Source organism: Chiloscyllium punctatum, chromosome 25 (genome assembly GCF_047496795.1).
Source record: "Chiloscyllium punctatum isolate Juve2018m chromosome 25, sChiPun1.3, whole genome shotgun sequence".
Taxonomy (NCBI): domain Eukaryota; kingdom Metazoa; phylum Chordata; class Chondrichthyes; order Orectolobiformes; family Hemiscylliidae; genus Chiloscyllium; species Chiloscyllium punctatum.
The window spans coordinates 70,650,837-70,793,087 of NC_092763.1; the positions used below are offsets into that span (position 1 = coordinate 70,650,837).

Here is a 142,251-nt window from a genome sequence, read left to right on the forward strand (position 1 = left end):
TTTTTTGGTCTCCACAAAACTATGCTTCTAAGTAAATAATATTAGCAGTGGAGGGGATTTTCATTTCAAACCATGTGGTATTTTGAATCAGTATACTTTGAGACAGCTAAAATTTCATTTTGCAATAGCTTAGTTATTTAATTCAAGTCTATTAAAACATGTATTATAGAAAACCTTACCTTCAAAAATGACACTTTAAAATAATTTCCACAATGATTTGGCTGCACTTTTCTGCTAAAAGAAGAGGATGATCCTTTCTTTAAACCCTCTCCCGATCAGTGAGAGCCATGCAGCTTAGAGAAATCATGGACGGCAAGTACATGGGAACATTGGCATCTATAAGTTCCCTCCAAGCCACTCACCATCCAGACTTGGGAATATATCGCTGTCCCTTCAGTGTCAAAAATCTGGGTCAAGATCTTGAAAGCCATTCCCCAATAACACTGTGGGTGTCCTTAGAGTAAACAAACCTCAGTAGGACAAGGAGCCATTCACTTCTTCAAAGGCAACTAAAGATGGACAATAAATACTGGCCAGCAGCAACATGCACCTTCCTATTCGTGAATAATAAAAGTAAACATTTTAGTGAGAATAACCGATAGGACACAGTGACCACTTATTTGTAAACAAGTGAGTCCTCTTTAATAAATCACAGTTACATATTTTGTTTAAGAGTACGATTTACAACAATGTTTGGTTTGTTTATGTATATATTCAGTAAGTGCAGTAATATAATATCTGAAAGTTGACATCTCTAGTCCCAATGTGTTCAATAAAAATTTAGTCACTCAGCACACTGTTCAATTTAAATAAGTGACTTGTATTTATATAGGACCTTGTGTGTGTTCAGGATATCTCAATGTGAATGACAACCAATTCATTCATTTTGAAATATAATCCCAGCTGAGGGAAATGCAGGAATCAATTTGTGCATAGTAATAAGTTAATGTTCTTGTCAGCTCTTCACTGTATTGCTGGTTGTAGGTCTCAGGCACCTCTCTGCTCTTTTGAAAAAGCGTCAAGAAACCTTTTGTGTCCATTGAAGAGCCAGACAGGATCTCATTCAACATTGCATATATTAGACAGCACCTCTGATACGGCAGCACTCCTTAAGTAACTGCAGTAGCACCAGCCCGGATAATGTGCTCAAATCCAGTGACTGAGGTATAAATCCAGAGGCAAGTGATCTATCATTGAACCAAACTGAAACTTAAAATAGGCTAAGGAATACATTTGAAAAGTACACTTACAAGTTCAAATGTTGAAGTACACCCAAATACCTTTAAAATATTACACATAAAATTGCAGTCAATAAGTTCAAAGTTTCTGAATTAAAGCAAAATATTGTGGATCCTGGAAATCTGAAACAAACATAGAATGCTGCAGAAACTCTGCAGAACTGACAGGTTTCTCCAGATGTTGAGTTTCTTCAGCATTCTCGGTATTTGGTTCTGACCAGCAGACAATATTCAATTTCCAGGACTGACAATACATAACAGATAAGCACATCTATCCTAAAATGTTAATCCACTTGAAATATTCTATTTATACCATAAGACATAGAAGCTGAGGTAGGCCATTCAGCCCATTGAGTCTGCTCTGTTGTTCAATGAAATCACCGCTAACCTAATAATCCTCAAAAAAAAAACCGTTCTGAGGAAGGGTCACCATACCTGAAACATTAACTCTGATCTCTATTCACAGATGCTGCCAGACCTGTTGAGCTTTTCCAGCCACTTCTGCTTTTGTTTCTAATAATTCTCAACTCCACTTCCCTGCACTTTCCCTTTGATTCCCTTATTTATTAAAAAAATCTCTCTATCTCAGTCTTGAATATAATTAATGATCCAGCCTCAATAGCCGTCTGCAGTAAAGAATCCCACAGATTCACCACCCTCAAAGAAATACCTCCTCAGCTATGTCTTAAACAGGCAATCTCTTACTTTGAGAATGGCCTCTCATTCTACACTCTTATACTGAGGGAACCAACCTTCCCTCAGCCCCCTAAGAAGTGGTTTGTTTCAATAAGGTTACTTCTCTCTCTTCTAAATTCCAATGGGTACAAGCCTAACTTACTCAACCTCTCTAGAAAAGCTCTGCATACCCGATATTGACCAAGTGAACCCGCTCTGCATTGCCTTCAATGCCAATATATCTTTCCTTAGATCTGGAGACCAAACTATTCACAATATTCTAGGCGTAGTCAATTTAGTACCTTTTAGTGACCTCCCTATTTTTGTATTCCATTCCCTTTGAATTAAAGGCTAACATTCCATTTACCTTCCTAATTACCTACTGAACTTAAATGCTAGCTTTTTGTGATTGATGCACAATGACCCCCTTCTGACATGCCCTCATTATCTCCACATTTATTCAGTGTTGCAGTGCAGCTACTGCTCAGAGGCCTATAGATTACTCCCACCAACGTCTTCTTCCTCTTATTTATTACCTCCATGCATTCTGCATCTTTCAATGCAAGATCATCTCTTGCTATCATATTTATTCCATCCCATGCTTACAAAGCTATCCCATCATCTATACCTTCCTGTCTTTCCTTTCGAACAGTCACATGCCCCTGTATATTTAGTTCCTGGTTGACCTTCTAGCATAATCATATCTCCATTGTGGCTATAAGAACATACCCATGCTGCTGGTTCATTTATTTTGTTCTAAATTTTGTCTTTTTACCATTCTGTCCCCCTTTAACTCTAGTAGCTGCTGATTTTCTATTTTTGTATACGCTATCCCTTCCTGTCCCAGTCTAGTGATCTACTAACTCCAACGATTCTAAACATGGAGCTCCTCATACATCATCTATAGGAATCAAATTCTATAAAATTTTGTTGACTCTTAAAAATAAACTAAGGATTATGAATCTGTTCACAAAACATATACTTCAATACAGTGCTTGTAAAGGAGTAAAATGTCTCAGAAAAACATTAAGTGCAGGAAACAAATAAATGAAATTACATTCTGATTTACAACTTTGGCCAAAGACATAGTGACATTGGATCAGACACAGGTCTCCAAGAAGAGACATTTTCAGTGCATCAAAAGAAATTTCCACAGAGTAAAAATCAGAGGCAGATGGTATTCTTTGCACACATGGTGGAAAGGAGTGGTTCAGAATGTTCTTAGATTAGATTACCTACAGTGTGGAAACAGGCCCTTCAGCCCAAAATGTCCACACCAACCCTCCGAAGAGCAATTCACCCCTTCTGATTAATGCACCTAACACTACGGTAATTTAACATGGCCAATTCACCTGACCTGCACATCTTTGGACTGCGGGAGGAAAACGGAGCACCCAGAGGAAACTCATACAGACACGGGGAGAATGTGCAAACTCCACACAGACAGTCGCCCAAGGCTAGAATTGAACCTGGGACCCTGGTGCTGTGAGGCAGCAGTGCTAACTGCTGAGCCACCATGCTGCTTAACTGACTTGAAAACATGCCTTAGAAAGAACTCAATTCTTTGTGTAAACACTATGCTTAAAGTGTTTGTGGATTGTCTGCCAATGTAGAGCAAACAGTATGGAGTCACAAGTGGTCATTAATCCTGAAGTATTAAAAGAAACCTGGAAGATACATGTTTCAATATCTGGCACAGAAGTGGATTCATTGATGAATAAGCATTGCCAATCCTACAAGCTTGGAAAGCATCTCATGGACTTGTGTAGTATCCCTATCTCTGGCTCAAGTAGCACCTGCTCCAGAGCTGTGTTCTAATATCCGGAAACAGATTGATTAGAAAATGTCTATAAAACATTTCATCGTCATTTCATTGTCAAGCAGTCAAATGAGTTGGGGGAACCTCTGTAGTCTGCAGAAGAACAGCATCCCCCTCACATTTTCAATTGTTTATGAATATCATCATTTATTTCAAGGCAATTTTTTTTCCAATTTGGTTGCTCTCACAGTGGTTTATCATTTAGCTCATTGTCATTTAATCTTCTCGAACAAGGTATCACATCAGGTTTCCAAGACTCCTTTACCCCAGTTGTGATTTCAGACAACAAAAACTTCAGCATGTTCTGTGTAAAAACAAGTGAGGAAAACTATCTGATTAACTAACATCCTTACGGCAGAATGAATGAATGTCCCTTTACTTAACTGAAGCATTCTAATTAAAAGTATCTTAACAAAGAGTGTTCCCCAAGACTGATAAACATTTGTAAACAAGACCCAGTATTCAAAGCAACTTCATAAGACTTTTCTAGAAATAAGAGTGGAAGAAATGTTAAGGCAGTGCAATTAATAAATGCATCTCCGGGTTAACCTATAGCACCCAGGCCAAGATAAAACTAAAACCAATGTGCAGGGTTATGGGAGAAAAAAACAAGAGTTTGACACAAAGTCAAAATGCTCAGAAAACCACTGCAGACATGATGGGCCATAATAATTCTGTGATTTTACATTTTCCAGCCTAAATGTAGGGTGGCGAGATCAATGGTGACTGACTCATCATCCCCATTTGCCAACGCAATCAGCTTGTTTACAGCCAGCCAGTGAGGAACTCAGCAAATTCAATTCCTTTGCCTGTCACCAACCCACACAGCCTCAGACATACTGCATGACATGCGCTTTTCCTGTTACATGGGTAAAATGCTACCGGCAGGATAAGGCTCAGTGACCGTTAATAACAGGGAGAGCTGGGAGCATAGTGATAATGTCACTGGACTGTTAATCCATAAATCCTGGCTAATGCTCTAGGAAAATAGGTACAAATGCCACCATGGCAGATTGTGAAACTTGAATTCAATAAAAAAACAAGTCTGGTGACCGGGAACAACCCACCTAGTTCACTAATGTGCTTTAGGAAAGGAAACTGCCTTGTATCCTAGTCTGGCCTACGTGCAACTCCAGACCCATAGCAATGTAGTTGACTCTTAACTGTCCCCTGGGCCATTAGAGATGGGCAATAAATGCTACATCACATGTACGAATAAATAAAATAACAAATTGGCTATTGGCTATTTAAGAGCCTCAATATTTGCAAGGGCTTGGAGATGGGCAGGGTGACAGCTCTAGTGGTAGCACCAACACCCTCACTGAAAGTTTCAGACAAATCAGGACAAGCAGATAGGCCGCCCACTGGATTTTATGCATTCCTTTTCCCAACCTTCAAATCCTCTGGAAGGGGAGTGTATATTCCAGCCCTCTGTGTTGTAAAAGATTTTATAAACCATTTTGTGGTACTTACATATACAAGTCTCTTATTAGTTTCCACATCTTGAAATATGGGTAATAAACGTTGCACAATTTCTTTAAAAGGAAAAAAAGCTGAAGGTATTTTTAAAGCTGAAATTAAACAAAAAAAGGTCAGTTTTTACTTGCTATCCTAAAGTTTATAAGAACAAAAGGTCACAGACATCAAATCTTCTTCTTTGATTAAGATAATATGAAAATCACTTTCTCCGTGTATTATAACCCTTGAAAACACTTTAGCAACTGAATGGACCAGCCTCGGAACACTTCAACCCCAGGGCATCAATGTGGACTTCAACGGTTTCCTCATTTCCTCTTCCCCCACCTCACCCTAGTTCTAAACTTCCAGCTCAGTAACTGTCCCCATGACTTGTCCAGACTTGTCCTACCTGCCTATCTCCTTTTCCATCTATCCACTCTACTCTCTCCTCCTTGACCTATCACCTTCATCCCCTCCCCCACTCACCCATTGTACCGTATGCTACTTTCTCCCCACCCCCACCCTCCTCTAGCTTATCTCTCCACGCTTCAGGCTCACTGCCTTTATTCCTGATGAAGGGCTTTTGCCCGAAACGTCGATTTTGAAGCTACTTGGATGCTGCCTGAACTGCTGTGCTCTTCCAGCACCACTAATCCAGAACAAGGCCACACAATAAGTCTATTGCTGAAAGGGAGCCGTGTAAATAAATAGTAAACGGTACTTTAAATTGACAGTGTGGGCTGAATCTTATTCCCCAATAAATGCTAGACTTTAAAAATCATTCACCTGGATGGCAGAACCTGAATATGGCTGAAAGTGAGGTGTGTGTGTGGAAGCTTCTTATTTTGTACTCATCAGCAATACTGATAACTCCAATGGCAACACCTCAGCCAGATATAACTTGCTAACCAATCAGCAACCTTTTCTCCTGTAGTATAAATTACTGCGATTGTTTGAGATTGGGCATTCTTGCTAGACCTTCAAATTCCCAAAATTTACTCCAATCCACGACCAATTGACCCATTTTCATGTTTAACAATGATGGGACAACAAGTGGGGAGCCAACTCATTTCTAAGAGATGGTTTTGTCAATTAATTGTTTTAATGAGACAGGCAACCTCTGATTTAAGACTTTCTGGCAGACTAGTTAGTCATTCCTCAGGGAATGACAGGGTGGCACGGTAGCTCAGTGGGGCCTCACAGCAGCAGGGCCCCAGGTTTGATTCAGCCATGGGTGACTATCTGTGTGGAGTTTGTACACTCTTCCTATGTCTGCCTGGGTTTCCTCCGGGTGCTCCAGTTTCCTCCCACAGTCCAAAGATGTGCAGATTAGGTGAATTGGCCATGCTAAATTTCCCATAGTGTTCAGGGATGTATAGGTTTGGTGTATTAGTCAGGGTAAATGTAAAGTAATAGGGTAGGGGAATGTGTCTTGATGGGATACTCTTCGGAGGGTCGGTGTGGACTTGTTGGGTCAAATGGCTTGTTTCCATACTGTAAGGATTCTATAATTCTATGAAATGAGACAGTTGAAGGGAGGCAGCGACAACTTTAAGGCGTAGGCAAATGCTTTCCCACAGTCCCTCGAGGTCCCACCGTAAATGTCCTTATACCCACAACCACCTAAAATTAGGAACTGAACTACTGAACCTGCAGGGGGAAATGGACTAAACTCTACCCCTTAGCCCATTCCTCTCACCAACACCACCCTCCTGTCCTGTCAGGACTTGGCCCGGTGTATCTGGAAACAATGCTGCAGTTAGAATCTTCAGAAACTCTCCATTAAGCAAATATTTGCCTTTGCAGTGGTCAAAATGCAAATTTATGTCATGTAAAAGGTGAACACCATAGTCCCAGAGGACCATAGGGCTGCTCTCTCAGTAGAGACAGTGAGATGACTGGTGGAGAGATTAACCTGGGGGGAGGGGGGTCACTGCGCCTCAGGTGAGGAGAGAGGTTGAGAAGGTGGGATCTTCATGGTGACCTCAGCTGACTTGGGAATTGATCCCACGCATTTGGCATTATTTTGCAGTTGCAAACCATCCAGCCAGCCAACTGAGCTAACCCTATTCAATCTCCTGGTACTGTTTTAAAGTTATTTTCTGTACAGTCTTGCTATCACAGGTATTTTACCAGTAGGTGGTATTTTTGGCAAGAGGGTGGTTGCAAAAACGGTTCTGATGAATGGGGGCACTGCAAGGTTGGGAATTTTGCCTGACTTCAGAGAATTGTTCTTTCCCACTAATAAGACTTGTTCATTGGCAACATCCAACACTCTGGGCAGCAGCCAGCAAGTTCTCTCCAAGCTCCCCTAACTAATGGATCTCAGCACTAAACCTTCAGGAGAATGGATCTTGATCATGCTGAGTGAGATTGCAATTCTTGCACCCATTTGTGGCTAGTTAGACCAAATGGGCTGTTTGCAAATGTTATGTAATGATAGCATGCTCACAGCACGGTGGCACAGTGGTTAGCACTGCTGCCTCACAGCGCCAGAGACCCGGGTTCAATTCCCGCCTCAGGCGACTGACTGTGTGGAGTTTGCACGTTCTCCCCGTGTCTGCGTGGGTTTCCTCCGGGTGCTCCGGTTTCCTCCCACAGTCACAAAGATGTGCAGGTCAGGTGAATTGGCCATGCTAAATTGCCCGTAGTGTTAGGTAAGGGGTAGATATAGATGTAGGGGTGGGGGTGTGGGTGGGTTACGCTTCGGCGGGGCGGTGTGGACTTGTTGGGCCGAAGGGCCTGTTTCCACACTGTAAGTAATCTAATCTAATCTAAATAGGAATTCAAAATGCCCACATTCCCCTTATGGTTGGGAGACTTCTGTCCCACCTGTTTGGGCTACATTTATACTTGGGCTGCAGAAATAAAAATCCAATGTTTTTTGCTACTTAGTTCCCAGGTTAGTAGAATAAAAATGCAGTATCATTGAGACTTTTAATTATAGCCCATCAGAATAGCCAGGCAGCTCATTTATTCACTGCCTGAAAGGACTAGATGGTGATAAATTGATCAGCTTTATAATAACACACTGGAGAGCACAAGTTTTGCTTTCTCTCAATGTTCAGCTCTCTGTGTACTTTCAATCCTTCCTATTATTTGTCACCTGATGAATAAGCAGCGCTCTGAAAGCTTATTCCTCCAAATAAACCTGTTGCACAACAAACCAGTGTTGTGTGAATTTTAACTTAAAAATATTCAACAGCTCCACCTCACCACTTTCTGGGGCAGAGAATTCCAAAGGCGCACAGCTCTTAGAGAAATAAAGAAATAAAGATTATCATCTCTGTCCTAAAATGATGACCCCTAATTTTAAAAACAGTGCTCCCTAGTTCTGGGTTGACCAACAAGAGGAAATTCTCTTCTCACATCCACCAAGTAATAATCAGTGCAGGAAACAACCAAATAAGAGGAGAATCTGATGCCATGATTTGATTTAATAGCAAGATCTGTCTAATCTTTGTATAATATTCAAGAATCACCTCTCCTGGTCAAGATTAGATTGTGTATAGGAATATTTAAGTAAAGTTTACAGGGAATAAAAGGCATGAAAATATAATTCAGAATTACTAAAATTTACCTGAAACTTTCTCCTGTAGTAGTTCCTCAGCTCTTTCTTTAGCAGAGGCTTTCTCTTCAAGGGATCTTTCTGGAGGTGGCCCCGCAGGTTTTCCATTGGGCCACAATGTCTCTCTGAGACAGTCCACATACAGAACCATCTGTTCTTTACTGAAGAACTGGTCCAGCCTTTTCTGAATATATCTACAAAGGAAACATAAATCGATGCATCCAAAAGTGAGTAAGAGGCCAGAGCTAAAACTATATCATCAGTATAGTTTAATCAACATAAGAACAGACACATTGGATGACTATATAGAGGACATTTTTCCAGTTTTCATATATGTGCAGGGGTTTACATATTTTGAAACTTTTAATTAGCTTTTGTCCTTACATTAAATTGTATTTAGGATTCAGAGATTAAATCTGCTCTATTTTAGAGCTTCCACACATTGGGAAACAGATAATTTTGCATAACCAGGGTACTGAAGTGCAACAACTTAACATAAACCTTGTATTTACATTTAAACTACACTACTCAAATTCCCAATGTATCTTTCTTAAAAAGTCAAAATATTGATTTTATTTTAAAACCAAACACACTGGTTTTTTTTAATAGGTTGAACCAATTAAAAACATTTAAGTTCAATTATTTCAATTATTGAAGGAATTTCTATGAACATTGATGTTACGTTAAAATAGATTCAAGAACAGCTTCCTCTCTGTCGTTCTGAATGGACCTCTCAAATTTTAAATTTAATGTTGATCTCACTCTTTGTGCACCTTCTCTACAGCTGTAACATTATATTTCTTGTTCTTGCACTTTGTATGGTATGATCTGCCTGTATGGTACGCAAAACAAAACTTTTCACTGTACCTTGGTACATGACAATAATAAATCAAATCAAAAAATCTAAGTTAGTCAAATACAAACCATCAATATTAGAATAGGTCTTCATTTTCAATACTTCAACCTCTTTTGGTATGGAATTCAAATTGTCAATTCACTTTTATAGGACAATCTACTTCTATTTGAAGACAGAATTAGTTAGATAAATTTCAAAGTCAAAAGCAATTTTGCATTTTCCAAAGCCATAGCTTGAACTTATTCTTCTGCAATTTGATGTAAAAAAAAAGTAGGTCTTTGATTTCCCTTTCTGCTTGTTCAGAAGTTGTGGTTACCCATGACTCGCATTCATTCAAAGATTTACAAACACAAATATCATGGGCCATAAGCTGCTGTCAAAATAGCCACAAAGTTAATAACGTTTGCTGATATTTATAGGGCGTGTGCTACACACTATGGACAGATATACGACGAAACATAGAAATCCAGAATTAATGTCAAAGATGCTTTCTGCCATCATTAGTTTTTCAAAAATGGCATCTTGCGCTATGCCACACCAAATGATATAATCTCGCACTTTTATACAAAGTAACATCATAGAAGGCTTTAGCTGGTCTGAAGTGATGATAAGAGCCTCTTTTGGAGTCAACTAAGATTCATGCATATTTAATCATGTCAGGAATGGCTGTCAGAAATCCTAAAACAGAGGTCTGAATTTTGGTTTCTGCAAATGAAGACCTCACATTGAAATTAACAATTGTTTCTCAGTCTTCTGATTTTGATTGTTAGGAATTGGAAAAGTATGAAATTCTGACATATTTAAAAACATTTTTCTTTCTGTGCTTATTTTCAGGCTTAATCAAACGTCCTTTTCCTCTCTATTTTCCCTTTGTTCCTGACAATATTGAATTCACGCTTTTTCATGTACCCTTCCTTCTCAGCGCCCAGGTTGTTAATTTCATATTCCGACAATCTGATTGTGGCACAGTGGTAGTGTCCCTATCTCCAGGCCCTGAAGGTCTGGATTCAAGCTGCGCTAGCTCAAGAGATGTGTCGTAACATTCCTGAATAGGCTGATTAAAAATATCTATAACCTGATTGCTTAAGAGGATACAATTACATCTAGCTCACTCAGGTCCCAGATGTCTAGTTTCCAAGATTGCCACATCATCAACTTGTACCTTCAGCTATTGTGAGAAAATATCACTGTAATGAACAGGTAAGGGAATGTGGAATTAATATTGGATGCCCTCCTAGCAAATCGGGCACTACCCATTGTAACTCTGGTACACACAACATACAGGTCCAGTCAGACGCTAGATTTTACATAGAAACAGGCCATGTTCATGCTTTTGTTTCTGTTCCATGTCAATCTCTTGTATCCTTCATCTACCCCAATCAATCACACTGGGACTTAACCTTCTGACCAGTCATAGCGTGGTTCACGATGGGTACCAGCTATAATGTGGCTTCCTCTTAATACCACTCAATAAGCAACCATCCTAGCCTTAACTTCTCTGCCTTCAGCTAAAAGGGTCATGATTTGGAGATGCCGGTGTTGAACTGGGTTGGACAAGGTCAAAAATCACATGCCAACTTCAAGCAACTGAAGGAGCAGCGCTCTGAAAGCTAGTGTTTTCAAATAAACCTGTTGGACAAAACCTGATATAATGTGACTTTTTGACCTTCAGTTAAAATGGAACCTGGAGTAATGACACTGATGAGAGATGGTAAACAATGGTAAGTAAATTAAGTAAACTACTTGCTAATTAATAAAAAGCAGGGATGAGCTGTTTGTAGGTTAGGATTGTCCTGCTCTCCAGAATGCAGTCAAATTTACATTTATGATGTCAGTGCTGACAGAACCTACCATTGGCCAATGTTTTAAATTGTTAATTGTAAGCCACTTACTTCCTCTTGCACGTTCGGAGAAAATTTAATGCAGCTCTCAGAAATAATTTGTTGATAAAATAATCATCTGTAACAAAAAGATATATATACCACTAAAATGACAGTTGTACATTATAGACAGGATGATAACATGAAGCGTACTTAATTATAAAATTGTGCAAAACCAATAGAGATGTTTTGGTCCATTGTGTAGGACCAACACTTTGAAACAGCTAAGAATGTAGTCTTAATCCCAGTTATTCTACAAAAGTCTTTCAAGCTTTTCTTTTTCAAGTAAATATCCATTTCTCATCTGTAGTTACTGATGTATCTACTGCCACCACCCCTTAAGGCGGTGCATTCCACATCAAATATTGCCGGAAACTTTTTTTCCTGTCTTAAACAAATATACAAGGTTCATGTGTCATATATTTTATATATTACTAAAACAAATGCAGGAGTAATGGAGGTTCACAGATTCATGATCCTTTCAATGAAGTAATTTCATTTGTTTTAAATCTGCCATCCCTTATCCTAAAACTATGACCTCTCATTCTAGATTGTCTATAAGAGGAAACATCCTTTCCATGTCTACATTGTAAATCCCCTTTAGCATCTTACACACCCCAATTAGATCTCCTTTCAGTTTGCTAAACTCCAGAGAGTATAGGCCCAAACTGCTCAATCTCTTTTCATAAGGCAAACTCTGCAATCAATCTAGTGAACCTCCTCGGAACTGCCTCCAACGTAACTACATCCCTCTGCAAATAAGGGGACCACAATTGTCTGCAATACTCCAGGTGTGGTCTCACTAATCACATTTCCCTACATTTAAACTCTATTCCTTTCGCAAAAAATACTGAAATTCTATTTGCTTTCCAATTACCTGTTCTACCTAAACACTAGTTTTCTATGATTCATGCTCAAAGACACCCAGATCCCTCTGCATTGAAGAACTCTGAACTTTCTCTCCATTTAGATGGGAAGTTGCCTTTCTAATCCTAGGACCAAAATGGATAACCTTACACTTAATCATCTAACCAATCCATATTCATTTATAAAATTCTTACTTCTTCATTGCAACTTACTTCCTCACATATTTTAGTGTCATCTCTGAATTCAGCCATAGTACTTTCCATTCCCACATCCAAGTTTTGAGTATAGATTATAAATAGTTGGGGCAAAAGGACTGACTCCTGTGGCATCCTGCTAATTACATCCTGCCGACCAGAAAAAGACACATTTATTTCCACTCTCTGCTTCCTGTTGGTTAGCCAATCCTCTATCCAAGTTAATAACTATCCCTAAGCCTATGTGACATCACCTTTTGTGTGGTGCCTTATCAAATGCCTTCTGGAAGTCCAGATGTACTACATCTATTAGAATCCTCAATTCCTATATTGCTTGTTCCATCTTCAAAGAACACTAGCAAATTAGTCAAATACGATGTATTCTTTATAAATCCACTGACTCTGATGAATTGCATTCTGACTTTTAAAACATCTTGTCATTACTTCCTTTACAACATACAGTTCTGGTCACCGCATTATAGGGAGGATGTGGAAGCTTTGGAAAGGGTTCAGAGGTGATTTACTTGGATATTGCCTGGTGTGGAGGGAAGGTCTTCCAAGGAAAGGCTGAGGGACTTGAGGCTGTTTTTGTTAGAGAGAAGAAGGTTGAGAGGTGACTTAATTGATATAATAAGATAATCAGAGAGTTAGATAGGTTGGACAGTTAGGTTTTTCCTCTGATGGCAATGGCTAGCTTTAAATTGAGGGGTGATAGATATAGGACAGAGTAGTAGGGGCATGGAATGCACTGCCTGCAATAGTAGTAGACTTGCCAGCTTTAAGAGCATTTAAATGGTCTTTGGATAGGCATATGACGAGAATGGAATAGTGTAGGTTAGACGGGCTTCAGATTGGTTCCACGGGTCAGTGCAACAGAGGGTCAAAGGGCCTATACTGCACTGTAATGTTCTATGTTCTAACAGATCCCAACAAATTCCTAATGATGCATTTTAAGCTAACTGGTCTGTAATTTCCTACTTTCTGCCTCCCTCCCATCTTGAATAAGTGTGTTTTAGTAGCATTTTTCCAATCCACTGTAACCTTGCCTGCGTCCAGGGAATTTTGGAATATCATAACCAATGCAATCATCTTCACAGCTGCCAGTTCCTTTACGACCATGGGATTTGGGCCATCAGATTTATCTGCTTTTAGTCCCAATAGTTTGCTTAATACTTTTTCTCAAGCGATGACAATTGTTCTAAGTTTCTCCTGTTTTATAACCTTACATTACATTGTAAAATTAGGATAGTCTTAGTGTCCTCCACTACAAAAGTTGAAGCAAAATATTCATTTAGTGACCCTGTCATTTCTGTGTTCTCCATTATTAGCTCTCCAACTCAGTTCTAGGGACCAACATTTACTTTTGCTACTCTCTTCCATTTTATATATTTACAGAAACTTTTGTCATCTGTTTCCATATTTTGTGCTGAGTTCTTTTTAACATTATCCCCTTTCTCTATGAACATTTTTGGTGACCCCTTGTTGATCTTTAAACTTTTCCAATATTGCACGCCATAGTTTTTGACTTTACATCATCTTTAACTTCCTTGCTTAGCCATGGATGCTTTCTCTCCCTCTTACAATATTTCTTCCTTTCTGGGAAATATTTTATAGTTGGGAGCAATTGAATATCTCTTTAAATACCTGCCACTGCTCATGAACTGTCCTATCTTCCCTTCCAGTCCACTATGACCAGATCTGTCCTCATGCCTAGGTAATTACCTTGTTTAACTCCAGAACGCTAGTTTGGGATTCCAGTTTCTCACCCTCCAACTGAATTTGAATGATCACTCTTTCCTAAGGCTCTTTTACTATGAGATTATTAATTTATCTGCACCTCATTACACAACATCATATCCAGAATAGCTTGCTCCCTGATTCTTTCTTGGAGCAATATGTTCTGGAAACAATCTCTAATACATTCAAGAACTCTCCCTCGAGTCTACCCTGCCAAATTGATTAATCCGGTCTATATGCATGTTAAAAATCACTAATGATTTTTGCTGTACCTTTCTGGCAGTATTTCCTAGTTTATACTGTGCCCCACTGTGGAACTACTGTTTGGCTACCTATAGATTACTCCCACTGGGGACTTCTTTCCCTTGCTATTTCTTATTTCGACTCAGACTGATTCTATGTCTTGATCTTCAGTGCTGACATCATTTCTCACGACAGCACCGACATCATCCTTTACCAGCAAAGCTACACCGCCTCCTTTTCCGTCCTGCCTATCCTTCTGAAACACTGAGAATCCTTAGACATTCAATTCCCAAACCTGGTCTCCCTGCAATCATGTCTTTATAACCATACCAAATCACATCCATTTGTCTTATAGGTTGGAGAAGTTTGAACTATCAGGACAGACTACATAGGCTCAAACTAAGTTCTCTGGAAGAGGACAGAGAAGTGAAAGCAAATTATGAAAAACAATGGCAGACAGAGGGTGATTCAGGTCTCAAATGGTCTGCCTGGAAGTATTGCAAAAGTAGAATCAGCTGAGGCAGTCAAGATGGTATTAGATTTTTATTTAAATAGGGTTCGGGCAGGAGACTGGCACCAAGTCACAATGTTCATTGGAGAGCTGGTGCAGACACAGTGAACCATAATAATTCTGTCATTCGGTAATGTTTTCACTGCATGGCAATCCACAAGAAGAACAAGGTAAATAATTAACTAATAAACATTCATGAGAACCTCTTTATCAAGAGAATGGTTATAAGATGGAACTTGTTACTAAAAGGAGCAGTTAAGCTAAATAGTATAGATGTATTTAAGGGGAAGTTCGATAAGTACATGAGGGAGAAGGGATTAGCAGGATATCTTGATAGGATTAGATAAATAGAATAGGTGGATGATGATGTGAATCTGTAATGTGAAACGTGAAACGTGAAACTTATCACAGCAGAGCCACAAACATTTCATTTGGCAATCTTAATTAATATACAATGTTGATTGTATATTAATTATGTATGTAATCATATTCAAGCAGAGGGAATTAACTGGGATTCAGTTGTACATTTATAAGTAGGAGCAGGAGAGCTCTGTGGTGCAAATGTAGTGTTCCTACCTCTGGGCCAGAAGGTCCAGAAGGTCCAGGTTGAAGTGCCATCTGCCCCAGAGGTGTGTCATAACATTTCTGGAAACATTGACTTGAAAGAGGAGCAGACTGAAACTGTGTTAAGTATGTAAAGCCTAAGCTCCAGTTCCACCTGGTTACCTAAAATATAACAGTCGACTAAAATGCAGGCTCAGTTTAACTGCAATAAGTTCCTAATTTGCTCCTGTTGGAGTGAAAGGACAGGGAGAAAGAGTAGCTTTGATTCAATGTCAACCAGAATCATCAAAGACCCAGAAATGCTCTATTCCATCAGTCAGAAGATATAAAAATTTGTATACAGATTCAAGAACAGCTTCTTCGCTCCTGTTATTAGACTTCTGAATGGACCTCTCAAATTTTAAATTTAATGTTGATCTCGCTCTCTGTGTATACTCTCTGCTGCTGTAACATTGTATTCCTTGCTGTGTTCTATCATCCTAATGCAATTTGTATGGCATGATCGGCCTGTAGTGCAGGCAAAATAGAACTTTTCACTGTACCTAGGTATGTCTGACAATAATAATTCAAATCAAATGCCTCATCTGGAAGATATATTTTAGTCGTATCTGATGTAAACCAATAACACAAAAAGTACCAAGTGGCCAATCTGCATCAGTGTCTGAGGAGTCAATGATGAGAAATGCAATAATAACAACTTTGTCTTTATATGAATTCACTTGAGCAGGAGCATCCAAACCTTGGCAAAAGCATGCTCAACCACATCAACCTATTAACTTTTAATTAAATGTAGGCATGTAGAACCTACAAGATAAAATTACCACAGATAAATATGCCCACAGAAGACAGTGTTACTGAAAAAGTCAGTTCTCAAGAGTGAAACCTAACTTAATAGATTGTAAGTTTTATTCTTGCAGTCTGCTCACTGTGGTTGTCAGACAGTGAACGTATTCAACTGAGGCTGGCAATGTTCTTTAAACAAAAGAACATAACTTTATTAAACCAAACATAAATCATCTGTACAAACCATTTAGAAAGACCTTAATGGAAATATTAAAAATAATCAGAAAGGAAAAACAGAAGTTGCTGGAAAAGCTCAGTAGGTCTGGCAGCAGCTGTGAAGAGAAATCAGAGTTAACGTTTTGGATTTAGTGACCCAGAACCTTAGTTCTGAGAAAGGATCACTGGACCTGAAACGTTAGCTCGGATTTCTCTTCAAGGCTGCTGCCAGACCTGCTGAGCTTTTCCAGCAACAACTTCATTTGTTTCTGATTTACAGCATCCACAGTTCTTTTGGATTAGGAATAATGATTCAAACCCTTTTCCTAGCAATATCCTTTATCGTCACGCAATCCCAGTGAAATATCACTCCTATCTTTAATTTTGTACTCAAATAATTCCCTTCTATTCTTCTCCTGGGACTGCTTAAGAATTGTTTTCAGCTCTGATGGTTTGGACATGTCCTTCGAATTCTGACAGTTTTGGGATTTATACCACCTAAACTTCAGCTGATATAACTCATCTTAACTCAACTTACTATTGGTCCCGGAATTCCTTCTATATCATAAAGCTCAATTTAGTGAACTTTCAGTAATCAACTCCACAGAAACTGACTGAATATTTAACTTTGGTCACATATGTTCTTAAAATCATTACTTCACTGCTTAAAATGGCTTTCTGAACTTTTCTTTTAAAAAAAAAGACCAATCACCTTCAGATCTAAATTCACATTTCCTTCACTTTCAAACTGAGTTCCCAAATAAAAACAATATACTGCAATTCTTCACAAATAAAACTGACAGATGTTCGTAGAGTTTTAAATGTACTTCTAAGCCTTAATTAATTAATTTGATTGGTTAGATTCCATAAAGTCAGGTCATCAAATGACAAATTTAAATGGGAGGTTGTCTTTTTCCAATTTATAACAAATACAGTGTGCCACGATCTACTCTTACAAATAAGATTTTCAGTATATTCAAATGCAAAAGCAAATTGTGAAAGAGAGCATGTTTTTATTTATACGAGACACTGTATTTGAAACATCATAATTTTTATACTTATATAGTCAGGAGGAATCAAATGAATGCATATCCTAAATCAGTTTAGGTGGAACAATAGAAGGGGTGTTGGTCAGATCTTGGAAAACAATAAAGGCTAGGTGACTCTCTGTAAATGCATCCCAGAGCACCAGATGGAAATGGATTAACTTCAATACTGCAGCCGACAGCCCAAGAGGTTTAAATGTCATCAGATTATGATCAAGAGTTAATATTGAAAGCACATATATACGATCCTTTAACAAACTTAGAATTTACTGCCAAATATCCAAGCAGCAAACAATAACAAGATCATTCCTTTAATATTTCCAGCCAATCTGTGCACAGAATAGCTCTTCTGAAAAGCACAGCTCTCCTACTTAATAACTAGTTAACAATTGTTACAAAAGGTGTTACAATTCTTCCACTTGAATTTGATGACTCAAGAGTTGCTGAAAGTGCTGCCTTTATCTTAACATCTACCATCAAATTATCTGCAGTTATTTCATTGACCAGCTATGGCTGGAACTGAAATAAACTCAGATTACATTAAAAATTAACTAATTATCTACAGCGGCTACATCTGTTAAAGGAAGATGCAAGCCAGACAAATTTCTAATTGTATTTATCTTTAACCTGCTGTTTATATAAAATTTATATCATGCCTCTAAGTACTTAATGATCTATCACTTTACAACCAATTTGAATTTTGAAGTGTAGTCATTGTTTTAATGTAGGAAGATACAACAATCATTTTGTGCAGTTAAGTTCAACAAACAGAAATGTGAAAATACCATAGTAACGCTGAGTTAAATATTGGGATAAATATTGGCCTTGGCCCTTATGTTTCTTTGAAATATTGCCATGTATCTCTTCCCTGAGAACCTAGGGGAAAGGTCCCATAGCAAAGAGCTTTTGTTTCAACAATTCTACCAGAAGGGTCACACCTCTGATAGTGCAACACCACCTCCATGCTGTTCTGCATTGGAGTGTCAGCCTGGGTTTTGTGTTCCAGTCTCTAGCACCTGAAGACAGACCTACTAACTCAAAGCTTAGACGACTGCTATCCTGAGTCATGACTGAATCATAGAATCCCTACAGTGCGGAAGCAGAACATTCGGTCCATCAAGTCCACACTGACCCTCCAAAGAACATCCCACCCAAACTCAACCTCCTGCTCTATCCCTGTAACCCTGTATTTCCAATGGCTAACCCACCTATCCTACACATTGCTGGACATGCTGGGCAATTTAGGTAAAAACAAGAGCTGCAGATGCTGGAAACCAGAGTCTAGATTAGAGTGGTGCTGAAAAAGCACAGCAGGTCAGGCAGCATCAGAGGAGCAGGAAAATCGACGTTTCGGGCAAAAGCCCATCATCAGGAGTAGAGGCAGGGTGCCTGCAGAGTAGAGAGATAAATGAGAGGGGGGTGGGGGTGGGGAGAAATTAGCATAGAGTACAATAGGTGAATGGGGGTGGGGATGAAGGTGATAGGTCAGAGTGGAGGGTGGAGTCGATAGGTGGAAAGGAAGATAGGCAGGTAGGACAGGTCATGAGGGCGGTGCTGAGCTGGAAGGTTGGAGCTGGGGTAAGGCGGGGGAAGGGGAAATGAGGAAACTGATGAAATCCACATTGATGCCATGGGGTTGAAGTGTTCTGAGGCAGAAGATGAGGCGTTCTTCCTCCAGGCATCGGGTGGTGAGGGAGAAGCGGTGGAGGAGGCCCAGGACCTCCATGTCCTCGGCAGAGCGAGAGGGGGAGTTGAAATATGGGGCCACAGGGCGGTGGGGTTGATTGGTGCGGCTGTCCCAGAGATGGCCCCTAAAGCGCTCTGCTAGGAGGCGTCCAGTCTCCCCAATGTAGAGGAGACCGCATTTGGAGCGACGGATACAATAAATGATATTGGTGGATGCGCAGGTAAAACTTTGATAGATGTGGAAGTTTCCTTTGGGGCCTTGGATGGAGGTGAGGGAGGTGGTGTAGGCACAGGTTTTGCAATTCCTGTGGTGTCAGGGGAGGGTGCCAGGAAGGGAGGGTGGGTTGTAGGGGGGCGTGGACCTGACCAGGTAGTCACGGAGAGAACAGTCTTTGCGGAAAGCGGAAATGGGTGGGAAGGGAAATATATCCCTGGTGGAGGGGTCTGTTTGGAGGTGGTAGAAAGGTCGGCGGATGATTTGGTTTATGCAAAGGTTGGTAGGGTGGAAGGTGGGCACAAGGGGCGTTCTGTCCTTGTTTTGGTTGGAGGGGTGGGGTCTGAGGGCGGAGGGGTGGGATGTAGACGAGATGCATTGGAGGGCATCTTTAACCATGTGGGAAGGGAAATTGCGGTCTCTAAAGAAGGAGGCCATCTGGTGTGTTCTGTGGTGGAAATGGTCCTCCTGGGAGTAGATACGGCAGAGATGGAGGAATTGGGAATATGGGATGGCATTTTTGTAGGAGGTAGGGTGGGAAGAGGTGTAATCCAGTAGCTGTGGGAGTCGGTGGGTTTGTAAAAAATGTCAGTGTCAAGTCAGTCGTCATTAATGGAAATTGAGAGGTCCAGGAAGGGGAAGGAGATGTCAGAGATGGTCCAGGTGAATTTAAGGTTGGGGGGAATGTGTTGGTGATGAATTGCTCAACCTCTTCGCGGGAGCACAAGGTGGCGCCAATGCAGTCATCAATGTAGTGGAGGCAGAGGTGGGGAGTAGTGCCGGTGTAACTACGGAAGATGGACTGTTCTACATAGCCAACAAAGAGACAGGCATAGCTGAGGCCTATATGGGTGCCCATGGCTACCCCTTTGGTCTGGAGGAAGTGGGAGGATTCAAAAGGAGAAATTGTTAAGGGTGAGGACCAGTTCAGCCAAACGAATGAGAGTGTCGGTGAAAGGGTACTGTTAAGGAGGTCGGGAGAGGAAGAAACGGAGGGCTTGGAGGTCCTGGTCATGATGGATGGAGTTGTAGAGAGATTGGATGTCCATGGTGAAGATGAGGCGTTGGGACCTGGGGAAATGGAAGTCTTGGAGGAGGTGAAGGGCATGGGTGATGTCTCGAATGTATGTGGGGAGTTACGGGACCGGGGGGGATAGGACAGTGTCAAAGTAAATGGAGAGGAGTTTGGAGGGGCAGGAGCAGGCTGAGACAATGGGTTGGCCAGGGTGGTCAGGCTTGTGGATCTTGGAGGTAGAATTGGACGGTGCGGGGTTCCCGGACTATGAGGTTGGAAGCTGTGGGTGGGAGATGTCCTGAGGTGATGAGGTTCTGTATGGTTTGGGAGATGATAGTTTGGTGATGGGGGGTGTGGGGTCATGGTTGAGGGGGTGGTAGGAGGTGTCTTCGAGTTGGCGTCTGGCTTCAGCGGTGTAGAGGTCAGTGCGCCAAACTACCACTGCACCCCCTTTATCTGCTGGTTTGATGTTGAGGTTGGGATTGGAGCAGTGGGAGTGGAGGGCTATGCGTTGGGAGGGTGAGAGGTTGGAGTGGGGGAGGGGGGTAGACAGGTTGAGGCAGTTAATGTCTTGGCGGCAGTTGGAAATGAAGAGATCGAGGGTGAGTAATAGAACAGTGCGGGGTGTCCAGGTGGATGGAGTGTGCTGGAGGTGGGCGAAGGGGTCCTCGGAAGGTGGGCGGGAGTCCTGATTGTGAAAGTAAGTTCGGAGGCGGAGGCGGCAGAAGTGTTTGATGTCACGGCGTGTGTTAAATTCATTAATGCATGGATGGAGGGGGACAAAGGTGAGGCCTTTGCTGAGGACTGATCGTTCGTCCTCAGTGAGGGGGGAAGGTCAGGGGGACTGGTGAAAACTTGGCAGGGAGCTAGGACCTGGTGTAGGTGTAGAGCTGGGAGTGGGGGTGGAGCCTGTAACTGGAGTGGGCGTGGTGTTAGGAGAAAATGGGGTGGAGTCATGAGCAGGAGTGGTGTTCCCCTCAGGGAGGGAAACCGGAGCATATGGGGAAATCCACACAGGCACAGGGAGAATGTGCAAACTCCACATAGACAGTTGCCTGAGGGTAAAATTGAACCTGGGTCCCTGGTGCTGTGAGGTTGCAGTGTTAACCACTAAAATACCCACTTTATTAAAAAAAATTAAAGTTTGCTAGTTGGTGCGATAAGTTTGTACATAAAAAGATGATTCCAAATATAGCATATGAAAAAATAAGTTTAAAGCTCATATACTATTTCATTCATAAAATTAGAAATTGATCATACAATAATTCTAATCCAAAAAAAAAAGAGTTGAAGTTTGCCAAGGACACTTCCAAATAAAATTAATTCTGCTTCAGTAAATTCACATTGCTGATGAAATAAAAAGGCTGCAGTACCTTGAATTGGAGGGAGCTGGTAGTTTACAGCCATTTCACTTATCAAATACTGAGAGCAAAAACAAAATTCCTGAAAATAAAGATCAAGTTGTAATTTTGGAGGATGAACCCAATATTTGGAAGTATTCAATACATGGTTGTTCATCTAGATTTTCTCTTTTGTGAAACTGAACTGAAAAGCTTTCTACTTCCAGCATTTTCTGTTTTTGTTTCCAATTTTACCAGCATGCTCAAAACCCCATCACCTCCTCAGGGTCACCATGAAGACTCATTTATCTACAGTTCGACTGGTTTGGACTGGCCAGTCAATACAGACTAACCAATGGATCTTGAAAGACAGGATGCTGTCTCCCACTTCCTAACCATTCTGAGTGCTAATAATGCTGATCAAAAATATAATATTGGAGCTTCTTCAATAAAACTGAGCCGAAATGTGATTCCCTGAAATGGAAATAGTGATTTTTTTTCTCTGAATGACATAGTTCAGGGTGAGGTATCCATTGAGTACATTATCAACGTCAAAAACAAGATGCCAAGAAGTGATTCTCAATATTGAGTGACAAGAGGCCTATTAGCATAGATTGTCATTCATGAACAGCCTCATTATTACCTAATCTTGCACTTGCCAGACAGAAACTGGAGGCTGAGAAGTCCCTATATGGAAGTCAGACCAGTTATTTGGTGACTCCAGTTCATCAACTGTGGACCTCAATCTTGGACATCCAACATCAACATCCCTGGGTACATTCCATGGGCAGTGACCACATGCACATCACTTCCATAGATGTTGGCATCTAACATGTGCCAGACTCACTGCATTATGGCACATTTCTGAACCATTCATCCAGCTGCTCAACTGACTCCACATGAAGAAGTCGCAGTTGAAGTCTCTTAGAATGGAGAGGAGTTACAGGAGGCTGAAAATATATTGTCCTCAATATTGTTTCTTTCAGATGAATGAGATGCTGTGTTGCTGCAGATTGACCAAAAACTGAACTGAAGGAGACATATAATTGCTGTGGCTACAAGAGCAGGTCAGAAGCAAAGAATTTTACAGCGAGCATCTCCCTTCCTAATTCCCCAAAGCTTGTCCACCATCTACAAGGCACAAGTCAGGAGTGCAATGGAATAGTGCAATGTGCTCCAACAGCACTCAAGAACCTTCCGGAACAAAGCAGCCTGCTTGGGTGCCACCACTTGCAAGATCAGCTTGAATCAACACGCCATCCTGACTTGAAAATACACCACTGTTCCTTCAGTGCCACTGGTTGAAGAAGACAATCTACCACCATCTTCTCAAGGGCAACTCGGGATGGGTAATAAATGCTGGCCCAACCAGCGATGCCATCATTCCATAAATGAGTAAAAACAAGGTGTAGGTCAGGTAGCCTGGGAGCTGCAATGATGTCCATATCCTTGAGAACTCCTGTTCCTGCTCATTTGAGGAGTCTGATAGCCTACTGGGGGGTGTCCTGAGAAATGGTTACCGAGAGAGACCATAGCTGATGACTCTATTGTACAAACCCTGACTACAGTGCAGGGTGGGTACAGTTACAGCCCATTCTTCAACAAAGGCCCACTGTGGAGCAGACAACAGACCTCCTTAAGTTGAGGTTCTGCTGCTTGGATTGATTGGAAGTGGAAGGGTGAGATTACAGAATCTACTATATAATCCTCTTCACAACAAAAGCAGCCGAAGTGGCGATATGACGGCTGCTGGTGAGTTGAGAGGGCTGGAGCAATTTTCCAAATAGGAAGATGAGGTTACGAAGCAGGAAGAACTTAGCTTTCTGCATATTATAGAGAGCAATGTCAGATGCTGCAAGCTGGACAGGACTAATCAGTACCCGGTTTTGGTAGATGTGGGCCAAGTGTGGTGACCACTCATTGATTGTGTCACTGGGCCAGAATTGTGTAACTCCCTTCCAAAGGATTTATCTACAGCACAGGGACTGCAGCAGTTCAAAGCAGCAATCCACCACCACTTTCTCAAGGGCAACTAGGCTCAGGCAATAAACACTGGCACAACCAGTGATGCCCCCATTATCCAAAGAACGTTTTTTTTTGATAAAATTCTGGGCAAGAGTGACCATTGGGAAAACAGAAGCAGTGACTGAGAGAGGGTTTTAAGATGGAATGGTTCTAAGGACAGGTTACCTGTGTAGCTTGGTGCTTAAAAGTTGATTTATAGAAGAATGTGCAGTTGTATGTACAGACAAATGTTAGCCACGCCACCTAGGTGCCCTGATAAGTATTGGCTTGTGGCTGCTATCCCACTAAATGAATGGAAACTCTGGAGTGTCAGTGCCTAAACTGGGGGTCAAAGATGGTTCCTGCGCTAGGCATCCTGGGATATTTTAGCAGTGTCCGCCGATAGAGGTTGGGGGAATCGGGCTAGCATTTCTCATGTTGCCAGGGTTGGAGGATCTGTGTGATAGGCAGTGGCTGAATAGGCTGGGGCTATTTTACCTGGAATGTCGGAGGCTGAGGAGTGACATTATAGAGGTTTATTAAATCACAAGGGGCATGGATTGGGTAAATAGACAGGACCTTTTCCCTGGGGTGGGCGAGTCCAGAACTAAACCGCATAGATTTAGGATGAGAGGGAAAATATTTAAAAGGGACCCAAGGGGCAACTTTTTCATGCAGAGGGTGGTGCGTGAATGGAATGAGCTGCCAGAGGACGTGCTGGAGGCTGGTACAATTACAACATTTACAAGGCATCTGGATGGATTTATGTATAGGAAGGGTTTAGAGGGATGTGAGGTAAAAACAATGACTGCAGATGCTGGAAACCAGATTCTGGATTAGTGGTGCTGGAAGAGCACAGCAGTTCAGGCAGCATCCAAGGAGCTTCAAAATCGCCGTTTCGGGCAAGAGCCCTTCATCAAGATCCTTTAGAGGGATATGAGCCAAGTGCTGGCAAATGGGACTAGATTGGGTTGGGATATCCGGTCGGCATGGATGAGTTGGACCAAAGGGTCTGTTTCCATGCTATACATCTCTATGACTTTATGACTCTATAAGGAGTACCAATACGTAGATAATGAAGTGAATGTGGAATGATAAACTCAAGAAATCTCAGTAGACCTTGCAGAAAGGTCAAAATGACAAAAATGCCACTGAGCCAGTTTCTGGTAAGGCTGAGCCCGTAATTACCACACTGCCTTCAGTCAATTCTGTTCTATTGCAGAAAGATATGAAACAGAACCTCAGAGCTCTATTCTTATTTATGAACCTCATCAAAACAGTCAGGTTAAATGGAGTCTAACCAAAAGATGCACTCAGTATAAAGAGTGTGTGGGGGAAAATCCATTGCCTCATGTCAAAATATTAACATAAAGCTGCTTCAAAAAGGAAAATAAAAGTTCACCTGTACAAAACAATTCTTCCAAGAGCTTCTGAACCTCATTCGTGAGGCATTCTGTCCGCTCTGAAGTTTGTGGAATCTTTCCCCAAGATAGTCCATTTATCCTCTTCCTGCAGGAAATGCTGACTCCACCTGCAACTTTCTTTTTAGAAGTACCTGACAGCAATCTGAAGCCACAATCTGATTCGGAGTCTTCACTAAGTATTTTGGAAGGTAGGGATTCTACGGACTTATGGTTTGGAATCTCTGTGTTTTCTGGTTCTGTTTCCAAAGGCTCATCTTCACCCACATCAGTGTTACATGGGTCTTCTGAGGTATCACTTGCTGTACAAATCACCTATGGTATATGACAGTGAAAAAAAATCAGGAATTATCACACACAAGCTTACAAAACTACATTTCCTTTTACAGACACACTGAATAGTAAATTACACAAATGTACCATTCCTGATGAAGGGCTTTTGCCCGAAACGTCGATTTTACTGCTCCTCGGATTCTGCCTGAACTGCTGTGCTCTTCCAGCACCACTAATCCAAATCTGGTTTCCAGTATCTGCAGTCATTGTTTTTACCTACATAGTTACTGTGTCAACTGCCTTTCTTCATTTCCCAGCACAGTTTGAGCACCACAGTGACTCAGTGCTGCCTCACAGTGCCAGGTTCGATTCCAGCCTTGGGTGACTGTCTATGTGGAGTTTGTGCATTCTCCCAGTGTCTGCGTGGGTTTCCTCCTACATTCCAAAGATGTGCAGGTCAGGTGAATTGGCCATGTTAAATTGTCCATAATGTTAGGTGCATTTGTCAGAGGAGGGTGGGTTACTCTTTGGAGGGTCGATGTGGACTTGTTGGGCAGAAGGGCCTGTCTCCACACTGTAGGGAATCTAATCTATCTCCCCACCCTCACCTGCAGCTTTCTGAAATCATTGCATTCCTACCATTCTGTCCTCCTGTCCATCCCACTGCTAGGGCAGTGATGACAGTACCTTCTTCTATTTGTCTAATCTCTAATACTCTGGAATAAGTTCCTTAAACCGGTTGAGAGACAGCCTTAAAGAAGTTTATAAGATAATGAGAGGTATAGATGGTTTAATGGTAGTTGTCATTTCCCCAGGATGAGGGATTTCTAGACTAGGGGATACAATTTTAAGGTGAGAGGAGAAAGAATTTAAAAAGGCATGAGGAGCAAAGTTAAAAATTTTTTTTACACAAAGGGTGGTTTGTGTATGGAATGAACTTCCTGAGGAAGTACTGGATGGTGGTATAATTACAATATTTAAAAGACATTTGGAGAAGTACATGAATAAGAAAGGATTGGAGGGATATGGGCAGGTGGGACTAGTTTAGTTTGTGATTATGTTTGGCATGGACTAGTTGGACCAAAGGGTCTGCTTCCATGATGTATGACTGACTCTCACAGCACCAGGTTATAGTCCAACAGGTTAATTTGGAAGCACTAGCTTTCAGAGCACTGCTCCTACATCAGGTAATTGATGAAGGAGCAGCGCTCTGAAAGCTTGTGCTTCCAAATAAACCTGTTGGACTATAACCTGGTGATGTGAGATTCTTAACTTTGTCCACTCCAGTCCAACACTGGCTCCTCCACTTCATGTCTATGACTCTCCACATTCCGAATTCTCTCCTCCTCTAAATCACACAAAATCTACTTCTTTGATCAAACGTTTTGTCATGTACCCCAAAGTCACCGTGTGTCTTTTGCTGTCAAATTTTCTTTGGTGACAGTGAGAGAAACACCTTGAACTACTTTATTTTCTTAAAATTAGCTTCAACGCACACCCACAAAACTCTGATTCTTCATTTCAAATCTTATATGTACTGCGACCTGCTGGCAATGATTCCTTCTATCATCTGGGCCAATGTTTTGTTTTAATTCACTCATGAGTTGTGGGTGTTGCTAGCTAGGCCAGCGCTTTTTGCCTGTTCCTACTTGCCCTTGAGAAGCTGGTGGTGAGTCACCTTCTTGCACTGCTGCAGTCTGCCTGCTGTCAGTTGACCCACAATGCCCTGAGGGAGGGGGATTCCAGGATCGTGATACAGTGACAGTGAAGGCAAGCGACTCAACATTGTGAATGGCTTTGTGGAGTGGTGGAGCGGGGGCAGATTTGCAACTGGTGACATTTGCATGTATCTCCTGCTGCCCTTGTCCTTCCAGGTGAAAATGGTTGGGGGTTCAGAAGGAGCTGTTTAAGGATCTTCAGCAAATTTCTGCAGCACACCTTGTAGACAGTACAGACTGCTGCTACTGAGCACCGGCTGTGAGTGACTGAATGTTGTGAAGGTCATGAAAATGTGTTGCTGGAAAAGCGCAGCAGGTCAGGCAGCATCCAAGGAGCAGGAGAATCGACGTTTCGGGCATAAGCCCTTCTTCAGGAATCTGATTCCTGAAAAGGGCTCATGCCCGAAACGTCAATTCTCCTGCTCCTTGGATGCTGCCTGACCTGCTGCGCTTTTCCAGCAACGCATTTTCAGCTCTGATCTCCAGCATCTGCAGTCCTCACTTTCTCCTGTTGTGAAGGTCATGCCAATCAAGCGGCAACTTTGACCACGCTCACCTCCTCCCCATGTATTTGGAGTGAGATTCTGTAATGAAATCAGAAGCCAATTCAAAGGATCATTAATCCCTGACTCTGTATTTAAGTGACATAACATGACATAACAGCTGTGCTAGTGCAACCCCAATTGGGGCATTATGGTATGGTGAAGGTGCCGCAGATACATAAATTGGTGCTGTTGCTTTGCATTTGGGTCAATGGAGTCAGTCCTAGTCACCAAGTCACAGAGCTTGTCTAGTGGTGCCGGAGGCAGTGTCTCTATTATGAGGAATGACTGGTAAACAAGCTTTGCACTCTTACAACGGGGAAGGTAAACCAGAAACATTGCACAATCATGGGAGTAGGATAGTTAAAACTAGTGTAAAGGTAACTTTACTTCAACTTGCACTTATTTAGTCATTTCAACGTCATAAACCATCTCAAAATACTTCACAAAAGAAATGGTACAAAGCAAAAGGTTGCCTCTGAGGCACAAAGTGAAATGTTTGGATAGGGAACTAGTAACATAATCTCAGAGACAAAGTCTAAGGAGTGTCTTAAAGGGGGTAATGAGGTTTGGGGAAGAGAGTAAATCCTTGGCAGCTGAAACCATGGCCACCAACAATGTTAAGCAAGTGTGTCAGGCTTGGTACTTGCTTTAAACTGAGCTCAACATTATCTCTGGCATTGGCAGGAAAGACATTCATTCTCTACGCTGCCCGACACAAAGGAGTTGAGACTTAACACAGAGAAGTATAAAGACATTCATTTTAGGAGGAACAATGACGAGCGGTAAAATAAAATAAATGATATAAATGTTAACATACAGTATGGAGTCAAAGACACATTTGTGGCACACATACATGAAATTGTTAAGGTAGCAGAACAAGTTGAGAAGTCTATTGAAAAAAATGATTTGGAGACGCCGGTATTGGACTGGGGTGTACAAAGTTAAAAATCACACAACACCAGGTTATAGTCCAACAGGTTTAATTGGAAGCACACTAGCTTTCGGAGCGACGCTCCTTCAATCACCTGATGACAATCACCTGATGAAGGAGTGTCGCTCCGAAAGCTAGTGCTTCCAATTAAACCTGTTGGACTATAACCTGGTGTTGTGTGATTTTTAACTATTGAAAAAAAAAGTTTGTTCTTTTGCTGTTTAAGTTCAAAAGACTGAGGCCAATGCACTGGCCATAATCTAAAGAAAACTATTTGTAACTTTGGCCATGGAAGTGGAAAAGGCTAATTCCACCAACATTCTCAGAATAGCTTGAGTGTACGCAGCTAAGTTATAGTTCTTTTTATTCAAGGCATGTGGGTGTCACCACTTATAGAGTCCACATTAGAATTAGAGTTAAATGTGAACTAAGTTAAAGTGAAATGAAACAAAGTGAGTTAATGTTGAAGTTAGATGAAGTGAAAATTAAATGTTGCAATGAATATATGTTTTATGCTGACACCTGAAGAGTTAAATAAAGAAGGGGCTGTTTCATTAAATTCCAAGTCAACCCCCTGACTTTTATCTAACACACAAGGGAAGAACACCTAGGAGGATGTTAAAGTATTCATTTTGGGTCTAACCTTTCAGGCTATCATTTATCGAAAAGCTCTAATTCAGAAAGTGGTGGTGAGCGTCTTGAACTGCAGCAGTCATTAGCATTTAGGAATCCCGCAATGCCGCTGGGAAGGGTATTCTTGGATTTTGACCCAGCACCACTGAAGGAGCAGCAAATTGTTCCAAGTAAGGATGGCATGTGGAGAATTTCCAAGTGGTAGTACTCCCATGAATCTGTTATCCTTGTACTTCTAGGTGGTAGAGGTCTCCGGTTTAGAAGGTGCTATCAAAGAGGCCCTGGTAATTTATTGTAGTGCACCTTGTAGCTGGTGCACTCTGCTACCACAATGCATTGGAGATGAAGAGTGTGAATGTTGAAAAGTGGATGGGATGCCAAGCAAGCCAGTTGCTTTGTCCTGGAAGGAGTTGAGCTACTTGACTCTTGTTGGAGCTGCTGACAGTCATAAAGTCATAGAGATGTACAGCATGGAAGCAGGCCCTTCGGTCCAACTTGACCATGCTGAATAGATATCTTAAATTAATCTAGTCCCATTTGCCAGCATTTGGCCCATATCCCTCTACAGCCTTCCTGTTCATATACCCATCCAGATGCCTTTTAAATATTGTAATTGTACTAGCCTCCACCACTTCCTCTGGCAGTTCATTCCATACACGCACCAGCCCCTGTGTGAAAAAGTTGCCCCTTAGGTCACTTTTACATTTTTTCCCTCTCACCCTAAATCTATGCAGTCTAATTCTGGACTCGCTCACTCCAGGGAAAAGAACTTGTCTATTTACTCTATCCATGCCCCTTTCTCTATAGCTCAAATCTCCAACCCTGGTAACATCCATGTAAACCTTTCAAGTTTCAAAACATGCTTCCTATAGGAGGGAGACCAGAATTGCACGCAACATTCCAACAGTGGCCTAACCAATGTCCTGTACAGCTGCAACATGACCTCACAACTCCTATAGTCAATGCTATGACCAATAAAGGAAAGCATACCAAATGCCTTCTTTACTACCCTATCTACCTGTGACTCCACTTTTCAAGGAACTGTGAACTTGCACTCCAAAGGTCTCATTGTTCAGCAACACTCTCCAGGACCTTACCATTAAGGTGTATAAGTCTTGCCCTGATTTGCCTTTCCAAAATGCAGCACCTCACATTTACCTAAATTAAACTTCACCAGTCATTCCTCGGCCCATTGGCCCATCTGATCCCATGTACTCTGAGGTAACCTTCTTTGCTATCCACTACAAGTCCAATTTTGGTGTGATCTGCAAGGTACAGAGTATTCTACCACACTCTTGGCTTGTGCCTTGTAGATAGTGGACAGACAATACAAGGGAGGAGGGAAGTTATTTGTCACTCTGACCTACTTTTATAGGCATAGCATGTAAAGTGGTTTGTCCTATTTAGCTTCTGGTTTACAGTTAATACCCATCTACTACCCCCTGAGAAAAGGAACAGGAAGTGACCTCACGACAGGAAATAACATCACCAACCAAAGAAACCCAAACATATAAATAGAAAGCAAAAATTTTCAGCATTTCTTCGCCTGAGGCCCACTGAAGATGTTATCTAGTAGGGTAACAAAACATCTGGAAATGCTCAGCGAGCAAACCTACATCCAAAACCTCAACCTGAGCTACAAATCTTCTTAAAACTAGCTAACAGTTACTACCAGGATGTTGATAGTGGCGGATTCAGCAATGGTAATCCAATTGAACATCAAGGGACAATGGTTGTTTTCCCTTTTGCTGGAGAAGCTAATTGCCTGGCACTTGTCACACTTATCACATCACCCCAGTCTGGACGTTGTCCAGGTCCTACTGCATTATGGACATAGATTCCATCAGTATCTTGAGGAGTCACAAATGATGCTCAACATTATGCAATCATTAACAAACATCAGCACTTCAGACCTTTTGATGAAGCAGCTGAAGAGTGAGTCATAGTGTCATTAGATCACATGGAGGTTGGGTCTGCAGAATTAGAACATAGAACATAGAACATAGAACAATACAGCACAGAACAGGCCCTTCGGCCCACGATGTTGTGCCGAACTTCTATCCTAGATTAAGCACCCATCCATGTACCTATCCAAATGCCGCTTAAAGGTCGCCAATGAATCTGACTCTACCACTCCCTCGGGCAGCGCATTCCATGCCCCCACCACTCTCTGGGTAAAGAACCCACCCCTGACATCTCCCCTATACCTTCCACCCTTCACCTTAAATTTATGTCCCCTTGTAACACTCTGTTGTACCCGGGGAAAAAGTTTCTGACTGTCTACTCTATCTATTCCTCTGATCATCTTATAAACCTCGATCAAGTCACCCCTCATCCTTCGCCGTTCCAACGAGAAAAGGCCGAGAACTCTCAACCTATCCTCGTACGACCTACTCCCCATTCCAGGCAACATCCTGGTAAATCTTCTCTGCACCCTCTCCAAAGCTTCCACATCTTTCCTAAAGTGAGGCGACCAGAACTGCACACAGTACTCCAAATGTGGCCTAACCAAAGTCCTGTACAGCTGCAACATCACCTCACGACTCTTGAATTCAATCCCTCTGCTAATGAACGATAATACACCATAGGCCTTCTTACAAACTCTATCCACCTGAGTGGCAACCTTCAAAGATCTATGTACATAGACCCCAAGATCCCTCTGTTCCTCCACCTGACCAAGAACCCTACCATTAACCCTGTATTCCGCATTCTTATTTGTTCTTCCAAAATGGACAACCTCACACTTGGCAGGGTTGAACTCCATCTGCCACTCCTCAGCCCAGCTCTGCATCATATCTAAGTCCCTCTGCAGCCGACAACAGCCCTCCTCACTGTCCACAACTCCACCTATCTTTGTATCATCTGCAAATTTACTGACCCATTCTTGATGATGCCCTCATCAGCTATATATAATTGTATTTAATAATGGTTCCTCATGTCCACACAAATGAGTGTGGACCTTCCTAATCTTATCAAAGCTGGAATGAGCACAGAAGCTACCACAAGTTATCTTGATACCCTTAATTCCCTGTTTTGTTTCAATGTGTGAAAAAAAATTGATCACACAGTGACAATGATAAACGCAAAGTCAGGACTTTTGATTTACATCTCAAGGAAATGAAAACCGTAGTTGTTGTTCACTTTTTTAAGAAGAGTTTTCATGTGTTTTCACGATTATACCTGGTTGAGACCATAAGCTGAAACAAATACCCACATCATATGCATTTACCTCATCATCCTCGTTGAACAGAGATTTTAATAGTCCCCAGTATTCTCGAAGCTCATCATTGGCCGAGAAGAATTTGCGGGTACTCTCGTTATGCAAAATGGACTCTTCAGTCACCAGCTTCTGCAAGAGAGAAAACAGCAGGTTTTGGTCATATAGTTAAAGAAAGCTTTCATTACAGGGTGCCTTTCATTCCTGGATTGCCTTTCATATTTTCTCATTAATCTGTTCAGGTATGTTACTACACACCTCTGGAGCAGGTGGGACATAAGCCCAGGCTGAAATTGACATTACCACAAGAGCCTTTGTCTACTTTTGAATGTAAAAGGAGTATATGCAAGCAGATCACAACATAGTGATGGACTTGGTCCAGCAGGGAAATGTACATGTGAAAAGAGAAGCTCTGTTATATTTTTTAATGCAGTCACTAGCTGGGCCAGCATTTATAGCCCATCCCCTATTTGTCCTGTGGAAGTTGGTGCTGAGTCACCTTCTCGAACCATAGCTGTCCTTGCAGTGTCATATTACCACAACAAATTATCATCATCCCAAACTACTTACAGATTTATCACAGGAAGATGGCTTGACTGGTTTTTAGAAAAGGTCGTACAAGCCAGAGATTTTGGAGAATGCAGTCCAGTGATTATCTGGGAAATTCTTGTGTGGTTTACACCCAGTCCCTGGAGAGAATATGGAATGATACACATTGAAGGAATTTCAGAGAAACACTTCAAAAGGAGGAAATACAAGGCAGAAAGCTGAACCATCACTTGAGAGTCACGGTCCCAGACTATGGGCATAATATGGTGAAAGGAAGCAGTACAAGTGAGAAACGTGTCTGCTTCCTGCTGCTAGGAATACACAAGAGAAGTGGTGAAAAACTGAGTGCACATCTGGTGCAAGTGTGCTAGTCTAGTATTCTAATGCTACTGGGGCTATAGATTATTGTGAAGGTTACAACTGAAGGACATTATTACCTTGGAGAATCTACATTTTAATTTAACTATTCAAAACCTTTCAGCAGAACATCCTTTCTAATCCTTTCAAAATCATCTGTATCAATGTGGATGGAGACAATTGGATTCCTCCCCCTCCCTCTCCAAGTTCCTCCGCAGCCCAAGGAGATGTCCTGACACCTGGCAGACAACACAGTCTTAGGAACTCATGCTCAACTGTAGAGAACAGTATCAATCCACCTAATTATACTATCCTCTACCATTTCTATATTCCCATCTTCCTCCTACTTGAATGTCTCCTTGCACCAAAGTGTCCTAGCCAGTTTGCTCATGCTCCCTGCAGTTCCTTTTCTCATCCACAAAGCTTGCAAGAACCTTGTAACTGCTGGACAATTTTAGGGACTGGGAACTCCTCAAGAGTTGTACCTCAGGTCCCTTAGACAGCTGATACCTGTCTCATGTGCAATCACACCCTCATCTCTTTGATCATTATCTAAGATTGAATCAACTAATTAAGGGGTGCTCCTGCCTCCTGGAGCCAAGTGTCCAGTTAACTTTCCCTTTCCTGAGGTGGCACAGTCTGTAACTCAGCCTGGGTCTCCCCAACTTGCATCTGAAGATCTTTGAGATACAAACACTCGCGGCAGTTGTGTTCACTTTTGATCACCTTTGTATCCAGCACTATCTGATCTGCCATCTCTATCATACTTTATTTAATTTATTAACTAATGACTATAGTATCTCTGCTCTTCACACCTGAATAATCCCCATTCTGCTCTACCAAAAGAAGCTTTAAAAATAAACCTGCTCAAACTTTGCAACTCTTGAATCTAAAATCCAAATTTCATTTTGAAGCCAGCTACAAACTAAATTAGGCTAAATTAGTTTTGAACAAATTAAAGATTTAGACACTTTCTAACCTAACAAATCAAAGTATTTCCGGGTGTTAAAGCCAGGCATCACACCATTAAATGTCATGGTGCAACGATTAGGATTTCAGTCATTGAAGATGGTCATTGCATGGCACCTGTGTGGAGTAACTGTTACTTGCCATGTATCAGCTCAAGCCTTACTGTTGTCCAATACGGACAAGGGCTACTTCAGTAAGTGAGGAGTCATGAATTGTGCTCAACATTTTGCAAATATCAGCAACATTTTCCTCCCCCTAATTACCATCGATTCCAGTTTACTCAAGCTCCCTTAGGGCTCCACACTCTGTCAGATGCAGCCTTGCTGTCAATGTGCAGTCATTCTCACCTTACCCATGGAATTCAGCTCTTTCGTCAATGTTTGGACTAAATCTGTAATGAGATCAGGATCTAAATAGTCTTGGCAGAGCCCAAAGTGAACGTTAGTGAGTAGGATGTTGCTGAGGAGGTACTGTTTGACAGTACCATTGATGACCCCATCCATCACTTTAACTGATGGTCAAGAATAGACTGGTGGAATGGTAATTGGCTAGGTTAGATTGGTTCTGTTTTTTTTTTGTGGCCAGGGCTTACTTGGGTGGTTTTCCTTATTGCTGAACAGATGTCAGTGTTGTAACTATACCGGAACAGCTTGGTTAGGAGAGCAGCACGTGACCATTGGAAGCTCAGTTATTGTGTATATTTAAAGGAGAGACTGTCAGATTTCTAAATACCAGTGAGGTAAAGGAGCATGGAGATAGCATGAGAAAACGTATTGAAGTAGTTGGTCAGCCATGGTCATGCTGAATGGCAGGGCAGGCTCAATGGGCTGAATGGCCTATTCCTGCTCCTTTGTTGCCCCAAAGAAAACATTGGTATAACAAAACTATTCTAATCAAGAAGCTGTTCAGATCGGATCGTCTTCAATTTTCATCAGACCAAATTCAATCATTATTAAATTATTTGGTTCTCTAACCTTTAAAAATCCATTTAGTTGACATTCAATGGCTTCCTTGAATTTATCATCGATGGTGTCAGGTTTCACACAATTGATTGATGGCAGTTTAGTTTCAACCAAAGTGTCAAATGTCTGAAAAAGAAGAACAATGGTATTAGTGAAATAACGGATCAGAAAATCATCTTTCCGTTTCTACAAACTGCACTCAAGTGCAGGACAAACTGAAGAAGTCAGAAGTCAAATCTCTGACAAAAGCAAGAATAGTCAATGACTTCAATTTTGGAATTCCAAATTTGTCAACAATATAAAGGGACCTAAACTCACAATGCCAGAGGAGATGTTAATGTCGCAGTAACATCACTGGACTAGTAATCCAGACACATGGGTTAATGCTCCAGGGACACAGGTTCAATTCCCACCAAAGCAGCTCATGGAATTTAAACTCAAATAATAATTCTGGAGTATAAAGGTAGTCTCAACAATGATGACCATGAAACCATCGTTGGTTAAAAAAAAATCTTGTTTACTAATGTCTCTCAGGGAAGGTCTGCTCTCTGCCAGGCTGGCAAACATTGGACTCCAGACCAATGTGGCTGACACTTCACTGTACTCGAAAAAGGTCTGGCAAGCTGCTCTATTCCAGGGCAATTAAAGATAGGCAACAAATGCCAGCCTTCCTGGCAACACACACATCCCATGAAAGCATCCTTTCTTAAAATTTCCAATTATAACATTTGCCTGAACTTTTGTCTTCACTACATCCTGTAGTAATCTGGTGACAAGGAGTGACATCCATTTGAAAGACCTGTTCATACTTTGTCCTGTATGTATGGGGTATCAGTTCAAATAAATTATTACTATATGCCAAAGAGAAAGACCTATCCTGATTAATTTATTGTCAGGATGTAAGCATGTTACACAGGTACTAACATTTCAGGTTAGTTTGAGCCAAGGTGACCTACAGGACCTGATCCTCCCAGGAACTCTGCTCCACTGTAAGATCACAAACCAGTTCCAGAGTCAGATTATAGTCACATAACAGCTTTACGGGACACTACTGAAGCTACAAGTTGCTCAAGTACCAGAGACTGCCCTCTCAGTTGACAGATGGATGACTGGCATTGAATTTAATTAGAGAGTCACTGTGCTTTAGGAGAAACTGAGATCTTCATAGTGACCTCAGCCAGTATGGGAATTGAACACAAGATGTTGATGTCACTCTGTATATCAAAACAACTGTCCAGCCAACTGAGCTAATCAAGCCTTAGTTAGCAGCCTTTTTGCTAAAGGCCCTTTCATCCAGAGTCTTACCTGGTGTGTGTTAATCATGCCGATACACTACCTCTCCCCGAGCTGCTATCTTGTGCAATATCCTTTTATGTGGCACATTATCAAATGCATTCTGAAAATCCAAATACACGACATGGTCGAGAAGACCACCAGATTACATTGCCTTGGAGCTCTGCAAGAAACCAGTGCCTTCAGGAGGGAGTGGGAGAAAGGGGGAGCCCAGTGTGGAAGGCAAAACAAATCAAACCAGTACTCAGAGGATTAAACAATGAGGCTGAAAGTCACTCTAATATCCAATTCCAAAACAGCAAGTCAAATTTCTCGACTGATCACATGGAGTTGCGAAGATTTATCAATCAATAATCCAACATTAATAGATATTTTCACATGATTGTTATTTACAGAAATTCTTTTAGAAAATTAGATGATCACTTCCGGATTTTTGAAGAAAGAAGTTGATTACCTTACTGAGTTCTTTCTGAAGTTCCTCAAATTCATGGTATTCTCTCTTAATAGACCAGCATTCCTCTGCAACTTCCACGTTTTCTACATCTATTACACAAGTTGGATTCTCTATTTCATCCCAAAGTACCTGCAAAACATGTAACATTAGCATCTCAAGCAGGGACACTGAAGATATGTCTTCCCTCATGGGACAGGATAGACCTTGATCAGATCAGCCATGAATTGAATAATGAGCCAAGTGAAAAGAGCCAAGTGGCCTATTTCTGCTCCTGATTTGTAGGTTCCTATGTCCCTCGCTCCTGCTAAAAAATGAAATCAGCCAGGGCTGTCACTGTTCAACCACAACATTAGTCAAGAGCAGATGTAGCTCAGGTGTGGTATCTCTGCACATCAATTAACCTGAAGATACTCACAGTCTAGGTCCACTGAAGCATAAATCACACGAGCAATGTACAAAGTAGTGTTGAGGGCAGCTAACCTGTTTTCCAGCATGTGTGAGTCAGCACCTCCCAACAAGTCTTGTAATAATATGGAGCCATACAGTCAAATTATACAGTACGAGTTAGGAAGATATCCATTACAAATATTTGCAATCATATAGCATCTTTAAAAGGTAATAAAAATCTCAAAGCGCTTCATTTTAAACTCATCATCCTGGACTCAAAACATTAATTCTGTTTCTCTCTCTCCACTGATACTGCTAGACCTGCTGAGTTTCTCCAGCACTTTCTACATGATTCAGATTTCCAGCATTCCAGTGGGTGGCACAGTGGTTAGCACTGCTGCCTCACAGCGCCAGAGACCTGGGTTCAATTCCCACCTCAGGCAACTGACTGTGTGGCGTTTGCACATTCTCCCCGTGTCTGCGTGGGTTTCCTCCGGGTGCTCTGGTTTCCTCCCACAGTCCAAAATAAAATGTGCAGGTTAGGTGAATTGGCCATGCTAAATTGCCCGTAGTGTTAGGTGTAGGGGAATGGGTCTGGGTGGGTTGCGCTTTGGCAGGTCGGTGTGGGCTTGTTGGGCCGAAGGGCCTGTTTCCACACTTTAAGTAATCTAATCTAATCTGTAGTAGTCTGCTTTTACCTCGGGGCACTTCACAGGGTTGTAATCAAATACAATATAAAAACACAATCTAAACCACTTGAAGACATTTTAGGGCAGATTATCAAACACTTAGTTATAAAGGAATTCCTTAAGACCAGCCTCTAAGAATGAAGAGAATTAGAGAGACACAATTAGAATTAGAGAGAATTAGAGATCTTTAGCGATGGAAATCTAGAACTTAGACCCACAGCAGATGAAGGCACAACCACCAATGGTGAAGTCAGAATGAAAGGGAACTGATATTTCAGAGACTATCAGGCTGGAGGCGATAAACAAAAATGGGGAGGAGCAACATCATGGAGGGATTTGAAAAGATGGATGAAATTTCAGCATTAAGAAATGCTTAACCAGGAGCCAATGTAGGTCAGTAAACATGGCAGTGACAGGACAGTGACTTGGTGCAAATCAGGCACAGAGAGCAGTTTTAAATAACCTCAGATTTTTGGAGGGAAATAGATCGGTGCTCAACTAGACATTGGAATCATCGTATTTGGAGATAGTGAAAGTACAGATGAGGGATTCAGCAGCAGAAAAACCAGGCAGGGCAGAGTCAGGCAATGTTATGCAAGAGGAAATAGGTGGTCATAGCTCTGGTGGAGATTTGTAATCAGAAGTCCATTGCAGAGTCAGATAGGAGTGCAAAGTTGCAACCAGTCTGGTTCAGCCTCAGGGACAGCTGCTAGGAAGAAGGATGAAATAACTCCACAGAGGCAGGTATCCAGTCACCAATTCACCTTTTACACGTTAAGTGCTTGACTCTAATACAACCTTTTTAGAGTCAGCTGTCAGAGTGTCAGTATCTCTGACACTCCTTTTTTTAATCTGTCAACCAGCTCTCGCTGACTGGACCAGATTAACAGTCCCAATCAGGAAACTCGTATTCTATGAGGCCCAACTGGTTACAGTCAATGCCAAGTGAAAGATTAAAATCATGACCGGAATCAAAAACATGGTTCTACAAGGCTTTCATTGAACAGGATATTCTAAAGAAAAGTGAATTCAGATAATCCAGCCACTTCTTAGTCAATTTGTCAAAAGAACACAAGTTCACAATCTCATGGAGAGGAGTCTGAAAGATGTCAAAGGTGAAAAATATTAAAATTTGTACGAATGGAATTGGGGGTGAGTTGTTGCACTGAAGCCTGGATTATCAAGGGCAGAACCTTTCTATCCAACTGCAGGTCATTCTGCTATAATGCATGTTTTGCTAATGCAAACTTGCTTTAGCAGGATTGATGAAATGGGGACACCATTTCGAAGGCACAAAGTTTTAAAGTGTGTATTGGTTATAATGCAATTCCAGCTCCATTAGTTTAAATGGTGCTGGTTTCATGCGACTTTCTTACAGCACAGGATTGCATGAGAACAGAACTATCGTGTTATAGTAGAACATAATATTGTACTGCATACAAAGGACCTAATATGGGTGACTGCTCCATTCCACAGCGCTAAGCCATTTCCTTTGAGGATTGAGGATAGAAAAGTTTAGAAAATGAAAGTGATTGTTCCTGTTTAAATTGTAATATCCAAAAATACATTAAAACAAAACCAAACAACCACAACATATACCTCAAGAATGATGTGTGCTTTAAGAAACTAATTTACAACATACCATTGAAATAGTGATCTTGCAGTTTCTTAGTGATGATTCTTCATTTTCAGTGGTAATAAGAAGGTTTTCTTTCAGCCATTCAAGCATCTAAATTTTAAATATACAGCATCATAAAACATTTATGCAAGATATTGGCAGAAACATAAACCCTTTTGATTTTACTGATGGCAGATCCTTAGATTAGATTAGATTAGATTTGGTTTGGGTAAGATAAATTTTTTAAAAATCACTTACCAATGGCAAGAAAGCCTCATCACATAGTGGCCAAGATGAAATTAGCCAGTGCAATGGGGAGTCTGGATGGCCTCATGAAGAGCCAACAAACTGAGCACATCACCAAAACAGTGAGGGCCTAAGATTCACCATCGTGTATAAATTCATAACCCCCACCACAGGAAGGCAGTAGACTGCAATCAAGATTTTCTGGGATCCTTTCTAAGTCTGTTAGTCATTCTCAACCAGTTGATGCAAGGTTGATAGGGAGACCCCAGAAAAGGTACAGGAATTCACCTTAATTAGGGACTGGCAGCATACTAAAACCGAGAATGCAAATACTTTATTTCCAATGTTCACCATTATGGGATTCCAGTCCCCATTTCTTATTACACATTTCATCTAGCAGTCAAACAGAATTTGGTTCAATGTCAAACAGATGTGGTGGTGTGTTACAGTTCACTCTGGGAGTCTGATTTGCTGTGGCAACATCTACCTTTATATTGTTTTGTGGTTCGGAGCCAGAGTTAGCAATTTAAGAAGCGCTAGCATTCTTTCAATCACATGGCTCACTGGGAATATCTCCCACTCTCAACACTGTCATGTGTTGGAAGGATTTTGGTTTGAAGCTTTGGTTAGGCCACACTGGACTGGAATGGAGTTGGCAGAGGGGGCTCACCAAGATGCTGCCTGGGATGGAGCAGTTTATTTGAGAGTGGTTAGAAACTCTTGAGTTATTTTCTTCAGAGCAGCTTGCGAGGGAACTTCTTTGAGGTGTATAAGATTATGAGGGACATGGAGGGTGGCTAGGATGAAGCTGTTTCCCTTAGTTAAAGGGTTAACGAGGGGGCATATTATTAAGGTGATGTGTATTGTTTTGTATGATTTTAGGATCATAATGAATCCAGTAACAATGGGTGGGTTTTTTGAACCTTAAAAAGTTGAGTAAGATCAAACCAATACCAAGTTTTGTAGAACATCAGAGTGCTGGTGGCATGAAATAATACAAGCCTTCGTGAACAATTCCCAGAACTGATCCAGGAGTGTTCTACAATTTGAAGAACACTTATTCAAAATAAACTATGCTCCTGGCTAAAACAGGTTAAGAAATCTTCCTTTACAAAGTAACACAGGAGACAATTGAGGCCATTCTAATATAGTTGTTCCCCTCTCAGAAAAGTTTTGTAGGAGAGAGAGAAAAAAAAACTTAGAAATACTTTAAAAATCTAAAGGAGAATAAAACATTTTCATTATTTATCACCATTGAAAAGTTAGACATTGACTACGTCGGCTATAGATTACTTCTAAAGGAATTTCCCACAGACCTCATCAGCAAATTTGATGTCTACTTCTGCAGAATCGTCAACACTGTCCTCCGTGATGTCTTCCACATCAGTAGAAAATGATCTAAAATTCTGGTCAACAGCTTCAAGTTCAGAACAAGACTCTCCATCAACTTCATCTGTGTGGCCAAATGATGAACTGGTTTCAGCACCCTTCTTTTTGGATCTCTTAAAGATTTTTGAAAGCTTTGAATTGAATGCTTGAATGGAATAAACATTCGAATCAAAATTAAACAATAAAACCAGTGGACAATTCCAGAATGTGAAAAGAAAAGAGCATCAGAACTTCCATCTTAGGAGCATTGTATGTATACAATGAAGGTAAACTGACCTATGACAGCAAAAAAGAAACAAGATTTCCATTGTCTCGAAGAGCATGGAGAAGATAAAAAATTAAGCGGCTGCAATAAAGATTGAGTGCTTTGAAAAATTAAAATCTATGGGAAGTTGATTAAACATACAGCAGAAGCATCACGAGAGCATGTTTAGAGTGGAAAAGTAACAGAGAAGTTCATTGATGTCGAGAGAACATTGATCATCTGACTTTTCATGAATTCAAGATATTCCAACATTCAAAAGGGCAAGAGAGTGTAAATTAGATAGTCACATAGATTTTGTATAAAATCATCTGATGGTTACTTGCTCATGTTGGATGTCAGTTTGATCAGTTGGCTGGACAGCTGGTTTGTGATTAAGAGTGACAGCAATGATGTGGGTTCTGCTTCCACACGGACTGAGGCTGCCATAGAGTCACAGAGATGTTCAGCATGGTAACAAACCCTTTGGTCCAACTCGTCCATGCTGACCAGATATTCTAAATTAATCTAATTCTGTTTTCCAGCGTATGGCCAATATCCCTCTAAACCCTTCCTATTCATATACTCATTTAGATGCCTTTTAAATGCTGTAATCGAACCAGCCTCCAACACTTCCTCTGGCAGCTCATTCCATACTCGCACCACCGTCTGTGTGAAAACTTTGCTCCTTTAGTCCCTTTAAAATCTTTCCCCTTTCACCTTAAACCAATGCCCTCTGATTTTGGAATTTATTACCCTGGGGAAAAGAGCTTTACTATTTACCCTATCCATGTCACTCATGATCTTACAAACCCCTATAAAGGTCACCGTTTAGTCTCTGAGGCTCCATGGAAAACAGTCCCAGCCTATTCAGCCTCTCCCTATATTGCAAACACTCCAATCCTGATATCATCCTTGTAGATCTTTCCTGAACCCTATTTAATAGATATTTTTATTAAAAGAAAATTTTTCTTCCACATAAAAAATTACAAACCAAATACAACACTAACAAACCACCAAGAGAGGAAAACAAATAATAAATAAATAAAACAACTCAGCATAACAAAACATCAGCTCCCAACCTCCAAGAGCACTAAGTATTACACACAAATTTATTTGGAATTCTTCATTCAAGAACTTCAAGTACACTCGATCAGAGCATCATGGCTTGATCACAACAAAAGCCTTAGTTAAAATGGTTCTGAACCCTTTCAAGTTTAACAACATTCTTCCTATAGTAGGGAGAGCAGAATTGAACCACAAAACTCCCATCCTCTCAACCTCACTCCTTGGCTGAGGTATGATGAAGCTCAGATTAAACTCATCACCAGTCACCTATCTCTATTGAGAGAGCAACCAAGTCCTGCAGCACCAATGGAAACGTTTACATGAATGTGTGTTCATGAAGCCACAACTTGTCAAAGATTTGGAGATACCTAAAGTGATGACAACATCACACAAGATGCACAACCGGACAAAGATTTTTTAAAAAATTACAAAGGACTGTTAGGAAAATTACTCACCCCTTTTGTATGATTTCTTTTTCTTGTTTTCCTTAGGAATATTACAATTTCTGCAGGAATGGAACAATAATATTTCAGCTTCACACATAAGAGATACACAGGCACAATAATAATTTAATGTATCTTAAGTCTGATACATAAAATTCTGCAGCATAATTCTGAAGAAGAGCAATTGAGTTATCTTTGGACCCTTGCCCAATATTCAATGATCATGACTAAAAACAAACTGTTGAACTTTCTACATTACAACTGTGACTACACTTCAAAATTACTTAATTTGTTTTGTGGTAGCTTGTAATTTCCTGATGTTTTGAGATGCTATATCAATGCAAGTGCTTTCTTTTAGTCATCTCTCTCCACCATTGGATAGATGAGTTTATTTAATGAGTGTGAGGGTTGAGCCCATAAAAGCTCAATCTCCAGTCTGCATGGATTGTCTAATCCTGTTAACTATAACTGGCCTTGGTGGTTCTGAATTAAGGAAGAAACACTAGCTGCCATGAATACCCCCTCCTGATTTTTATCCAGAAACTCTGCCGGGTACATATGTGTGAATATCAGGTAAGGACTGGTTTGGACCCAGCTACAAAGCCTTCCTCAGTCCTAGACTCTGAATAGTAAGGTACTGGTGAGTGTTGTTGAACAAAGAGACTTGGAGTGCAAGTTCATAGTTGCTTGAAAGTGGAGTCACAGGTAGATAGGATAGTGAAGGCGGTGTTTGGTATGCTTTCCTTTATTGGTCAGAGCGTTGAGTACAGGAGTTAGGAGGTCATGTTGCGGCTGTACAGAACACTGGTTGGGCCACTTCTGGAATATTTTGTGCAATTCTGGTGTGCCTCATATCAGAAGGATGTTGTGAAACTTGAAAGGGTTCAGAAAAGATTTACAAGGATGTTGCCAGACTTGGAGGATTCTACCTATTGGGAGAAGCTGAATTCCCTGGAGGTTGGAGGCTGAGGGGTGACCTTATAGAGGTTTATAAAATCATGTATAGGATAAATAGACAAGGTCTTTTCCCTGGGGTGAGGGAGTCCAGAACTAGAAGGCATTGGTTTAGGGTAAGAGGGGAAAGATATAAAAGGGTCCTAAGGGGCAACTTTTCATGCAGAGGGTGGTGTGTGTATGGAATGAGCTGCCAGAGGAAGTGGTGGAGGCTGGTACAATTTACAACATTTAAAAGGCATCTGGATGGGTATATAAATGGGAAGGGTTTAGAGGAACATGGGCTAAATGCTGGCAAATGGGACTAAATTAGGTTAGGATATCTGGTCAGCATGGATGAGTTGGACCGAAGGGTCTGTCTCCGTGCTGTACATCTCTTTGATTTCCATGGAGTCCAATTTTAAGCCCCAGGCAGGAATATGACCTCGCAAGTGGGATCAGAGTTCAATGAGGAATGGGATCAAAGTGAAATGAGGTCTCACTCAAAGAAATTATTTTTTATTCTAGCAGGAGGAAGATAGAAAGTACATTGTGCATTATAAAAACTCTACTCACTTGATTTCATTACTTGCTCCCATTGTCTGGGGAGGGTTTTCAATGTCTTTAACTTCGTTAGTTTCAGCTGAATCTTTATCCAGAAATTTGATCAATGTCTGATTGATAAAATCTGGATCACAGACCATGTTTATCACTTCCTCCAAAACTGCGCAGTTGGGGAATATGTTGGAGTAAAAAAAAATCAATTTGACAATGAATGTTTATTCTCTCATGGCTTAGATTGTATCAAAGCAATATTCATATATTTTACATATAATAATGCCTTATATACTGTGATTCACTGTAGTTATCATGCCCAGCAGTCCCGTCTAGGCTGAGTCATGCTGTTGTGCAGTTCTGTTGGCACTGCCCACCTTCTCATCTTGACGGTTGCCTTGTATGTGGGAGGCTAAGCAATTTAGCACGCTCTCAGCATGTTACAGCTGCAAAGCTGTCTTTCTCAGCATGAGTCACCTTCCAGTTGACTTCAGCTTATCCAACCACACATTTCTCAATATCTAAGCTCAGCACTAGTTAGGGAGATTGGGTGTTGAAATCAGCAAAAATCACATATATTCCGTTCTAAGAAAATTTCCATGAAAATTCCAACTTGCACCTTCCTCCAACACCTTAAACCATTATATTAAAAAAATTCTGGCAAAATCAGAGTTAAAAGATGCACAACAATTTCAATTATCAACCAATGCAGTTACTAGTATTTAGCTTGTCCCATCCTACAGAATATTGGGTGAATGACCTGTGTGCAATAGCTTCAAGTGGATCGGAAAGCAAGGCTCAATGTGTTGGGATGGAGGGGGATTGCGGGTGGTATAAATTGGCCAGTGACACACAAACCAGTCCCTTGCACCAACGATATCAGGAAGGAATGGTTGCATGTTTGTCACAGATACAAGCCTCTTGCTGCCAGAAGTCTCTCAGTGCCATGACTAGGATGAGGTGAATTATTTCCTCTTGGAGCATTGTTAGCCTGTGGAATTGTCTTCCGAAGAGAATAGTGTGAGGGTAGGTCATTGAATTTATTCAAGGCTGAGTTATAGTTTTACTCAGTTAGGGAATCAGGGGATACGGAGGTCAGGCAAGTGAGACTATCATGAGATCTGACCTGACCTTACTAAATAGAGGAGCAAGTTCAAGGGTCTGAGTGGCCAACTCCTGCTTCAACTTCCTGTGGTCTACTAACAGATTGCAGGGAATTGCATTGGACTGAATAAGTGCTAGCATTTCCACCTTTTGATAAATGAAAGCCAACACCAAACTTACAGTACACCTACTAGATTCATGAAGGCCGATTCCAGACAAGTTCTAGCCTGGAATCTTCAAGCAGCCAATCTAGTTGGTTTGTGTTTACGTTGGGCAAGAGATGCTTGTCAAGACTTAACTAAGCATAATAAAAAGCTCATTGAAAAGAAACACAGCACAGTTTATTGCATTAAAATAAAAGAACTGCAGATGCTGGAAATCTGAAACAAAAATTGCTGGTCTGGCAACATCTGTGAAGAGAAAGCAAAAGTTAACATTTTGAGTCCAGTGACCTTTCCTGAGAACTGTAAGTAGAGGCATAGAGTCATATAACACGGAAACAGACCCTTCAGCTCAACCAGTCCATGTCAACTATAATACCAAACTAAACTAATCCCACCTGCCTGTTCCTAGCCCATACCCCTCCAAACATTTCTTAATTGATATACTTATCGATTGTATTTTAAACATTGTAATTGTACCTGTATTCACCACTTCCTCTGGGAGGGCATCCCACACACGAACTGCTCTGTGTGTAAAATGTTGCCCCAACTCTTTTTTAAATCTTTCTCCTCTCATCTTAAAAATATGCTCCCTAATCTTGAAATCCCTAACCCTAAGGAAAAGACACCCGCCACTCACCTTCTCTATATTCCTTATAATTTTATAAACCTCTGTAAAGGTCACCCCTCAACCTCCTATGCTTCAGTGAAAAAAGTCCCAGCCTATTGAGCCTCTCCTTATAGCTCAAACCCTCCATTCCTGGCAAAATCCTGGTAAAGCTTTTCTGAAGCCTCTCTAGCTATACTTTGTGTAACAGGACAAGCAGAACTTGACACAGAAGGAGCCTCACCAATGTCCTCTACAACCTCAACATGGCGACTCAACGGCTACACTCAAAGGCCTAAGCAATGAAGGCAAGTGTGTTAAATGCCTTTTTAACCACCCTGTCTACATTGACTCAAACTCCAAATGTACATGAACCCCTAGGTTTCTCTTGTACAGCACTACCCAAGGCCCTATATTTAATTGTATAAGTCCTACCCTTGTTCGTTTTACCAAACTGCAATACCTTACATTTACTCAAATTAAACTTCATCTGCCACTCTTCAGCCCGTTGACCCAATTGACCAAGCTAGAAAAAGGTGGTATTTATGCTTTATAAAAGTAGGAGAAAATGGGTTGGGTGTGGAAGCCACCCAACCCATTTGGTCCCCTAATCAGCTTTTCTTTCTGCTGAGCAGAATATTATCCATCCCGGAGTTTCCCAAAATGTCATTCACTTTCTCTGGGTTCCATCTTCCCTATCCTCTCACTCCTTTCTCCCAACCCCAATCCCCTGTCTTCAACAAAAACACTATCTTTCCCTTGCTGCCATCATCTCTGAAGAAAGGTCACTGGACTCAATAGGTTAACTCTGCTTTCTTTCCATAGATGCTGAGTTTCTCCAACAAATTCAGTTTTTGTTAGAGTTTACTGAATTGTGCATAAAGCAAAATAAAAAATAATACTTTAAGAATCCCAAGGGGCAGCGAAAATAAAAAGTGCATAAAATTCTTAGGGTGTCTGCCAACTTTAACCAAAATCTCCAGCTAGGTCAAAGGACAATCATAAAATGCATTTGTTTAATACCTTCAACATAGATCCAAGGGACCAATGTCAGTCATCAACACAGGGATGATGGGTAAAGAGGAGTTAGGATATGCGAAACAAATCTTTGGTGAGCCAATATTTACAAGGGCAGAAGACAGCACAGTAATGTACATTTAACACAGCCAGTGCTGGTACCTGCCTTTCAGTGCAATAACTTCCTTCAGTAGTTGTTGATAAGTGTTTAATTTCCACAATGAATCCGGAACTAGATTCCACATCAGGGTTTCTGCAGCCTTCCTCAGGAAAAAGACCTCCTCTTGTCGAGTTTGGAACATCTTCTGCCTATAACCGAACATATCGGTGATTTTTCTTGTAAAGAAGGATGGCTTTACTTTGTAGCATTTCAAAATAGGTCTTGAAGTTCACCGGAAAATGTAACATTGAAAAGTGATTTTATAGAAGTGTATAAAATCATGGAGGGATACAGACAGAGTTAATGGTGGTTGTCTTTTCCCTAGGATGGGGGATTCAAGACTAAGGGGCACAATTTTAATGTGAGAAGAGAGACATTTTAAAAAGACATGAGGGGTGACCTTTTTTTTGCACACAGGGTGGTTCACATGTGGAATGAACTTCCTGGGAAAGCAGTGCATGTGGGTACAATTACAACGTTTAAAAGACACTTGGAAAGGTTCGGAGGGATATGGGCCAGGAGCAGGCAGGTGGCACTAGTTTAGTTTGGGATTATGTTCAGCACGGACTGGTTGGGACTGTGTTGTATGACTCCATGTTATGTTTCAGCATTGAGGTTTCAATGGCTAAATATATTAAAATCCTGTGGCATTCTTTTGATGTGACCCAACAAACTCCCACTTCTGTCTCTGGAAGTGACAATTCAGCTGTTCTCACCCACAGGATTACAGAGACCTGCAACTGTGAGCAGTGTCCCAGGCGTAATTTTAGATACAAAATCAGCCAAGACTTCTGCTCAAGGTTTCTTTCTGGCAAACACTAATTGAAATTAAGGACAGTTGGTGGAGGGTCTTGACCACTGGACAAGCTACCACATTACAATCATCTATGGAGCAGTTCCGTGTTATGAATTGATACTTTCCACCTTATAAGTAGCACTGAAGCATTGAAGGAGAATGATGAACCAAAACCTCACTTGATCCCATGTTCATGGTTAGGGAGAAGATTGTGCTATTATGGTCATTTCACTGGATTATTAATCCAGAGGCCTATAACAATGCTCCAGGGATGTGGGTTCAAATCTCACCCCACATCTGGTGGAATTTAAGATTCAATAATAAAATCTAGAATTAAAACATCAACAAATAAAGGCAGCCATAAAGCTATCCCTGATTATTGTAAAAACTCATCTGGTTCAGTAAGGAAAGAAATCTGTCATCCTAACCTGATGTGTGACTCCAGAACGACACCAACGTTGCTGACTCTTTCCTGCCCTCTGAAATAGCCCATCAGGCAATTAGGAATGAACAACAACATCCAATCCCACAAAAGATTATTTTTAAAAATCCTTAGATGGGATTTCTGATCAGCCTGAATCAATATTTGTTTGCAAATAACAAACATTTCTTATATTCTCATATTTCTAATTTTAACAATACATAAAGTGGGTTCAACACAACCTGTGATGGCAATGGAGCCTGGACACAGATTTGATTTATACCAACAGACACAAATCCAGGAATGAGCAAGAATTAGAATCATAGAATCCCTACAGTACGGAAAGAAGCCATTTGACCCACCAAGTCTGCACCGATCCTCTGAAGAACATCCAACCGTCACCCCACCCTATCCCTGTAACCTGCATTTACCATGGTTAATCCACCTAGTCTGTACATTCCTGGACACTAAGGGGCAATTTAGCATGGCCTAACCTGCACATTTTGGACTGAGTGAGGAAACCAAAGGATACAGCAGAACCCATACAGACACCGGGAGAATGTGCAAACTTCACACAGACAGTTACCTCTCACTCAATTAAAAATCACACAACCCCAGGTTATAGTCCAACAGGTTTAATTGGAAGCACTAACTTTCGGAGAGCTGCTCCTTCATCAGGTGACTTACCACCTGATGAAGGAGCTGCGCTCCGAAAGCTCGTGTGCTTCCAATTAAACCTGTTGGACTATAACCTGGTATTGTGTGATTTTTAACTTTGTACACCCCAGTCCGACATCGGCATCTCCAAATCATGCCTCTCACTTAAACTCTGTTGACACGCATACCTTGATTCCTAAAGGAAAGTGAACTCATTCTATGTTTAAGAGACCACTCCATCCTCCACGTGCTACTGAGGTTGAAAAATCCTGGACAAAAACAAATTGCTGGAGAAACTCAGCAGGTATTGGTAGTACCTGCCAAGGGAGAAACAGAGTTCATGTTTTGGGTCCAGTGACTCTTTTGCAGAAAAATCTTTCTTCTGGATTTCATTTTGTAGTTGGGAACAGAGAATAGTTTTTCTGTTTTGGCAGCGATTTGTTGTGATCCAGAATGCACAACCCGGAAAGGGAGCAGAAGCAGATGTGTAACTGTACTATGGCTTTAAGTGGTGTATTTAATCATTTATTTTCATGTAGAAAGACAGGAGGTATCAAGTGGTCTGCTCAACACCGATAAAATAGACAGCTTGTGAGGCCTTGGGTCTTTTTTGAAAAAGGTGGAACCATACAAGAACCTGAATGGGTAGGGATCAAGCTCCCAGAAAGCCAGAATTTTTAGTTTTAGCTTTCAGCAGTTGCTGGGATCCCTTGAATAATCTTCACTTAATTTCCCTCCACTACCCACTCAGGCAGTGTATCTGAATTTGAAATGAAAAAAGTTGTAAGAGTACAAACAAACAGCATTTGAGTGTGATCTAAATGATCATGCAAAGAGCAGGTACAGGTATGTTATGCCAAATAGCTTTCTCCTGCACAGTGTTAACTGAAGCTGGAAACACGGGGAGAATACATTTTTTCTAACAGTGCCAAAGGATTTACTAACACCCATCGGCACACCTGGATCAGGCAAGCAGAGGTTCCATCTAATATCTCACTCACATACTAGAATCTCAGACAGTCTTTCACTTCTTCAGTGCTGCATTACAGAATCAGTTCTGGAATATGGCTTATATTCATAACCACAGGCAAGTGTCCCACCATATTAGCTAACCAGTTGCATATGGCACAGTGGCTCAGCGGTTAGCACTGCTGCCTCCCAGCGCCAGGGGCACGGGTTCAACTCCACCCTTGAACAACTGTATGGAGTTTGCACATTCCCCGTGTCTGTGTGGGTTTTCATTGGGTGCTCCGGTTCCCTCCTACAGTCAAAGATGTACAAGTTAGATGGAGTGGCCACACTAATTCGTCCTTTGTGTTCAGGGATGTGCAGGCTAGGTGAGTTAGCCGTGGGAAATGTAGGGTGATGGGATGCTTACCGGAAGGCTGGTGTGGACCAGTTGGGCCGAATGGCCTGTTTCCACACTGTTGGGATCATATGATAAGCAGTCAGATGAACACGAGGAACAAGCTACCTGAGTATTGCTACTTTTCCAGACTTACTGGCAAATCTGTGAGAAACTTTAACATCCATGTGACTGGGCTTCAACTCCAATTGAAAGGTTGTTAGCTTCTCTGTTCTCATGTGATTTATTTTTGATACTGCACATGAGCCAGAAAAATTAAAACCAGTTTCTGAATGTACGGAATAGTTGGCGATTGTTGATTCAATCACATGTCAGAACCTGCATCAAATTCTTGTAAGAATGTTAATACTTAGAGTAAAACTGAGTTGGAGACAAAGCAAGGACCTCAGTTCTTGAAATTGTTGGCGATAAGATATAACTTACATTAGTAGTCACAAAGGAGTCACTTTATACAAAGCCAGGATGAACAAACTGGGCAAATTCTTTCCTATTATGGTATTTAAACCTCTTACTTTCAGCAACTTTACTTCTTTGGATTAAAACATATCACCTCAGGTTAGATTTCTCAAACTGAGAGTTGGCAGCATCTCAGGCACACACATAAAACATATGAAAACAATTTCTAAAATCGCACTAGGAGTGGGGGTAAGGGTTCTGATGTTCAGTTAGACACAGGAGGAGCTTGGATGGATAAACAATACAGAAGAAAATGTATCGGTTTCACCAGATTAGCAGAGAATTTTACTAAGCTATAGGTAACATGGTGGGTTTGAACTCACTAATAACAGGGACAGGTCAGTTGTAATGTTATGTGGTGATCTTCATCGCAAAAAGCATTTCACCAGATGTAATAACTTGCTGCGGCTTAGAACATATGGGTAGAAAAGCAGTTATTTTACAGTACTGCAAGAGAATAAAATAAGAGTTTCCCCAGAAGTAGGGAGGGGAAGATCAACTAAAGATCTTGAGTTGAACACAAATTACTCTTGTTTAGTTCTATTGTTTTCTGTGCATAGTTGGCCGGCTGAAGGTCTTTATAGCTATGAATAAAAGTGATCTGGATAACGTACAGAAAGTTACAAGCACTAATGACTCATACCTCAGCAACATTTGAAATTTTTACCAGCATATTCCACAATCAGAGGGAAGGTTTGCAAATAGCAGTGTTGGCCAATACTGACTGAAAGCTCAGTCTATCAACCAGCTATGATCTGTGTGCTGCTTCTGACCCGTGTTTATATTTACTGTCTATAGGATCTGGGAATCAGAATCAAGCACTTTTGAAATGCAATCCTAGTCCATCCACATCAACACTACGCAGTCAAGAAAGCACATCAAAGCCTGTACTTCCTGAGAAGGCCAAGGAAATTTGGAATCTCCACAATAACTCTTACCAATTTCTACAGATATACCATAGAAAGCATCCTATCCAGATGCTTCACAGCACAGCATGGCAACTGCTCTGCACAAGACCACAAGAAATTACAGAGTTGTGAACACAGCGCAGTCCATCACAAAAACCAATCTTCCTTCCATTGACTCCAGCCAAAATACAGGCCAAGATGTGCATAGTTTCCAGGGATACATAGGCTAGATGGATTGGCTAGGCCATGGGAAACACAAAGTTACAGGGATAGGGTCAGTGTGGACTCAATTGGCTGAATGGCCTGCTTCCACACTGTAGGAATTCTGTGATGTAGTTCCTGTTGCCATGGGAAAGCAGCCAACAAAATCAAAGATACTGCCCACCTTGGTAATAACCTCTTCCATTGGGCAGAATAAATAAAGTTTGAAAATATGCACCAACAGAATCAAGAACAGCTTCTTCCTCACTGTTATCAGACTTATGAATGGACCACTCGCATATTAGAGTTGATCTTTCTGTATACCTTCTCCGTAGCTATAACAGTATATTCAGCATTCTGTTCAATTACCCCGATGTACTTCTGTAAGATATGATTCGTCTGTAGCACACAAAAGAAAAAGAAGGAAGCATATGTAAGGTATACACAGGATAGATCGACTGAATCCTTAGAAGAGTATAAAGGAAGTAGAAGTATACTTAAGAGGGAAACCAGGAGGGCAAAAAGGGGACATGAGATAGCTTTGGCAAATAGAATTAAATGGAAATCCAAAGAGTTTTTACAAATACGTTAAGGACAAAAGGGTAACTAGGGAGAGAATAGGGCCCCTCAAAGATCAGAAACGTAGCCTTTGTGTGGACCCACAGAAAATGGAGAGATACTAATGTGTACTTTGCATCAGTATTTACTGTGGAAAAGGATATGGAAGATATAGACTGTAGGGAAATAGATGGTGACACTTTGCAAAATGTCCAAATTACAGAGAAGGAAGTGCTGGATGTCTTGAAACGCATAAAGGTGGATAAGTCCCTAGGACCTGATCAGGTGTACCTGAAAACTCTGTGGGAAGCTAGAGAAGTGATTGCTGGGCCTCTTGCTGAGATATTTGAATCATCGATAGTCACAGATGAGGTGCCAGAAGACTGAAGGTTGGCAAACGTGGTGCCACTGTTTAAGAAGGGCGGTAAAGACAAGCCAGGGAACTATACACCGGTGAGCCTGACCTCGGTGGTGGGCAAGTTGTTGGAGGGAATCCTGAGGGACAGGATGTACATGTATTTGGAAAGGCAAGGACTGATTCAGGATAGTCAACATGGCTTTGTGCGTGGGAAATCGTGTCTCACAAACTTGATTGAGTTTTTTTGAGGAAGTAACAAAGAAGATTGATGAGGGCAGAGCAGTAGATGTGATCTATATTGACCTCAGTAAGGCATTCGACAAGGTTCCCCATGGGAGACTGGTTAGCAAGGTTTGATCTCATGGAATACAGGGAGAACTAGCCATTTGGATACAGAACTAGCTCAAAAGGTAGAAGACAGAGGGTGGTGGTGGAAGGTTGTTTTTCAGACTGGAGGCCTGTGACCAGTGGGGTGTCACAAGGATCGGTGCTGGGTCCTCTACTTTTTGCCATTTACATAAATGATTTGGATGCGAGCATAAGAGGTACAGTTAGTAAGTTTGCAGATGACACCAAAATTGGAGGTGTAGTGGACAGCGAAGAGGGTTACCTCAGATTACAACAGGATCTTGACCAGATAAGCCAATGGCCTGAGAAGTGGCAGATGGAGTTTAATTCAGATAAATGTGAGGTGCTGCATTTTGGGAAAGCAAATCTTAGCAGGACTTATACATTTAATGGTAAGGTCATAGGGAGTGTTGCTGAACAAAGAGACCTTGGAGTGCAGGTTCATAGCTCCTTGAAAGTGGAGTCACAGGTAGATAGGATAGTGAAGGCGGCATTTGGTATGCTTTTCTTTATTGGTCAGAGCATTGAGTACAGGAGTTGGGAGGTCAAGTTGCAGCTGTACAGGACATTGGTCAAGCCACTGTTGGAATATTGCCTGCAATTCTGGCCTCTTTCCTATCGGAAAGATGTTGTGCAACTTGAAAGGGTTCAGAAATAATTTACAAGGATGTTGCCAGGGTTGATGGATTTGAGCTACAGGGAGAGGATGAACGGGCTGGGGCTGTTTTCCCTGAAGCGTCGGAGGCTGAGGGAGGACCTTATAGAGGTTTACAAAATTATGAGGGGTATGGATAGGGTAAATAGGCAAACTCTTATCCCTGGGGTCAGGGAGTCCAGAACTCGAGGGCATAGATTTAGGGTGAGAGGGGAAAGATATAAAAGAGACCTACGGGGCAACTTTTTCACACAGCGGGTGGTACGTGTATAGAATGAGCTGCCAGAGGAAGTGGTGGAGGCTGGTACAATTGCAACATTTAAGAAGAATTTGGATGGGTATATGAATTGGAAGGGTTTGGAAGGATATGGGCCAGGTGCTGGCAGGTGGGACCAGATTGGTTTGGGATATCTGGTCGGTATGGACGGGTTGGACGAAAGGGTCTGTTTCCATGCTGTCCATCTCTATGACTCTATGACTCTAAATAATATTTTTCACTGTATCTCAGTGCATGTGACAATAACAAATCAAATTAAAAATCACTGTTGTGTTTCAGGAAATGCTTTTACATGCAGCTGGCTCCCACAAACAAACAACAACGTGATAATGACCAGGTAACTTGTTCTTGCGATGGTGATTGAGGGATAATTTACAGCCAGACACTGGGAAAACTCTCCTGCTCTTTTTCAATATAGTGCCATGGGATCTCTTTCTCACAACTCAAACGACAGACAGGCCCCTAGTTTCACATCCACCCAAAATTCAGCATCTCTGACAGTACAGCACTCCCTCAGTATTGCAATTGAGTGATGTTTGTGCTCAAGTCCTGGAGTGGAATGCAAACACAGAACATTTTGACTGAGAAACAGAAGGACTACAAATTGAGCCAGGGCTGACACAAGCAATCATTACACATGCTAGCATGGACTGAATGGGACAAATAGCCTGTTTGGGGCTTTATATAGTACAGAAAAAGATTACAAACCTAGAAATGGCTAAGTATCAAGTTTACAATGGCAACTGAGAGCAAACCAATAATAGTAGCATACTTATACTCTTTTTGAACTGAGAGCCTCTCAGTATGTTCCATCTATACAGTGACTCTTCATTGCACAAAGCATCTTGCTGCTTTATGGAAAAGAACATTGGAGAAAACTTATGTTTTGACAGAAGCTTTTGAAGGACTAGAAGTAAAGAGAAGGAAGAGGGTTGGATAGAGTACAGTAGAATGAAGAAGCTCGATACTGGACCAAAGGTGAGTCAAGATTCCCACTAAAGGTAAGAGTTTTGGATCAGTTGGACATGTATATAGGGTGGATCTAGGTAAGGTGGAGACGCCACTGGTGAAAATCAAACTTTGAGCTGGAAGTAGCATAAATAAAGTTTCAATTGCTTCACAATTCTAATGTTGCAATTGCTATGTCCATTGCCTACATGTACATACTCCAACAGAAACTGAAACTAAGTGCCAGCTCCATTTTCTTTGCCAGCTGTACATTTACCAGATTATATGTCTACCTCAATTATATGCTAATCTTACAGACATGCAGGAAAGTCACCTTGGGGATGACCATCATTATTAAAGTTCATTTGCTGTTCGTTTGGAAATTTCTGCACATCAGAGCATGTAGATTTTAAGGTGAGAGGGGAAAGATTTAAAAGGGGTCCAAGGGGCAACTATTTCATGCAAAGGGTGGTACATGTATGGAACGAGCTGCCAGAGGAAATGGTGGCAGCTGGTGCAATTACAATGTTTAAAAGGCATCTGGGTAGATATATGAATAGGAAGGGTTGAAGAGCGATATGGGCCAAGTGCTGGCAAATGGGATCTGATCAGTTTAGGATATCTGGTCGACATGGACGAGTTGGAGCAGAGTTTGTTTCTCTGTTGCATAATTGTATGATCTAGCCCAATATTAAAGGAATTGTAAAACTAGGTCAAGATTGATAATTCATAAAATGCAGGCATAATAATGAAATGCATAAGATTGTGTACAACTTAAGCATGAAAACATTTAGGTAAGGTATTTCAAATCACCATGAGTCAACTCCCACTCACATTGAGTAACTAAGTTCCTCTAGAATCCCCCCTTACCTTATATTTCAGCATCCCTGTTCGGTAGAGATATTTTTTCCATATTTAACATATCAAACATTTTCAGAACCTTAAAGACCATTAACAGCTCACTCCCTCATTTTTCAATTTTCTAGAGGAAATGGTCTCAGAATGTTCAATGTTCAAGGGTGTCTTATTCCTTTTTATAATTGCTTTGACCTTCCAACAGGTCAATCCTAATGATATCAGGAAGGAAGGGGCCCACTGGTCAACATTATTGCCAACAACCCCAACCCCTCCAGTTATCATTCACCTCTGACCTAGGAGCCAGGGATGATCCTTGGCTTTGAGTTGCTGGCATACCAGCAGTAGTTACCTCACTCCCAGTGGCACTGCCATTCAGAGATGCCAGGTGAGCAGCGTTCAGCGGGTAGATGCCTGATCCCATTAGAAGGATCATTGTCAAGTACCTAAGGGGAACAAATGGGGGCAGGTCTTCCTGAAAAGAGGTGGTACAAGGCTCAAATCTCCATTGCCTCCATGATTCCATTCAAAGTTCCTGTTTCTACATCAATCAGGAAAAGTGGCCCATTTTGAGCTATATTTTGTTTTTACAAGTGATGTTGACTTACTTAACTGAAAAACAAGTCAAGTATGCTGTGATGAAAACAGGCCAGATTGACAGATGTGGTAACAGGTAACAAAAAGAGGTTTAAACTTGCATTGGCCAAATAAGGCTTGTTAAGGGGCCATGCCCAAGATGATGGCTGACATGTTGTTTGTGTTATATTGCAGTAAGAGCTCTTGGCCATTGGTCTTGGGTCATGGGACTTTCCTTCAAGGTCTAGAAAATTGCAAAACATTGCACATTTTTCATAGACTTATTAGCTCTGTTAACTTCTGCATTATTGAAGGGTAAACTGCTGAAGATACAGAACAGCGGCATGGTGGCACAGTGGTTAGCACTGCTGCCTCACAGCGCCAGAGACCCGGGTTCAATTCCTGTCTCAGGTGACTCTCTGTGTGGAGTTTGCACATTCTACCCGTGTCTGCGTGGGTTTGCTCCAGTTTCCTCCCATAATCCAAAAATGTGCAGGTTAGGTGAATTGGCCATGCTAAATTGCCCATAGTGTTAGGTGAAGGGGTAAATGTAAGGGAATGGGTCTGGGTGGGTGGCAGGTCGGTGTGTACTTGTTGGGCCGAAGGGCCTGCTTCCACACTAAGTAATCTAATCTATCTAGAATTGCTGCCTCACCCATTTAGAAACATCCCCAAGGGAAGGCTACAGAAGTTCATGTCCTGTAAAACTCTTGTCAATCTCAAAGTAAGGAATTTATTTCTAAAGGTTATACTTTACCATAATGAGGATGAATGACAAACACAAACAGCTAGTAGGGATGAAATTGTAGTGGATTTTGCTGGTATCTTGGTGATATTCCTATTTTAGATGAAGTCCCATTCTTAGCCACTGAAATTTCCCTTTTGAAACTTAAAAAACACACACAATACCTCTCCTTTCCCTTCTTGGCAGATTTCAAATGCTTGGCAAGTGTTTGAATCAATCCGATTTCTATTCTGGTGAGGTCCAGATTCCTGATCTTCAAGACTGCATGATCTACAGCCGAGGTAAACTCATGGAACAGGACTTGATAGAGTGGCTGATCATCTCGGGGTTCGGGTGGATTGTACCATAACAAGATGAACTGTGAGTAACTGCACTCAAACACTATAAGATATGACAATTTCAATGAGAAAAAGATTCAGTAGAAATACTTGTGCAAAGCATTCCTCCTAAACAAAACAATAGTTACGTTTCTGGGTGAAAATTCATGCAAAAGGTTGACTTGGCAGATCCATACCTCAGAAAATTACATATGTGAGAGGTGCCATGGGAGAACCATTAGTGTACACTAGAAGAAAATCAAAGAGGTTTGAACATTGCAAAAAAAAATACATTTGAATGTGTTTAAATGTAGCACGAACAAGCAGGACCATCTTGTAACAGACCTCCTGATTTTGATCGAACAGGTAATTGTGATTTACCCAACTAGCTATAAATAGAGGGATGGATCATGTTTTACAGAATCACAGAAGTGTTGTGGTACAGCAGGGGATTCAGCCTGTTATGTCTACACTAGCTCTCCAAACTATCGTTACCCAGTGTCAACCGGATGAAGTTTTCCAACAATGGATTCCTGGTCATCATTAGACTCTTAATTCCAGATTACTTTAAATTGAATTCAAATTCCCTGTAGCCTTGCACATTATCTTTATCCAAATCATCCATTACACTTTTGAATGCCTCAATTGAACCTGCCCCCACCACATTTCCAGGGAGTGCCTTCCTCACCCTAACTACTTGCTGTATGAAAATGTTTTCTTCTCAGCTTTCCCAAATGAGGTTCTGATTGTGATAAGTATCTGATGCATTCCAGCGTCTCAAAGCCTTGGTCTTGTGTGCTTCTGCATATCTTTCTTTTATTCAGTCATGGGATGAGGGCATCCCCAGCAGGGCCAGCATTTATTGCCCATCCCTGAGAGTGGATAAGAGTTACAACAGTGTTGTGGGCCTGAAGTCACATGTAGGCCAAACCTATGGCAGTTCCCTGCCCTTTAGGACACGATTGGACCTGATGACTTTTTCCAACAATGGATTCATAGTCATCATTAGACTCTTAATTCCAGATTTTTTAAATTGAATTGAAATTCCATGATCTGCCATGGTGGGATCCGAACTTGGGTCCCCTGAATGTTAGTTCTGAGGAAGGGTCACTGGACCTGAAACGTTAACTCGGATTTCTCTTCACAGATGCTGCCAGGCATGCTGAGCTTCTCCTGCAATTTCTGCTTTTTGTTTCAGATTGACAGCATGCGCAATTCTTTCGGTTTCCCCAGAACATTACTTGGATCTCTGGAGTATCAGTCCAGCAATAACGCCATCACCTCCCATATCACCATCATTCACACTAATTAACAGAAAGTCACTGGCTGCTGGCACAGAAATGGAAACTCTCAGCCCATGAGTGGCTTAATCTGAAACCCTTCTCTGCACTCAAATTGACCATTTAAAACAAAACAAAAATGTTAATGTCTGGTGATTCAATAGCAACAAAGAAATGACTACTTGGTCTCAGGTTTACTGTGATCAGCACACACAAAAACAATGGCCTGAATTCAGAAACATGGAATATTTACCTTTCCTGAGGGACTGTTGAAGGCCTGGATCAAGCACAATTGAATTCTGCTCTCTCCCATCAAGTGCATCCACATGATCATGAGGTTGGCCTTCTTCCTATAAAAAATTAGATACAAGGTTATGGTCCAAATATTACAGATTTTGATTAGGAGTGATTACCATGTGCTGGGTCCATCAAAAGGTTATACCTTGCACCACATATGTACTGAGGTATAAAGAATATTCCCTAAAAAACTTCGTAATTTGGGAACAAATAGTAACTTCCACTCAAAAGTATTTCAAGACTTCAATTGCTTATTCTATCCAGCCAGTAACGTTTTGAAAAATTAAGAATGAATGTACTCCACCATTTTGTAGTTAAAAGGCTTTATATTGGACAATCACTTGCAATGTCTTCCCTTCCTTGACATTGGGTGGGGAAGGATTCTTGCAGTATTGCATTACTAACAGTTCAAAAAGAATTACACATCCAGAGTGAGAAAGGTGAAAGATACTAATCAGGTAGGCATAAAAAATGGATTGCATTGGAGAGAAATGGAAGAAAAAAAAGAACCTGCATCTTAACTGAACATCACAGGGAGCAAAGGAAGATGACTGTATATAGAAATGCCAAATAATTTCCAGATTTTGGAAGTTTCTGGATCATAGAATGACTTTAGAATGCCTAACTACAAGTGTGTGAACTGGAAAACAGTGTTACGTAGACATGTAAAAATGAAAGAAATGCCTCCAAACAAATATTGAATAAGTTTCCATTATAAGTAAACTGGGAATGTTGAGGACTCCAAGAATAATTCCCAGAACCCGAGAATCATCTCTGTTTCCTAAATAATTTTGTGTTCTGTTATTATCCTTGAAAGTCTACTGGCTCTTACAGATATAAGAAGTTCCACTCGACCATGTTTTTTTGGGAATAGGCTGACTTTGACCTCTTTGTGGATGCTCCTTACATCTTCAGGTCTGCATTTTTGCCTGGCCATATTGTGATACTGAATCTATTGCTGTTCATGAAAGCACTGGGTTTGCAGTATCATTTGACCAACACCATTGTCATCATACCGAAAAAGTTAAACAGTACAGCAGTGACAAGAACATCAAAATCGGACTTGGAATTAGACTAATGACCTTCAATAAATCCTAGAACTCCCTATTTTATGTACTCCCACACTGCTAATTGTCTACCCTTTCTCATCAAAAGGCAGTGATCATGGGATATGACAATCTCAGCAATAATAATCAATAGTTATTCATCTATAACAGGCAATGAGCTAGACTGTCCAATAACAACACATGGATATGATCCACAGAGTTAAAACTACATTTAAAATACCAATGTGTAGTTTTCTGCAGCTGCCTAAATACCCCACAATATCAATAGTGTGGTTTAAAGTCTGTACAACAGGAAGTGGAACGCAATACTAAACCAATCCAGTGGAAAGAGTTCAGTAGTGGCTCAGTAGAGCTTAAGAATATTCAATTACACTCAAGTTATTTCAACACTGACACATTAACCTCAAAATCACTCCCACTGAAGTGATTGCACAGGAAAGAGATTAAAGCTCTAGTTGATCTTAACTTTCATTTTCACTCAAATAAATTGTGAGACTATTTTCCATTCCTGATGGTAACATAGGAAAGAACGCCAAGAGAACAAAATGCACTCTGTAGCAGCTTTTCACAGACAGCATGGGGCAAAAGTGAAGTCAATATACTGATAATCACCAACATTTTGTAGTAGTTATAACAAAACCATCAGCACTTCTCTGAAATGGACAACAATTAAGTATCTGCATGTGTGCAAAATATCCAAAAGTTGCTGTTACTGATTCTACATTTGTTCATGTAGTGCAGCGTTGAGGACCTCCTTACAAATACTTACTACACTGATGAAAACTAACTTTCTTATATTATTAGTCTTTCTTGAAAATGTTACGTGGGTTCTTAGTGTATGTTAAATTCAAAAATATTAAGGAAAAAATTTCCAACCTCGGAAAATTGATCATTTTTAAATTTCTCTGTTATGATCCAGGAAATTTGATACATTTTTTAAAAGTTGGAATTTTGATCATTTTAAGTTTCTATCACTTACTTATTTCAAAATCTGTAAGATTTGAAGAGCATATAAAGTATAAAGAGTGAAAAATACTCAGTGTATTTTACTTCCCGGTATGTTGTCTGTGACAATACTTCAATGTGTGTATGTCCAGCTTGCTGACATCACTGTATCTACATATCTGGCAGCTCCTGGACTTCAGGCCAAATACAAAGTAATATCAGGAAATTAAAAATCCACACCACAGATTGCTAGATCGCTGTGGATGGATTCCTCAGAGGTCACAGCAATGTCATTTAATTGCAGATTTTAAGATATTGGCCAACATTTCTCAAGATCAAGATCGATGTAAGGTTTCCCCAAGTGTCCTTAATTGATAAAAATGTTACAAAAATAGTATCATAGTACAAACTACATATGAAGATGGCCCTTCTTCCTGCAACCCATCAATGTTGAAATCCATTATCTAAAAAGACTAATGTGTTTAATGCAATATGTCAAGTAAAGTCAAGAAAGCAGATTACAGTACAGCATTATAGAAGCATTTTATCAATCAATTACAACAAGGGTTAAAGGACAGAGATGGGACAAATGGAATTTTTAAAAAAAAGAGTGAGTTTATCCGAAATGTGGATTCATTGTAGTACAACATGTTGCTTTCCCTTTACCCTTGATGCCATTATGCACTTCTATCTGTGCCAGGTTTGGGGTTGGTGAAGGAACATTTAATTTAGCAATTAGAATTACTACATAGAATGCCAATACATGTAACAACAGATGTTAATCACAGCAGGAACTCTATGAAGTGACTGGACTCTGATAATTGTTGCACAGTACCCACTCATTCTGATACTGGAAAGTGGTGATAAAGGCCATCAAAACTGAAAGCTATCATGTAAGAACCATGTAAAGACATTTTGACAACCACAGTCCAAGGAATCAGCAGTTTTTTCTTATGCTTTATAAATTGGTGTCCCTTTTTCAATTTGTTTCTTGCATTTCAATCCTGATTAGTGCAAAGCAAAAATCCTTGACAGCATTTCCTTTTAACAATGAACAAGTTCCATATTACCAAGTAATTACATAGTAAATGAATAACACTACACTAAATCCATTCATGTGCCAGGGTATAGTAGGCTATGGACCAAGTGCAGATAAATAGAATTAAGGTAGTTTGGTGTCTGATAGTCAGCATAGACACAACCAGAAAATCAAATAAGTAAATAGGAGAATGACATACTGGCCACAATTGCTACATTCTCATGAGGTCAGAAGGTTAAGGCATCAAGGTGAATGCCAAGACTGAAGTCCATAATGTCAGTTGAGGAACGATATTATTGCCATTGAGGGAATGGAACACAGGTTCACCAGATTTCTTCTAGCGTTTCTAGCATTTGACGGTGGCACGGTGGCCCAGTGGTTAGCACTGCTGCCTCACAGCGCCAGGGACCCGGGTTCAATTCCCATATTGGGCAACTGTCTGTGTGGAGTTTGCATATTCTCCCCATGTCTGCGTGGGTTTCATCCGGGTGTTCTGGTTTCCTCCCACAGTCCAAAGATGTGCAGGTCAGGTGAATTGGCCACGCTAAATTGCCCATAGTGTTAGGTGAAGGGGTAAATGTAGGGGAATGGGTTTGGGTGGGTTGCTCTTCGGAGGGCCGGTGTGGACTTGTTGGGCTGAAGAGCCTGTTTCCACACTGTAAGTAATTTAATCTAAATATCTATTTCTACACAGTTTCAAAGAAGAAACATTGATCCAACTGAAACTTGCAAAATACTTTAAAGGACAGACAGGGTAGATGTTTCCCTTGGTTGGACAGTCTAGTACCAGGGGCACAATTTAAGAATCAGAGGGAATGACATTTAGGATCATAAGATAATAGGGTCGGTTTCCATTCTCTTCAGTCCAACTAATCCACACCTATCATGTCCCCAAACTAAACTAGCCCCTCTTACCTGTGTTTGGCCCAAATCCCTCCAAATCTTTCCTATTCATGTACTTATCCATATGTACGTGAAATGTTGTAACTGTAGCTCCATCCACCACTACCCCTGGAAGTTCATTCCACATATGAACCACCTTATCTTCCCAATGATCCAAGGATCTGAATCCTTGTAAATTGCACCATTTCATCACCTGTTGACTTTTTTGCCCTATCTTTTTATTCCTATTCTCACCAGAACATGGCACCGGGTGTAAACCAGAGATTACATTTGAGGTTCTGCTTTTAACCTTCAACAAACCTCCTATATTCATTCTACAAAGCCTTAACCTTTTCCCTAACTATCTCATTTTATTTACTTAAGACGGTTGGGAATATTTGGAATTCTCTACTACAGAGGGCTGTGGGAGCTCAGTTGGTAATTATATTTAAAGTGGTTGATAATCTTTTGATTATCAATGGCATTTAAGGTTATGGGGATAATGCTGAAAAAGGTGTTGAATTGCACGATAGTGCTGAAAGGCAGAACTGGTTTAAAGGTTTGAATGTCCTACTCCTATCCCCATGTTTCTATGACACTCCAGTGTTGTGTGTCAGAAACTGCTGCATTGCTGGTAAAAAGCCGTAGGTTTTCATGGAGGAGTATATGAAATGGACCAATGGCCATTCTTTATCCTTACCTTCCTCATTTCAATTTAATTCAGTTTCAGGCAGAAGACTACATTCAGGCTATGTTCGAGAAGTATGTTCAGCTTTCCCTGAACTTTCACACAGAAAGGAAAGACCCAGCCAGAGATGAAACAGAGATAAGTCACAAGATTGAGTTCCTAACAGAGGATTGAGTCATAATCAAAGACTGGAAAACATATGTACTTTCTTTTTAAGACTGGAAGTACCTAACAGGGACATACAAGGGACGTTTTCTGAGGATACAGAGGTTGGGAAATAATGTGGTATGGAAGTGGTGCATTTGGAAGACTTCAAAATGAAATCTTGACAATACAATGATTATCTAATAACTTAAACCCAGTGCCCATGTTATCATGTTGACATTTGAATATTGCGGTGTTTAGATCAGAGTGGTGCTGGAAAAGCACAGCAGGTCAGGCAGCATTCGAGGAGCAGGAAAATTGACGTTTCGGGCAAAAGCCCTTCATCTTGAATATTACATCCAGTGTTGCATTAAGGAATATTGCGCAAAGACACATTCTGCCTAACCCCTTCCTGTATTTCAAACTAGTTGGTTCCCCACTACTTAAAATTACTTTACTTTTGGAAAATTTATATATGCTTGCTAGAATACTGATCAATTCAAACCCCGTCCTTAACATCAAAATAATTAGGCTGATTGGATGACCAGCATCTGGTGACTTTGTCAGCACAGGTGAAATGAAAGATTCATTCAGGATAAATAAACAGAATCAAAGAGAGGATGGGCTTTCTCTTCAGTATATAAAAAACACCAAAAGTTCTGATAAGTGAATGAATAAGTTAAATTGTAGTGTTTACAACAATGCTGTGTTGATCAGATGCTATCTTAAAAGGGAAAGTGAGAATTGCAGATGCTGGAGAGCAGAGTCAAACAGTGTAGTGCTGGAAAAGTATAGCCGGTCAGGAGGCATTGTCCAACTCTTTGAGCTTTTGCTTGAAACGTCGACTCTCCTGCTCCTCGGATGCTGCCTGACCAGTTGTGCTTTTCCAGCTATCTTAACAAACACCAGCATCCATTGTTAAATTTGGTGCAATGTGCATTTTTGTAAAAAGCAGACGTTTCTGGCCATTGAACTCAAAGTCATACAGAATTAATTGCAATACCAAAAGGGAAATTACTTAGACAAAGAAAACAAACTATTTCCGTAAGCACAAGGTAACTGATCAACGTCTGCCAGAAAAACAGCGGAGTTGAGTAAGTGCTGAGTATAACTTCGACATAGGAATTACCAGCCAAAATAGTTTAATAATACTCCAGGAAATAGGAAGTAAAATAAAAGGTCACAAATCAGCAATAAAGTGCTAATGTTATATTTAACTTCTGACTGATATCGGCAAAAGCATTTAAACCAATACAATTTGTATTTATGCAAAGTACTGCATTACTTGGAAATCTGAAACAAAACACATTGTTATATGTAAATAAGGCTGCAAACAAAATACAAATTGTGAGAATGCTAGAGAAACTCAGCAGGTCTGGCAGCATCGGTGAAGAGAAAAACAGAGTCAATAGATTCAGAAGGATGTACAGCACAGAAAGAGACCCTTCAGTCCAACTTGTCCAACTTTATATCTTTCCCCTCTCACCGTAAACCTACACCCTCACAAGGAATTAAGGGCTATGGAGTGGGTAAGTGGGGTTGAAATGCCCATCGGCCATGATTAAATGGCGGAGTGGACTCGATGGGCCGAATGGGCTTACTTCCACTCCTATGTCTTATGGTCTTATGCTCACCAGATATCCTAACCTAACCTAGTCCCATTTGCCAGCACTTGGCCCATATCCCTCTAAACCCTTCCTATTCATATAACCATCCAGATGCCTTTTAAATGCTGTAATTGTACCAGCCTCCACCACTTCCTCTGGCAACTCATTCCATACACGCACCACCCTCTGCTTGAAAACATTGCCCCTTAGGTTCCTTTTAAATCTTTCCCCTTTCACCCTACATCTATGCATTCTAGTTCTGAACTGCTCCACCCAGGTGAAAGACCTTGTATATTTACCCTATCTATGCCCCCCATGATTTTATAAACCCCTATAAGGTCACCTCCTAGCCTCTGATGCTCCAGGGAAAACAGCCCCAGCCTGTTCTGCCTCTCCCTGAAGCTCAAATCCTCCAACCCTGACAATATCCTTGTAAATCTTTTCTGAACCCTCTCAAGTTTCACAACATCCTTCTCATAGAGTCACAGAGATGTACAGCATGGAAAAAGACCCTTCCGTCCAACTCATCCATGCAGATATCCCAACCCAATCCAGTCCCACCTGCCAACACCCAGCCCTTATCCCTCGAAACCCTTCCTATTCATATCCCCATCCAGGTGCCTTTTAAATGTTGCAATTGTACCAGCCTCCACCACTTCCTCTGGCAGCTCATTCCATACACGTACCACCCCTGCGTGAAAAAGTTGCCCCTTAGGTCTCTTTTATATCTTTCCCCTCTCACCCTAAACCCATGCCCTCTAGTTCTGGAGTCACCCTCTGCAGGAAAAAAGACTTTATCGAATTCATGCCCCTCATGATTTTGTAAACCTCTATAAGGTCACCCCTCAGCCTCCGACACTCCAGGGAAAACAGCCCCAACCTATTCATCCTCTGCCTATAGCTCAAATCCTCCAACCCTGGCAACATCCTTGTAAATCTTTTCTGAACCCTTTCAAGTTTCACATCATCTCTCCCATAGGAGGGAAACCAGAACTGCAGGCAATATTCCAACTGTGGCCTAACCAATGTCCTGCACAGCCACAACACGACCTCCCAACCCCTGTACTCAATAGTCTGACCAATAAAGGAAAGCATACCAAAAGCCTTCTTCACTATCCTTTCTACCTGCGATTCCACTTTCAAGGAACTATGAACCTGCACTCCAAGGTCTCTTTGTTCAGCAACACTCCCTAGGACCTTACCATTAAGTGTATAAGTCCTGCTAAGATTTGCTTTCCCAAAATGCAGCACCTAACATTTATCTAAATTAAACTCCATCTGCCACTTCTCAACCCGTTGGTCCATCTGAACAAGATCCGTTATAATCTGAGGTAACCTTCTTCACTTTCTACTGCATCTCTAAGTTTGGTGTCATCTGCAAACTTCCTAACTATACCTCTTATGCTCACATCCAAATCATTTATATAAATGATGAAAAGTAGTGGACCCAGCACCAATCCTTGTGGTACACTGGTCACAGGCCTCCGGTCTGAAAAACAACCCTCCACCACCACCCTCTATTTTCTACCTTTGAGCCAGTTCTGTATCCAAATGGCTATATCTCTTTGTCTTCCATGAGATTTAACCTTGCTAACCAGTCTACCATGAGGAACCTTGTCGAACACCAAACTGAAGTCCATATAGATCATGTCCACTACTCTGCCCTCATCAATCCTCTTCATTACTTCTTCAAAAAACTCAATCATGTCCGTACAACATGATTTCCTACGCACAAAGCCATGTTGACTATCCCTAATCAGTCCTTGTCTTTCCAAATGCAGGAAATCCTGTCCCTCAGGATTCCTTCCAACAACTTGCCCACCACCAACATCAGGCTCACCGGTCTATAGTTCCCTGGCTTTTCCATACCAGCTTTCATTAATAGTGGCAGCCAACCTCCAGTCTTCCAGCACCTCATTGTGACTTTCGATGACACAAATATATCAACAAGGGGCCCAGCAATCACTTCCCTAGCTTCCCACAGAGTTCTGGGATACACCTGATCAGGTCCTGGAGATTTATCCACTTTTATGTGTTTTAAGACATCCAGCACCTTGTTCTCTGTAATATGGAGATTATTCAAGATGTCACCATCTATTTCCCCACATTCTATATCTTCCATGTCCTTCTCCACAGTAAACACTGATGCAAGATACTCGTTTAGTATCTTCCCCATCTCCTGTGGCTCCACACATAGGCTGCCTTGCTGATCTTTGAGGGGCCCTATTCTCTCCCTAGTTGCCCTTTTGTCCTTAATATATTTATAAAATCCCTTTGGATTCTCCTTAACCCTATTTGCCAAAGCTATCTCATGTCCTGTTTTTGCCCTCCTGATTTCCCTCTTATGTATATTCCTACTGCTTATCCTCTAAGGATTCACTGGATCTCTGCTGTCTATACCTGACATATGTATCCTTCTTTATCTTAACCAAAATCTCAACTTCACTAGTCATCCAGCATTCCCTACATCTATCAGCCTTGCCTTTCAAACTAACAGGAATATACTGTCTCGGGAAGCCATCAAAAATGAGATAATGAGAATCCAATCTTCCAACTGTCTGTTTACCTGCAAACATCTGCCCCCAATCAACTTTTGAAAGTTCTTGCCTAATCCTATCAAAACTGGCTTTCTTTCAATTTAGAACATCAACTTTTAGATCTGGTCTATCCTTTTCCATCACTATTTTAGAACTAATAGAATTATGGTCGCTGGCCCCAAAGTGTTCCCCCATTGACACCTTCGTCACCTGCCCTGCCTTATTTCCCAAGAGTAGGTCAAGTTTTGCAGCTTCTCTCGTAGGTACAACCACGTAGTGAATCAGAAAATTTTATTGTACGCACTTAATAAATTCCTCTCCATCTAAACCCTGAAGACTATGGCAGTCCTAGTTTATGTTTGGAAAGTTAAAATCCTCTACCATTACCAACCTAATATTCTTACAAATAACTGAGATCTCCTTACAAACTTGTTTCTCAATTTCTCACTGACTATTGGGGGTTCTATAACACAATCCCAATAAGGTGATCATCCCATTTCCTATTTCTCAGTTCCACCCAAATAACTTCCCTGGATGTATCCCCGGAAAAACCCTCCCTATGTACAGCCGTAATGGTATCCCTTATTAGAAACACTTTCTCTTGACCCCTTTCTATCCTTCCTATCACATTTGTATCCTGGACTATTAAGCTGCCAGTCCTGTCTATCCCTGAGCCATGTTTCTGTAATTGCTATGATATCCCAGTCCCATGTTCCTAACCATGCCCCGAGTTCATCTGCATTCCCTGTTAGGCCTCTTGCATGGAAATAAATTCAGTTTAATTTATCAGTCCAACCTTGTTTTCCGCTTTGTTCCTGCCTGCCCTGAGTATTTGATTCGCTCCCGTCCCCAACTGTACCAGTCTCAAATTGATCTCTTTCCTCACTATCTCCCTGGGTTCCTCCCCTCCCCCCACCACTTACTAGTTTAAATCCTCCCCGGCAGCTCGAGCAAATCTCCCTGCTGGTATGTTAGTCAACGTGTTGGAACTCTGTACCAGACACAAAATTTCTCTCCGCAGATGCTGCCAGACCTGCTGAGTTTCTCCAGCCGTCTCACGATTTGTATTTAGTTTGAAGCCTTATTCACTTAAAACGTCAGTGCTCTAAATACAGCAGAGCATTCAGCACTGAGCAGCAGATGAGAGTGGAGGTAGAAAATGGTAAAATGACAGATGGACAGGGGGAGTGAGAATGTGGATTTAGGGTAGCTCCAAATAACTAGACTGGAGTTACGACGGACGATGAATGGGGGAGGGGGAAGAGTCCAAGAGGATAAACTGCAATCCAAAGTCAGAGGAGAGTCACACAAATTACGGCACATCTGGATAATAGTAACAGGATAGGACAGAGTCAGCATGGATTTATGAAGGGGAAATCATGCTTGACTAATCTTCTTGAATTTTTTGAGGATGTAACTCGGAAGATGGACGAGGGAGATCCAGTGGATGTAGTGTACCTGGACTTTCAGAGAGCTTTTGGTAAAGTCCCACACAAGAGGTTAGTGAGTAAAATTAGGGCGTACGGGATTGGGGGCAAAGTACTAGATTGGATAGAGAATTGGTTGGCTAATAGGAAACAAAGGGTAGTGATTAACGGCTCCATTTCGGAATGGCAGGCAGTGACCAGTGGGGTACCGCAGGGATCCGTGCTGGGACCGCAGCTTTTTACAATATATGTAAATGATATAGAAGATGGTATCAGCAATAACATTAGCAAATTTGCTGATGACACAAAGCTGGGTGGTAGGGTGAAATGTGATGAGGATGTTAGGAGATTACAGGGTGACCTGGACAAGTTAGGTGAGTGGGCAGATGCATGGCAGATGCAGTTTAATGTGGATAAATGTCTGGTTATCCACTTTGGTGGCAAGAACAGGAAGGCAGATTACTACCTCAATGGTATCAAATTAGGTAAAGGGGCTGTTCAGAGAGATCTGGGTGTTCTTGTCCACCAGTCAATGAAGGCAAGCATGCAGGTACAGCAGGTTGTGAAGAAGGCTAATAGCATGCTGGCCTTCATAACAAGAGGAATTGAGTATAGAAGCAAAGAGGTGCTTCTGCAGCTGTACAGGGCCCTGGTGAGACCACACCTGGAGTACTGTGTACAGTTCTGGTCTCCAAATTTGAGGAAAGACATTCTGGCTATTGAGGGAGTGCAGCGTAGGTTCACGAGGTCAATTCCTGGAATGGCAGGATTGCCTTACACGGAAAGACTGAAGCGACTGGGCTTGTATACCCTTGAGTTTAGAAGACTGAGAGGGGATCTGATTGAAATGTATAGGATTATGAAAGGACTGGACACTCTGGCAGGAGGGAACATATTTCCGTTGATGGGGGAGTGCCGAACCAGAGGACACAACTTAAAAATACGGGGTAGACCATTTAGGACAGAGATGAGGAGAAACTACTTCACCCAGAGAGTGGTGGCTGTGTGGAATGCTCTGCCCCAGAGGGCAGTGGAGGCCCAGTCTCTGGATTCATTTAAGAAAGAATTGGATAGAGCTCTTAAAGATAGTGGAGTCAAGGGGTATGGAGATAAGGCTGGAACAGGATACTGATTAGGAATGATCAGCCATGATCATATTGAATGGCGGTGCAGGCTCGAAGGGCTGAATGGCCTACTCCTGCATCTATTGTCTATTGTCTAAAGCTGGAAGTGATCGTTCAGACAACTGGAGACTCAGGGAATTGAGAATGAAGGGAACTGAGAAATACTGACATTGATATGAATGACTTGAATAAGAAGCTCATGAAATAAATAGCAACGTGAGAAGAACAGCTGATTGATTGGAATCAGAAGCTGGTGGTTAATGGCTGATTTTTTGGACTGAAGGAAAGGTCATCATTGCAGAGTTCCCCAGGATGGGTTTAGGACTTCTGCTCTTGTTGTTGCACATTAATGACATGGAGCTTGGTATATAGGGAAAACTTGGAATTATTGTGAACCATGCAGAACTTCAAAGGAATGTGGATAGGTCAGTGCAAAAGCAGATAAAATTCAATTAGGAGAAATGTGAAGTTTTTTTTTTAATTCATTCACATGGATGAGGACATTGCTGTCTAGGCCACCATTTATTGCCCATCCCAGAGGGCAATTAAGAGTCAACGACATTACAGTAGGGTGTGGAGTCACAAATAGGCTAGATCAGGTAAGGCTGGTAATTTCCTTCCCTAAAGGATATTAGTGAGTGAGATGAATGTTTCCAACAATCATAAACAGATTGATGCTTATTGTTAGACTCTTAATTCCAGATGGTGGGATTTGAACCCAGTATCCCACAACATTACATGGGTCTCTGGATTAACATTCCAGTGATAATAGCACTTGGTCATCACTTCCCACTAATCTTAGTACGGAGAAGGGAGAGAGACACTGCAAAATAGAAGGCATAATTCTAAAAGGGGTGCATGAGCAAGAGGATCTGGATATATTGGGCATAAATCATAGAAGATCACAGAACAGAGAGATATGAGGAATATACAGTACATACATAAAGGATAGTGACTTCAACCTGATTTGGAGTGATATTGCCACTCCTTCAATATTGCTGGGTCAAAGACCTGGAACTCCCTTTCTAACAGCACTGAGGGTGCACCTTTATTTCAACTGCAGCAATTCAAGAAGACAGTTCACCAGTATCTTCCCCAGGGCCAACAGGGATGGATTTATGCAGTGACGCCTACATCCCATGAACAAATTTGTTTAAAAAGAAACAATGAAGTTAAGATAAACTTGTAGAAAACACTGGTTCAGCTTCAACTGGAGTCGGTTTTGCACACCACACTCTAGGACAGACATGAAGATATTGAAGAACATCAGCAAAGATTCATGAGAATGGGGGAGCATGGAACTTCAGTTTCATGGAGAGATTAGAGAATTTAGGAATTATTTTCCTTGAGGAAGTGACAGCTCAGAGACTATCTGATCAAGCTATTCAAAATCACAAGGGATCCAAAAATAGCCCCAACCCTATTCAGCCTCTCCCTATAACTTAAACCCTTGTAAATCTTTTCTGAACCCTTTCAAGTTTCACAACATCTTTCCGATAGGAAGGAGACCAGAATTGCATGCAATATTCCAACAGTGGCTTAACCAATGTCCTGTACAGCCGCAACATGACCTTCCAACTCCTACACTCAATGCTCTGTCCAATAAAGGAAAGTATACTAAACGCCTTCTTCACTATCCTATCTACCCACAATTCTATTTTCAAGGAGCTATGAACCTGCACTCCAAGGTCACCTTGTTCAGCAACACTACACAGGACCTTGCCATTAAGTGTAAGTCCTGCTCTGATTTGCTTTTCCAAAATGCAGCACGAAACTCCACCTACCACTCCTCAGCCCATTGGCCCATCTGATCCTCTATTCCTGATGAAATGTCAATTTCCCTGTTCCTTGGATGCTGCCTGATCTGCTGTGCTTTTCCAGCACCACACTGATCTAAACTCCCATCTCATCAAGATCCCACTGTAATCGGAGGTAATCTTCTTCACAGTCCACTACACCTCCAATTTTGGGGTGACCTTATGGACGTTTATAAAATCATGAGGGGCATGGATAGGATTAATAGACAAGGTCATTTCCCTGAGGTGGGGAAGTCCAGAACTAGAGGGCATAGGTTCAGGGTGAGAGGGGAAGATATAAAAGGGACTTAAGGGACAATCTTTTCATGCACAGGGTGGTGTGTGTATGGAATGAGCTACCAGAGGAAGTGGTGGAGGCTGGTACAATTACAGCGTTTAAAAGGCATCTGGATGGGTATATGTGGGAAAAGATCTGCTAACCCACGATAGGCCCACAAAAATGGCCAAACTGCACCAGAATCACCCAGAATTCCCAAGCAGGCTCACAAGCCAAATCAGACAGCCCACGCAACAAGAGAATACACTTTAAGCTCATTAACAATGACAGAGCACCACAGATATCTCAAAGCCCCAAGGTCAGTTTCACAACTCAGCAATACCAAAGTCACACAAAGAGCGGGTCAGACAGAGAGGCACCAGCAAAGGACATGCTCCAGGAACAGGACAATGGAAGCACCTCACCACTTCAGAGGAGACATTATAATACACCTACCTGTGAAGAGGAATGAAACCATCTGTACTACCAGATGTTGCATTGTGCAAAGTGTGAAAGAACAGGACATTCATCTGATAACTGTTTTCCAATTAGCGTCCTTGGAACTAGATTACTCCATTTCCAGACACATTATAGTTTCCCATTTCTTAATCAGCCTTGTGCAGCACTATTATAAAACTGATCTCATCCTCAGCTCTGGGAAGAGAAATCTGATCTACCTGTACAAATTGTCAGTTCTATGTCAGCCTAGTCAATTTCTCTTCCAGCCATATAGAACATAGAACATAGAATAGAACATAGAAAAATACAGCGCAGTACAGGCCCTTTGGCCCTCGATATTGTGCTGATCCAAGCCCACCTAACCTACACTAGCCCACTATCCTCCATATGGTAAAAACAATGACTGCAAATGCTGAAAATCAAATACTGGATTAGTGGTGCTGGAAGAGCACAGCAGTTCAGGCAGCATCCAACGAGCAGCGAAATCGACGTTTCGGGCAAAAGCCCTTCATCAGGAATAAAGGCAGTGAGCCTGAAGCGTGGAGAGTTAAGCTAGAGGAGGGTGGGGGTGGGGAGAGAGTAGCATAGAGTACAATAGGTGAGTGGGGGAGGAGATGAAGGTGATAGGTCAAGGAGGAGAGGGTGGAGTGGATAGGTGGAAAAGAAGATAGGCAGGTCGGACAAGTCAAGGAGACAGTAACTGAGCTGGAAGTTTGAAACTAGGATGAGGTGGGGGAAGGGGAAATGAGGAAGCTGTTGAAGTCCACATTGATGCCCTGGGGTTGAAGTGTTCCTAGGCGGAAGATGAGGCGTTCTTCCTCCAGGCGTCTGGTGGTGAGGGAGCGGCGGTGAAGGAGGCCCAGGACCTCCATGTCCTCGGCAGAGTGGGAGGGGGAGTTGAAATGTTGGGCCACGGGGCGGTTTGGTTGATTGGTGCGGGTGTCTCGGAGATGTTCCCTAAAGCGCTCTGCTAGGAGGCGCCCAGTCTCCCCAATGTAGAGGAGACCACATCGGGAGCAACGGATACAATAAATGATATTGGTGGATGTGCAGGTGAAACTATGATGGATGTGGAAGGCTCCTTTAGGGCCTTGGATAGAGGTGAGGGAGGAGGTGCGGGCACAGGTTTTACAGTTCCTGCGGTGGCAGGGGAAAGTGCCAGAATGGGAGGGTGGGTCGTAGGGGGGTGTGGACCTGACCAGGTAGTCACGGAGGGAATGGTCTTTGCGGAAGGCGGAAAGGGGTGGGGAGGGAAATATATCCCTGGTGGTGGGGTCTTTTTGGAGGTGGCGGAAATGTCGGTGGATGATTTGGTTGATGCGAAGGTTTGTAGGGTGGAAGGTGAGCACCAGGGGCGTTCTGTCCTTGTTACGGTTGGAGGGGTGGGGTCTGAGGGCGGAGGTGCGGGATGTGGACGAGATGCGTTGAAGGGCATCTTTAACCACATGGGAAGGGAAATTGCGGTCTCTAAAGAAGGAGGCCATCTGGTGTGTCCTATGGTGGAACTGGTCCTCCTGGGAGCAGATACGGCGGAGGCGGAGAAATTGGGAATACGGGATGGCATTTTTGCAAGAGATAGGGTGGGAAGAGGTGTAATCCAGGTAGCTATGGGAGTCAGTGGGTTTGTAAAAAATGTCAGTGTCAAGTCGGTCGTCACTAATGGAGATGGAGAGGTCCAGGAAGGGGAGCGAGGTGTCAGAGATGGTCCAGGTAAATTTAAGGTCAGGGTGGAATGTGTTGGTGAAGTTGATGAATTGCTCAACCTCCTCGCGGGAGCATGAGGTGGCGCCAATGCAGTCATCAATGTAGCGGAGGAAGAGGTGGGGAGTGGTGCCGGTGTAATTACGGAAGATCAACTGTTCTACATAGCCAACAAAGAGACAGGCATAGCTGGGGCCCATACGTGTGCCCATGGCTACGCCTTTGGTCTGGAGGAAGTGGGAGGATTCAAAGGAGAAATTGTTAAGGGTGAGGACCAGTTCGGCCAAACGAATGAGATGCCTATCCAATGCCCGTTTAAATGCCCATAAAGAGGGAGAGTCCACCACTGCTACTGGCAGGGCATTCCATGAACTCACGACTCGCTGAGTAAAGAACCTACCCCTAATATCTGTCCTATACCTACCACCCCTTAATTTAAAGCTATATAGCTTTATATAGCTTGCAATAAACTGTTTGTCAATTTCACTTTAAGCTGTATTTTGTGATCTCTAACCTATTGGGCAAATTTCTCCGACAGTAATATGAATAGGAAGGGTTTAGCGGGATATGGGCTAAGTGCTGGCATATGGGACTAGATTAGTTTAGAATATCTGGTCGGCACAGACAAGTCAGACTGAAGGGTCTGTTTCTGTACTGTACATCTCTATGACTCTATCTGATAGTGACATAAGGAAAAACTGCTCTCATTGGTGGAAGATTTGATGATTAATAGGCAGAAGTTTTAGATAATTGGCACAAGTAGTAATGACAAGAAAAAATATTTTTCACACAGTGATTGGTTAGAGTCTGGAATGCACTGTCCTGGAGTATAGTGAAGGCAGTGACAATCAAGGATGTCAAAAGTGAGTGAGATTGTTATGTCTTAAAGAATATGCAGAGCTCCTGGGTGAAAATGGGGGAGTGGCATTGGGTCAATCACGACCAGACAAGCCTGGTTCCAAACCTAACCAGAAGATAATCCATACACATAAGCTTAATTCTCATGCTTGACTCCCAAAGTGAACCCCATAACCAAGAACTCCTGGTCTGAAACATGATCCTTTAAAACTAACACCTCAACCTCACACAGAGACAGACAATAGCGATTCCGCCTGCAGAAACGGACAGGAGATCATACTGAGCAACTTGGAAAGCTTCTCAATGGAGGAAATTGTAACCAAACCAGAATCAGTGGTATAGACTGCGGTTGTCATGGTTCGGCGTTGGAGGTTTTGGAGAAGAGGAAAGCTAAGTGTTTATCTATCTGAAGATTACTGTTCCCGAGCAAACAGACTACACTCACCACCAGCTCCTCCGTTGTCTCAGACAATGCCTGGTCCCCGCGAACCAGCCTGTACTCCAGCTGCTCCGTGTTCCCTTCAGTGACCGGGGCACGGAGCCCCCAGCTCAGCACCAGCAGCAGCACATTCAGCAGCAAACCAGGGCTCCAGTAGATAAAAGGAGCGACAAACAGAAGGCCAGCCAGTAGCAGTTTCGGAGACATGTCTGCGTTCAGACAATCCAAGCTGACGCGGAACCTGCCTCTGTGAAAGAAAAAGCCCTTTTACCATTGGCTGACTCAGGGGACATGAACAAAATAAACGCGCCCCCTTTCGCAAACAAAAAAACAACACGTATCACGAGTGTTCACTGGCGACTTCGTTGAACGTGTGGTGGAAGTAGGTTCCATCGGGAGTGCTTTTAAAGTGAAAGGTAACAGGTTTAGAGGGGATTTGAGAAAACAATTTTAACCCAGAGGGTGATGGAAATCTGGAACGCCCTGTCTAGGAGGGGGACTGAGGTAGGAAAGTTCACAACCTTCAAGCAGTACTTGGGAGGAGCTCTTGAATGTACCCGAACGCTCTCGGTCAGATCCACCGACGTCAAGCCAGTGTTCTTCTCTGACCACTGCCTCCTGCTGGCCGACTGTCACCTACAGGGTAAAAACAATGACTGCAGATGCTGGAAACCAGATTCTGGATTAGTGGTGCTGGAAGAGCACAGCAGTTCAGGCAGCATCCAAGTAGCTTCGAAATCGACGTTTCGGGCAAAAGCCCTTCATCAGGAATAAAGCTACAGGACGAGCAACGGGCGGGCAAGGGAACGTGGAAGCTGAACACAAAGCTGTTGACCCCTGGAAACGTTGAGGAACTCAAGTGGGACTACGCAGGTTGGAGAAGCGTGAAGCCCCTCTTTGAGTCCCCAGCGGACTGGTGGGAAACAGTAAAAGGGAACATCAGGAGGTTCTTCATCCTCAAAGGTGTTCAGGAGGCGAGAGAGAGGAGGGGAAAACTGTCCCAGCTTCAGGAAAGTATGCAGAACCTGCTCCTGCTGCAGACGATGGGGGTCGATGTCACGGAGGACCTCAAGGAGGTGAAGGGCCAGCAAGCCTCGCTCTTTGCTTCGGAGGCTTCCAGGATAATCTTCCGGTCCAGGGTCCGCTCGGTGGAGCAGGACGAGACGTGCTCACGTTTCCTCTTCCAGAAGGTGCACAAAGAGAGTTCCATGCTCAGCAGCCTGAAGGAAGGAGATGGCTCGGTAACGTCATCTCAGGCTGACGTCATGAGGATCAGTAAATCCTTCTATGCCAGTCTGTATGACTCGAAGCCGACCGACAGTGCGGCCTCCCAGTCGTTCCTGTCCTCTATCACGGAGGTCTTAGACGACAGAACACGCGAGAGGCTGGACCAGCCGCTATCTCTGGACGAGCTGACCAAGGCCCTCGAGTCCTTCGAAAAGAATAAAACTCCCGGAAGCAACGGTTTACCGGTCGAGCTCTATTCCGCTCTGTGGGACTTGATTGGCCAGGACCTGCTGGAGGTGTATGTCAGTATCCTTCAGGCAGGTACCATGAGTGAGTCCATGAGGAAAGGCATCATCACCCTCGTCTACAAGTGGAAGGGGGAGAGGGAGAAACTCAAAAATTGGAGACCAATCTCACTGTTGAATGCGGATTACAAAATTCTGTCAAAGGTAATCGCCAACCGAGTCAGGTCTGCTCTGGGGTTGGTGATTCACCCCGACCAAACCTGTGCTGTACCGGGCAGGAAGATCGCTGAGAGTCTCGCACTCCTCAGGGATACGATTGCCTACGTGCAGGACAGAGGGTTGGACACCTACCTGATCAGCCTGGACCAGGAGAAAGCCTTTGACAGAATATCACACAGATATATGAGAGATGTTCTCTCCAAAATGGGCTTTGGGGAGGGAATCTGCAATTGGATCAGACTGCTCTACACCAACGTTGTCAGTGCAGTCTTAATCAATGGGTGGGAATCAGATAGCTTCCCAGTCAGATCTGGAGTCAGGCAGGGATGCCCTCTCTATCCTGCCTTGTTTGTGTGCTGCATAGAGCCATTTGCCGAGTCCGTCAGGAAGGATGTGAGCCTGAGAGGGGTGACTATTCCTGGTAGCGGGGGCCTGCAGGTTAAGGCCTCCCTGTACATGGATGACATCGCCGTTTTCTGCTCGGATCCGCTGTCCGTGCACAGACTCGTGTGCATCTGTGACCAGTTCGAACGGGCCTTGGGGGCCAAGGTAAACCGAGGCAAGAGCGAGGCCATGCTCTTCGGGAACTGGGCCGACCAATCCTCGATCCCCTTCACCGTCAGGACCGACCACCTGAAGGTGCTGGGTATTTGGTTCGGGGGGGCTTGGGCGTGCGCCAAGTCTTGGGAGGAGCGTATCAGCAAAGTGAGGTAGAAACTGAGCAGATGGAAGCTACGGTCGCTCTCCATCGCGGGAATAAACCTGGTCATCAGGTGTGAGGCACTGTCAATGCTATTATACGTGGCACAGGTCTGGCCTATTCCCAGAACCTGTGCCGTTGCAGTCACCCGGGCCATCTTCCAGTTTATATGGAGGTCAAAGATGGACCAGGTCCGAAGGGACTTGCTGTACAATGGTGGAAAAAATACACCCAATGCCACCCTCACCCTGATGGCCACCTTTGTGTGTGGCTGCATCAAGCTGTGCGTGGATCCCCAGTACGCAAACACCAAGTGTCACTACGTACTGAGGTTCTACCTGTCCCCGGTGTTGCGAAGGATGGGCCTGGCCTCGCTGACGCAGAACGCTTCGAGTAGTTGGACCGTTCCGTATCACCTGTCCTTCGTGGAGAAGTTTATGAAGAAAAACACCTTTGACCACAAGTCCATCAGGAAGTGGTCAGCACATAATTTTTTTGAGACCCTTCGGGAAAAGGAGAGGGCGGACTCTGTCGAGCGGTTCCCTGAGCAGACTGTCAAAGCCATTTGGCAGAATGCCTCATCGCCAGAACTTTCCAACAAGCACCAAGACATGGCTTGGCTGGTGGTGAGAAGGGCTCTGCCTGTGAGATCCTTTATGCACTCCCGGACTCTGCCGCACTGCACGCTGCCTCCAACACACTGCATCCACCTGGACACCCTGCGCTGGCCTATTACCTGCCCTCGACCTCTTCATTTCCAACTGCCGCCGGGACATTAACCGCCTCAACCTGTCGACCCCCCTCCCCCACTCCAACCTCTCACCCTCACAACACGCAGCCCTCCAATCCCTCTGCTCCAATCCCAACCTCACCATTAAGACAGTAGATAAAGGGAGCACAGTGGTAGTCTGGCGCACTGACCTCTACACCGCTGAAGCCAAACGCCAACTCGAGGACACCTCTTCCTACTGCTCCCTCGACCATGACCCCACCCCTCATCACCAAACCATCATCTCCGAGACCATACAGAACCTCATCACCTCAGGAGATCTCCCACCCACAGCTTCCAACCTCATAGTCCAGGAACCCCGCACTGCCCGGTTCTACCTCCTTCCCAAGATCCACAAGCCTGACCACCCTGGCCGACCCATTGTCTCAGCATGCTCCTGCCCCACTGAACTCATCTCTACCTACCTCGACACTGTCCTATCCCCCCTAGTCCAGGAACTCCCCACATACGTTCGAGACACTACCCACGCCCTCCACCTCCTCCAAGACTTCCGTTTCCCCGGCCCCCAACGCCTCATCTTCACCATGGATATCCAATCCCTCTACACCTTCATCCGCCATGACCAGGGCCTCCAAGCCCTCTGTTTTTTCCTCTCCAGACGTCCCCAACAGTACCCTTCAACTGACACTCTCATTTGTTTGGCCGAACTGGTCCTCACCCTTAACAATTTCTCCTTTGAATCCTCCCACTTCCTCCAGACCAAAGGCGTAGCCATGGGCACACGTATGGGCCCCAGCTATGCCTGTCTCTTTGTTGGCTATGTGGAACAGTTGATCTTCCGTAATTACACCGGCACCACTCTCCACCTCTTCCTCCGCTACATTGATGACTGCATTGGCGCCACCTCGTGCTCCCGCGAGGAGGTTGAGCAATTCATCAACTTCACCAACACATTCCACCCTGACCTTAAATTTACCTGGACCATCTCTGACACCTCGCTCCCCTTCCTGGACCTCTCCATCTCCATTAGTGACGACCGACTTGACACTGACATTTTTTACAAACCCACTGACTCCCATAGCTACCTGGATTACACCTCTTCCCACCCTATCTCTTGCAAAAATGCCATCCCGTATTCCCAATTTCTCCGCCTCCGCCGTATCTGCTCCCAGGAGGACCAGTTCCACCATAGAACACACCAGATGGCATCCTTCTTTAGAGACCACAATTTCCCTTCCCACGTGGTTAAAGATGCCCTCCAATGCATCTCGTCCACATCCCGCACCTCCGCCCTCAGACCCCACCCCTCCAACCATAACAAGGACAGAACGTCCCTGGTGCTCACCTTCCACCCTACAAACCTTCACATAAACCAAATCATCCACCGACATTCCACCACCTCCAAAAGGACCCCACCCCTTTCCGCCTTCTGCAAAGACCATTCCCTCCGTGACTACCTGGTCAGGTCCACACCCCCCTACGACCCACCCTCCCATTCTGGCACTTTCCCCTGCCACCGCAGGAACTGTAAAACCTGTGCCCACACCTCCTCCCTCACTTCTATCCAAGGCCCTAAAGGAGCCTTCCACATCCATCAAAGTTTCACCTGCACATCCACTAATATCATTTATTGTATCCGTTGCTCCCGATGTGGTCTCCTCTACATTGGGGAGATTGGGCGCCTCCTAGCAGAGTGCTTTAGGGAACATCTCAGAGACACCCACACCAATCAACCACACCGCCCCGTGGCCCAACATTTCAACTCCCCCTCCCTCTCTGCTGAGGACATGGAGGTCCTGGGCCTCCTTCACCGCCGCTCCCTCACCACCAGACGCCTGGAGGAAGAACGCCTCATCTTCCGCCTCAGAACACTTCAACCCCAGGGCATCAATGTGGACTTCAACAGCTTCCTCATTTCCCCTTCCCCCACCTCATCCTAGTTTCAAACTTCCAGCTCAGCACTGTCTCCTTGATTTGTCCAGACTTGTCCGACCTGCCTATCTCCTTTTCCACCTATCCACTCCACCCTCTCCTCCTTGACCTCTCACCTTCATCTCCTCCCCCACTCACCCATTGTACTCTATGCTACTCTCTCCCCACCCCCACCCTCCTCTAGCTTATCTCTCCACGCTTCAGGCTCACTGCCTTTATTCCTGATGAAGGGCTTTTGCCCGAAACGTCGATTTCGCTGCTCGTTGGATGCTGCCTGAACTGCTGTGCTCTTCCAGCACCACTAATCCTTCTGGAATGTGCCTATGCAGAAGAAGCCTGGAGAGGAATGCAGTGGTGTTTGTCGAGGTTCATCCCGAGCAGCAGCGTGACGTGGGACTCCGTGCTTTACGGTCTGTTCTTCGGGACGCACACCGAGACGAACATCAACTGTGCCTGGAGGATCATCAACTCAGTGAAGGACGCTCTCTGGGCGGTCCGAAACCTGTTGATCTTCCAGCTGAAGGAGTTGACCCCGACTGAGTGTTGCAGACTGGCACATTCCAAGGTCCAGGACTACGTGTTGAGGGACGTGCTGAAGCTTGGAGTAGCTTCCCCCAAAGGCGCGGTGGGGAAAGACCACCGTATAACGTCTGCCTGCCTAAGAAGAACAGGGGGCCCACTCAGTAAGTGGGCTCCGCTGATGCCTCAGCTAAATATATGGATGGTAAACGTACAGACCTGTATATACAATTGATTAATTCCGATCTCTGTATGTAAAGAAATAGAATGTATACGTATGTATGGCAGGAGCAATTGTACAGATCATCAAAATATTTTATGAATAAAGTATATTTTTGAAATAAAAAAATTAAGGCTACTGGCTGATGGTGGGAAAGTGGGGCAAGTGTAGGGAGTAATACATACTCAATGGGCTAAAAAGCCTCCTCTGTACTATATGATTCTAAGGCATGAGATAATTATTTAAATAGAAATAATATGCAGGGTGGGCTGAATGGCTGACTGTTATACCAATAGGGCCATTAAGTCTGTGCCACCATTTGACCATTCTCCTGTCTTCTCCCAATAACCATTAACCCCCTTATTAATCAAGAATCTATCTCTCTCTTAAATATATTCAATGACTTGGTCTCCGCGCGTCTGTGGCAATGAGTTCCATAGACCAGCACCCTCTGGCTGAAGAAATTCCTTCTCATCTCAGTTTATAAAGGGTTGTCCTTGAACTCTTTGGCTATGCCATTAGGTCCTAGTCTCTCCTCCTCGAGGACATATCTTCTCCACATCCACTTTATCCAGGCCTCTAAGTCCTCCGTAAGTTTAAATCAGATTCCACCCTTGCACACCACCGTGCCACCCACACACACACACACACACAATCCTTCTAAACCTCACTGAGTTCAGACCCAGAGTCCTCAACCACACCTCATATTATAAGCCGTCCTTTCTGGAATCATTCTTGTAAACTTTCTCTCGATCCCCTCCCTGCCCAGGATATTCTCCCTTAGGCTCAAAACTGCTCACAATATTCCAAACGCAGCCTGATCAGACCCTTATACAGCCTCTTTTATGACACTGCTCTTGTCTTCTAGCTGACATTCCATTTGCCTTCCTAACTGACAATGATCTGCATGTTCATCTTAAGAAAATCCTGAACCTTTGTGCTTCAGATTTCTGAAGCCTTTCCCCATTCTATTGTTCCTACCAAAGTGCATACCCTCACATTGTGTTCCATCAGCCACTTTTTTGCTCACTCTCACAGCCTGTCCAACTCCTTCTGCAACCTCCCCAGTTCCTCAACATGACCTGCCCCTCCACCTATCTTTTTATTATCTGCAAACTTAACAACAATGCCCTCAGTTCCTTCGTCCAGATCATTAATGCATAACGTGAATAGCTATGGTCCCAAAACTGACCCCTGCCAAACTCAACTAGTCACTGGCTGACATTCTGACAAACACAACATTATCCCCAATCTCTGCCTTCTGCCAGTCAGCCAATCCTCTATACATGCCAGCACCTTGCCCCTAACACCATGGGCTCTTATTTAACAACCTCCTATGTGGCACCTTGTCAAAGGCCTTCTGGAAAACCAAATAGATCACGTCCATTGGCTTGTTTTTGTCTTGTATGCTTGTTACCTCCTCAAAGAATTCTAATGGATTTGTCAGGCATAACCTTTCCTTGATGAAACTGTGCTGACTCAGGCCTATTTTACTATGCACTTCCAAGTACTCTGCAATGTCATCCTTAATAATGGACCAGATTGTGGAGATCTTGGTAGTACATGAGAAGTACTACCACATTGTTTGCTATAATTTTATGCTCATATTTAGTGTTTCTTATACAAATATATCCATGGCTTGCTGAATATCAACATTTAAAATCCATGCCTTTTAACCAGTATTTTGTATTTAATCCTTACGACCAAAGTGTACACCTCAAACTTTCGCACATTATAGTCCAGCTTGCTCACTCGCTTACTTTATATTTATGTTCGTTATTTATATCCTCTTTATGTTCTCCTCACATCTCCACATAGAATTGTCTTTTTCACTCATATTGAATAGCTGATCCACATTGCGCCCCACCAGTTACAGCCTGTCAACATTAAAATTCCCAATTTATCCCTTTACTATTACATTATCCTCAACTTCTTGAGCTCTATCTTGTATATTTGTGTTTAAGATATTTAACTGTAACAATAGCTGAATTTAAAAACTGGATTCTCAACTTGAACATTTTCACTACACTACAAATTGCATGTTTCATTCTTTAATAAACTTCTCGATTGTTTATAATTTATATTGTCTCACATAATTTCCTGCATTACTAACATGAGAACCACATTCTCAAATCTGGTGGGGAGAGGGCTGTACATTCCTGAGGAATTATTCCCTGCACCTGATAATATCCTAACAGAATATTCTAACAGCTGGAATTTGATTGAAAGGCCTTCTGGTGGACAATAAAATTCACAGGGACTCCTTTCCTGTAGAGAGAACTCAATCAGACCTTCCGACACATTTAGTATCTATGTTTCTCAACTTAACATCAGGAAGAATCATCTGAGAGGGATGCTTCATCAAGAATTGGTCCAAAAAGGGGTCAGAAATGTAATCCATCTCCACCTGGCCAGCAACTGGTAGTACAATTTATTGCAGTACTGCTCCCTATTGTATTCTCATGACATCTGAAGGAGAATGTGTGTTTGATTCCTGGATGGCAACTCTGATACTGCATATTCTGTTGTGGCATAGCCTAAATCATGCATTAAAAGTACAAGTTGATGCCAGAATCCCTAGCAATGCACCAAACAGCAATCTGTGGTTTCAGACAGGAAGAGAAGAAAAATAACATATAATAGGAAACTGAAACTCAGTTTTGCAACTCAATGATAAGCCTTTCAATGAGTGTTTCACATTTGATTTGAGATTAGTGGAGATGGTGGCATAGTAAAAATGTCATTGTGCTAGTAACATAGAGGCCCACACTAATGCTCTGGGGATATGGGTTCAAAGCCTACCATTGCAGTTAGTGGAATTTAAATTCAATTAATAAATCTGTACAAAACTAGCCTCAGTAAAGAGCCATGATTCAACCAGCAACCAGTTGTTGTAACTAACCCATTTGGTTCACTAATGTACTTTAGGGAAGGTAATCTACCACCATTACTTGGTCTGGCCTACAAATGACTTAGATTAACAGTAGTGTGGTTGACTCTTAATGGGTCTCTGAATTCACTTAGAAATCCTTTCAGTTCAAGGGCAATAATACCTTGCCAGGAACACCGACCTACAATGAAAGAATAAAATAAATATTATTTCCAGGGATCTATAATGGAATCACAGCATTCCACCGCCTATAAATAAATTGGATGGGTAAAGAGTTTTCATTTGCAAACTTGGATACACAGTCCATTAGAAGGTCAAACAAGTTGTGCACAAGAGAGAAGGAAGCTACAAAGGGATATAAATGGAATAAATTTGTGGGATTTTAATTTTTGGGTCAGAAACCTGACACTGGGGTCCATCTAGGGTCCTGACCCCTTTTTCTTTAGTGTCCTTATCGTCTTTTTTTTTAAATGCTGTGTGATCAGCATTCTTGCTTTTTTTTTTGTTTTAAGCCCCACACTACCGCCTAGCTGCGGTAGTGCTTATTTTTTCCTGACCCCTTATATTCCCCACAGGACTCCTACTATATTTGATTATAATGCAATTAAAAAAGAGGAAGAGGGCCCATTGTCCAATTAAGGATAGAGGTTACTCTCTTGATGCTGAAGACCCAATGGAAAGTCATCCAACAGTGACAGTCAGCATCTGCACAACAGGAAGAGGAATGTAGTGTGTGAAAACATGAATTTATGTACTTTGTCAGGAAGGAGAGAAGAACTGAAGATTATTTAAATAGTGAAAGACTGCAGAACATAGATCGTAGAACTGTACAGCACAGGAATGGGCCCTTCAGTCCAAGAGGGTCTCCCTCCTATAGGAAGGACCTGTGAAACTTGAAAGGGTTCAGATGTTGCCAGGGTTGGAGGATTTGAGCAAAAGGGAGAGGCTGAATAGGCTGGGGCTGTTTTCCCTGGAGTGACAGAGGCTGAGGGGTGACCTTTACAGAGGTTTACAAAAGCATGAAGGACATGGATAGGGTAAATAGACAAGGTCTTTTCCCTTGGGTGGGGGAGTCCAGAAATAGAGGGCATAGGTTTAGGGTGAGAGAGGAAAGATATAAAAGAGACATAAGGGGCAACTTTTTCACACAGAAGGTGGCGCATGTATGGAATGAGTTTCTAGAGGAAGTGGTGGAGGTGAATACATTTGCAACATTTAAAAGGAATCTGGATAGGAATATGAATAGAAAGGGTTTAGCGGGATATGGGCCAAGTCCTGGCAAAAGGATCTAGATTAATTTAGGATATAGGCTGGCACAACATCCAGGGCTGAAGGGCCTTTTCGGTGCTGTGCTGTACTGTTCTCTGTTCTGTGTTCTATGATATCTGGTTGGCATGGATAAGTTGGACCGATGGATCTATTCCTCTGCTGTACATCTCAATGGCTCTATGTTGTGCTGAACATGATGCCAAATTAAACTAAACCCTCCTGCCTGTCTATGATCCATATCTCTCCATTCCTTGCATATGACAACCTTCTACACTATCCACAGCTCCACCGATCTTTGTATTGTCTACAAACTTACTAACCCTACATTTTCATCCAAGTGACTTGTATGTCACTAATGTAGGACATTAGTGAACCAGATGGGGTTTTCCAACAATTCATGATGGTTTCATGGTCACTATTAGACTCTTAATTCCAGATACTTATTGAATTCAAATTCCTCCATCTGCCATGGTGGGATTTGAACCCAGGTCCCCAGAACATTAGCTGAGTTTCTGGATTAATTGTGTTACTTTCTCGTATTATGGCCATCACAACCCTTAGTCCTCTATCTATGGAAAGATATACTAGAATTGGAGGCAGTCAGAGAAGGTTCACTAGGTTGCTTCTGAACATGGGGAAATAGTTTTATGAGGAGATGGTGAATAGATTGGGCCTGTACTCTTTGGGGTTCAGAAGAATGATAGGTGATCTTATTAAAACATACAACGTCCTTAGGGGACTGGAAAAGGCAAATGCTGAACTATTTTTTTCCCCTTTTTGAAAGTGTTAGGATCATAGGGTGCAATCACAGATTAGAATCCCCACAGTGTGGAAACAGGCACTTTGGCCCAACAAGTCCACACTGACCCTCCAAAGAGTATCCCACCAAAACCCATTCCTCTACTAATTCGCCTAACCAACATGTCCCTGAACACCATGGGTAATTTAGCATGGCAAATTCACTTAACCTGCACATCTTTGGATTGTGGGAGAAAACCAGAACACACCCACACAGTCACAGGGAGAATGTGCACCTCCACACAGATAGTTGCCCGAGGGTGGGATCGAACCTGGGTACCTGGCGCTGATGAGACAGCAGTGCTAACCACTGAGCAACCATGCTGCCCCAGATGAAGGAGTGTGACATTTAGAACACAGAATTCCTTCTTATCTGAGGATAGTGAATCTTTGGAAATCTTTACCTTAAAGGGCTTTGAGGTTATGTCATTAAGCATATTCAAGGCTGTGGTTAACAGATCTTTAATCAATAGGAGAATCAAGGATTATGGTGAAAAGACAGGAAATGATCTCATTGAATGCTGGAGCAGACTCAATGAGTCTAATTCTTCTCTCTATCATATGGTCCTAAGAGTTCAGCTTTCTCATCCATGTTTGAACCAAGCCTGCTCCCTAGCTGGAGTTGTATCTGTATCAGGTAATCAGCAGGTGAAATTGAGAAAAACAATATTTATTCCCTTGTGCTGCACACCTGAACAGCCTCTAATGTAAATGAGGAACAATGGATACAATTGGTTGCATTTCTGTTGCAAATTGGGATAATTACAGACTCTGGGCCAACATTTTCCATTCCGCTCTGTTCTGTTATAATTACCCTCCTCTGCTTGTTGACCATTGTCAGTGAAGGTGAGAATCTCAACTCCTCCTGATAGCTGCATGTTATAATTTGCAATGTACAGTTGTCACTGCATCATTACCAAAATTTTTCATCTGCATGCATGTACCACTTACATGCAAGACAGAGTTTCATGAGTTAGGAACTTATAAATTTAGAGTTTAGGAAAAGTCATTTTTCCATTTGCCATAGTTGTTCACAGATAAATAATCCAATAAAGCAAGAGAGACTAGCATTCATGTCAGTCTTCTCATGAACTCAGGATGTCCCAAGAACACTCTGGTTATTTTTAATCAAGCTGTTCTGATGTATTATGACACATCTCCAGGGCAGATGGGACTTGACCTTCAGGCCAAGTGGTAGGAACTCTAAATGTCATCACTGTTGTAATGTCGGAAATACAGCTGTCAGATTACACAGCACACTCCCACAAACAATATCTAATAACGTTTCAGTGACACTTTCCGATTTGACACATATTGTCCAGAACATAAAAGATGGGACTTTACTATAAGGTGGCAACTCAATACTGCAACGCTCTGTCAACATTACACTGGAATATTAACCTGGATTTCCACCTTATGTCTCTGGAACAGAAATTGAACCCAGGCCCTCTTGATCCAGACTGAATTACCAGCTGAGCCGCAGCTGGCATGTACACACCAACAGGGCTTCAATCCCTGCTGTTTTCTTTGTTGTCCCCTTCATCAGGGAAGGTGACAGATCTATGAACTTTGCTGACTACATTCCAAACAGAAAGAACATCCCCCTCCTTGAAGTCTTCAGCAGGCAGCATGGGAACAGGTGCAGTAGCTGTAAAGCTGGGCATGGAGCAATGGGCACTTCAGCACAGTGTTGGAATGTGGTCTGTGATAATGGAAACATAGCAGAGTAATTAACACTGCAAAAAAGAAGACAGAAACTTGTCTTTTATCCTTACAGACACTTGGGAACCTGTTGTACATTTCAGTCTTTTCTGTTTTTAATTCAGATTCCCAACAAATGCAGATTTATTCTATTTCTTTTTTTCTATGCACTTCCCTTGCTCCCTTTAATTGATGTAGCTCGGGTATTTCATAAAGCAAAGTCTATTAATTTGCTGCTGCTGCTATCAGAGTACAGAGTAGACAAATCGAATTGAACTTTGGTTAGACCATAATTGAAGTAATGGGAACAGTTTTGATTTCCTTCCCATAAAAACATAGGGAGGGAGTGAAGTGGATTCAAATAGGATTTACCAGGATAATAGCAGAGTTAAGTGGATACACTTAACAAGAAAGGTTAAACAGACTGGCCTGACAGAGGAAGCTGGCAGATAACCTGATAGAGATATTTAAATTGAGAGAGTATTAGACAGGCAGAACACATAGAGGAAGCAGAGTAAGAGTGTTTCCACTTGTCGGGACAAAATCAAGAGCCATAAATATAAGATAGTAACAAATAAATTCCAGAGATATCAGGATAAACTTATTTACCCAAAACAGTGGTGAGAATGTAGAGCAAGTTGTCAGAAGGGACGAGTGAGGCAAAATGGATAAATGCAGTTAAAGGGAAGCCAGATTACAGGGTGGAATTTTCTCGATTTGCCTGGAGTTTTTGGAAGGGCAGGCGGAGCAACAACAACATCACTTCCTGGCAGGTTTGCTGTTAGCTTCTAGAACCTTTCAGGCTGTTTAACTTTCTTGACCTTCACAGAACCTCTTTAGCATTTATTAGCATTTCATGAGTTCTCATTAGCATCCTGGCAATCCAGAATTAGGTGCAAGGTCACAATCTCATGAAACAAAACCAGTAAACTTGTGTGTTCACAAACCTGGTGTGTGCACCAGGCATGGGAGACTTCTACCTCCAAACTCCGATGAGAATAAACTTTTTCAGTAACTTGGCTCCTTCTTGTCTAAAACTTTCCCTTGTACAAACCTGAAACCTGTCCAGACCAACAAGCCTGATTTAGCAAGGCAGCCACACTGGATGATACCAACAAATCCGACTTGGGGCAGGCAAGTGCTGCTGGACTCAAAAGTGACCTTCATTCAATGGTCCATCTTTTACAATTATGTCCTTGTCCCATACAACCCTTTGGGTGAAAAGCTGTCGGATATGTATGTTCTCCTGGTTGTGATGAAAGGTCAGAGGGAGCCCTGGCAGATGTGTCGTTTCAGTCCTGACGAAGGGCTTTTTTTTCTTTAAATAGTTGGGAGTTCTCTGTCACTCATACTTTAACAGATTACAAGATGAGGTGATCTTTTCTGGGTGTTTGATTTAATTAGTAGAAGTGTCCGCTGCCATGTCATAACAGTTTGAGGGCATGGGTCCAGTCTGAGATTTGGACAGATTTGAACAGATTTTGGGGTACGAAAGATCCCAGCAGATTTAAACACTTGCTGATTAATATCTGAGATCTTTAAATAAAATGTAGGTGAGACAATTTGTTTAATTTCAATTTTTTGTGGCTGGTTAAATTAAAAGTGAGAGAAGTGGCTCACAAGATTGCTAAAGAGGTTCTGGGGTTTGAAGATGATTCACAAATTTGCCAAGCAAGTTTAGAAGGACAGAAAAAGACCATACGTTTAGAATTAGCAAAGAGGTTAGATTTGGGTTTAACCAAGGACAAAAATAAACTGAAATTGTAAGGGAATTAGTCAAGCACTTAGGTGTGTCAGAAAAACAGAGACGTGCAGTAGAGTTAGAAAAACTTAAATTACAATTGAGGAAAATGGAGTTAGAAGATAAACAGGGAGAGAGAGGAAAAAGAAAGGGAGAGAGAAAGAGAGAGAAGAAAAAAAGGAGAGATAAAAAGAGAGAAAAGAAAGAGAAAAGGACAGAGAATTTGAACTTCTGAAGTTGCGACTTAGTCAGGAAAGTCAAGTTAACAGGATGAAGAAGAAAACAGAGGGTAGTGATATATACAAATATGTTAAAACTTTGCCACATTTTGATGAGAAAAATGTCAAATCCTTCTTTCAATTATTTCATTTGAAAAATTGGCTCGGCAGATGGAGTGGTCAGAGGACTTGTGGGTAATGCTAGTTCAGACTAAGCTGGTAGGCAGAGCTCGTGAGGTATTTGCCGTGCTGTCAGATGAGAGGTCAAGAGATTATAAAGAGGTTAAACAGGCTATTATAAGTGCTTATGAATTGGTACCAGAAGCATATAGACAGCGGTTCAGAAACTTAGAGAAAGAACCAGGTGAGACTTATGTTGAGTTCGAAAGAATTAAACATAGTAATTTTGATAGATGGGTTGGCCTTAAAAGTAGATAAGACCTGAGGCTCTAAGACAGATTATTCTGCTGGAGGAGTTTAAAAACTCACTTCCAGAGATGATATGAATGCATGTGGGTGAACAGAAAGTTCAAGAAGTGAGAAGAGCAGCAGAGATGGCAGATTAACATACATGGGTGCATAAGGCAAAGTTTAGCCTCTGGCAAGAATTCATCCTTTGAGGGATAGAAATTGGGAGAAGGGGAGATCCTACACTACAAAACAAAGAGTAGAGAAGACTAGTAATTCCTTACCACAGGTTTTTATTAAAAAGCCCAAGGAGGTGAAAGGCCTCAGGTATTTTCACTGTAATGGAGTGAGACACAGAAAATTACAGTGCCGGTGGTTTCAGAAGGGCACTGGGAAAAGGTGTTTTCACTGCCAAAACGTGGGACACATAAAGTCACAGTGGTGGTTGAAAAAGAAAGGCACGGTGGGAAAAGATGTGGTAAAAGAAGCTAAACCAGTGGCATTAGTGATAGTAGTAAAGAAAAGTCGAGGAGCTGCAGGAGAGTGCACAGCCGAGACAGGGGCTGGGTATGGATCTACTGCCTGATCTCTATTAAGAATTCACATCTGTGTGTAATTTTGACTCAGAAAGGACTGTGAGAGAAGGGAAAGAAGTTATAATTTTGAAAGATACAGAATCTAACCAGTCTCTAATAGTAAGAGATTAATGTATTTGCACTCTTTTTGACCTGTTACCTGAGATTGTGGCAATTTGAAGGATAGATGGACTGAAATTTAGCATTCCCCTATGTAAGATCAGGTTGGAGTACCAATTCAAGCCTGGGGAAGTAACAGTGGGAGTGATTGACAGAGCATCAGTTCCAGGAATCCAGTTTGTTCTTGGCAAAGATTTAGCATGATCCAAGGTGGGAGTGACACCCCTTATTGCAGAGAAGCCAAAGAGAAAATTACGCCAGAATTTTCCAAAACTGTGTCGTAACACGATCCCACTATCATAAGTCATAACATGAAGCGAACCCTAAAGAGAAAGACGAAGGAGTTAAGGTTCAGTTATAGGACACCCTGTTTGATATAATGGTGCAAGAAAATCCTGAACAGGCAGTGGGTCAGGCAGACGTGTTTAGTCTTGAAAGGCTAATGGACTTACAACAGAAAGATGAGACAATAAAAGATATATGTGTTGATGCATACTCAGAAAAGGATTTAGAGAATATTCCTGAGGGTTATTGTCTTAAAGATAGAATCCTAAGATGAAAATGGAGACCACTGCAGGTTAGTGCAGAGGAGAAATGGGCAAAAGTGACTAGATTGTGTTGCCAGTAGCATACAGACAGGAATTGTTACGGTAGCACATGAATTACCAGAAGGGGGTCACCCAGGTATATGGAAGACTCAAACTAAGGTACAAAAACATTTCTATTGGCCTGGAATGCACAAGGATGTGGTTAACATTTGCCATACATGTCAAACGTGCCAAATGGTAGGTAAGCCAGAGGCAGTAACAAAACCAGCACCTTTGTTGCTAATTCCCGCATTCGAGAAACCTTTCACACAGGTTATGATTGATTGACTGATTGTGTAGGTCCCCTCCCAACAACTAAAAGTGGAAACCAGTACTTGTTAATCATAATGGATGTGTACCAGATTCCCAGAGGCAATTCCAATGCAGTGTATTAAGGCAAAAAAAAGACAAAAAGTGTGGTAGAGGAGCTTTCTTCATGCGGTCTGGGCTACCCAGAGAGATTCAGTCAGACCAAAGGGTCTAATTTTACTGCTAGGCTGTTTAAGGAATTAATGGATAGCTTAGACATATAGCACTTTAAAACAAGCGTATATCATCCTCAATCCCAGGGAGCTTTGGAAAGGTGGCATCTGACCTGAAAACCATGCTAAGAGTGTACTCTCAAGATTACCTGAATGATTGGGATAAAGGTATTCCACTCGTATTATTTGCCAATAGAGATGGCTGAAATGAATCTATTCAGGTTACTCCCTTTGAGTTAATATTCAGACATGAAGTGAGAGGCACCTTGAAATTAATTAATGAGAAATTGACAGACCGAAGTCGGAGATCTCACACTTAGGTTATAAATTGGAGGTGAGGAAGAGATTAAATGAAGTGGGTAAGTTGGCGAAACAGCACCTGAAAAGGACATTTTCCTATGAGGATGACGTATTAATATTGTTACCAGTGATAGGAGATCCCTTTGAGGCCAGGTTTAGTGGTCCCTATCAAATTGAGAAAAAAATTGAGTCGGGTAAACTATCTGGCAAAGATGCTGGATAGGAAAAAAACTGTATCAGGTATGTAATGTGAATATGTTGAAACCTTATTATAATTGAGAGAGGGAATTGGAGAAACAGGTGTTAGTTACTGCCCTGCAGAGTGAGAATTCCATTCCAGATGTAGTGGAGTTTAATGTGCTTCAAAATACGTTAGACAATGAGGAAGTCCTTGAGGAGTGGGATAGGTTAGTGAACCATCTACCTCAGGAGCAAAGACCCCAGTGGAACAGTTTGTTGCAGCAGTATGGGAGCAATATGAGAAATAAGATCAGGAGGACTAATGCTACTATGCATGAAGTAGAAGTAGGGAATACTGTCCTAATAAGACAACACCCCTACAGGTTTAATCCTTTCAAAGCCACACAGCTGCAGAAAGAAGTGGATGTGATGCTCAATGAAGATATCATCTAACCAAGTCAGAGCGAGTGGAGTTTGGCGATCCTGTTAGTTCCCAAACCTGACGGGACTCAATGATTTTGTGTGGATTATTGGAAAGTCAACGCCGTAACGAAATTGGACTCATACCCAATACTGAGATCAGAGAACTGTATCAAGAAAGTTGGACAAGCCAGTTACATCACAAAGATGGACTTACTGCATGGTTATTGGCAGGTACCTTTATCAGAGAAAAAAAGAGACATTTCTGCACTTGTAACCCCAAATGAGCTATACCGATTCAAAGTGATGCTTTTTGGAATGAAGAATGCACCCGCCACATTCCAAAGACTCGTGAACAGAGTTGTGGCTGGGTTAATAAACTGTGCAGTCTATCTGGACGATGTAGTGGTCTTTAATGAGTCATGGAAAGATCACATGCTACAGTTGGCAGAGCTCTTTGAATGATTAAGTGAAGCAGAACTGGTAATAAACTTAGTGAAAACAGAATTCGCAAAAGCAGAGGTGACTCTCTCGGGACATAACATCGGTCATGGAAGGTTGACCCCCAAGGAACGCTAAGACAAAGGCCATCGAGGAATTTCCACAACCAACCTTGAGGAAAGAGGTGCTTTGATTTTTGGGACTAAGCGGATTCTTCAATAAGTTTTAGCTACATCAAACGTTCTGAAACCCTTCAAAGTTGCAATCAATGCTCATGACATAGGAGTTGGAGCTGTACTGCTACAGGAAAATGATGATGGAATTGAATAGCCAGTTGGTTACTTTTCAAAGAAACTCAACACCCACTAGAGAAAATCTGTACCATCAAAAAGGAACTATTAAGTTTGGTACTGGCCTTACAGCATTTTAATGTTTACAACAGAGTAGACCAGTTGAGCTGAAGGCTAAATCTTCAGTATTTGGAAAGGTCAGGGTCAAAATAGCAGACAACATCTTTGCCACAGGAGGGTTCTGTGTGAGAATGAGCAGAAACAGTAACCCTGCCAGAAATAAAAACCTTGATGCCCTCTGTCCAGCTGATGGAGCCCTGCAAGGCTCCATTGATCTGAACAGCTGCTATGGAGGGAAGTGGCCACTAGTGGGCGAGAAGACTGCAAGGCCTAGAAATACTAATGTGTAGTTACTATCGAAGAAACACTAATGTCAAGTGAAAGGTCAATCAACTGAATGACTGAAGGCAGTCATCGAACCTCCACCAACTGAAGTAAGACAGAAACAGCACCATATATTACTCATTTAACCAACTGAGGAGGAATCAGTGGAGTTTCACAACATTTTACTGTAAATTATTTTTAATACATTCCTGATAATTCATTCCTTTATCATTGTAGTGCTTACCTTTCTGTACAAGTTTAAGGATCACGATAGAAAATAAAGTTCACCATATCTGGTTTAATTACATAAAACTACATTTAATTCAGTCATAGAATATTAGCCCAACCAATCTGTACAGGTGTTTCAATTTTGTTTTAATAAACCTGTTCAACAATGTTAAAAATCACACAACAGCAGGTTATAGTCCAACAGGTATAATTGGAAGCACTAGCTTTCAGAGTGCTGCTCCTTCATCAGGTGGTTGTGGGGTACACAATTGTAAGACAAATGAAGGAACAGCGCTCCGAAAAGTAGTGCTTCCAATTAAACCTGTTGGACTATAATCTGGTGTAGAGTGATTTTTAACTTTGTACACCCCAGTCCAACACCGGCATTTCCAAATCATGACTGTTCAACAATGTTATTACACACCTCTGGAGTAGGTAGGACTTCAACGCAACAACACCCCCCCCCCCCCCCGGCCTCAAAGGTAGGGGCATTACTACAGTATGATCCCTGTGCTGTTGTATATACTGGACCACCAAGTAGGTGTTGAGGATGGGCCTTCACGGTAATATTACTGAATGATAATTCAAAGGATTGAACTAATGATCCCCAAACTGCAGGAGTTAAAATCCGACTATAGCAGCACAAAATGTTTTAAAAGAATTAATTAAATCAATTTCAAACAAAAGTTAATGTTAATTAATAGCACAAAGCTGCCAGGTTGTCTCAAACTCATCTTGTTAATTAATAGCCTTGAGGGAAGATAGTGCCCACACAGGGTGGAGCAGATGGTGCTTCGGGGGTCCCAGGCTTAAGCCGCACCACCCCCTCTCTCTCCAACTGTGACTAGTCGTAGAATGTTATCCCCATAACCCAGAGACAGAATCAGAAGGAGCTGCTATTCCAATCAGAGATTCTACCTCCCTTACTCCTCCAATTAAAGACTTATCCTGTGAACAAATATATTTTTAGAAAAGGGCATCGCAGCATTTATTGCCCATCCTGAATTGCCCAGGGGGCAGTTAAGAGCCAACCACATTGCTGTGGTTTGGAGTCACATGTAGGCCAGACTGAATTAACACTACAGAGTCTGGTGTCCGTTACCAAATCACCCATTATTTACACATGAACAGTCCTGGACTAGATTAATTTAGGATATCTGGTCGGCATGGACGAGTTGGACCGAAGGGCCTATTTCAGTGCTGTACATCTCTGTGATAATGACTTTAGTACTGCCTCATTCAGAGTCAGCTATCAGAGTGTCAGTATCTCTGACACTCCACATCTTTTTCTGTCAGCCAGAGCTCTTGTATTGGACCAGATTAACAGCCCCAATCAGGAAACTCATAATCTATTTCCCAGCAGGTGGCTGACCTTGTTACAATCACTATACAGACCAAATGAGGGTGGCAGATTTCCTTCCATCAAGGACATTAGTAAACCAGATGGGTTTTTTTAATGACAATTGATAGTGATTACATGGTCACTATCAGACCAGCTTTTTATCTCAGGTTATAGTGGTAATGTCACTGGATTAGTAATCCAGAACCCCAGGCTGTTGTTCTGGAGACCTGCTTTCAAATGCCGCCAGACTAAATAGTGAAATTTGAATTCAGTAAAAATCTGGGACAAAAAGAATGTTTATTTAACAGTAACTATGTAACGACTGTCAATTGTTGAGAAAACCCATCTGGTTCATTAATGTCTACAATCTGTCATCCTTACTTCGTCTGCCCTACGTGTGACTCTAGGCCCACAGACATGGGGTGGCATGGTGGCTCAGTGGTTAGTACTGCTGCCTCACAGTGCCAGCAACCCAAGTTCAATTCCAGCCTCAAGCGACTATCTCTGTGGAGTTTGCACATTCTCCCTGTGTCTGTGTGGGTTTGCTCAGGTGCTGTGTTTCCTCCCACAATTCAAAGATGTGCAAGTTAGTTGAATTGGCCATGCTAAATTGTCCATAGTGTTCAGGGACGTGCATTGGTCATGGGTAAATGTAGAGTAGTAGGGGAATGGGTCTGGGTGGGATACTCTTCATAGGGTTGGTGTGGACTTGTAGGGCTGAATGGTCTGTTACCACACCTTAGAGATTCTAGAAAGTCAGGAAGTGTAGTAATGAATGCTGTAACAATTGTTAAAATTAAATCTTGGACTGAGATCTGAGAGGCAGTTCCACTGGTGTAAATATTCTCTCTATATCTATTCTATCCAACTCATTCTAAAGAACGTCCCAACCTATTCACACTTTCCTGATAGCTATAATCTTTCAGCTTTGGCCTCATCCTTGGAAACTCTCTTTGCACCTTGTCCAATGTTTTCATGTCCTTTCTTGATAGTACATAGCACAAAGAAACTTAAGAAATGTGCAGAGCAGCATTTTAAATGTTGTCTGACTGGGTTCTGATTTAATGTATCTTCACAAATGTTGAATTTTAAGCCTCCAGAGATGTCAGTGTTTTAGCCATTTGATCAGAGCTGAAAAGAGATCTTTTGTGAAGGAGAGCAGAAAGAGGTTTCAGTGAAGCCACAGTTGGATATTGAATGTCACAGAGTGGGTGCAGATCAGCTACAGTCAGTGCATTAGGATAACATAAGAAAGCCAAAGAGGGCATGTCATGACAGCAGATCTTCTGGCAGAAGTAGCTCTTTGTAGCAGATGAAAAAGAGGAGCTTCATGACAATGTTAAATTGTTTTGCAAACCTGCAACATTGCTTTTCATGATTTATTCATCTGTATCATTGCTTTGTAGCACATTCATTTCTTATTTTTAATAAATTAAAGTGATGCTCCTACATTTTCTATGAAAGTGTATCACCTTTAGCACAGCTTATTTCTAACTTAACTGCATGATCTTCAAGTTTCCTTATAGAGTCATAGAGATGTACAGCACAGAAACAGATCCTTCAGTCCAACTCATCCATGCTAATCTAGTCCCATTTGCCAGCACTTGGCCCCTATTTTTCTAAGCCCTTCCTATTCATATACTCATCCAGATGCCTTTTAAATGCTGTAATTGTACCAGCCTCCACCACTTCCTCTGGCAGCACATTCCATACATGCACCACCCTCTACGTGAAAAAGTTGCCCCTTAATTTGCTTTTAAATTTTTCCCCTCTCACCCTAAACCTATGCCCTCTAGTTCTGGACTCCCTCACCCAAAGGAAAAGACTTTGTCTATTTATCCTATCCATACCTCTCAATTTTATTAACCTCTATCAGGTCACCCCTCATCCTCCAACATGCCAGGGAAAATAGCCCCAGTCTATTCAGCCTCTCCCTATAGCTCAAATCCTCCAACCCTGACAACATCCTTGTAAATCTTTTCTGAACCCCTTCAAGTTTCACAATATCATTTTGATAGGAGGGAGACGGGAATTGCACACAATATTCCAAAAGTGGACTAACCAAAGTCCTGTACAGCTTCAACATGACCTCCCAACTCCTATACTCCATGCTCTGACCAATGAAGGAAAGCATATCAGATGCCTTCTTCACTGCTTCTATTATATTTCACTTTACTTTAGCTATAGACAGTTTAATTGCTGTTGGCAAATGTTGATATTGTTCTGGTGTCCTAACCATTGTGGTAAATTATAAATGGAGTAGTCACAACACTATTCATTGTGAAATACTGCCTTACACCAAACTGAATAATTACCCTATCAATGGAATATTAGAAGCACTGACTGCACCATCAGAATTCCTGATGAAGGGCTTTTGCCTGAAACATTGATTCTCCTGCTCCTCAGATGCTGCCTGACCTGCTGTGCTTTTCCAGCGCCACACTCTCGACTCTGATCTCCAGTGTCTGCAGTCCTCACTTTCACCTGCACGATCAGAACAAATGAGTCAGAGACAGCAAAACTGGGGAAATGGAATAACATTCTTGCAGAAAGAATGGAATGGAGGAAGTACAGTAAAGGGATCTGTGGATAGTCAACATGGCTTTGTGCGTGGGAAATCATGTCTCACAAACTTGATTGAGTTTTTTGAAGAAGTAACAATGAAGATTGATGAGGACAGTGCAGAAGATGTGATCTATATGGACTTCAGTAAGGCGTTCGACAAGGTTCCCCATGGGAGACTGATTAGCAAGGTTAGATCTCATGGAATACAGGGAGAACTAGCCATTTGGATACAGAACTGGCTCAAAGGTAGAAGACAGAGTGTGGTGGTGGAGGGTTGTTTTTCAGACTGGAAGCCTGTGACCAGTGGAGTGCCACAAGGATCGGTGCTGGGTCCTCTACTTTTTGTCATTTACATAAATGATTTGGATGCGAGCATAAGACGTACAGTTAGTAAGTTTGCAGATGACACCAAAATTGGAGGTGTAGTGGACAGCGAAGAGGGTTACCTCAAATTACAACAGGATCTGGACCAGATGGGCCAATGGGCTGAGGAGTGGCAGATGGAGTTTAATTCAGATAAATGCGAGGTGCTGCATTTTGGGAAAGCAAATCTTAGCAGGACTTATATACTTAATGGTAAGGTCCTAGGGAGTGGAGACCTTGGAGTGCAGGTTCATAGCTCCTTGAAAGTGGAGTCGCAGGTAGATAGGATAGTGAAGAAGCGTTTGGTATGCTTTCCTTTATTGGTCAGAGTATTGAGTACAGGAGTTGGGAGGTCATGTTGCGGGTGTACAGGCCATTGGTTAGGCCACTGTTGGAATATTGCGTGTAATTCTGGTCACCTTCCTATCGGAAAGATGTTGTGAAACTTGAAAGGGTTCAGAAAAGATTTACGAGGATGTTGCCAGGGTTCGAGGATCTGAGCTATAGGGAGAGGCTGAACAGGCTGGGGCTGTTTTCCCTGGAGTGTCGGAGGCTGAGGGTGACCTTACAGAGGTGTACAAAATCATGAGGGGCATGGATAGGACAAATAGACAAAGTCTTTTCCCTGGGGTGGGGGAGTCCGGAACTAGAGGGCATAGGTTTAGGGTGAGAGGTATAAAAGAGACCTAAGGGGCAATTTTTTCATGCAGAGGGTGGTACATATATGGAATGAGCTGCCAGAGGATGTGGTGGAGGCTGGTACAATTGCAACATTTAAGAGGCATTTGGATGGGTGTATGAATAGGAAGATTTGGAGGGATATGGGCCGGGTGCCGGCAGGTGGGACTAAATTGGGTTGGGATATCTGGTCGGTATGGACGGGTTGGACCGAAGAGTCTTGCTTCCATGCTGTACATCTCTATGACTCTATGATTCTAAGTCAGTGGGCTTACAATCTCCAGAAACGGAGATAGAGAACTCAGAAAAGGGAAAAGAGGAGCCAGCGATGGCCCAAATGAAGCTGAAGGAAAAGCAAAAATTGAAAGCTAAGTTGACAAAATTGTTATGGGCAGAGGAATTCTGAAGAGTCGTAGTGAGAAGGGAGAAAATAAAGTTGAGACAGGAAGTAATCCTGCCTCTATTCTTTTACAGATCTTCACTTCTCTTTTTTCCTTTGTCTTCCCCTGCCTTTCAACCAGTTCTATCTTGATATTTGTTTTTTTTATTCATTCACAGGATGAGGGCGTCACTGGCTATGCAGCATTTATTGTCCACCCCTAATTACCCAGAGGGCAGTTAAGAGTCAACCATATTGTTGTGAGTCTGGAGTCACATGTAAACCAGACCAGGTAAGGAAGGCAGTTTCTTTCCCTTAAGGACAGTAGTGAACCAGATGGGCTTTTACAACAATTGACAGTGAATTGATGGTCATCATTCGACTCTTAATTCCAACTTTTCTTTTTATTGAAGTCAAATCCACTGTATTTGATGAAAAATCATCAACATTAAATATTTCTCTCTCTGTAGCTATTGCCAGACCTATTGAAAATTTCCTGCATTCTCTGTTTTTATTTCAGCAATCTCAGTGTTTTGTTTTCATACTTTGCTGCTTTGCCATAAATCTGCCCATTCCTTTCATTGCCATGTGTGATAGCAGGTTTCATGCTCTACATAGTACATAGTAACTTGGAGTAGTAGGCCATTCAGCCCTTCGAGCCTGCTCCATCATTCAATATGATCATGGATGATCCTCTATCTCAATGCCACATTCCTACTTTTGTACCCATACCCCTTGATGCTGTTAAAATCTAAATAGTTATCTGCCTCTTTCTTGAATAAATTCAATCATTTGTCCTCCACAGCCTGCTCATCAATCTCTGGCTGAAGGTGCTCCTCTTGAATTTGTTGTTGGATTTACTTCATGAATATCTTTATATTTACGTCCTTTGGTTTTGGACTTCCCCACAAGTGGAAACATCAAGCCAATTTTACAACTCCATTGGTGATGTTGCATATTAACAGTAAATCTCTGTGGTGTGGCTACCCATTGTTGTGCCATTGAGTGCTCCGTTTTTTTTCTTTCACGGGATGAGGGTGTCACTAGCTGGGCCAGCATTTGTTGCCTTTCTGTCAATGTCCAGAGGGCAGATAAGAGTTAATCACATTGCTGTGCCTCTGGAGTCACATGTAGGCCAGACTGGGTAAGGATGGCAGTTTCCTTCCCCAACAAACATCAGTGATCCAGATGGATTCTTACAATAATCAACAATGGTTTCATAGTTTCTTGATTAAATCCAAATTCCATCACAGCATGGCACTGTGGATCAGTGGTTAGCACTGCTGCCTCACAGCGCCAGGGTCCCAGGTTCGATTCCAGCCTTGGGACTTTGCAGGTTCTCCCCATGACTGCGTGGGTTTCCTCTGGGTGCTCCTGTGCAGGCCCCGATCAATTGGCCATGCTAAATTGCCCATAGTGTTAGGTGCATTAGTCAGAGGGAAATGAGTCTGGGTGGGTTAGTCTTTGGAGGGTCGGTGTGGACTGGTTGGGCCGAAGGGCCTGTTTCCACACTGTAGTGGAATCTAATCTACTGTGACAGGATTCAAACCCAGTTCCCCAGAACATTACCTGAGTATCTGGATTAACATTCCAGTGATAATACCATGAGGTGATGGCCTAACCTCATGGCCATCTTCTACCCCTGCCGGTGTTTTACTAGTGTCAGAAGGTGCCGCCACCATGTGGGCAAATCAGCAGATGAACCCTAGTAGTCTCCTCAATTAGTCCTTGGAGTAACCTCCCTTTGAAGGCAGGTCCATGACCAATGGAAGACAACAAATAAACAGCCAGCCACCCCAGCCCCAGTAAGGTGTTCCATACCCACTGTCGCGGGGTTGGTTCTGATTTTTAGACACCATGACAAGACCTCTCAGCATGTGATAAACTTCATCCTCGCACTTGTGCTTATTCAAACTCCTTCAAAAATTAATAATGGCCTCTGATTGATCACCCACTCTTTAGAGAATAGGGTTCCCCTGCCTGTTCAATATTTCCTGCTGGGATAAACCCATTCATTTCTGGTGTCATCCTTCCACATTCTTCATGCAGCTTGTCCAGTGACTAAAATGGAGGCCAGAAGTTTGAAATGTGGGAGGCTTTGATATAACTTTAATATTACTTCGCTTTTTTCAATTCTGTGGGTAGGGCAGGAGGGGTCTGAAAAATAGTATGGGATAATTACAGAAGAACGGTGATGGGGATATTTTCTCCAATTCAGTGTTGATTTTCCATGGATTTGATAACACCAGAATGGAAACAAGTCTGGCAAGTTCTCCAAGCATAACACTAGAGCAGTCAGCTGATTACACAGCTCGTTGTCATGTCAACAGTGACATAGTACTGCAAAGTGATTCAGCTCTCCAGAGGAGGAGTCAAAATTTCACTGAATCGACAGTAGAGCTTTCCATATTAGGAAATGCTGAGTCTCCTGCCTACTCACACTCTCAGGGTGACCTTAAACCAAGTTAGTGATCAGAGAAAGGTTTGCTGGTCCTTGTCCCCTTGTTGTTTTGCCAAGATATTATCATGTGTAATTGTAATTATACACCACAGAGTGTCATGTTGCATGTGAAAAGAACTTTTAAAAATATCAATTTGAACCGGCGTGAAAATAATATGGTAAATGTTTACAATAAACTATATCTTTGGACAAAAAAGTTGATATATTTACAATTGCCTTTGTCCCAGAGTGATTGGAAATATCTGTGCTCTTCACCTTCCTTGATTGTGATTGCTTTACCAATTATCTTGGCTCTAAACTCTGGACTCCCAACCGGAGTTGTGTTTTATTGTGAGAAAAATTGATTGCTATAGAAGGGCGCTTACACTTTGGTAGTACAGGGCTTTAGTGAGAGTGCATCTGGAGTACTGTGTATAGTACTGGCCATCTTACAGAAAGATGCCAGTCACCACTCATTTTAATTCCCCCAGCCACTCCCTTTCCAACATGACCATCCTTGGCCTCCTCCATTGCCAAAACAAACCACATCTGCTATTGAAGGAACAACACCTTATCTTCTGCCTAGGCACCCTGCAGCCCAGAGTTCTCCAGTTCCAAATAATCTCCCTCCCCTTCCCCTGACTCCCTTTCCAGCCCCACCCCCTCCCTTCCACTGCTCCCTGCCACCAACTGGATTCATTCCTCCCCTTGACCAACTAGGTCATACCCTCTACGTGTCTTCACCTATCCCCACTTCACCAGCCTACCCGTACCTCCCCCTTTATCTGCAGCTCCCCCGACACCCGCCCCCAGTCCTGAAGAAGGGTTTCACCTTAAACATCAACTTCTGCACCTCTGCCTGGCTTGCTGTGTTCTTCCAGCCTCCTGCCTATCTACTTTGGATTCCAGCATCTGCAGTTTTTTTAATCTCTAACCAAGTTAATGCATTGAAAGCAGTTCAAAGAAAGTTTACTAGACTAATACCTGGAATGAGTAGCTGTGCTTGTACCCTCTAGAGTTCAGAGGAGTCAGAAGTGACTTAATTGAAATAGGCAAGATCCTGAGCAGATTTAACCCGGGTGATGTTTAAAGGGTGTTTCTTCCTCTGGGAGAATCGAGAACAAGGGATCATAATTTAAAAATAAGGGTTGCCCATTTAGAACAAAAAAAAAGCAAACACTCCTCTGAGGATTGAGATAATTGAAATTCCCTTCCTTTTAAGGCAGTGGATTCAGAATCCTGAAATATTTTTAAGGCAGAGATAGATAGATTCTTGATTACTAAGAGAATTAAAGATAATTGGGGATATATAGAAATGTAAAATTGAAATTAAAATCAGATCAGCCATGATTTCATTAAATAGTGGAGCAGGCTGAAAGGGCAGAGTGGCCTACTCGTGTTCCTTGTTCATATGTTTGAATAACCCGAACTTTTTACACTGCTTTTTTTCGAAAACGCTCCATAAAACGTACCTCTTTGACCACGGTTTTGTACAAATGCCATAATATCTTTTTATGTAACTTGGTGTCTTTTTTTTTGCATCGCAAACATTCATGAGTGAGAAGTGTGTTTCAAAGGTGTTACTTACATAAAGTAGTAATTGAAAAGGAACTTGCCTCATCCTTACCTTATTGCCTCAATGTCTATAGGCAGCACCTGTGTAATGTGATTAGTGGATACGAACTGATTCCAGTCTGGCTGTCTCGGAGCTCCTTCAAGTAACTTGAGACTACTTGGATGAGAGAAAGAAAAAATTGACAGGATTATTGCCTTGATCACCTCACTGATAACTTGACAATTAATTTGATGAAATGCTCTTGATTCACTTGCCTGCAACTGGTTGGTCTTCCAGTGTAGGTGTTGTAGATTGGCACATTATAATGCTCAGGATAATATGTTGCAGGACAAACTAATGTTTGGGTAGCCAACACAGTGGTCCAATGGCAAAATGATACAGTCAAAGGTCATCCCACCATAAAAAATTGAGACACTGGAAACCAACACAAAACCTGAAGGCTGCATCCATCAAAAAGTGTTTTAAAAGAACTATTGACGTGTGTACTGAGAGTAGTGACACAGGTTACAATGTCATTTCCTGTATTGAACTAAATTGATTTTTATGAGCTGTCACACTTGAAATATGTCTAGAAATATTATGAATAAAATATATTTGGAGAAAACGTTGCTTCTCTTGATTAGTTGATCCAAAATGAATCAACACAGAACCATAACGTTTGAACACACAATTGAGATATTTTGCAAAAGGCTTCATTAGATATCCAGAAGTCTGCCAATACAAGTTTGCAGGCCTAAAGAAAAGATTCATTGGAACAGGTTCCACCTTTGCTATTACAGCAATAACCAATTGCATTTATATAGCATAATGCAGTAAGATAGTGATATTTCCTAAGGCTGGTCTTTAAACAAAATGTGACACTGTACCAAAGAATAGGCTAATAGGAAAGACAGCAAAAAGAACTTGTTTGACAACATCTTAGCTTGTGAAGAGGCAGCATGGTTTTAGAGAGGGAATTCCAGAGCTTGGACCCTCTTTAGCTGCAGACATGGCGGCCAATAAAAGGCCAATGAAAGTCAGGAATATGTAAGAAGCCAGAATTGGAAGAAAGTAGGATTCCTGGATGACACATTGGCTGCTGTGCTTCCTACCTTAAAACATTTCAGAAGGTTGAATAGGCTGGGGCTGTTTTTCCTGGAGCATCAGAGGCTGAGGTGTGACCTTATAGAGGTTTATAAAATCATGAGGGGCATGGATAGAATAAATAGACAAGGTCTTTTCCTGGGGGTGGGAGAGTCCAGAACAAGAGGCACTGGTTAGATGAGAGGGGAAAGATTTAAAAGGAACCTGGGGGCAAACTTTTCATGCAGCGAGTGGGAATGTATGGAATGAGCTGCCAGAGTAACTAATGGAGGTCAGTACAATTACACCATTTAAAAGGTATCTAGGTGGGTATATAAATAGGAAGGGTTTAAGGGGATATGGGCCAAGTGCAAGTGAGACTAGATTAATTTAGGGTAACTGGTCGGTATATATGAGTTGGACTGAAAGGGTCAGTTTCCATGCCCTACATCTCTATGACTGTAAGTACTTCATCAAACTGTAAGATGCTTTGAGATGCACTGAATTTATGAAAGGTACTATATAAATTCAAGTTTTATTATGTGTTTTCTTTGCTATGAATCCTTTCCTAGAAATTATTCAGGCACTTTAAATCCTGCTGCCTTTAATTGTGTTACCTAGCAACACTGGTAGCCCACTTTCTGTGAGCATAATTTATGTCCAGTGTTAGTGAGGCAGAAAATCGGTCTTACCACATTACTATTCAAATAACTCTGCACATTGTTGTGCAGGGTGCTGTTGACATTGTGTGGAATTCAAGCAGAGGAAATAAAATGGTCTTCAATCTAACTCTTAGGGTCTCTTTTTTTTTGCTGCCTGAAAATCAGTTGGTCCGTATAGAAAGAGGTGAGCATTAAACAGCAAGCGTTAACAGCTGTCAGAAGACATTACCATCATTTGTCTATCCGAGGTCAACAGGAGGCCAGGAAAATACTGTTACCAATGAGTACTGCTTTGAATCTATTAAAAGTAAAGACCAGCAGCTAAGAATCTGGAATTAAAGTAAACTAGAGGCTGAAAATACTCAAAGTTTATTGCTAAGTAGAAACATATTAACATATGAGGAACATTTTGAGGACTCTGGGTCTATACTCAATGGAATTTAGAAGGGTGAGGGGGAATCTAATAGAAACTTACAGAATACAAAATGGCCTGGATAGAGTGGATGTTGGGGAGATGTTTCCATTGGTAGGGGAGACTAGGACCCGTGGGCACAGCCTTAGAGTATAGGGAAGACCTTTTAGAAGAGAAACTTCTTCAGCCAGAGTGGGGAATCTATGGAATCTACAGAAGGCTCTGGGCGCCAGGTTATTGAATATATTTAAGACAGAGATAGATAGGTTCTTGACTGTTAAGGGGATCAAGGGTTCTAGGGAGAAAGCAGGAGAATGGGGTTGAGAAACTTATCAGGCAGCATCCAAGGAATAGGAGAATCAATGTTTCTGGCATAAGCCCTTCATCAGGAATGATGAAAGACTTATGCCCGAAACATCGATTCTCCTGCTCCTCGGATGCTGTCTGATCTGCTATGCTTTTCCAGCACCACATTCTCAACTCTGATCTCCAGCATCTGCAGTCCTCACTTTTTCCTCTCTGAGAAACTTGTCAGCCACAATTGAATGGTGGAGCAGACTCGATGGGCTGAATGGCCTAATTTCTGCTTCTATGTTTGATGGCCTTATGGTCTAAAAGATCAAGTCAGTATTTCAGAATCAGTGGAGACCAGTATCCTAAAGGCCAACTATACTTTTGCTGGAACAAATGACAGAAGTCTTCTATCTATTAGAAATGTTCCTTATTAAAATCACAATTGTGTCCAATCTTAAACATTCCTCAAACATTTGGGCTTTTGCCCAAAATGTCAACGCTCCTGCTGTGCTTTTCCAGCACCACACTCATGACTCTAAATTCCAGCATCTGCAGTCCTTACTTTCATCCAATCTTAAACAGATTACTTTATATAGAAACTTCCACAACCTAGGCAATGCTAAAGTGCTTTACCATCAATTAATTACTATTCAAAGTGTAGTCATTGCTACAATGTACACAGTTAGATTCCATAAGTAGAAATGTAACCAAGTACTGGTAATTTCTTTTTTAAGGATGTAGCTTAGGGCATAACTATTGGACAAGACACCAGACAGAACTCCCCTGCTGTTCTCTGAATTAATGCCAAGGGTTTCTTACGTTCACCCATGAAAGCAAATAGGGCCATAGTTTAATAACTCATGCAAAGATAACACCTCAGACTGTGCAATACTCACTTGCTCAGGCCTGGAGTGTGGACCCAATCCCAAAGATCACTTCCCCCAACAACTGCAAAAAAATGGATCCATTGCTTGTAAACAGGAGCAAGAACCTGGAATGCCAAGACCAGATATAGCTTTGCAATACAATAACAACAATTGACATTTAAGAAGTACCTTTAATAGAGTAAAATACCTCAAGGTACTTCACAGGAGCATTATCAAGATAAATTTGACACTGAGCTGATCAAGAAATATTAGGACAAGTGACCAAAATTTCTATCAAAGAAGAGGATTTTAAAGGGGACCTTCAGAGTGATAAAGAGGTTCAAAAAGAGGAAATCCAGAGGTTAAGGTGGGCATAGCTAGCAACCAGTATCCTGTGAAATTGAATTAAGTTATATTCATTTTTGAAGCAGTAATAAGGCTGGATCTGACTCTCTCCCACAGATCCCTGGACTAAAATGCCAAGCATTTTATCTAGACAATTTCTTATTACTTCATTGCCCTCTTTTGCAGACAGTGTTTTTGTTTCACTTGGCCATAGTCCATGGTATGATGCTGGAGTAACAGTCTCTTTCAGGAGTGAGCCTTGACAGAAAGCTATACCACTGTAAGGGGTATTTGGAGATAGGGAGAGGGTGGATGGGTATCATCCCATCCTCATTCAATAAACCACCATGCATATTTTGAACACTGATCACCAGAATAGAATTGAAGCACTGGGATACTGGCTAATTTTCTCCTCCATAGTCCACAGGAACACAGTAGGCTTGTTTTGTGAGGCAGATGGAATATAATATTAAGAAGGTCTTATTCCAACTGCACAAGGTGTTGATGACATTGCACCTTTTTATTTAGTCATTCACAGGACAAGACCAGCATTTATTGCCCATCCCTGATTGCCCAGAGCCAACCACATTGCTGTGGGCCTGGAGTCACATGTGGGCCAGACCAGATAAGGATGACAGTTCCCTTCTCTAAATGATTAGTTTTTCCCAACAATCAATTTGTTGTCTTTATTGGACTCTTCATTTCAGATCTTTATTGAATTCAAATCCACCATCTGCCATAGGCAAGATTCGCACTCAGATCCCCAGAACATTACTTGGGTCTCTGGTTAACAATCTAGTGATAATACCACTAGGCCATTGCCTCTTTGTGTGTTACCTGGGATATTATGTACAGTTCTGGTCTCCTTCATTAAGGAGGGATATCCTCACTTTGGAAGCCATTCAGCCAAGGTTCACTGAGCTGAATCCTGGGATGAAGGGGCTGTGTGATGAGGACACATTGAGGAGGTTGTGCCTCAGCTCATTAGAGAGATTATGAGAATGAGATGTGATCTTATTGAAACTAATAAGATTCTGAGAGAACCTTTCCTCTCATGGTAGAATCTGGAAGGGACATAATTTAAAAATAAGGGGTCACCCATTTAAGACAGAATTAAGGATGAATTTCTTCTCTCAGAGGGTCATTCATGTTTGATGAAGAGTCACTGGACCTGAAACATTAACTACATTCTCCTACCGATGCTGCGAGACCTGCTATGCTTCTCCAGCAATATCTGTTTTTGTTTCAGATCTCTGTCACCTGCAGTTCTTTATTTTATTTCATTAGTGTTTGGATTGCTTTTCGACAGGTGGAGACCAGAACAGTGAATATAATCAAGGCTGAATTAGAAATTTTTTGATTGACAAAGGAGTCAAGAGTTAGTGGAAGAAGGGTGAGAAAGTGAAGTTCAGACCACAGTCAGATCACCCATGATCTTTTGACTGGTGAAGCAGGCTGGATGAGCTAATGATCTACCATGCTCCTATTTTGTATGATCTATTACAGCCAGATCTAAGTTTATCACACATTGGGAATTGACCTTCCTGTTCAGTATAGCTGAGACAAATTGCTGAGCCATTGAGGAAATCCCAAACCATATTGATTAAGCAGCAGTTTCTGGTGAACAGCACATTCAACAAATGTAGAAGCATATTCAGTTGTCAGTTCTGAAGAAGAACCTTGGACATTTCTCTCTGCATGGAATTTGCCAGACTTGCTGAGTTTCTTCAGTTTCTGTGTCAGTTAACAGGCTATTTGAATGCAAATACTTAATTAAAAAGAAACAACTTGGCATTCATGTAGATTCTACATGACATCAGGACATTGCAAAAAAAAATTACAGCCAAAGATGTCCTTTTGAAGTATAATCCTATGTCAGAAATTCAGGATGTGAACAGCAATGTAATAAACTATTAGGTAATCCATTTTATTTTTTTAGCAATTCTGGCTAATGAACATTTATTATTTAAGGCTCTTTGTGTTTTTCTTTGAATGGTCCCATGGCATCTTTTACACTAAACCTTTAAGGCAGAATTTTTCATAACACATGAGGGACAATACATGCAACATTTCTGCATTCGGTCATGGCTGTACTAAAAGTGTCAACCTGATTTGGCAAGTCTCAAAAGTTGGACTTGAACTACCATGGAGCAACATTTCATATCTAATTAACACTTATCTTTATGAATACTGCCCTCGTGATTATTGCAAAATACCTTTTGCAATATAGTTCCAGTAAAATCATATCTTTAGATAAGTAATGGGCAATCATACGTGCTGTGAATTGAATGAAAGAATTCTTTATTGTATTGGGAGTTTAAGTTCACCATCTAAAATACATTATTTCTGGAGTTTCTATTCAAATCACAAGATTAAACCAAAAGTACAGACTCCCCTTATTCCTAATATTTGGTAATCAAATTACATAAATATTAGGACAGAGGAAGGTTGGCAGAGGTTATTGCATTAGTGTTTCTCATTTTTACTAGTCAGTCGTGGTGGGCACGGGAGTTTTAAAGGATTAAAGTATTAGGGGGGATGAACTGAGCCAAGCCCTCGACACACAGGTGGTTTAAAAATTTAATATAATTCTTATCATTTACACTTGGAAAGTATTCCATTGGACTCAATATTACATATTAGCAAAGGGCGGGCGCAGCTATCTAAACTCAATCATTGCTGTTGATGTGTCAATGAACCTGTGGCCTTGGCAAAAGTGCAAACTACATTCCTGTAAAGCAGCCTGGAAGGTCATGTCAATCTCTGTGCTGTCACTCGGCACTATTTACAGAGACTGTTTGGATTATCAAAGTAAATACGGAACCCTGTGGAGTGCTCTATCACACTGATGGAACAGCAGCACAAGCTGCGGAATCTTTCACAATCGCTGGTATCTTGCAGCTTTTCATTCCACACTTCCGACAGCCGATCAGCTGTTTTAGGTATCATGTGACTGGGTGTCAGGTGACTCAGCAAAGGTCTGATCGAATTTCGAAAGGAATTGGATTCACTGACTTTTTCAGTCGCTGGCAATTAGCAGGGGGTTGATAATAAATGGGAAATTATATTTTCCAATTTTGGAGAACATTTTGAATGCTTGGACATGGCTAAGTTTTGTCACCCACGAGAGAGCTGGAGTATGTCAAAGAGAATGGGGAGGGGAGAGGTGCTTCCGGGACTAATGAAGGGCATTTTGCCATGTGACTTTTTTGGGGGGGGGAATTTCAGGGCAGATTCCACTTTGCAATCAGTCAGGAATTTTGTGCGAAGTTGATCATTCGACAAGGGCAGCAGCTTCAAGGGGAAATCTGTATTCCCGCCGCTCTGCCACAAACTGCTCGGCTCGAATTGTACACCACGGAAAATACGTCCTCTCTACTTCTTCAACCCGCAACAATTTGTCTTCGTTCTTCACAGTTTTTGATCAACTTGAGGTAAAATGACTATTCGAAACCAGGATGCTGGAGCAAAACAACAAACTACAATAGGCGCAAATTCACCAATCTTTCATGATTTGTGTTTGAGAGGAGGATAGGTCAGGGCTACAACACTGACTTTGATCGTGCACGTGTCCACCCAGATTGGAGGATACCCATTAAAAGTAAAAGTGTTACTTTATTGTATCTAAAGTGCTTCAACATAAAATGTTGTATCGTACTTTGTGGAACAATGTAGTCCCTATTTTGATGTAGTCAATTTGTTTCCAGTAATTCTCCTGAATCCCCAGAGTCTGTCCACTAGTGAAGGGCATTTTGCTATGTGACCTTTTTGGGAATTCACCTGTTCTGAATCAACAGTCAATTCTATTTAAAATATTCCTGTTTTGTTTTATTTTGGTTGTCGAAGGTCAGTCAACTGAGCTCCAGTTACCTCTGAATATGTTCTACAGGGTAATGTCCTGGGCCTAACCATCTTCACCCACTTTCCACCACCGTAAGGTCAGAAATGGGGATTTTTGTTGATGATTGCACATTGTTTAGCACCATTTGCAAATCCTGAGATACTGAAGCAGTCTATGTCCAAATGCAGCAAGACCTGGGCAATATCCAGCTTGGGTTCAAACATGGCAAGTTAAATTTCTGCCAATTCAGTGCCAGGCAATACTTATCTTGAATTTGGGAACATCTGATCATTGCCCTTTGACATTCAATGGCATTACCATTGCTGATTTTCCCCCTTTATCAACATCCTAGAGGTTACCATTAGCAAGAAACTGAACTGAACTCACCAAATAAATACTATGGTTACAAGAACAGGTCAAAGACTTGCGAATAATTCACCTCCTGACTCCCTAAAGCCTAGACACCATCTACAAAGACACAATATTCAAAAGCCCTGCCATTATCCAGGTCAAAGTGGTCCATTTGATTGGCACCACATCCACTTCTTACACCATCGATGTTCAGTAATAGCAATGTGTACCATTTACAAGATGCACTGCAGTAATTCACCAAGGCTTCTTAAGACAGCAGTTTCCAAACCCACAACACTGCCATCTAGAAGGTTAATGACAGCAGATGCATGGGAACTCCCTCATCTGCAAGTTCAGCTCCAAGCCATGCACCATTACTGACTTGGTAATATATTGCTGCTCCTTAAGTGTTGCTGGGTTAAATTCCTGGAAGATTTATGGCCTTATTGAAGGCACAGCTCGAGTATTGTGGTCTCCTAGTCTGAGGAAGGACATTCTCGCTACTGAGTGAGTCCAGCAAAGGTTCACCAGACTAATTCCCAGGTTGGCAGGACTGACATATGATGAAAGGTTGGATCGACTGGGCCTGTATAGTCACTGGAATTTAGAAGAATGAGGGGGGCTGTCATAGAAGCATACAAAATCCTGATGAGACTGGACAGACTAGATGCAGAAAGAATGTTCCCAATGTTGAGGAAGTCCAGAACAAAGGGTCACAGTCTAAGGATTAAGAGTAAACCATTCAGGACTGAGATAAGGAAGAATTTCTTCACTTGGAGTGTTGTGAACTTGTTAGGGTCAGTTCATTAGGTAGATTCTACAGGAAGCTGGACATAGCTGTTGTGGCTAAAGGGATCAATGGGTATAGGAGAGGGCAGGAATGGAATACTGAAATTGCATGGTTAGCCATGACCATATGGAATGGTGGTGCAGGCTTGAATGGCCGAATGATCTACTCTTGCATCTATTTTCTCTGTTTCTACAAGAGCAGGGAGATTATATTGGAGCTGTACATAACTTTGGTTAGGCCACAGCATTAGTTCCATGTGCAGTTCTGGTCACTGTAATGATTGCTCTGGAAAGTGTGCAGAGGAGATTCACCAAGATGTTGTCTGGTATGGAGCACTTTAGTTATAAAGAGAGGCTGAATAAACCTGGGTTTTCTTTGAGACAGAGAGAACTGAGGTGGGGGGGTGGGGGGCTCCTGATGATAGAGATGTATAAGACTATGAGATGGACAGACAGGGTGAAAATGTTCCTCATTAGTTGGAAGGGCAAATAGGAGCAGGACTTATACACTTAATGGTAAGGTCCTGGGAAGTGTTGCTGAACAAAGAGGCCTTGGAGTGCAGGTTCATAGCTCCTTGAAAGTGGAGTCGCAGGCAGATAGGATAGTAAAGAAGGTGTATCGTATGCTTTCCTTTATTGTTTAGAGCATTGAGAATAGGAGGTGGGAGGTCATGTTGTGGTTGTACAGGATGTTGATTAGGTCACTTTTGGAATATTGCATGCAATTCTGGTCTCCTTACAATCAGAAGGATGTTGTGAAACTTGAAAGGGTTCAGAAAAGATTTACAGGGATGTTGCCAGGGTTGGAGGATATGAGCTACAGGGAGAGGTTGAATAGACTGGGGCTGTTTGCCCTGGAGCGTCAGAGGCTAAGGGGTGACCTTATAGAGGTTTATAAAATCATGAGGGGCATGGATATGGTAAATAGACAAAGTCTTTTCCCTTGGTTGGGGGAGTCCAGAACTAGAGGGCATAGATTTAGGGTGAGAGGGGAAAATTTTTAAAGGGACCTAAGGGCCAACTTTTTCACATAGAGGATGGTGTGTGTATGGAATGAGCTGCCAGAGGCAGTGGTGGAGGCTAATACAATTACAACATTTAAAAGGCATGTGGATGAGTATATGAATAGAAAGGGTTTAGAGGGATATGGGCCAAATGCTGGCAAATGGGACTAGATTAGGTTAGGATATCTGTTCGGCATGGATGGGTTGGATCGAAGGGTCTGTTTCCATGCTGTACATCTCTATGAGTTGAAGGTTCAGTAACAAGGGGGCATACATTTATGGCAAAAGGCAAGAGATTTAGACAGGTGTTGAGGAAATATGCTTTCACCCAAAAGGTGGTAGCCTGGAATGCACTGTCGGGGAGGTTGGTGCAGGCAGTAACTTCACAACGTTTTTTAAAAAGTACTAGGATAAGCACTTGTCTGTACGGTATGGTTCCATGATTTAACTAGGGATGGGCAATAACTTTTGGCTCATTTAGGTTGAAAACAATTTTCTTGCCCTTGGGCAACTGTTGACACATTTTTAAAAAATTAAGTTTGACTGAATACTTGGTATGATTATGTAGAAAAAGACAGATTTTTAATCAGCAAAGAAAAGAAGGGTGTGGGGTGGAAAAGCAGGAAAGTGGAATTGCGTATAAGCAGATCAGCTGTGATCTCATTGAATGGCAGAGCACATTGGCTGACAGCTGCTCCACTGCCTTTATTCCTGATGAAGGGCTTTTGCCCGAAACGTCGATTTCGAAGCTCCTTGGATGCTGCCTGAACTGCTGTGCTCTTCCAGCACCACTAATCCAGAATCTGGTTTCCAGCATCTGCAGTCATTGTTTTTACCTAGCTGCTCCTATGTCTTAGAGTCACCTTTCTGTGACAGCAAAAGCATTCTAAAGTCAAAAACGTATTTTGAAGCAAATTGTTGTAATATCTGAAATGTGACAGCTAGTGTATGTACAGCAGTCTCTGCCAAACAGTGTTATGAAAGCAACCAGATAATCTGTTTCAGTGATGTTGATTGATGAATGAATATCAGCCAGGAGGGAATGCCCCTGCTCATCAAAATATTGCTAATGGGATCCTCATAGTGTTAACTGAGGATGCAAATTCCCTTTCTCTAAAAATAAGTACCTATTCTTTTTTCTGAACCAAACAATAGGAGGACTGAAATTACTTATTTTTAGCATTTTGCAATTCAACATCATTCATATTTGTAGAGAGTCACACACCCAACGTATATCAATACTAATTCTCTCACTACAAACTCTACGTAATGAAAGTATATAGCACTTTCAACTGTAGTAAGTCAAAAGACAGACCTAATCACATAAACTTTGACACCATTTCCAAACAGGAGGATAAATTAAACTTACTCTGTCAAGTAGAAGAAAGTGTTAAATGTTTACCATTATAAATACTCAATCAACATTATCGATGGAAAATTAATTTATTGGACATTGGCCTATGGAGAGTTCTGTCTAAATAAGGTGTGGTAGGCTAATACATTGTACATTGGTTTCAATACTGGATTTATACAGTCATCAGAAAGCAGTCAGGGATAGGCAATATGTGCAGTTTGTTCAGCAAGTTCACATTCCAAGAACAATAAGACCTAAGTAAGTGAAATTCTTTTGCCCTATTTAAATTCATGTACAGTATTTGATCAAAATTAAAGTAAATCAAATATTTGAAACAGAAGAAGGCACAAAAAGACATGGGGAGAAAACAGGCCATTTGCATCAATTTTAGATTGCAGAAATGAAGTTCAAATACAGGCAACTCTTTTCTCTGTGTGGTAATTCTCTCTGGTTATGTGATACAAATTGTTACTCTGGCATTGACTAAAATTTAAAAATGTCTCCTGAAGCACAGTAAATATACAAATGAAAAGAAAATTAAAATATGCAGAGTATTGGCTTTACATATTATTAACATACAGAGAATATAAGAGTTAGTACACATTAAATCCACCTCTCTTGACCTTCATTTGTAATAGAAAATAAGTTTTACTAACTGTACAAGACTCTGCAAAGTAGCCAGGTAGCCAGCAGTACACATGACAACAGTGCAAGTGACATTAACAGCTTATGTTTATATAGCACATTTGATAAAACATCCCAAGGTGCTTTGCAGTAATATAATATAACAAAATATAACTTTGAGTCACATAAAGAAAATTAAGGCAGATGTCCAAAAGCTTAGTTAAAGAGATAGGTTCTAAGGAATGTCTTGCAAGGAGGAAATTGAGGTAGAGAGGTGAATGGAGCGTATCCCAGAACTTGGAGCCAAATCAAATGATGGCATAGCCACCAGTGGTGGGGTGGTTAAGATTAAAGATACACAGGAGTCCAGAATTAGAGGAGCAAAGGTATCTTGAAGAGATATGAGCTGGAGACAGGAATGTATCGAAATAGCCAAGTCTAAATATGACAGAGACATGAATAAGTGTTTTACCAGTAGTTGAGCTGAGACAGGGATGTTGTTAAGCAATGTTCCAGTGTTGGAAATAAGTGGTATTATGCTGTAGGTATGAGAATTAGAATCACATCTTGACACTGAATGTGACAGAGATTGTGGACAGACTGGTTTAATATCAAATTGTTGGCTGGGAGAAAGATGAACCAGGTGCTAGGGAACAAAATTTGCAGTAGAGATGATGCAGCTGGATGACATTGGAGTTGTTGGAGGACAACTGTATGACCAACCAGATTAAATGCTGCTGACAGGTTAAGAGGAAATGTTTACCTTTATCAAAGTCATGTTAGATGTTGCTTGAGACTTGTATAAGAAGATGACATTCTTCTACTCATCCACTTTCTTTTCCAACAAAATCACAGACATCTGAACTACTTGCAAAACCGCATATGCACTCTCAATATACAGGACTGAATTAATTGCAGATTCCAGGGATCAAAGTAGAAAACACATCAGATCTATTCATAAGGGTCTAATTAGGTGCAGTGATTAAAGTGTGATCATTTGGAAAATCTTCCCCATTCATGATTTTAATGGAAAGACGTAACTATAATAATGTACTATGGTGACAAAGGGAACAGAAATATAAAGGAGATACTGAAAGAACTATCAATGCTGTAAATCATAAATAAAATAGAAAATGCTGTGTAGGCTTAGCAGGTCTGGTAGTATCTGTGGAGAGAAATCAGAGTTAATGTTTCAAGTTGAGTGAGCCATCCTCAGATGTCCTGAGCTGTGTGAGATATGATGAATGGTGGATCACCACAAATTCCTGAACAACATGTGCTGCTCACCCTCCCCAAGAGTTTTGTGTTGTATTTGCACATTAATTATACATTAAACTAATCACAAAATGTTAGGGTAATCAACCTGTTTGGACATGTTTATAATATACCTACATGGCGATCACACTGAGATGGATTTGCATTCAGACATTTTTACCCAGAGGTGAGAGCTTTTCTTACTGCACTGCAGAATTTTCTTTTAAGATTTTGGAGCTGTTACATAGCATATGTCTTTTAATGAGATGCTTTTGCAACACCACGCAGCATTTCTGGCTCAGGAAGGGAAAAATGTAAAGAGTTCAGTCTCAATTCTGCAGGCAAAAATTGTCCTTACTCACTTTTTTTAGGCTTAGACAACATCCTACATGTGGAGACACATGAAGTTTATATTCCTGGAACTTGCCTGAAGTTTTTGAGAAACTCTATTTTGAGAAGCATTACTCCAGATCCAGTATTGCTAGCCTGGTGTTTTTCCTACTCTTCCTGCCCACCAAAGGCTTAAGAGATTTGTAGGATAATACTCAAGATGTTTGCCTGTTTACACACACCTTCTTTGGCCATCAAGTTTTGTATAGGATTCAAACCCAGAGCATTCTGGCCTAGAAGCAGGGATATTATGCAGAGCACCAGGAGAACCTTCATTGCATTTTGTAAAAACAATTATTTTTAATTTCTGCCTCTTTTTCTGATGTTAAAAAAAATCCTCTTTTTATTTACTTTATTTCATCTACATCAGCCTCACCAATTCACTCACAATCTCTAACTTCTAGAAATTATGAAATGAGTCTATCCTTATTCATTCCTTGCCTTTGCAAATGCTTGCAGATTCTGTCTGTCAGAATCCCTTCTGACAGCTTACTCACCACTGACATTAGGCTCACCAATCTGTAGTTTCCTGTCTCACAAATTTGAGTTTTTTTGAAGAGGTGGCCAAGACAATAGATTAAGGCAAAGCGGTCGGTGTTGTTTACATGTACCAGACATTGGTAAGGCCATGTTTGGAGGACGTTATTAAAGTAGAAAGGGTGTGGAAAAGGTTGACAAGGATGTTGCCGACACTGGAAGGCTTGAGTTATTGGGGGGGGGGGGGAAGCAATAGGCTTAGATTGTTCCCTGGAGCATAGGATGCTGAGGAATGACCATATAGAAGTTTTAAAATAATAAGGGGAACAGATAAGGTGAATAGCCAAGATAGTTTCCCCAGAGTGGGGGAATTCAAAGTCAGAGGGCATAGGATTAATGTGAGAAGAGAAATATATAAAAGGAACATGAGGGCAATTTTTCACACGGGGGTGGTACGTCTTTGGAACAAGTTGCCAGAGGAAGTGCTAGACATTGAGTACAATTTCAACATTTAAAAGCTATTTGGACAGGTACTTGGATAGAAAAGGTTTAGCATGATATGGGCCAAATGCAGACAAATGGAACTAGCTCAGTTTAGGAAATCTCAGTGGCATGGACCAGTTTCAATGCTGACTCTATAACTTTAATATGTTTACTTTCGGATAACAAAGATAAATATTCATTTAAGCAGGAAAATATGTTTCATGCTCCTTCACTGAAGTGCATAAGAAAACGAATTGTGAGAAGGTGGGGTCATTTCCCTTCAATTAACCCAGGGTGGGGAAGAGAAATATGAGGTTAATGATGCTGCTCTTCGACTTTCGCTGGATCTCTGATCATCATTTACATGGAATGCAGGGTGTGTGAGCCCTGCGTGTTACGAAATAGGTCCCAGTATTGGTTAGGTACAGGGGGAAGTACAATGTGCAAAGAATGACTCAATCCACAGTCAGACTTTCCCACTTCCTTTTGGCTTTCCGCAGTCACTGCTCTCTGGGCATGCTCAAACCTACGCTTGCGGATTTATAACCTCGCTCAATTCAGATCGGAGCCAAGAATCTCGACAAGCGTCCTGCCGAGAAAACGCGGGTGTGTTTTTTTTTGGTGGTAAATGACACTCGCTTATCCTGGAAACGAATTCCATGCGCAGTTGCAAGAGGAAGCACACAGAAAACCGGCGTGATTCATATACAAGGATGACCCAGAAGACAGGAAATGCCGAAGTAAATGAACATCAGAGAGAGAAAAAAAAGTTGCAGCCAGTTTTCTGGGATTGCCCTTAAGTGTCTCATTGTCAGTGTTATTCAGCTCAAGAAACTTTGCAGTCTTTTACTCAAGTGAAGTCACCAGCACAATACAGTATAGGACTTGCTGCAACTACAGTATATCTACAAAGTAGAAATCAGGACTTCAACTGGCGTGATCTCCAGTTGCCTCCACGGGCGCAACATTCGTAGCATTGTGCACAATCTACAAAATGCATTGCGGTAACTCACCTTCAGCTTCCAAACCTGTGACTACCACCACCTAGCCAGGTATGTTCAGCAGAGGCACAGGGACACCACTGCAAGTTACCCTTGAAGTCACATTTCATCCTGACTTGGAAGTATATTGCCATACATTCACTGGCACTGGATCAAAATCCTGGAACTCTCCTCACTGCACTATGAATGCATTTACACCCCTAAGGCCGCAGTGATTCAAGAATGCAGTTCACCACCACTATCTCAAAGGCAAGATATTTGTGTCTAATCCGCAACACCGACATTTATTAATAAAACAAATTAATTTGCACACAATAAGATCCCACAAATAGTATTATGATCACAACCATTTAATGCATCTCTTATTGATCTTGCTGAAAGAATGCAAAGAAATATTCCACTGCTGTTCGAGTAGAACATTTAGGTCTAGCTGAGAGGGTAGATGAAACCTCAGTGTAGGATCCCATGTGAAAGACAGCACCCCCAACAATGCAACACTCCGTTTTATCCACTGAGTAGGATTAGAAGGAGCATAAATGTCATAGCTGAGCCACACTGAACACTTCAAGTTATATGTCCATTTGTTCCCTCATTCTATTTACTATGAACATTCCCATTGCAATTACATTAATCCACATGAACTGCTGGACAGCACAGCAGTCGAATTAGTGGCCCAGAATCACTCAGCAAGAATCTGAAACATTTTTTTGCCAGCTTTTGGTTTGTAGAGTGCCTGCCAACTGTGAGTAATTCATTACCCAGAGTAGAATCTTGCTGACAGCTACTCTGTAACTAGCAACTCTCATACCCTACTCCCATTTCCAGCTATTAACCTGCTGCCATCTATGAAAATTGGAAAAGTCCTTGCAACACGTGAAAGGTTCTTATTTGATGTGACAATTTAATTTATTGTCTATTCCTAATTTTTCTGAACTACCTTTGTGAACCACAACAGTCTATGCAATGAAGGGATTTGAGAATTCTGACCCAGTAACAGAAGGATAAAAACAGAAGGAAATAATACATTTCCAGTGAGTGACGCCAACAGGAAACTTACATGTGGTTGTGCTTCCATACACCTACTATAATTGTACATCTCAGTGGTGGTCATACGTTCAGGAGATGCAGCTGCAAAAGCCTCAGTGAGCCACAGCAGTGTATCATGTAGACAGTGAAGTCACGTTGAATGGTCTCCATTTACTGTATCAAATGCCTCAGCAGTTTGTCTTTCACACAAAGCTCATTGAAGACTAACTTCTCTGATGGTAGCAACCTTACGAGGAGTTCAAGAGTAATCATGCACTTAGCATGGTAGCAAATACTCAGCCTCATGAAAGGAACTGCTAATAAAGATGTTGTTCATGGAAACTCTTCAAATTGTTGAATTTTCCATTGAGTATACAGAGTTTTGTAAATGCACTAATTATCTCAAGTTTAACCATGGGTGGGGTGAAATCATGCACACCTCATTGAACCATACATCATATTTGAATACTTGGTGCTTAAAAGGGCAAACACTAAAACAGTTAAAGATTTGCTAAGACCAAATTCAATGCAATGAGACTTTCCAAACTGGGAAATGTATGATGAGTTCAGTGGGAGGTGTTGAATAGTAGTTAAAAATAGAACCAGTTTATACTCCAAAGAACAAAGAGTCTACTTGGTTTCCAGCCCCACCAAAAAGACAGCCACAAAGGGAATAGTCAACATAAAAAGGGCACAGAAATGCAAAAGAAAAAGTCTGGTAATGAAAAAGGAATAAGACAAAAAAACCCTGCAGATGCCAGATTCATTCCTCTCATTGACCAACCAGGTCATACCCTCTGTCTGTCTTCACCTATCCCCATTTCACCACCCTCTTCCCAACACAACCCTTATCTGCAGCTCCCTTTACACCCAATCCCAGTCCTGAAGGGTTACACCTGAAACATCGACTCTTCCACCTCCTGATGCTGCCTGGCTTGCAGTCTTTCCAGGTGAAATAGATGTTCACCCACCTCTCTTCCAATCTAGTTTACTGCATCAGGTCCTCCCAATGTAGTAATCTCTACATCAGGGAGACCAAATATAAACTTAGGAACAGGTCACCAAGCATCTCAGCTGAGCCAGAGCGGACCTCCCAGTTTCCGATCATTTTAATTCCCCTCCCCACTCCCTTTCCAACATGACCATCCTTGGCCTCCTCCATCGCCAAAATAAGTCAAACTTCAAATTGGAAGAACACCTCCTCTACCTAGGCAGCCTATAGGCCAGAGAACTCAACATGGAGTTCTCCAATTTAAAATATCTCCTTTACTCAGACACCCTTCCACCTCTGCCAGCCACCTAACAGATTCATTCTTCCCACCGAGCAACCAGGTCGTACGCTCTACATGTCTTCATCTATCCCCACTTCACTACACCACACCCAGTCCTGAAGAAGGACCACACCAGAAATATCAACTTCTCCACCACCTGATGCTGCTTGGCTTGCAATGGAAAATGAATAGCAAACTGAGTAATTTATTTATGGCAAGTATTTTGATGTTCACAAACCTTGCATCAAGAGCACTAATGTCCAAAGTCCAATGCAATGCAAGAACTCGAGAACTACAAAGAGAGCTTTGAGAACTTGACCACCACAAAGATGCAAATTACAACTTGCATTCTTGTGTAGATTCAAGTTCATCATGGCCATATGTTCTACTCTATCCACATTTTCAGACGAGATGGTATCAAAAAGGTTGAGTTTGGTTTAAGGGAATGACGTATCTTCAGCAGTAGTACTGCTGGATGCTGTTGCAAAAAAAAAAAACACTTTCCACTCCAATTGCTGTAGATTCTAGAGGACAAAAGGGACAACTGCAAAAGTAGATTCATGGAGCTGCAGGTTCAATAGCAGAGTTCTATTTGTCCTTTAATTCAGTAGGCATATGCATTCCTGGACAAAAATCATGAATATTCCAGGGTTGTTTACTGGTACAATTCATCTGCTTTCCCTCCTCACTTCCCCCAGCATCTCCAGTAGATAATTACCTGAAAAAGGAACTAGAAGTGTCAAATAGGTCAGTTGATAAAAATGCTTACATCTGATAAAGACAAGTTTAGTAATCAAAACTTGCCACAATTTCTAACAATTCAGGCTTCCAGATTTACCAGTGATGCATTTTTCTAATGTCCCTGTAACTTTGACATAACCTAGAATGTTTCCACCTATCCATCTAAGTGAAGTGGTTAGATTGAATAACAGTAACAAAAACCTTGAAGGTGGTGGTATCAACATTGATACTAAATTTTGTATTTGCTACAACCCAAATTAGGCCAGTTACTGAAATGAAGTCCAACTGTAAACATGTGGGGAAAAGATATTAAATTTCCTTTTCCAATCTGGTGAGATGCTGAATCAAATTTCAGTGCCATCATTTGGGCAGAAAATGGAACAAACCAATTAAATCTCAATTCCTTTGTAACATTAAGGATAGAATCCTCTTCCAGAACTTTAATTCAAGCAGGTTATTAATTTATATAAAAAAGGTAGACTCAACTTCTAGTGTCTAGTTTTTGGTGAGGGGTGACCTTGTAGTTTATATAAAAGGCATGGATAGGGGGAAGAGAATGTCTTTTCTGTAGGGTGGGAAAGTCCACAAATGAAGGCAGCAAGGAGAAAGATAAAAAAGGGACCAAAAGGACAATTTTCTCAGTTAGGTGACATGTGTATGGAACAAGCTGCTAGAGGGCATGGTGGACAATGGTACAATTAAGACATCTGGGATGATTATGTGAATAGGAATGGTCAAGAGGGATATGGGCAAAGTGCTGACAAATGGGATATTAATATAGGATCCGGTCAGGATGGAAGAGTTTAACTGAAGGATCAGCTTCCATGCCATACAACTGTCAGATGCTGACATTTGAATTAAATATCTGAGACGAACACTGTTCGGCTAGGTAAAAACAAGGACTGCAGATGCTGAAAATCAAATACTGGATTAGTGGTGCTGGAAGAGCACAGCAGTTCAGGCAGCATCCAACGAGCAGCGCTGCTCGTTGGATGCTGCCTGAACTGCTGTGCTCTTCCAGCACCACTAATCCAGTGTTCTGCTATGTTAAGTTTTCATGACAGTCAGTGGTTACACTTATCTGGCTCAGTAGTCTTAGGAAAGACATTTGACATCCTTAGTCATGCCTGAGATTCCAGGCCACAGCAATATGGTTGATTCTTAACTGCACTCTGGATAATTAGGAAACAGACAATAAGTTAATAGTGCCTGCCTAACCAGAAACACCCAGATCCTTGAACAAGTTTTCATAAAGAGGGACATGTCCTTGTCCAAGGATAAGGAGACAATGCCATTGCTGCAGTCAAAGCAAAAGTTGCAGATTCAAACATGTGACCTGTCTCACCTGTCAATCTTCCTGACCTCATTTTTACCCTGCCTCCATCCATCTTTTGCACACTCAGCTACCTGTTTCCCAGGCCCACCCACCCCCTCCCATTTCTCTCTCCAGTAGAGGGTCCTAGCCTTGTTCCTAAAGGGCTTTTGCCCAAAAATGTTGATTTTCCTGCTCCTTTGAGGCTGCCTGACCTGCTGTGCTTTTCCAGCACCACTAATCTTGATTGATCTCCAGCAGGTAGTACCCACCTCCACCCAGACACAAAAATGTCAGTTATAGAAATCTTGAGGGGGAAGTAAAGTGAATAATGTAGTTTACAGCATCTTGCCAGATAGCCTGCGTCAGCCACACTGTTGGATTCAAAATGATTCAAATCTGACAAAAAAAGATTTCCCACCTTGCAAGGTATTTGTGATTGTGCAGTTATAACACATCTTACAGCATAAAACTAGCTGTTGAGACTAATGGGTCAAGAGAACTGTTAAAGGGCCTCCATCACCATATTAGAACATTCCTTAAGAAATGGAGAATTTTCTCCATTTCCTAACCAGAGTTGATTACTTTGGATCCTGGCACAAATGTTTCGGTTTACACCACTGTTCATTACACTGCTTTTATTACAAGTTAACCTTTGAAAGTGAAAGGTATGGAAGTCACATCCTAAAAGCGTACAATAGATTAGAACAAGATCAAATTTGAGATGAGATTCTCTCCTCTCCCACACTAATTCTCAATTCTGAATAGTTTCTAAAATCAACTTGAGAAATGTTGGGTAAGAGATGTATATTACACATTCTGGAGATAGTACTTTTACCTATATCTCCTGGCTCATGTAAGGAAACCATCACTGCAAAATTGCCAAACGAATGAGCTGACATTTGGTTCAGTGCAGATTAGTCAGCCACTAGTAGTTTTGTTGGCAGGCAATTTGGTTGCAAGAGGCATCATATCCAATCTAAGTGTTGCTAAAAGTAGTTTGAACTGGAAGCCAGCCGAATGGATAAGCAGCAGGATCAAGGTCACTTTCTCAGCCCAAGAGCATGATAACCATTTTCTCAAAAAAAAAATCAGTCAACACCAAAAGCAGCAACTGCTTCACTGATCCTACCCTCTTCATTACTCAGGGCTTTTGGTACACATGGTACCCCCTACCTCTGGGCCAGGTGGTCTAGATTCAAATCGCTTTCCTTAGACAATGATTGAACAGGTTGACTAAATAGAGATAGAAATACTGATTCAATATGGATCGGTGAAACTGAAGCAAAACAGCTACCAGTAGAACAGAAACCATCCAAGTTAAAATAATGCTTAATAGGACTGACTTGCCTTTCCCAAGAATCATGCAAACTTTCAATTCAAGGGAGATTTGCACCTCATCCACCTTAAACATTCACTAAGTCTCCAGACAATCTGCAAGAGATAGAGCAACTCTTTCAACAGCACTTTCCAAACCTACTATCTACCTGTGCTCTCTAGACCAGGCCAGCAGCTGTATTGGAAAACCAAGTCACACCACCTTGACTGTAATTAGCATTCATTGTTGCTGGATCAAACTTCTGGTTTCTTTAGAAGTCATACCTGTACTGGCTGGATTTCAGTAACTGAACCAGAGGGGGGAATTGACAAATGGCAACCCAGTGTCTCCCACATATTATGAAAAGGATTACATTTAGCCTTTCAAAATGGTCTCCTGGCTATTATGGGTATAGTGATCAGAGAAACATTTGTCCAACTTGCTGCATCATAAGTGCATATTCATAAGATCCTATTCCATTCTTGAATTGAAGGCTCCAATGTCTAAAATTTCATATCTAAACAAAGGAAAACAGTTTCAATATTGTAGTTGTCCTGTCAAATTGAGGGGGAGAAATAAGGACTGCAGATGCTGGAGTACCAGAGTTGCTCCTCAGATGCTGCTGGCCTGCTGTGGTTTCCAACACCACATTTTTCAACTGCAATATTGATGCTTTTTGCTTTATGTAGAATAACTCTACAGACAGAAGTATTGACCCATTAATTGTACATTTCAGATCACTCACATGGAAACTCAAGTAAATATCAGGAAAGGTTAAGCACTTAAATAGCCACAATTTTTGTACATTAAAGTTGTAGAGAATTTCACACCATCCCAACATGTTAACACCAGTTAATCTAAAACAGTTGTAAATAGACTTCTGGCAGCTCCATCACACTGTCTGCCAAAAATAAGATACAGCCATGCAAATCTCTGGCATCAAGTTGCAGCAGTGTTCAATTCACCCTTCAGTAAAGATGGATAAAATTTACAGGCTGACAGCTAAATTTCAGATTAAAATGTATTGTATTCAAAATAGACACCTCAGTGAAACATTGCCAATGCCCACTCAGCTAGAGGATCCTCTGACATGATGATTGCAAGGTCCCAATTATTGAATGCCAGATAACTTCGTTTAGCCAATTAACCAAATGAAATACTGCCTGTCCACATCCTTCAGATAGAGGATCCTCTATATATGCTTTAGACAATCTAAAATACATAATCTATATGCAGTTTAGAGTAGTGAACAAAAAGGTGAAGAAAATCCACTGAAATTCCGGAAGACGACATTTGGGTGAACAGTTTTTATCAGCTACTTTGCTGTATTAAAAACATTGCAATACTACAAGCTAGCAGCAAAATCAGTTAGAAAACAGCTGTTAAAAGTGAATCAGAATTGCAACAGTGGACACTTTCACCTTTTGAATTCTACAACTTCACACTCAGTGACATGAAGGGATTACCCAACATTCAACAGAAGACTTCATTCTTCAGTACCAGATTCAATGAGAAGATTCCACTGACACAAGACAGCAATCATTTACAGTCTTTTATTTTTCTTTAGTTACAGTAATTTAAAAAGATCAGTTGGATGAAGCAATTTAGACCCAGCAGTATGGAATGACAATAAGTTTAGAGAATGATTGTGGTCACTTAATGGTCACTTCATAACCCAAACCAGAAGATACCAGATGGGTCCCCATAAATAGGTGTAACTTTTAACAGTCCATGAATGTACAAGATATGTTACAAGTACAACACTGGTGCACATAACATTGACATCTGACCATTTAGACAAACTTCTTGAATTCATCATACAAGACCAGCACAAAAGCACCACCCATGCCTCTGAGCACATTGGACCAGGCACCCTTGAAGAAAGCTCTGCCACCCTCATCCCGAAAGATCTTCCTCCAGCAGTCAACTGTTCCTTTGTACATGATATCAGCTGAAAGTAGAAAATTATTTTGGTCATTTCTTCCTACATCAACTGCAAAATTATAAAACACTCCTAGCAATTAAGTATTATACTGGGATAACTGAAGGGAAGTAAATTCAATAACTACTTGCACAAGGATAATCAATATTTACAGTCTAAGCCCACAGAATCTACTTTGCATCAATATGACCAACTAAAGCCTTTTGGAAAAAAGAATCCCTTCAGGCCTACCACAAGCATTTTAGAGCTGTAAGGAAGCAACATTAACTTCTGGTTGATGTTCTTAGATATTTTATTAATAGGCCATACTTAGATTTCCTACAGTGATGGAAACAAGCTCTTCAGCCCAACAAGTCCACACCAATCCCCTGAAGCGCAACCCACCCAGACTCATTCCCTTACATTTACCCCTGACTAATCCACCTAACACTTTGGGCAATTGAGCATGGCCAATTCACCTAACTGCACATCTTTGGATTATGGAAGGAAACCAGAGCACCAAGAGGAAACTCATGCAGCAGGGAGAATGTGTAAACTCCACACAGATGGTTGTAGAGGCAGGGATTGAACCTGGGTCCCTGGTGCTATGAGGCAGCAGTGCTAACCACAGCCACCATGTTGCCCCATTCTTTCACAGGGTTGAATATTGCGAGATTCCCTGAACACTAGTGCATTTCGATATAGCACAGGTTGCAATGGCTCAATAAAGCAGCTCCACAACTCCTTCAAGGGCAATTTGGAAGACAAACAGTTGAGCATTAGAGACAATAACAAATCAAAAGCACATCAAGCATCAACCTACCTCCTTTCCGACCAGACTGCATCATCATACGACGACGGACTGTGTCAAATGGATAGGAAGTCACACCAGCAACAGCAGTCACCGTCTGAGCTATCATCCAACTGATCACAATGTGAGTGTTCTTAGGGTCAGGGAGCATTCCTAGGGGCAAAAAGATAGTTCAATCACATCTGAAGCACTAGAGATGCAGGTCAAGTCAAACAGACAAGTGTTTCAATACATACCTTTAGCAGTATCATAGATGCCAAAGTACGCAGCTCTGTAAATGATGATGCCTTGTACAGACACATTGAAGCCTTGGTACAGCCCCCTGAAGCCATCTGACTTGAAGATCTTGCTAAGACAGTTACCCAACCCTGTGAACTCCCGCTCTGTGGCAGATTTCCCAACATCAGCAGCCAGACGTGTTCGGGCAAAGTCAAGGGGGTAGACAAAGCAGAGCGATGTAGCACCAGCAGCACCACCAGAAGCCAGATTACCAGCAAAGTAACGCCAGAATTGTTTCTTGTCAACTCCACCAAGGAACATCTGCTTGTACACATCTTTGAAAGCAAAGTTCAGTGCCTGGGTGGGGAAGTATCTGATCACATTGGCCAAATTACCACGCCAAAAGGACAAGAAACCTTGCTCTCTCGGAATGCGTACAACACAGTCGATGATCCCCTTGTATTGCTGTTCGGCAGCAATCTGTTTGCTTGCATGTTGCACCTGCAATTGAGAAAATAAATTAAGTCACGTCAAATCCAATTTCAAAATTGGAAAGACAGCCAAGCTTAAAATGCAGCTGCTGGACACGTCAAATTTAAAAAGCTAGAGAAATTTTACATCTGGTAGCATTTGCTGAAGAGGTGGGATTAATATTTCGAGTCCAGTATAACTTCTCATTGGAAAGAGAATGAGAAGAGTTGTTTGCCCTCTTGAATAAGATGCCAGTACATCATTAGAATATAGTTACACCACAACAGGAAGGCTGGGTTTACTGGACGGACGACTTTGACCGATCCAGCAGAAGGTTATTGGACGGCGGGCTTATTAAAATCTCAAAAGCTACACCTTGGGCCTACCTTTAGGAGATTTGAAAGGCCAAAGACTGTACTTTTGTCCTTCCTCAAGTCAACCTTGAGAAGGTGAACGGTCTTTTCGACCGACTGCAGTCCCTGTTTACGTACAAAAGGCGAAATCAAAGAAGGTAGTTAGAGGGTGGTGACCCAATGAAGGGAGAGGGGCTTCCAAGTGGCATCTGCTTGCCCAGTTCAAGCAGAGTTTGTAGAATTCCTACCATAACAGAGTCCGAAGCTGCGGGCAAATCGCTCTTGCGCATGACCTTCCAAGGTAGAGCGGTATTACCCATCCTACAGGGCGGCTTTTGATGAGACATATTTGGGACGGAGAAAAACCGGTCTCTGGTCCTCAAAAGGAGGTGGGACAAAGCAACCAGACGAGACAAAGTCGGCCCTTCGAATGAACATTCCGCCAAGGATAAACGCTTCCAAAAAAGTGGCGCTTTTACAGAATACAAAAGGAACCGGAGGACTCCGCAAACGCCCGTATAAAATGGGAGGGGGTTTTTTAAATGCATGATGGCGGCATCCACTCGCGTGTGGAGTCGGGGCGGAACATCTCGGCGCAAAGACTTCAGAAAAAAAAATCTCCCAAGCCCCAAGAACACTTCCTGCAGCGTTAAACCAGCGCCACTACCGAACGGTAAAGAATGAACTTCCCACCCCCCCCCCCAAAAAAAAATTGCCCCAGATTAATGATGTTGGGGGGGGGGGGGGGAAAGAAGAGGAGGGGAACTTCGCTCCGGATTGTACTCCCCGGGTTCGGGATGCAATGGGGCCTTCAACTGCATCCGCTCCATCAGCGAATCCTCAGCCAACAGGCCGCATTCCTCCTTCTCCTTGTCACGACCTTGATTGCCTCAAGTCACATCCTCAGCCTTCACAATTCCTCCCCCAAAGCCTTCACGTTTTCCCAAAAAAAAGAAGGCAATAAAACATTTGGAAGAGCCGACGCTTCGATTCTATTGACCCCAGAACTAGATGTCCACCTTATGAACATTAATGACCCTCGTCCACACTGTGGGGGGGGGGGGGGGGGGGTTTAGGTTGACATTTATTTGCTGCAGGGGGATACGATAGGGTTAGGAACAGAGGATAAAGGAAAAAAGGAAGCACAGCTCCATTTTGCATTTGCTCAGGACGCGGGTCAGAAGGAGTGAAATGGGAATACGAGGCCGACAGGCAACCGGCTCCCTTTTCAGTCGCTGGGAGCGAACTGTAACTACAGTAAAACATTGTAAAAAAAAGCAAAACGTCAGAGACTACGCCGAATCTGCGCTAATGCAGGCAGTGAGCAGCCCCGGAGACTGAATGGATTACAGTACCTGCAGCAGGAGCTTCACTCTTTCGATAGGAGCCACCGCTGTCTTGGAAATTGCAGCAGCCACGCCGCCAGCGAGGAAATCCTTAGCGAAACTTATAAGCTTATCAGTTGCCATTTCCTGTTCTTCTTTCTTGCGAATTTAAATGCTTGCTTTTTCTCCCCCCCTGTAAATTTGATCCTGTTCCTGCTCTCCTGCCCCCACCGACTTGCAAAAGACTTTGCAGCAGAGCACAAACTCACTTTCTAAAGCTTCTGCCGGCGCCGATGAAATGGCCGAATTTGCGGCGGAAGTGAAGCTTTTAAGCGGCGTAGCGCCGGCGCGTCTCCTCCCGGGGTGCGGTGTGACGCCGCTGATTGGCTAGTACGGACGCCACCCGCTTTCTGATTGGGTAATCCTGGTCCTCCCTGTTCTCTGATTGGCCATCGTGGGCACTACCCGTTTTCCAATTGGACAATCCTGGTGCCACCCGCTTTCCGATTGGATAGTCCTCCCTTCACCGGGGAGCGCCTCTTTGACGGATTGGCTTCAAGTGGGGATCCCGCTAACTGATTGGATAGACTGTTGAGCCTTCTGTTATTTGATTGGTCAAGCAGCTTGGTATCTGATTGACTGGCGAGCCCCTAAAGGTGACAATGTCCCCTAAATGTAACCATGGGCTTCTCAGTAACCACCCGGAACGGAGTCTGTAATTACACTGTTATACTGCAGTGAAACATTGAAAGGGAGAGAGAATCACTTCACAAAATCCTGAACGGTCACAGTATTATTGTTTATGAGTTGTGATTGGGACGTGCCGGTGTTGGACTGAGATGTACAAAGTTAAAAATCACACAGCACCAGGTTATAGTCCAACAGGTTTACTTGGAAGCACTAGCTTTTGAAGTGCTGCTCCTTCATCAGGTGGTTGTAGGAGCAGCGCTCCGACTGGTGTGTGATTTTTAACATTATCATTGAGTTGCTTTTTCCTTAAATCATTTTATTTGTCCTGCATTGAACTGGACTGCTGTTTTTCTTAGTTTACTTCCAATGTGTTTCGTGTAAACTTGGTGATTGTACAAAAGTAAACTATTAAAGGAACGTAAACTGCCATATGGAAATCAGAGTCAATTCACTGTCTTTGTTTTCGAACTTTTGAACAAGACTTATGCCGTCTAACTTTTTTAGCCCCAACTTTAGCTCCAGTACAAGTGTTTTACGTTTCAGGATCCATATCCTTGTACCCATAATTAATTGATTCATATATTTGATAAGATTACACTGGGTCTGCTACATCAAGAAATGTTCAAACCTTTTTCCTCTGGCAGAGTCAGCATTGAACTGAATTGAATTTATTGTCACGCGTACCGAGGCACAGTGAAAAGCTTTGTCTTGCGAGCAATACAGGCAGATCACAGAGTTAAGTAGCACAGATAGGTAAATAGTGGCGAAAACAAAAACACAGGTACAGGCAAATGTTAAGCATTTGTGAGTCCATTCAGTAATCCAACAACAGTAGGATAGAAACTGTTACAAAACGGGTTGGTGTGTGCGTTCAGTACCTTCTCCCCGATGGTAGAGGTTGTAGAAGAGCATTGCCAGGGTGGGATGGATCTTTGAGAATGCTGATGGCCTTTCCTTGACAGCGGGCCTGTTAGATGGATTCTATAAATGGGAGGTTGGCCTTTGTGATTGTTTGGGCCGAGTTCACCATTCTCTGTTTCATGAAAGGGAAATTGTGTCTGAATAATTTATTAGAGTTTTGCCAGTAAGTCCCAAACAGATTGGATCAAAGGGAACCAGTAGGTGTGTTGTATTTGGACTTCCAGAGCGCATTCAAAAAGGTAGCGCACAAAAGCTTGTCAGAAGATAAAAGCCCAAGATATTGGAGATAGCATATTGGCATGGTAGAGAAATGGCTAATCGGCAGGAAACAGTGAGTTCTTTAAGAGGTGCTTTATCATGTTGGTGACCTGTGACCAATGGGGATCAATGCTGGTGCAACATCTGTGTACAATATATATTAATAACTTGGAGGAAGGAAGCAAATGTGGTGGAGCCAAATTTGTGGACAACACAAAAATAGATGGAAAGGCAAGTTCAGAGAGGGATACAAAGAGTAGTTTACAGAGAGATAGTGATAGGTTAAGTAAGTGCGCAAACTGTTGACAAATGGAATATGGTATGGGAAAATGTGAAGTTCTTCATTCTGGAAGGGAGAACAAAAGAACAGTATCGTTTAAGTGTAGAAAAACTGCAGAAAGCTGCAACACCTGGGGACTTGTACTTATGCACAAAACATAGATAGCTAGTACACTGGTGCAGCAGGTAATTAGGACAACTGATGCAATGTTGGTCCTTATTTCAAGACAGTTGGAGTATAAGAATAGGGTAGTCTTACTATAATTATACAAGATGCTGGTGAAACCACACCTGGACCATTGTGAGCAGTTTTGGTGCCCTTATTTAAGGAAAGAAATCACCAACTGGAGGAGTTCAAAGAAAGTTCACTAGTACAATCGCTGGTATGGAGGGATTGTCTTATGAGTAAAGGTTAAACATATTGGGTTTCTACTTGTTGGCATTTAGAAGAATGAGAAGTGATTTCATTGAAAAATATAGGATCCTTAAGGAGCTTGACAGGGTAAATACTGAGAGGATGTTTGCCCTCATAGACCAGAAGGCATAGTTTCAGAATTAGAGGCATCAATTTAAGACTGAGATGACAAAGAATTTCTGCTCTCAGAGAGTTATGAGTCTTTGGAACTCATAGAGATTTTGGGACCCCTTGCAGAGATATTTTTAATGATTGACAGCCATGGGAGCAATGCCAGAAGACTGGATGGTGGCTAATGTTGTGCCATTGTTTAAGAAAGGCTGCAAGGAAAAGCCAGGGAACTACACACCGGTGAGTCTGACATCAGTGGTGGGTAAATTGCTGGAGGGGATTATGAGAGATAGGATTTACACAAGGAGGTTGAGCAATTCATCAACTTCACCAACACAATCCACCCTGACCTTAAATTTACCTGGACCATCTCTGACACCTCACTCTCCTTCCTGGACCTCTCCATCTCCATTAATGACAACCGACTTGACACCGACATTTTTTACAAACCCACCAATTCCCACAGCTACCTGGATTATACCTCTTCTCACCCCACCTCCTGCAAAAATGCAATCCCATATTTCTAATTGCTCCGCCTCCGGCGTATCTGCTCCCAGGAGGACTAGTTCCACCACAGAACACACCAGATGGCCTCCTTATTTAGAGACTGCAATTTCCCTTCCCATGTGGTTAAAGATGCCCTCCAATGCATCTCATCCACATCCGACACCGCCCACCTCTCCAACCGTAACAAGGACAGAACCCCCCTGGTGCTCACCTTCCACCCTACCAAATTTTGTATAAACCAAATCATCTGATGACATTTCCGCCACCTCCAAACAGACCCCACCACCAGGGATATATTTCCCTCCCCACCCATTTCTGCCTTCCGCAAAAACCATTCCCTCCGTGGCTACCTGGTCAGGTCCACGCGTCCCCCCCCCCAACAATCCACCCTCCTATCCTGGCACCTTTCCCTGCCACCGCAGGAATTGCAAAACCTGTGCCCACACCTCTTCCCTCACCATCATCCAGGCCCCAAAGGAGCCTTCCATATCCATGGAAGTTTTACTTGCACATCCACCAATATCATTTATTGTATCCGTTGCTCCCAATGCGGTGTCCTCTACATTGGGGAGACTGGACGCCTCCTAGCAGACCGCTTTAGGGAACATCTCTGGGACACCTGCACCAATCAACCACACCGCCCTGTGGCCCAACATTTCAACTCCCCCTTCCAATCAGCCGAGGACATGGAGGTCCTGGACCTCCTTCACCGCCGATCCCTCACCACCCGATGCCTGGAGGAAGAATGTCTCATCTTCTGCCTCAGAAAACTTCAACCCCAGGGCATCAATGTGGACTTCACCAGTTTCCTCAATTCCCCTTCCCCCACCTCACCCCAGTTCCAAACTTCCAGCTCAACGCTGTCCCCATGACTTGTCCTACCTACCTATCCACTCCACCCTCCTCTCTGACGTATCACCTTCATCCCCACCCCCATTCACCCATTGTACTCTTTGCTATCCTCTCCCACCCTCCTCTCTGACCTATCACTTCCATCCTCACCCCCATTCACCTATTGTACTCTATGCTACTTTTTCCACACCTCCACCCTCCTCTCATTTATCTCTCCACCCTGCACTCTGCCTCTATTCCTGATGAAGGGCTTTTGCCCAAAACGTCAATTTTCCTGCTCCTCAGATGCTGCCTGAACTGCTGTACTTTTCCAGCACCATTGTAACCCAGAACACATTTAGAAAGACAAGTTCAGTATTATGATGAGGATATGGGCAAAGATGTTGGTGCAATTACACCTACCTTCATAGACAGTGGGTGTCTGTTACTCTTGCCCATAATTTTAAATCTATATTCACCAGTCATTGTACCATCTGCAAATGATCATAAGTCACATGACACCAGGTTATAGTTCAACAGTGCTGCTCCTTCTACAGGTGAATTGAACTTCACTTGATGAAAGAGTAGCTCTCCAAAAGCTTGTGATTTCAAGTAAACCTTTGCACTATAACCCGGTGTCATGTGACTTCTGACCTTGTCCACCCCAGTCCAACACTGGTACCTCCACACCTGGAAATGGGAACAGCTTTTCCTTATATCCCTATCTAAACATTTCATAGAGTCATAGAGATGTACAGCATGGAAACAGACCCTTCAGTCCAATTTGTCCATGCTGACCAGATATCAAACCTAATCTAGTTCCATTTGCCAGCACTTGGCCCATATCCCTCTAAACCCTTCCTATTCATATATCCATCCGGATGCCTTTTAAATGTTGCAATTGTACCAGCCTCCACCACTTCCTCTAGCAGCTCATTCCATACATGCTTCACCCTCTGTGTGAAGACATTGTCCCTTAGGTCCCTTTTACATCCTTCCCCCATCTTTTTTTTTATTTCAAAAATATACTTTATTCATAAAATATTTTGATGATCTGTACAATTGGTCATGCCATACATCCGTAAACATTCCATTTCTTGGTATACAGAGACAGAGTAATCATTCCTATTTACAGGTCTGTGCGATTACATATTTAACTGAGGCATCAGCAGAGCCCAAATGACTGCGTGGGCCCCCTGTTCTTCTTTAGGCAGACAGATGTTACACGGTGGTCTTTACCCACCGCGCCTTGGTGGCAGCTGCCCCAAGCTTCAGCGCATCCCTCAACACGTAGTCCTGGACCCTGGAATGTGCCAGTCTGCAACACTTAGTTGGGGTCAACTCCTTCAGCTAGAAGATCAACAGGTTTCGGACCGCCCAGAGAGCGTCCTTCACCGAGTTGATGATCGTCCAGGCACAGTTGATATTCGTCTCGGTGTGTGTCCCAGGGAACAGACCGTAGAGCACGGACTCCCGCGTCACGGCGCTGCTCGGGACGAACCTTGACAAACACCACTGCATTCCTCTCCAGACTTCTTCTGCGTAGGCACATTCCAGAAGGAGGTGTGTGACAGTCTCGTCCCCCCCGCAGCTGCTTCGAGGGCAGCATGCGGTGCAGCTGAGAGTCCGGGCGTCCTTCCCCCATCACCCTAAACCTATGCCCTCTAGTTCTGGACTCCCTCACCCAAAGGAAAAGACTTTGTCTATTTATCCTATCCATACCTCTCATGATTTTATAAACCTTTATAAGGTCACCCCTCAGCCTCCAACACTCCAGGGAAAATAGCCCCAGTCAATTCAGCCTCTCCATTTAGCTCAAATCCTCCAACTCTGGCAACATCCTTTTAAGTCGTTTCTGAACACTTTCAAGTTTCACAACATCCTTCTGAATTGCACACGATATTCCAAAACTCCCCTCTGCAAATCTCACCCAATCATCTTTGCTCCTCAGAAATCAAACCCAACCCAAATCCAATTTCTCCACCTAGTGGTGCATCTAAAATCTGTCATTCCTGAAACTATTGCGGCCAGTTCTGGGCAGAATACTCTAGTTGTAGCCTAACCAATGCCTTATAAACGTCAACAAAACTTCCCTGCTATTGCACAATATTTCTATTGATGGATTTCTATTTGCTTTGCTAATTACTCTCACAACACATCCTGCCATCCTCAAAGATCTATGCATGTAAGTCCCCCGAGTCCCTCTCTCCCTGCATACTCTTTAGAACTTTACCATTATTATGGTCTCTCTCCACCCATTCTCCCAAAACATATCATCTCACACTTCTCTGTAGTAAATTCCATCTGCCACTTGTCTACCTCATCTGCTCCTTAATCTTTACCTCATTGCAGTTAATAAATTACATCTTCACTGTCAGCCATATCACCAAGTTTAGTTTCATTGGCAAATTTTGAATTTTTTGTCTGAATTCTAATATTCTAATCATTTATATAGATATTTTTTATAAAGTGGTCTTGGCACTGAACTTTTGGGATCTTTACTGTCAACCATCTTCACAGCCCCAATGTAATTATTTACCATATCTCCTTGCTCTCTGTCTTTAAGGCTTTTTTTATGAGCATTGATTTTGTTAACAGTCTGTAATGTGGTACGATGTCAAATGCTTCCTTAAGATCCACATTGACAAAATTCACCACTTTCCCCTCATCAACCTTTTCTTTTACTTCACCTATTCAAAATCAATTCAATTAGTCAGGAATTACCTATCTTTTATAAATCAATCTTGACTCTCCTTAATTAACTCAGACCACTTCAAGTACTTGTTAATTGTTCCTTGATTATTATTTCCAAATTCACATTCATTACTGCTGTTAAAGTGATTATCCCCCGGTTGTTAGAAATATCCTTACACATAATTTTTGGTCACATGATATAACACAGTTCTGGGGGCAGGTGGATCTTAAACATGGATTAGTGGCCCAAAGGACATGACTGTGTAGTACAAAAGACCTTCAGGAGTGTCCTTACATCAGTTCTTGAACAAGACCATTGAGTGCTATTCTTCAGATGAGATGTTTGTTAAAGAACCATGATGTTAAAGTAGTGGTCGTATATGTGAGCCTGAAGGTTTAAAAACCCCAATCTATATATCTGAGCACCTTATATTTTCCTGACTTTACAACAGTGATTTATCCTTCGATTGTCTGAGAAGCACTTTGGGATATGTCCAGAAGTCATGGAAGGTGCAATATCAATGTAAGCATTTTCTTCTTTGAAAAAGAACAGGTAGTTGCCTCAGTAGGATGGTCACTATTTATTCTTAACTGATACCATTCAAAGCAATCTAATATAAATACTCCTTTAAAAAAGATGTAAAGGCAGAAAGCAGTGAGACATGGTAAATAATGACGTTTCAGGTTGACAGTAAAGTTCTCAATTTGTAGGTCCTTTAGATTGCGAAATAGCTGACACATATGACTGCATAAACATGCTGTATTGAGGTCAAAATCATCAGTCCGTCCAGAATGAAGCTGATTCAGAAGAATTCATAATTCTGTATCTTAGCTGAAAGGTGGTTAAAAAAATAAACTTTGCAGTTGATTTAGAAATTACTATAATTTGCATATTTATATATTACGCATTAATATGCTTATGTTATTGCACATATGGGATTGGTTAGCTCAGTTGGCTGGAAAGCTGGTTTGTCGATGCAGAGTGATGCCAACAGCATGAGTTCAATTGCCACACCAGCTGAGGTTACCATGAAGGACTCTCCTTCTCAATGTTTCCTCTCACCAGAGGCATGAAACCATAAGGTCATTAGGGGTGGCACGGTGGCTCAGTGGTTAGCACTGCTGCCTCACAGCGCCAGGAACCCAGGTTCAATTCCCGCCTCCGGCAACTATCTGTGTGGAGTTTGCACATTCTCCCTGTGTCTGTGTGGGTTCTCCGGGTGCTCCGGTTTCCTCCCACAGTCCAAAGATGTTCAGGTTAGATGAAGTGACCATACTAAATTGCCCGTAATGTTAGGTGCATTAGTCAGGGGTGAATGTAGGGGAATGGGTCAAGGTGGACTGCTCTTCGGAGGGTCAGTGTGGACTTGTTGGGCCGAAGGGCCTGTTTCTACACTGTAGGTATTCTAATCTCTCTCTAATGTATTAAACTAAACATTCAACACTGAAAAACATAAGTAAGCATTTCAACATCAATGGCATCAATAAATTTTTAAATGATATTTCACAAGTCTCTGTAATTTCAACTCTTTAAAACAAAGCTTTTAGGAATATTAAACTTCAAATGATTATATATTTTGAATATATGCAATATCCTAGGTGGCAATACACAGGTTGGCAGCTGATGTATCGACCCCAGATTGCTATGGATTGTTCACTCACTGGGTGACCAATCACAAATAAAATGGAGAAAAATGGTAAGAAACTGCTGCCCCATCCACCCCCACCCCCCAAAAGTCTCCCCCATACCTCCTGCTGATAGGCTCATAGTGATCCTATTAGCACCAAAGTGTTGGAAGCAACTTGGGATTGGTGAAACCACTATCAGTTAATTAAGGAAATACCGCTACCCTGACCCAAGGAAGAGAAACATCCTCTTTAAGTTCAAGTAAAATCTATTTGGTGATCTGTCAAAATAATTCGAAGGAAAACTAGCGGAAAAGTTTCAAAAAATCCATGAAAATAAGAAAAATGTGTATGTTTTAAATGTGCACTCTGGCGCAGCAGCTCATGAATGTAGGGAGAAGGTTATCTCATGTGGCACAATCTGAATTAAGAAGTTATAATTTTATGTTAAGGAGTAGCAGATTTAAAATAGAGATGAGGAGAAATTGTTTCTCTCAAAGTATCATGAATCTGTGTAATTCACTCCCCCCAGAGCATGGTGGATGCTGGGGCATTGAGTAAGTTTGGGGGAGAGATAGTCAGCTGTGTTAATTACTTACTGGTTGAAGGGTTATGGAGAGTTGGGGTCGATATGGGATCAGCCATGATCATATTAAATTGTGGAACAGAATCGAGGGGCTGAATTCCCTACTCCTGGTCCTTATGTAGAGGTTTCCTCTGAACAATAAATCAGTTTTCTTTCTTGTAGAAGTAATTGCACAGGCCCAAAATCATGATGATGTCAATGGATTGATAACCATCTTTGTGATATCTTTATGAAATAGCAGTCTTCCACTGTCCAAATGTAATTTCCATTGAATTCACCTCATATTTGTTAGCATGATGTTCCACTGTCCTCTAGTTTTATACAAGTATTATTCATAAATTTGTAGTAAATCGATGACCGTTGAGGATAACCAGTTGATTAGACGGTTAAGGTGTGGACCAGATTAATGCTAATCTGATTATCATTAGATTATGATCATAGAGATTTGTTCACAGTCCTGGCTGAGGTAGGCTTGGCCCCTCCTTTGTTGCCATGTCTGTGGGGAACAAAATCATAGCACATTGCTAGGCTTCAGTGAAAAATCATCAAGGACTTAGACAGTTAATGGTAAATTCCTGGAGTGTTTTGCCAAACAAAGAGACCTAGGGATGCAGGTGCATAGTTCCTTGAAACTGGAATCAAATGTAGAAGAGGATGATGAAGAAGGCATTGTCACGCTTGCCTTTATTGATCAGAATAGGTGTTGGGACGTCATGTTGCAGCTGTACCAGACATTGGTTAGGCCTCTTTCAGTCTACTGCATTCAATTCTACACTCCCTTCTATAGGAAAGATGTTGTTAATCCTGAGGTGCAGAAAAGATTTGCAAGGATAATGCTGGGACTGGGGAGCTTGAGTTATAGGGAGAGGCTGGGACTATTTTTCCCGAGAGTGTCAGAGGCAGAAGGGTGGCCTTATATAGGTTTATTAAATTGTGAGGGTCATGGATAGGGTGAATAGCCAAAGTATTTTTCCCAGGGTAGGGGAGTCGAAAACTAGAGGGCATAGGTTTAGGGTGAGAGAGGCAAGATTTAAAAAGGACCTGAGGGGCAACTCAGAGAGTGGTGCATGTGTGGAGCGAGCTGCCAGAGGAAGTGGTGGAGGTGGGTAAAATTGCAAGATTTAAAAGGCGTCTGGATGGGTATATGAATAAGAAGGGTTTAGGGGGATAAGGGCCAAATGCTGGCAAATGGGACTAGGTCAGATTAGAATGGCTGGTCGGCGTGGATGAGTTGGATTGTTTCCAGGCTACATGACTCTAGGGCAGCCTTCAGGCAGGGAGATCCATGTGAATGTTACATCTGAGAGCTATTTTTATGTTGTAGTCAGTTCACAAATGTTAAATTGTAGTCTCACTCATTCCTCTGAGAAACAAAGCAACAGTATCTACATCTTCCTGGGAATCCCGCACCCCCACCCCGCTGCCCCCCCACAAAGGATTAAATTCATTCTGATGGATTCACCCTTCCTACGTGCGAGCTCTTGGGATGAAATCGATACTGTCCCAGTCTCTGAACCAGAAGGCGTTGGTTTGATTCCCACCCCGGAACATGACAGTCAGGGAGGTACATTCAAAACGTAGCCAAACAGGTTAAGTCACAAGCTGCACAGGTAGATATCAGGCTGAAAGAGTGGAAGAGATTCCTGGTTAGTTGTGTGATGGAAAGAAATTGGAGCCTCTCCCCTGACTATTCATAGCTCTCAGTCCAAACCTTGCTTGTAAAACAGCATGTTGCCACAGCAACTCAAACTCTCTTGAATGAAGTGGTGTCAGAAAACTTGGAATTCGAGGTTTGAAAACTTATAATGCAGAACACAAACAGCTTTCAGTTGTACTACCTCTCCCATCAAGCCAGTAGAAGTAAAACTGATGACAGTTGAACAAAATAAAGAAGAATACCAAAATAAAGGAATAATTAAAACAGGGAAAATTAAATAGAAATAGATAGAACAAAACCCATCAGACAGCAAGGTATAAACATGATCACATGAAAAATTAAAACATAGCCAAACCAGGCAAACTGGGGACCACAAAAAAAGCAAGACTGAACAAACAGTTTGGTCATACAAGAAGAATGATGTTTGTGTACTACCAAAGAGACATTACCAAGGAGATAATGCTGCATCACTGTAATGTAACCATCATAGAGCATGTGTAACCTGTACAACATACCCAGCCCTGAAACTGGTTGTCACAGCGAAAGCCTGACAAAAGACCTTTTTGAAAAAAGGAATCTATTTTGACATTACAATTTGAGGGGTGGGGGGTGGGGGGGAGTTGAATGATAGTGACTACTCAAGGATGGAGTCTTCTGTAACTGATACAT

The 142,251-nt window shown here is 42.1% G+C and overlaps 2 protein-coding genes across 5 annotated transcripts; both read right to left on the reverse strand.

The window, feature by feature from the left end:
- Positions 1-617: 617 nt before the first annotated feature.
- Positions 618-77,070, reverse strand: LOC140496048 (uncharacterized). 4 transcript variants are annotated; one of them, XM_072595523.1, is made up of 16 exons: positions 76,870-77,070; positions 59,830-59,926; positions 58,144-58,360; positions 47,861-48,003; positions 44,827-44,974; positions 43,330-43,379; positions 41,493-41,629; positions 39,955-40,041; positions 37,237-37,365; positions 35,502-35,615; positions 32,665-32,784; positions 25,317-25,650; positions 11,507-11,573; positions 8,771-8,952; positions 5,206-5,303; positions 618-4,036 (listed from the first exon to the last, which is right to left on the reverse strand). In XM_072595523.1, exons 1-16 carry the CDS (start codon positions 77,068-77,070, stop codon positions 3,917-3,919), a joined length of 2,244 nt encoding a protein of 747 aa, XP_072451624.1. In that variant the 3' UTR covers positions 618-3,916. The 4 variants fall into 4 exon arrangements, 3 of the variants coding, with proteins under 3 accessions (XP_072451624.1, XP_072451623.1, XP_072451622.1); XM_072595522.1 differs by having other exon boundaries at positions 618-1,187; positions 41,493-41,710; XM_072595521.1 differs by having other exon boundaries at positions 41,493-41,710.
- Positions 77,071-127,446: 50,376 nt separating this feature from the next.
- On the reverse strand, positions 127,447-131,313 carry slc25a5 (solute carrier family 25 member 5). Its single transcript, XM_072595525.1, has 4 exons — positions 131,038-131,313; positions 128,876-129,359; positions 128,652-128,792; positions 127,447-127,858 (listed from the first exon to the last, which is right to left on the reverse strand). Exons 1-4 carry the CDS (start codon positions 131,149-131,151, stop codon positions 127,701-127,703), a joined length of 897 nt encoding a protein of 298 aa, XP_072451626.1. The 5' UTR covers positions 131,152-131,313; the 3' UTR covers positions 127,447-127,700.
- Positions 131,314-142,251: the final 10,938 nt, after the last annotated feature.

Coding starts and splice junctions, on each gene's coding strand:
- LOC140496048 (XM_072595521.1), bottom strand. CDS start 77,070: ATGTCTCCGAAACTGCTACTGGCTGGCCTTCTGTTTGTCGCTCCTTTT. Junction 48,004..58,143: donor GCCAAGAAGGGAAAGGAGAG/GTATTGTGTGTG, acceptor GTTCGGTTATAG/GCAGAAGATGTTCCAAACTC. Junction 25,651..32,664: donor TGTTCAACGAGGATGATGAG/GTAAATGCATAT, acceptor CATATACCATAG/GTGATTTGTACAGCAAGTGA.
- slc25a5 (XM_072595525.1), bottom strand. CDS start 131,151: ATGGCAACTGATAAGCTTATAAGTTTCGCTAAGGATTTCCTCGCTGGC. Junction 129,360..131,037: donor GAGTGAAGCTCCTGCTGCAG/GTACTGTAATCC, acceptor TCTCAATTGCAG/GTGCAACATGCAAGCAAACA. Junction 128,793..128,875: donor CATCTATGATACTGCTAAAG/GTATGTATTGAA, acceptor TTTTGCCCCTAG/GAATGCTCCCTGACCCTAAG.